Source organism: Schistosoma haematobium, chromosome ZW (assembly GCF_000699445.3).
Source record: "Schistosoma haematobium chromosome ZW, whole genome shotgun sequence".
NCBI classification, from domain to species: domain Eukaryota; kingdom Metazoa; phylum Platyhelminthes; class Trematoda; order Strigeidida; family Schistosomatidae; genus Schistosoma; species Schistosoma haematobium.
This window is the reverse complement of record NC_067195.1, coordinates 54,765,360-54,905,552: the sequence shown is the minus strand read 5'-3', so window position 1 is coordinate 54,905,552 and position 140,193 is coordinate 54,765,360. Positions and strand designations below refer to the sequence as shown.

The 140,193-nt window shown below is 38.5% G+C and overlaps 6 protein-coding genes across 8 annotated transcripts; 2 read left to right on the top strand and 4 right to left on the bottom strand.

Moving 5' to 3' along the window:
- Nucleotides 1-7,972: 7,972 nt before the first annotated feature.
- IFT57 (Intraflagellar transport protein 57) lies at nucleotides 7,973-18,728 on the top strand (the record flags this gene model as incomplete). Of its 2 annotated transcripts, XM_012939855.3 has the most annotated exons (5): nucleotides 7,973-8,039; nucleotides 15,036-15,163; nucleotides 15,198-15,706; nucleotides 16,354-16,742; nucleotides 18,399-18,728. In XM_012939855.3, the coding sequence occupies exons 2-5, from the start codon at nucleotides 15,036-15,038 to the stop codon at nucleotides 18,726-18,728; spliced, it is 1,356 nt and encodes a 451-aa protein (XP_012795309.3). In that variant the 5' UTR covers nucleotides 7,973-8,039. The 2 variants fall into 2 exon arrangements, with proteins under 2 accessions (XP_012795309.3, XP_051071898.1); XM_051211797.1 differs by lacking the exons at nucleotides 15,036-15,163; nucleotides 15,198-15,706; nucleotides 16,354-16,742; nucleotides 18,399-18,728 and adding exons at nucleotides 8,147-8,303; nucleotides 8,345-9,222.
- A 986-nt stretch (nucleotides 18,729-19,714) lies between these two features.
- On the bottom strand, nucleotides 19,715-37,242 carry MS3_00001207 (uncharacterized protein). Its single transcript, XM_051208690.1, has 5 exons — nucleotides 37,177-37,242; nucleotides 36,932-37,139; nucleotides 26,765-27,616; nucleotides 24,100-24,527; nucleotides 19,715-21,467 (listed from the first exon to the last, which is right to left on the bottom strand). The coding sequence occupies exons 2-5, from the start codon at nucleotides 36,999-37,001 to the stop codon at nucleotides 20,184-20,186; spliced, it is 2,634 nt and encodes an 877-aa protein (XP_051071897.1). The 5' UTR covers nucleotides 37,002-37,139; nucleotides 37,177-37,242; the 3' UTR covers nucleotides 19,715-20,183.
- A 15,474-nt stretch (nucleotides 37,243-52,716) lies between these two features.
- On the bottom strand, nucleotides 52,717-57,943 carry MS3_00003921 (uncharacterized protein). The gene has a single exon (XM_051211796.1). It carries the CDS (start codon nucleotides 55,332-55,334, stop codon nucleotides 54,489-54,491), a length of 846 nt encoding a protein of 281 aa, XP_051071896.1. The 5' UTR covers nucleotides 55,335-57,943; the 3' UTR covers nucleotides 52,717-54,488.
- Nucleotides 57,944-73,075: 15,132 nt separating this feature from the next.
- On the bottom strand, nucleotides 73,076-95,575 carry MS3_00003920 (uncharacterized protein). Its single transcript, XM_051211795.1, has 9 exons — nucleotides 95,375-95,575; nucleotides 95,194-95,296; nucleotides 94,905-95,158; nucleotides 94,680-94,872; nucleotides 93,468-94,643; nucleotides 92,227-92,478; nucleotides 90,519-90,674; nucleotides 88,512-88,666; nucleotides 73,076-76,343 (listed from the first exon to the last, which is right to left on the bottom strand). The coding sequence occupies exons 1-9, from the start codon at nucleotides 95,389-95,391 to the stop codon at nucleotides 76,238-76,240; spliced, it is 2,412 nt and encodes an 803-aa protein (XP_051071895.1). The 5' UTR covers nucleotides 95,392-95,575; the 3' UTR covers nucleotides 73,076-76,237.
- A 14,958-nt stretch (nucleotides 95,576-110,533) lies between these two features.
- On the top strand, nucleotides 110,534-116,114 carry WDR88_1 (WD repeat-containing protein 88). Of its 2 annotated transcripts, XM_051211793.1 has the most exons (10): nucleotides 110,534-113,190; nucleotides 113,227-113,423; nucleotides 113,459-113,522; nucleotides 113,554-113,692; nucleotides 113,734-113,860; nucleotides 113,899-114,083; nucleotides 114,118-114,200; nucleotides 114,238-114,306; nucleotides 114,337-114,429; nucleotides 115,925-116,074. In XM_051211793.1, the coding sequence occupies exons 1-10, from the start codon at nucleotides 113,176-113,178 to the stop codon at nucleotides 116,024-116,026; spliced, it is 1,074 nt and encodes a 357-aa protein (XP_051071894.1). In that variant the 5' UTR covers nucleotides 110,534-113,175; the 3' UTR covers nucleotides 116,027-116,074. The 2 variants fall into 2 exon arrangements, with proteins under 2 accessions (XP_051071894.1, XP_051071893.1); XM_051211794.1 differs by having other exon boundaries at nucleotides 114,238-114,429; nucleotides 115,925-116,114.
- MS3_00003918 (uncharacterized protein) lies at nucleotides 116,094-125,385 on the bottom strand (the record flags this gene model as incomplete). Its single annotated transcript, XM_012939850.3, has 2 exons — nucleotides 116,094-118,134; nucleotides 125,308-125,385. The coding sequence occupies 2 exons, from the start codon at nucleotides 125,383-125,385 to the stop codon at nucleotides 116,563-116,565; spliced, it is 1,650 nt and encodes a 549-aa protein (XP_012795304.2). The 3' UTR covers nucleotides 116,094-116,562.
- Nucleotides 125,386-140,193: the final 14,808 nt, after the last annotated feature.

The window sequence follows — 140,193 nt, the reverse complement described above, 5'->3', positions numbered from 1 at the left end:
CTATCCACTTTAGTGGCCCGGGATCTGACTCCAATTTTGTCGTATGAATGATCGTTGTCGAAGTATGTGTCGCCTATCCTCGTATATAATCATCAACTTGAATCGCGTTAGTCAATAACGGAATTAAACATGTCAAATAACGAGAATGGACCTTTGAATATATATATACTGTGCGAAAAGAAGAGAGCGAAGCGGAAATGACGCGCGTTGGAGAAAGCGTGTGAGCCAACTCCATTTAGTCAAGCATTAATAAATATTTATAGTCACACAAAAATAGGTCAGACATGTGATGAGTAACGGGATAAGAAGTGTACACACATATATGCGCTCATATAAAAACAGTCAAAGTTGATAAGCGAATAATTATCAAGGTCAGAATGTGACTCAAGTAGAACGAATAGACTGGTTTGTCCGAAAGCTAGAACAAGGTACATGGGTTTAATATAATAAACCGACACTACAAGTCCTCTCTTTCCCTCGTGGACGTTCGAATACAGAAATCGATTAATAATTAAGTTTCTTGAGTAGTTATTTTATAGTTGGTTGCTCATCATCGAACTAAATTGGAATTATCTATTACTTTCCCTGGGTGGAATTTCGTTCCTCTGCTGATGAGCATTTTTTTCTATTGTAATTATTAGATTTCATTGAATGTCCTGTATCTGCTGATAGGGCATCCTCCAAGTACTACTAGTTTTACTTGCGTATACATTTTTTATAACAAAATCAATAGTGTACGTCTTTGAATAAACATCTTTGATTTATTTGAACTGAGAAACTATCAACCGTGTAAACAAACAGGAAGCACTCCAACTCTAGATCTAAAAGGCTGTTTGAAGAAGACCTGCATTCTTTCTCTAATTGTTAACTCAATGAGCGGGTCTGTTGAGTTTAATACGTGAATGAATCCCCAAAATAAACAGATTTCTATGCCTCAAAGTTGTATTGGCCGATATGAAAAAAATATCATTGACATAGTACTCCAAATATAAAAATTACAAGAAATATTCAGCAGGATGTTATCGTGCACAAATGAAAGATCAGAAATCATTTTCACAAGTTGTTATTATGAAGCTGACTGGAATGTCTAGAATGAACACAGCCATCCACCATACATCACTGAAGCGATTATGAAACTTCGCCACCTCGTGGACACTGGTGCAGAAGTTAGCGTTCTTCAGGCAAATCCTAAATGCCGCTGCACGAAATCATTTTTGACTTACATACAGCAGATGAGGAACCGATTACCGCGTATGGCAAAACATGTATGTATGTTAACGTGGGTTTACGCAAAACCATTTGCAAGATTTATATTGTTGTAGATGTTTCAATGCTAATCATCGGTGTAAACCTGCCACAACACCATGATCTACCTGTCGACAAGCGAACAGATATTATTAAACGGAAATACTAATTTATTTCTATATCTGACTTCTTTTTTGGGTTATAGATTTTCCACAGTCACAGTAAGGCACACGATTTATCTATTTTACCAACAGACACTTGACAAGTACTTTGATCTGCACCAAACGCGAACAAAATGACCCTATTACTATATGTAACAATGTAACCCAGTTTGGATTTCGTACCAATTCGGTTGATCAATCACCTGATTTAGATCACTAAAATTCATATCCTAAGGCAAAAATTTCCATGTCTGTAAGAGGACTTTCTTGACTCTATAACAGATAAAAACGTTCCCATAACTTTCAAGCTAACCATAGACCGGTTTGTATCCCAGGAAGAAACTATGATTAACCTTTTATCGTGAAATGTAGTAAAATCAGAGCGAAACTCACTTTGTGCAGTAACCTCATACCTTTCATAAATATCCTGATCGCTGCATTGGAGATCATTACCGTTAGTTCGAAAACTGATCCAGTAAAGGTCCTTAATGAAACCCCCATGGACAATCAATATATCTGGATTTCGTCACAACAACCCTATTTCATTTTTTGAATATTGTGGCATGGTGGAACAAACCATAACTATTATTTACAATTGAGATGCATAAAAATTTGAAAAATCAATTGTTTTGCAATTTCGATCAAACAAACACATCTCCAGTATCTAAGTCCAGCGTTTCAAAGACCCCTGTTTGTCAACGTTTGCCTCCTTCTGATGTTGCTTACTGGATTGAGTGTTTCATCGTACTCACCTCTTTTGGTTGCGAGACCACGATTCCACCTTGGTTGATCGTTATTTTTGCGCCGTAGGGCAAACTGCATATCAGTTTGTCTAACAATGTCTTTACTGTAAGTAAAAAAATGACAAATTAGAACCTACCAACTTTCCTGAACAACTAATTTGGGCCTAAAGTACTTAACCTATTATTGGTTGAGAACTGGATATTATGTGATAGCGGAAAATATTTTGAAGATTATCTAGATACCGCCGCATAGAATACAGTATATTGACTGGATCAGTGCTTGAAAATAAAACTCGACGATGATTTAGAAAGGATGCTTGAACGAGTGCCCTAAGCTAGTGTATGTGCAGTTAAACTAATGAGGTCAGCATCAGTTTCGACGACTTACAAAAATGCTAACATTGTGGATTTATTTGGCGCTATATGTGTCAGATTTATATCTACCTATAATGTGGGACCTGCTTCTAATGAAAATAAACTTAGTCGTAATTTCATTATCGCAAATAAGGTCCTTGGGCTTTTTCTGAAATTTGCCAGCTAAACTGGCTAAACTTTGAAAAATAACAAGCTTAAGAAAGAGTTGTTCTAAACAAATGTAAAAATTCAGATAAGATACCCAGGCACATTATGATTTAAGACTACTTCGAGGGCATAAATCGTCCAGTATTGCAGGTATGTTGACTACGCTGAATAACAGACTGATTGCCAAACTACAATTAAAACAGACAATAGAAGCTAATTCAAATGTGACATGTCTCAGCCTATGAGTAACTCCTTAGGAAATAGAAGTTGCCGAACCTCCTACAGTCAATCACAAAATAGTGTAGTACTCAAAAAATATCCATCATGAAATAAATTCGACTTCCACGACTTGCAGCGTAACAATCATATGGTAGGAAACATAGAAGTTTATCTCCAGGTTTACAACGTCTTTTATTAGTACCGACATCAAAGTCGTAAAATCAAAGGGATAACAGAGATCTGATTACAAAGTTTTGAAGTTCAAATAACTCAATTAATAAAAATTACGTCTTAAATCTTCGACAGTTCCACAGTGAGTCAAATATGTGCAAAGTGGTCGTTCAAATGGCAATTAGATTTTTAAACGCACACAATTAAAACCTTTTTCCTAATGTTCTGCAGATACTTTAGATGTTAAATTGCTGTGATAGAATTACAGCTTGTTTATGACAGCTACATGCGCGCTGAGTAAATTCTATTGTTTTGATCGTTTATTACGTATCAAGACTACTGTTTTCACTTTAATTGAATTTATTTCAGTTAAACTATTCGATTAGAGTATCGTTTCCGTTTCTAAATTAGTTTGTCGTCGGTGTTTCAAAAAAGGCAGTGATCTTGTACCTGTTGTGATTATCCTTGTTTTTGTGTAATTATTGCATCGAAAGCATTCTTGGTTTAAATCAAAGTATTTTAGTTAAGGTTTGAAATCTTGGTAAAGTTTGTCTTGTGGTACCCTTTTTCTCGTTGACTGACACTGTGTTCATACTGTGATCATATCGTGTTTTACGCCTTAATCTGACTAGAATAATTGGTAGTACTCACAAATGTAGACAACCAAACTGTTTGTTCCCCGTGGAGGAAGGAATGCAGTGTGATGAATGCAAAAAGTGGTTCCATAAGATGTGCAACCGTTTAAGTTCCACTGCATACAAAAGATGTTCGAAGCCTAACTCACATTCGCTTTGCATGTTTTGCCGTGCAAATAAGACGTTACTAATACAGGAGGCTATGAGCCTATTGGCTTTGGCCTGCGCATACGTTGATGTGTAGTGCCTGCTGTTATGAGATGCCTTAAACAACCAACTTTGACTGACGGAAAAATGAAATATCTGTTAACATTAACGAGGGGGGTAGTACCACCTTACACTGACATTGGTAACCATGCACGTCTAGTGCAAACTGAAGATCTGGATAAAACCATCACCGCTCCAAATAGTCCCAGTGTCCTGAGGGATTAAAAATGGACTGCAGTGCGGAGAAAACGAAACGAAAAGAAAAAAGCTGTAATCAGTATGCAGTTGGTTGTCAAGTCACTGGTGGACTCCCATTGTGAGTCACAAAATGCACTATCAAAATCTGATAGTAAGAGGGAAACCCACTCTGGCGTGACTGAGAAGAAGAATTTAATCGAATATCATTGTGAGTAATAGCTGTAGTCAAACGACCCAAAATTAGACACGCTCATGATTTAGAGAAGCTGGGAGAATATATATTCGTAGTATCTTACCAGATAACTCTAAAAAGCAGTTCAGGTCAAAAAACTGGTTAGGATAGGCAAGAGGACTGGAGACAATGTTGAACCCCGACCATGCAGACTCCATAATGTAACCCGAGGATCGGAGAAGCAACTGGATCTCCTGTTAACTAGCGCTCGTTGTTACGACAATTTTACATCCGAGTTAGACCTGATATGTCTCTCGAAGATAGAAAAAAGAGGAAGAGAGCACTAGCTGAACTAGAAACCCGTCATAAAAACGGTGAGGAAAATCTCCGACTAGTGGGTTTTCGGATAGTCAGGTCTTGGAAGCGAATGCTACCAAGGCCTGTGTGGATAGGCCGTTGTACTTAGAAGTTTTATATGCCAATGCTCGTGGTCTAAGAGATAAGTTCTATGAACTAGAAGCATTAGTGGGCAGATCAAAGCCACCGATTGTAGCAGTGACAAAAACTTGGTTGGTCCATGACTCAGACATTACTCCAGAATTATTCGGATACCATTACCTCAGGAGTGATAGACATAGATGTAGAAAGGGAGGTGACGTCCTTTAATACATAGCCAGCGCATCCCATGATAGCGGTACTTGTGAAGTCATTAGCTGTGAATTGGCTATCGGATGTGGTACACTCATGCTCGGTGTCATCTATCGTAGCTCAATTTTCCTAGCTGATGAGTTTAATTTAGGGCGCATTCAGCTATGAGGTGCAGATAACGGATGCTTGATAATAGGAGACTTTAATGCACATGATATTAGTTGAGCTTAGATTACCACAGAAGGATCTATAAACTAGTTTGAAAGTATGATCCTGACAACAATAATGGAGCATGCATTAATACAGCATGTATCTGAACCCACACGTTTTGGTGCAAACCAAGGCTCTTCTCTGTTGGAATTGGTAATCACTTAGGATACTGAGGATATTGTCGACCTGAATATTCTTCCACCGTTAGTGAACAGTGATCACGCTGTTTTGTCATTCACGGTTAGAACTAGGGACATGTTATACGGTTAGGTTACACCTCGCCCAAATGTATGGATAGGTAACATATCAGCCATTCAGGAGTGAGCTGCTAAGATAGATTAGTTTGTAAATACTAGCTCATCAGTTGAAGAAGCACGGTCTGAAAAATTATGGTTTACTATGGTATTAGTACTGCTCTAATAATATACCTAATCCTAATATCGTAAATTTGTCATGATATAACTGCCTAATCTATGAGATCTTACGTGGAAGTCACATCATCGTCTACACCAACTCACCACATCGTAGCAATTACCAACAAATGATAGAGAGCAAACTTAGGCTAGAGACAGAACAATATATTTAATGTGAATAAAGGATATAAGGTGACATTCAGAAGGGACCACGCCTGCAAGGCCGAGCAAAGCCGTACGACCAATTACAATTAATTCGATTCATTCTTCCTGCCCTCTTCATCGTTGGGTTTTTCTCCGTGTTAAATGTTGAATGTCTATTTCCTACAATGTCTCGTATTAAGGCCCATTGCCACTACAGGTATGTATTTAAAGGTAAGTTTAGTTTAGTTACGTCCTCGTACATACCATACCTGGTACCGCGTAGACCGAATGGCAGTTCACCATGGGTAACTAAACGAGTTAAGAAACTTCCTACAAGGAGGAAAAAGCGCTAGAATATGCTCATCTCTACTGGCTTATAACAATACAGACCAGGTTATGGTAAGATTAGGAATGCCTGTAAAGCGTTAATAAATAAGGCTAGACGATCATATGGAAGACACTTGGTTAGGTATTGTAGATGTGTTCCGAAACGGTTATTCTCATATATAAAAAGGCGAACTCAGAGAGGTGATGGAATTCCATCGCTTTTGATATTGTAAATACTTTAATCTTGTCAAGAAATGATACCGAAGAAACTGGAGCCTTATCGGAATATTTCAGTAAAGTGTTCTCTATCAGTAATGAAGAATGACCAACGATTCATTGTGATTGTGGCGTCTCATTGATGAACTCTGTAGTCAGTGTGAAAGGCACTGTCTTGAGGCTACTTCAGCATCTCGCACCTGATAAGTCCAGTGGTCCTGATGGTATTCATTCTGGGATTATGAAAGCCATATCAGATGTACTTGCTGAACCATTAGCGATACTGTTTGACATGTCTCTGAGACAGTCCAGAGACTGGAAAAGCGGAATAATAAGTCCTGTGCATAAGGCTAGGAGTAGGGATTTAGTTAGTAACTATAGTCCCGTTAGCTTAACTAGTGCAGTTGTAAAACTGTTGAAAAAATAATTCGAATATCTGCTATAAACTATGTCGAAGGGTATAATCTTTTCTCCAGGGAACAACATTGTTTTCAGAGAGGCTTATCATGCTTGACAAATCTGATTGCAAGAGAAGATTGGGCTGCTGCAAAAGATCGGAATACTCCTATGGATGTGATCTTCATAGATTTAGGTAAGGCCTTCGATAAGGTCTCCCACTCTGGTCTTAAATTCAAACTGGAATGTTTTGGAATCCATTATACAGTCGTAGATTGGATAAGTAACTTTCTCCATGACAGGAGACAAACGGAAAGGGTAAATAGGGCTCTTTCTTCGTGAGTACCTGTGAAAAATGGAGTTCCCCAAGGTACAAACCTCGGTCCACTCTTCTTTTTACTTTATGTAAATGAACTACCAACTATAGCAAAATCATCCGTTCTACTCTTCTCTGATGACATGAAAATATGGAGACCCATACACAGTATGTGGGATAGATAGTATTACAGAATGATCTCAGCTCATTGGTGGCATGCATGGACAGATGGTCACTAGAAATAAATCCTAACAAGAGTGCAGCGATGCAAATAAATAATTATGATGAATCGCATCACTACACAATATGTGGATTCGTGCTACCCAAGGTAAGAAACTATAAAGATTTAAAAGTCATATTAAGCAGCGATCTCAAAATCACCAGTCACTGTAAGGCTGCTGCTGCTGTGAAAGGCTATAGGGTATTACGGTCTATGCGTAGGTCTTTCCAATATTTAGATGATGAAATGTTTAGATTATTATACCCGATTTTCGTGCCATCACATTTAGAATATTGGATTTAAGCAGCGAGCCCTTCTTTCAAGTACGAAACAGATATGCTGGAAAAAGTCCGACGACGAGGGACCAAGATGGTACAAGGTCTATCTGGCCTATCTTATGAAGACAGACTCAAACACTTTAACTTATTTCCGTTATCATACCGTAGAATACGGTATCGTATACTGAACGATGACCTTGATATTAACATGTCTTACCATTTACTTCCGCCCAGGACTGATCATTTGAGAGGATATTCGAAGAAAGTTCAAAAACTGAGATCAAATCGTTTACGTCTGGAGTTTGGTTTCTCTCATCGAGTAGTGAATTACTGGAATTCTCTACCGGAAAATGTAATATCAGCATTTTCTGTCGATATATTCAAAACGAGATTGGACCTCCACAGTATTACAAACTGCAAAGATTAATATAGGTCGGTAGACCCCCTATCCTTATTACTGAAGACAGAAGACTGAGTACCACGCTTTGTTTGAACTCACCAAATGGCATAAACTATGGCAACAGAATGTACACTCGTGTGATACAAATGTCTGAAAGATAAAGTAATATCAAATATTTCAAGTCGTAAGCACGATCAGGTGAGATTTATATGGTTTTTACATGGTGTCTATGTGTATACAAACACAAGCAAGAGTTTTTTCACTAAAAACAGATCCCTATTTCGGGGAAATTTTATCCATTTCAGAGCAATTTTGAAGAAAAGTTTTTTCAAAATTGCACAAAACCCCCTGAAATTTCCACATGCTTGGGAGCATCCTCAAAAGTTTGGGTAAAACTGCTAATTGTGATTGGATTCTGGAGAATACCTCAAAATATTTGAGGTGTTACAATCTCCCAATATTGTAAGATTGTTACACAGAATCTTTTGAAATAATAATTTCAGGAACTATAGTTCGTGATTGCTTAATCACACACTTGCCATTTTATCAATCGTCACTGAATTATTGAAAACACTGCTACTAATGGATTGTAAGTTTAGTTGAAATGAATTAAGATGCATCTTTCTCAATCAACCAATAAAAACAATAAAAGCAAACAGGGGGCAAATTAAGGGGGCGTTCCATCACAAAATAAGGAACATGTCAAAAACTCCTTTTTGTCTCTCCGTTTGAAATGTCGCTGAGTTGTCTACTTTTAGCCTAAATTCATGCTGAATTGTCTGTCTTTTGTTGAATTACACTCTTGGTTGTCCGTCATTCACCTAAGCACAAATACCTCTCAGATATTGCCTTCACTTTCATCACAAAACACACGAAGACTATAATTGACCAGACTAAAAAATGATACATGGCTAAATACATTTATTAGCTAAAAATAACATCATAGTTTACGAGCAAATTAATAACAGACAGATGCTCGATCTACGATCTTTACATATTTACGTTGTAAGTGCAAAGTTACAATGTCATTTGCGAAGATCTACAAAAGAACTTACAGGTAATGGATTAATTGAAAATATGTCCCACTTGATAAACACATATCTAATTGAACTGCCTTCCACAACACAGGCTTTATTAGTTCAAGCGCCTCACATGCGAGTCAATACATGGCAAGAAAAGGCTTTAATAAAAATTAATGTAAACATAAAATTGCATTTCAATGAGAAAGCCTTTCTTAAACTGCAGTATTTTATTCTGAAATTTAATAAACACAAAAACTTGCAACGATTTTCAACTATCTTAGTTTGTTAGATGACTGTCGACGTGGAGTATGAATTACAGTTATGCTCGTTAATATTGACCACTGCACCTACAGAACAACAATAAAAAATTATAACTTTAGATTAATACATTCATGTTCTGATTTTATTCTGTGACACTTTTGTAGTTTGTATCATGTGAAAATACCCTTGAGTCGCGATTTCAAGCACTTTAGCAAAATGTTTCCGATTACTGCTTATACTCATACTACATTTACCACTACGGGATTTGAATTGAAAATTGTATCTCTGTGCTAATGCGGTATGGCAACTTGAATTGATGTACGTACGTACGAAGTTCTATGTTGTTGTCGACTGACTAACTGAAGTAACAATCAAATAAATTTAGTGGACTTGCAGATTTGCCCCTCGTATCTTCTTTCTGAAGACATGCATCCGACTTTCGCAGTTCCTCTTCGGATGACAAAGGGAACTGCAAACTTGCTCGTTCAGTATCATGTTTTCGTGAATGGTCACATCCATTACACTTAGATACCAACTGCCTAATGTTCGCACTCAAGTCTGATAAAGCTGATGGCATATTTTGCAGAACAGCATGTGGTTCATCGAATCCTGAGCATTAACTTAAATTGGAAACGTAACTTACTCGGCCCCTAACGCACTGCTCATACGCTTTCACTCGGACATTGAAGGTGATACATTTACTGTGTTGAACTAGTTTATTAAGATTTTCAATTAAAACCGCCTACTTCGCAGCCGGTGATATGATAGTGCCCAGTATTCTGGATTTAGAATATTGAACACGGTTGTTTCCAGCCCTCATTTTAGCCACACACGTGTCAACGAAATTATACAGAAACTCTTCTTTCCGTTTCGATTCACCTCTGCAAAATATTAATAAAATTACTGTACTGACGTTTTCGGCTTCTCTGCGTTTAGTGGCTAGGTATTTTCATCCATCAAACTACTAGCATGGTAACCAGCAAAATTATTGAACCAATAAACAACTCTTTTTCAGTCTGTAAACTATCTATAGCAAATGAATGACACTGTATTTATAAGTCACCACAGTAGTGGGTGACCTTGTACATAAGAAGTAACCAATTATTGTCTGACTGGGCTTTGTTCTGCAAGTCGGTAGCATACCAACAAAGTTCTTTACCTACACTCCACTTTCTAGCTGCAATTACGACCTCCCTCTTGCTTGGTACATCGTTAAGTATGAACTACAAAATGGTTAGGAATGGACTTGAAGTAATATTATTAGCAAGACAAAAATGCGGTTCACGTGAATGTATCTAGCAATGAACAAATCTACATTACTAAGACGGTTAACGGAAATACATTTACAGTTTACACCGTTAATTGAAATTCATATGTACTCATGAATAACTATCAAGCACATAGATATACCTATGTCACTAGAAGGAAATGTTCAGTGAAGTAATCCCATGTAACAATAAATTGTCTAGATTTAATTATTCCGTTTTCCCCTTTACCAATGACTAGCTCATGTTTACCGTGTAATATAATAACGTTATCGGGCGCAAACGGATTTAGTCTAGTGTTCTTTAGCGTTATTTGGTTTTTGTGACCAGACTTGACGGATGTGGGCAGAAACGCTGGCTTACAGCCTACCACATAAAGATATTTCCCCCTAACACTGAACTGCTCGTTTTGCTACAGTATAACTGCTATGCACCAATCTTTCAATCTATCTAATACAGGACTCAAATGGGAAGAATGAAAAGAATCTGAAGCTCCATGTGAACGAACGTCATCACAAAGGTGTTTCAACAAATGCACTTTATAAACTAGATATTCAGTTCCATTCCATCATTCATATTCTTTATGAAGATATAATAAATCATTCTTAACAGAATCCGTTGCTCTGCTATGTAATGTGGGATGCGCTAACAAATACATCGCTAGTGCTAAAAGCTTGAAATTCAGGTATAACGGTAATGGTAAATAATGTTTAGGAGTAACGAAGGCTGAATAAAGAAGGAAAACTGAACATTTTGTCGCTTTTCATACTGGGAAGAAGTCTGATGCCCGACATTTACGCTGAAATTCTGATGGAAGATTTTCAACACAACTTGAGATTAACTTATTTATATCCGTAATTACAGATTTGTTCGTGTTTATAATTCTTTTGTGATAGAAATCTATCGATAGACTGATTAGCTTCTTTGCCACATCTAAGTATACAATGTTCATTGGATCTAAATGGAATGCAGAAATCATGTTAATGCAAGTGTCCCGAAATTGGAATGGTCTTGATAGCGAATTGATTGGCTCTGCTGGCGAAAACTGTCATCAGATCGCAATGTATATTCATCACTTGGAAACCTCATTCTCCCGTCAAGGCGACGGCTTACTGCAATACACCTATCGCAGCCTAATCTTATATTGTGGTTAACTGTGTATCTAACATCTTAATGAGCAGGTGCGTCATAGACTACAGCGACTAGTTTAATAGCTACCTATTTATTGTACCTAACAATATTCAGCCCTAGATCGCTCATTTCTTTTAATTCAGAAATAATGTCCTCAGATATTTCATCAAAGTCAGTCGGCTTAGTATTCTCTCCATAGATACCTATGATGAATATACCTCTAAAACTAGGGGTAGCGATGCGTCTTAATGTAGGCCATAACTATTGACTAGATTTCCTTGAAATAGACGGCCCATCTACATTATTACGTAAGTTCAAGTTATCGAAATCAGTTGTTATAACAACTTACTGCAAACAAATATATCGGGAAACTCGTAGTTATAGTGGTATTTACCACCACCATGGTTATGATTATGCTGCCAAGTTTTTATAGCCAATTTTGACTCCGACTGGTAACGACGACAATGATGAAACAAGGATCCTTACCAGCTCCATGCATACGTTTCGTAAGCTGATATTTTTAATAACGACAATAACAAACAGTTCAAATATGAGTAGTACTAAAGGTTTACATATTCCATGCACATTATTTTACAAATAAACGATAAAAACGAATAAAAGAACATTACGCAGAGTACAAGTAGTCGTAAATTGGCCTTTTTGGTTAAGATCAGTGAATTGAAAGTGACTCAGCTTATATAGTTAGTATACAATGACTAAAAAATATGGACACAAAAATACTGACATAAACACTGAAGTGTATGCTATACGAAAGTGAATAGCTGGCCACAAAATACGTACAGTATGATTAATACGGTTACTAATGTCACAATTGTTAGTCTGCTTTTTCCTGTGTATACATTAGTGGTTGGAAAATGGAATTATACGGGAAGGCTCGTTGCAATTCTAGAATCATAAACCCAGCGATTTCTATCACTTTTGGTTTATATTCGTCGTTCCAAAAACCCTGTATTTATAGCCTGTAGCTCTGTCCTAACTATATATATCGTCATGGCCTAGTGTATACCTTGATCCCATCTTACATTTTTCTAAACTTGTATTAGTGCGTCTGTGATCCCACACTAAAATTAATCATGAATCTGGAGAAAATGCGCATGTTTCAACAAGTATTATCGGTAACCATTTTACACTATGATCATTTGAATTTAATTCTGCTTTAAGTAAAATTACTTTCCCGGTAGTTTTTTGAAGAGACTAGCTCAATTATTTTGTTACCAATTGAAGTGATCTAGTAGTTTGACCGGTCACTGAGTTTATGCGTTATATTATTAAAACATCATCCCAGACTTTCCTATTAATGTTGGGGGTAATTAGCATTCGTCAATTTTCGTAAATAGAACAATCCTTCTATATTATCGTTTTTAGGCACAATTCTTTGATGCCACCGGTAAATAAACAAAAGGTAAAGATCATAATCCCACAAAATGTACTAAAGATACGACCGAAATGTCTTAGCGTTATTACACAGCACATGAAAATCGTGAGCCCGATAGAAGTAAGCCATGCATCGTCTCAGTTAGATCTTCTTAATTACGTAGCGTTTATTACATATGTATCTTATTAGGACACCAGTATAAAGATTTATAGTCGTTGCTTTTGAGTAACATTTAGATTATACTGTATATAAGTATACCAGCCTCAAAACACAAGTACTATTCCATCAGGTACTTAGACTCTTGTAATATATGTGAGTTATGACTGGTAACCGAACGAAATATCAAACATCTATAGTTTATACCATTTTGGCAGCCTAAGAACTTGTTTCCTAAATACTATGTTATGTATGGAAAACTTTTACCTATGACGTTTCTTTGTTCGAGTTCACTCAAATTATTCAAACGCCTCTTATGAATTCACATCTTGTCCGAAGATTTGTCGTTCAATTTAGGATATCTAAAAAACATTCATCATTTCCAGGACGCAGTTCACTGAGCACATTTCACAAATATTTAAGTGTTGAACATAAATATTTCACATAACAAATGTAAGAATGCATCTTAAAACTGCTCCACATTGACGTCTGGTGTAAAAGATGTAAGATACCTGGATTCATCGACTACGCTATCTGATATAACTTTAAGATCACGAACTAAACCGATCAAACATAGTCAACACTAAAGTTCAGATTATATAACCATGCTTGTCTCTAGCAACCTACTGATAAACATTTTACTATATTACAAAGACATGAATATCCTTAGCGCTTGTTGATGAGTATAAGTAATTTTATGTCAGACATTGACTTTCGGATTACTTGATAAATACCTGATATATAATACTTGAAACTTTATAAGCCATGATACGGATATATTTGCTTTATAACCATTTATGCCATGTAAAGTGTTGGTCATAAGTACAAATTACGCTGGTAGATGGGACCACGTACAACCAAGCATAAGAATGAGCCGTTCAGGGTGGTAACAAATTATTGAAGACGATACCTATGCTCACAAAGACGTAAAGCTCAATGAATGTGTGTCTAGTTAAATGAATCGGACACAGAAAATTAGAAAGTGATTTACTTTGGAATTTATAAATTACTGATTGGTATCAAAATATGGAATGAGTGTTGTGGAATTAAAATGTGTTATTAAAATCAGTAGATATTAATGGAATGAAATAACAATTATGCAAAATATGACATTTAAAATAAGGTTTAGAAAATAATCATATCATTTAATTCATGCTCGATAATTAATTAAGCTTGTGGATTTCTTTTACTCCCATTTTTTGAGCCATATTTAACTATGAATAAATAATCTTAATATGGATACATAAAATACCTAATTTAATCACAGCCAATGCATATTTTTCTCAGATTTGACCACATTATTTCACAATAATATTAACTCAATACTTTTCATTGATAAAGTTATTTGCATTCATGGACCCTTCTTTTATTAGATGCCTAACCGAAAACTGCTTCTGTCAGATTGGAACCAAAGTATAACGGTGAATGTATTGGTCTCTACTAGATGGTTTTCAAAATATGCTAGTCACCTGAGTTATCCAAAAATGTTTTAGCTTACTATTCCTGGTTTAAAAATGAGTACCTTTCACACGGTGAAAACTACAAATCTGTAGAATTTACTTGTTTTAGACTATTTTTGATAAGTACAAACCTTATTCGGCATCAGATAAACCCTCAGTTATCAAATATTAGAAAATAAATCGTTATACAGTTCTCAATCCCTAATTTATTTAATTATGCACATGATTATCACTATTGACATTTATGTAACTATCTAATTTTCAACTTTTCAACAATGAGTTAATGTGCTTTTACTTACAACCATTATCGTGAGGATAGTGTGTCCCTAGTAAGATCTTATTTACTTGATTCTAAGTTAGCTGTTAGTCACAATTTTAGTAAATTATCCTAGTTTTACGGGGATAATAGGGTTCTGTAATTATCTAACTAACGTAATTTTGATACTTAATTTGATATATCAAACTCAATAATTGAATAAACTAGTTGTTTTTTTCCACCATAGATGTCACGAGAAAAAGCTAAAAGCCATGAACATAGTGAAGAACAAAAGTATCAATATGCAGTTTTTGCACAAATGGAAAGTCTGAGTGAAAAACTCAAACTACTGAATTATGAGAAAAAATTTTGCAAGTAATCACATCTAAGAATAATAAGTCATTGGTAGGCGACGACATCAAAAACCTATCACAAGACATTATTTTGCAATTCCTACTAATCCTGGTGAACAATTTCATTATTTCACTACCCTAGCTGCGTGGCTGATTTCACAGGCAAACTGTAAAATTGACCAACCGCAAGAATACGACGATCCGAATGCAACAATATCAACTATTTTAGATGCTGTCAGAACTCTAGGATATGTTGTAGAGTTCCCACCTTTAAAACTGAAAAGTGGATGTGGTGAATATTGCATTAATGTTCTTAACATGTTGGCTGACGCAAGCCTGCAGGTTCAAAACATTAAACTCCTACCACCTGAATATCCAGAAGATGAAGTAGAAGAGTCTGGTGTTCAAGACGGTGAATCATCGCAAACTGACGAAGAAACAGAAGAGTGGGTCGGATCTTCAATCGGTAGTCGATTCAAATATAGTCTGTCAGACTGCGACAGGCTAGGGAATTGTGAGGAACAAAGTGATGATGACGATGATGAAGAGGTGGTTGACTTAAAAGGTAAATTACTGTTTCTTCATTTTGAAATTAAAAGTTTTTCTTTAGTAATGGCCAAACTAAGACTGTGTAGTCCGAAATTTAGCAAAACAATATTGTAGGAACTATTACCGCATTTCACGGGTTTCATAATGTTGAAAACTTTCCTAACTTTCATTTTTCCTAAACAAAAGCATGCATTGACTACACCACATTTTTTTACAAATCGTATATCCATCCTTTTCTTCATTAACATGAATTAACATTTCAGTGATAATATACGAAATCCAAATCAATAAAATAAGAACTAAACATTTCAGGCCACATGATTTTTAAACATTTCTATGTAGACGTTTCTCAATGATTTATCTTGACGATCTCAGGATAAAATTAATCGACTTGTGACCAAAATTATAATCGTGATGGTGTATAGTTATGTACAAGTTAATTTGTCAGTGAAAATGTAAAAACTGTACTCATATGGAATCATATTTTTTAAAACCTGTGAACTATGGAGTAAACCATCTCCTGACAGATATGTCACTGGACTCCAAATAAAGTTCACGTACTGAGATCACAATAAAGACTGGGTAAATCAGATTCCGTTATGTAACAACTCATCAGTTGATTGTATCTGTTATCTTTAAAAGACTATTCATTATTAATTATAGGAATTAATCTAAAACCTAACCAAAGTCATAAAACAGATTTGACTGAAAAACAGACAGAACTTAAACCTGCAGGCAAAATAGATGAGAAAAGACCGAATAATCGTGCAGTCTTAGAATGCTCTACAGACCCAGCAGATTGGAAACTTGAAGTTGAACGAATATTACCACAACTACGTGTCAATGTTCACAGTGATGTCAAAGACTGGAGAACTCATCTGGATCAAATGAAGCAGCTGATAATGGAAATCGAAACTACCTTTCAGGATGCTAAATCCCAATTAATCAGATTACACGATGACCTGAATTCAGATGTCGATAAAATAAATAACCGAGAGAAGTATATGAATAATCAAGTGGAGCCTCTGTTGGCGCAATATAGAACTGTACAGGTAGGCTCCTAAGATCTTTTCATATTGCCTTGAGTTGTTCAACCGGAACAGACCTCCTAGTCAAACAATCAGTTGATTTTTTTAATCAGTCCTGGAACCTTGTCACCTACAACGGCTGACTATGAAAATACGTACTGAATCCTGTAATTTACATTTCGGAAAGATATTTTTCCGCTAACTGGTCACAAACTAATAGTAAACCAATGCAAACTTCGACGTATATATGCTGGAGTTTAGTGCATACGATTCCAATAACTGTAATATAGCTAACGTAACTCAATACACATATACAGGTTCTTATACTGGTTTATTCATACACAAAAACATACGTTAATTCGAATTAGCGAGTCAGTAGTTGAAAGTAGGGTGACAAAAAGACTAAGCCACCATTCCAATTATCTGAGTAGAAGTCTGGTTGATAAGTGAACAAACTGAGAGTAATTCTCGTTAGAATTGTATAAATCTTAAAATTTCACAATAAAAATTTCAAGAATATGAAGCACTTATCACAGCAGTATTAGGAATATGTTGGATTAAAAGAAAACTGAAGATACAAAAGTTTAGTCCCATTCTCAACCTACATTTCTCGTTGAAATAATTTATTAAAATTATCCATCGTAGCGCATTACGTAATTGAACCTTATAAGATAGTTTACATACTAACTTTCGTGACTTGAATGCATGAGAAAACCCTTTACGATCGATTTGCTGTAACTGTTACTGCTAAGACTCAGTAATTGCCTTGTCCATTGACTGAAGGTCGCTAAGACGTATCGCAACGTATTTCTTACGCTTTAAATATTGATACAATGGAAAACAAAGTCTTAGCTTTGAAATACTCATAATCCCAACGTTTCTGTCAGTTATTATGCCGGAACTTCAGTGTTATAAATTATTTCGAAGAATGTGAGTATGAGGTGTACGCTAATCGAAATTTCCTGTAAGTAAACTTTTAACTCAAATGTATAGTATACTGTAGAGGTCGATTTCTCCCTATTTGACTTCGAAATACATCCTGTTAACTGTGTATTTTAGCAGACCAGTTATTCTGACAGCACTATTAATTTACTCGAGAATATTCAAAAGCCAAAACACCAGTTGTTGTGAGTGTATTGTTATTAATTAGTAAAATCTACAAACACGAAAGCGGCAAGCACACTGGGAAGTAAGTGAAAAGTCGGAGCATGTCTATGTATTTTGTGCTAATCAATATGTAGGTAAAGTTATCGGTTATCTGTGTTTACAACCAACGAGGATAGACAAAGATTGAGGTGTAGACATGCTTTCAATCAGACCCAAACATAATTTTACAGTGAACTAATTGTCTAAATTACAGCATATAGGAATTAAAAAACGTAATGAGTTTACTACAATACGATACCAATTAGAAACGTCAAAATAGTGATATCATTAGAAGCTCATGAAAATCATGACAAAAATTACTGAATGTTCTAAAAAGGGAGATGTAAATACTGTTGGCTAATAATGAATACTTGGAATATGCATACAATTAATATTGTGAAAAGTACTATTCTAAAGATAACTTATTTCGTGAGTACTACAAACAAGTGTTTTATGTGTATACTCAGACAGTATTTCACAAACTATTAATACTGCTACATGTATGATCTTTTTATACTTGTATCTTTATTATAGGATAACTTAAATGATATAAATGCCAAGTATCGAGAAGCAAGTGGCGGAATCACTACTCGAAGTCGTACTTTATCTGAAATCAGTGAAGAACTGGAACGTGTCAAAACAGAGATGGACGAAAAAGGCTTGAGTATGACAGACAGTTCGTCTGTAGTGCGTATTAAACAAGCTATTCAGCGTCTTAAGTCAGAGATTACTACGATGGACATCAGAACTGGTGTTTTGGAGCACATCCTACTTAGAACACATTTACGAGTTCGTGAAGATAGTCAGAAACCATTTACTAAGATGATGGAATCGTCAAATGGAAATGGGGCATTTGTCTTTTGATTAAATCTTATCTGTGGAATTATTTGTTTTTATATATTTCTGAAATTTGTTGAACAACTTTGCCTTTTTTGTCTCTTTCCCTTACCTAAAATATAAATGTAATATACAATACTTCATATACGACTGGAACATTATTTCTAGCAACACTTCATACATATCAAGCAGACTTGAAGCGTAGTGTATACGATATAACGAGTTAGCCGACGAAATTTGATATGCTCGCACAAATGTGACATATTTGAACTAGGCGAACATGAAGACAGTTGTCTAGTATTCGATTTCACACTACCTTTCGTCAGATGAAGTCTAACGCATCTTGCAAACAACTTAAATTCGTATAGTAATGAAGATTACTCAACTTGAACATAACACAACTAAGACATAAAACTAAGTTTCTTTAGTGCGAAATTAGCGCCCTTCATTAGAAGTTAGATAGGGAACCGTGAAGTTGCATTGCAAATGACATCATTTTTGTTAAACATTGTTCGTCATCATCTCCAGTATTCACTCTCGCCACTTTTAACTGGTTTAGTGTTTCTAAAGAGTGTGTACACTAGCGAATCAGCTTGTTGATGCTACGGAAGCTATTGAGAATCCCAAAGTGAGAACGATTGATCCAATACAAGTTTTTCTGATGAGTGCATTTTTAGTATCTTTAAAACCGCAGAAGAGTTTGCTAACAGTTGAGTGCCTGAGATCTCTGGCGCACTTTTGACTGATATTAAGTGAACCTGTCGATGAAAATATTTGGTGGACTGGCAAACTATCGAAACTTTCCCTAGAACAGGCACCATCACCCATATACTCGCTTCAATTTTTCCTTCCTTTTTTTGATTTAGACGGATGATTGCATTGAAACTCCCCCAGTTTATCTCTATGGTGTGACTTTTGCAGCACTGACAGGCTCACCACATATGTTCAGGAATTCAGAACATGATATATATATATATATATATATATATATATATATATATATATATATATATAGAGAGAGAGAGAGAGAGAGAGAGATTCATCTGGTTGACAATCTGTTTTGTAAAAATTAGTTAAATTAAACGAAAAAAATTAATGCACAGCTCCTTTGATAATCCCAAATAAAAACACTTCAATACGAACAAAATGAGACTTTAACCTTGAAGGTAAGAGAGTGAATAAAGTTAACTATAATTACAGTGATATGACGAGAAAGTGCATTGGTGATTGAAAGAATAGTGCTAAAAATTTTATCTAGATACTATTTTTCACCTAAACATCACAGTTTTATGTAATCAAAACAAAAAGTTATTGTTCAAATTAGAAGAAATGTACGAAAAACAAAAACTTTAATTTACTTTCAAAATCCAACTTTCCTGATTGACAGATGACATAAGAAAAAATAAACATAAATAAAATCATCAGTGCAAAACACATAGTGTACAAAGAAAATAATAAAACAAGACCGCAATATGAGTAATACTACGTTTCCAATGATGCAACAGTAGTAAAGATGGCAGTTTTTACCATTTTCACTGCTTCGCCTGCTTTATTGATATATAATCGATCTTTCATACTAAATAATGACTGATCGTTTAGTTTTAGCATATCGCCTTCGTCATGTGGACAATAGTGAAATGTAATACATTCCGGGAAACGACGATTTGACGTGATTTTCACTACCATAGATAAGGGAATTGATCGATAAACAACAGCATATTTCGGGAGAACTGTAGTTGGTTTTTGAATAGCCGAATATTCAGATGATTTTGGATTCTTTTTGTTAAAAACAGACTGTAAAGTAGAACTAAGAGAGTTAATGAGTTGGTTAGGAAGTCGAGGAGTTGGATGACGCAACAAAATTAAATGACGTTCTGCTAAAACAAGTAAACCACTATCGCCTAATTGTCCATTAGGCCTTATAAATCGGGTACTAAATACACCTCTTACTTCTGGCCGTCTAGACCACCGGGTAGTATCAATTAAATCGCCAACTTCACAGCTGTCCATACCATCAATTCGAGGGGGGAAATCCCCATCCATGTCAGGTGCAACATGTGTAGATGCTTTAACAAAACGTTTTAACCAAGTTGACTGTTCAGATAACGTCGCATTTCTTGCTTCTTTTTCTGTATGATTGGGACTGTTTGTAATAGTCTCAGCTTCATCATCACATAGATCATCTTCGTCATAGTCATCATCAATACTGAATACAGATGATGTATTTCTGTAAGCAACGGGTTTTTTTGTTTCTTTACTCTGAACAGGTTGGTATGTAGGGGTTGTATCAGTTTTGATTGTTGTTGTTGGCACTGAACTTACACTTGAAAGTTTCAAAAGTTTTGGTACTTGATCCAAACTACGGCCAGTATTAAATATTGCATTTGAGAATTTAGAGAATAAACCAACACTCGAAGAGTTAACTGGTTGTACTTTTGCTTTTTCATTTATTAAACATGATGAATCCATTTTACTATCAGAAGTTGATAAAGGTACAAAGTTTTTTCCTCCAATACATCCTAAACATATTGTAGGTTCATGACCAATTAAACTCCTACCAACTTCATAAGTACCTAAGACTTCATGTAAAGCTGTATAACCACCTTCAATCAAACTGACATATGGTGTGTTTTGCCGGAGAAACTCAGCTACAACCATATTAGCTAGTTGATCTTCGTCTTTTCTCCCAGTACTTAAAAATGTGATATGCTTTCCAACAGCATATGAACCAGCAGCAAGTGACCGTTCTTGAGTTGATAATAAAAACTGTTTAAAAAATGTAAAAATATGCAGTGTGATAACAGTCAATGCTAGGGTTCTATCAGTATAATCAATTTATGAAGAAAGAATATAAACTTATTTTTGATTCATTTAACACTTTGGGTAATCAGCATTACCATTTATTACAAACAAAAATAAAAATTCATGTTAATTCCGGGGAATGTTGTTTGCGATTTAATACGTTCTTTTTTCCAAAAAGTAGAATTACAAAATTTTCACGGTTTACTTTAAAAACAATTGGAGCTAGTCAACATGACTCCGAACAACTTAAGTTGGTTTCCATCATTTACATAACTGACTATAGCCTGTTAGTTGCATCCAATAACGTTTCTGATATTCAACCAACAAGTAGATTTAAATGTTTTATGAAAATAAGAAAGTTTTTTTGTGGTAAACTTCCCTTTAGCTTTGTACAGTGTTTCTGTAACTATCGAAAATGTTTTGATAGTTCGAAGAAGTCCAATCGAATTTACCCTAATCTCAATATTTCCATAATAACGTAGTGTAAACCGACATTTCAGTAATGGATTCAATACGGCTAAAATTCGAACGTTCTCTCTATCTTATAAGTGCTTTAAAATCCGACAACAAAACACAATTAACGAAGAATTTCACGAAATAATTTGTTAATTCAAATTGTCGCACTTCTTACCGATATAAAAAAATCATTAAGAGTAATTTTAAGAGAAAGCAATTAACTAGCAAATTATTGCAACTTAATGGGGAATAATAAGTACAAAATAGTAAAATATTCAAGAATCAAAAATAAATCGTAAATGTATTAACATGGTGATCTTCTTTGAACCATATCATTAAAGATTTTTGGACACTAGGTTTTTATCACTGTATACTTCACTTTGATAGCATACAATAACCTAGATAGCACACATGAACAGGCACTAATCTCGCACATAAACATCATATTTTCGTTTAATTATCAAGGTTTAGGCTAACTAACTTTAACTTCAAAGTTAAAATTATAAGTTAAAGTGTGGGACGGGTCGAAATGAGCAATATATTACATTCGCTCCAGCCAAAGCTCATGTAGACCCAGCTAGTTATACTCATCCTGTCATTAGCTTTGAATGACCATCTCGAAACTGTGGAAGAACATGCCGCGTTCGACGAAGTATAAATGTCTCCTGATAGAGATCATTGAAGCCACGAACAACGTAGGTTTGCACATTGTACCATGTCTATCTGTGTTTCTAATGTGACTCTATATCAAGGACTAGAGGGATGAAGCTAAATTAACATCTCGAGTAAATGGTATAGACAAGGGATCAAACCAGCTAACTATTCTGCCGTTACATTATGAGGAAAAGCAATAAAATATATCGGACACCACCACTACATTTAGTAGATGCACAACTAGGGAAAATTGAGTGACGATTGAGGTAACATAATTTATTTGCATTTTTACAGCAACGCTTGGTTGAAATACCATAAATTTCACCCACAGATTAAAGATTAAAATTAACTGTTATAACTGGTACAGTGGTCAAAAGACAAGTGAATACTGAAGACTATACGGTTAGTTGTAACAATAAAATACGTTTATTGGACAAAATGTCATGACACTCCGGAAAGTTCCATATTTAAATGGATATGGCCATCAAACATTTGGTAGTTTTTCTCTACTAACACACAAAAAGTTAATATCGACTTCATTTTCATGGTACTGAAGAAACGGAATTATAAAACTAATTCTAAACACAATAAAAGACCTAGCTTAAGTTACATACAAGGACAAAATTACACGACTGAATTAAATGACATAGAACTCTGCTCCATAACAGTGTTTTGGCCATATTTTGAAAATTCTAAATATTTTCGCCTTATAGAACTGCAACAACACAATCTCATAGAACCTACAGCCGTATAATTTGGAATATTTTCAAGGAAATCATTTCCCTCCATCTTTAAACGAAAAATTTTATGCCAAATACATTGCAAAAATACCAGCACCCAACGTCTGATCTGTGTTCGAACGGTAAATTTAAGAGCAAATAAAATTGAAGATTTAAAACTTGAGTAACCATGTTTAGGTAATGTATTATTATCCTCCCTTCTGGATAGGAGGATTAAAATTATAAGCATCTAAGAAGAACTCATAGAAATAAAAAGGCATTCTGGCTCAGCTATTTGTTTTATTCTATTCGAATTAGATTTAATGGAGAATTAGAAATTACTTTCTAAAATTATCATGATAATTAAATCATTTAATCCGACTAACTGGAAGTTTGAGGTACTAAAAATAATGAGCAAAAAAACCTGAGCTGTTGTAATTCTTACTATCACAATGAAAAAGAAACAAATGTCGAAAAGAAGTATATAGATAGGAAGAATGAATAAAGCCAGAACAGGATTTTCAAGATTTAAGATAAAAGCTAGATGCCAGTTAGTCACTATGATCTATTTTCAGTTAACGCTTAACTTTTTTAAATACTTATTCCTAATAGATTAGCAGCCCAAACAACAAACCATTCAAAATTAAACTTAGTACTAAGAATAAGAGGTGAAAATAGGATATAACGATAATTACACTTTGATTGTTAAATGTAGTTAAATACTCACTTTTTTTAATTCAACAGTAATCACACTTAGTAAAACTAACCTTAACGGCATTTTGAAATTTTAGGGGTTCAGACATAATCAAAGATGAGTCCAGGAAAAAAGCAGTTGGTAAGTGACCAGCATTATATTGCTCTGCAGGACGACAATCAACAAGAAGATAGCGAAGATCAGTTGTCGAGTCAGATGGGTTATCTGGTAGTGTAATAGACGAATTATTAAGACCATAATCTTGTAGGCACATTGATTGGGCATCGAGGACTTCTTGGATAGTAATTGGCATGCATAAGGCATCGAATAAAACTGAACGTTCTGACTCAATTTGAGCGTTACCAAAAAGTATAGGAAGGTATCGAGACCGGAAAGAAATCGGCGTGTTGTTGATGAACACTTCGATAATATCAACTAAACTTGTCAAATCACCAACACACATCGGTTTAGGAAGATTAATTATTAAATTCCTAACCTTTTCTAAAAGCAAGAAAGGAAAGGAAATTAGCCAATAGTATAAAGTACCATCAACCCCTCATATGTATAAATTCTATACTGATGATATCACTTAACATCAGCATGTAGTAGTGGAAAACATCTCTAAAATTCTATAAATGACACAAAGTTCAAGTTTAAACCGACTTGCATTAAACACTATACTATTCCAGAAGTAAATATAATGATTTGGGAAACACAGAAATGGTTAGTTATGGTAAGATAACAGATGAGATCTTCACTGCACTTCACAAGACTATACTGATAACACAACTGAAAAAGGTTGTTTTAGATAACCCTGTATGATTTTCTAATAGTTAACACTATAAATATATATATACAAATTTGTACACTAGTCGTCCATAGATGAGCTATCATGATTTAAATGGTGTGGAACTATTAAGTACGAGGGAAAATAGTTTCTACTCGCAGATGGATTTCTTATAACTTCTGCTAGACAACAGGAACCTGTGAACTTGACTAAATTGAAAGTGAAGAGGGTGTTTATAATATAATATAATAATGACTACTGTACACCGAAAACTAATTCAAGTTGGATGATTAAATACTGAATCAACAATTGGATTATAATTTATTTATTTTAACACATAGATATTGGTGTAAGGAGGCACCAAATACATATGCGCCACACAAATCTCATTTGATATGTGTGAGGGCTGTGATACTGCCCGAGTACCCAAACCGAAGCAGGAGTTGGATTATAAAGTGTTTCCCAGCAGACAAGAATGTATTTAGTTTGATCAAAGAGTCAAAAGAGTGAGCTACTAAAATAATCAAAGTCCCACAAAATCACTTCTCCGGATAAACTTTCAAATGAAGTCTGGTGTATATTTGGCGAAGACGCTGACAAAATGCAGAGTCTTCTGACCACTCTAAGCAACAATGCAGGCATGTTTGGGATGCGATTCTCCCCCTCGAAATGCAAAATGTTGCTTCAGGATTGGGTTGCATTGACACCCGAACTAATGATAGGGAGTGAAGTAATTGAGCGTGTCGATCGCTTCACTTATCTGGGAAGTCTCATCAGCCCTTGTGGTCTGGTTTGTGACGAAATCTCAACACGGATACAGAAGGCTCGACTAGCTTTTACCAACTTGCGTCATTTATGGCGTAGGCGAGATATCCGTCTATCAACCAAAGGACGGGTTTACTGCGCAGCAGTTCGTTCCGTCCTACTTTATGGCAGTGAAACATGGCCGGTAAGAGTAGAGGATATTCGTAGGTTACTAGTATTTGATCATAGGTGTCTTCGAAACATTGCTCGTATATCCTGGGACCACCGAGTAAGTAATGCAGTTGTTAGGAAACGGGTACTAGGTAAGGATGGCAAATCAATTGATGACGTAGTGAAACTTCATTAGTTGAGATGGCTTGGACACGTGTTACGTATGCCCAACGACCGACTGCCTCGACGTGAGATGTTCAGTGGTATAGGAGTAGGTTGGAAGAAAGCTAGGGGCGGCCAGACCAAAACATGGCACAAGTCCATGAAGTCACTGACAAGTGGTCTGAGTCATGTCGGTAGGTGTAGACTACCTGGTTGGGGACCGCGAGATGATAGCAACCGATGGTTAGAGACCCTGAATGATATGGCTCAAAATCGTTTGCAATGGCGCAGGTGCATACACTCTTTGTGTTCTCCCAAATTCTAATCTTCTGAATGCTTCGTGTCTTTTTTTTCCTCTTTCCAAATTTATTTCACTGGATTATACTCTTTAAATAACATCTCCAAACCCCAATCTTCCCGATTACTGCTTATGCTCTTACTACCTCTACCACTACGGGATTTGAATCGACCACTGCATCTCTATGCTAATGTGGTGTGGCAACTCGAACTGATGTACGTACGTACGAAATTCTACGTTGTTACTGACTGACTGACTGACTTTATTTGGTTATATTACGATCGAAAAAGTCACAATAACAGCTAATTAGTAGATAATAAATCCAACTTAGCATACATACTTAACACAGATCTAAGAGACTGAGTTTTATTTGTTATTTGAGGAATGAATCAAATAGAAAAACCGCAATAGATACGTGATCTTTAAATTGACAACTCACTAAGAGAAAGTCCGGAGCCTGAAAAATTAAGCCAAACTTTAATTTGACATGAGGTTGGACGATCTTATGCTAATTATAAATAAACAATTCATATATATTTGAAGGAAAAATAGATAATATTCAAAATTCATACTTACCGAAAGAAGTCTGATCATTAGTATACGAAAGTAAATTATTTGTATTGGAATCATTTTCATTATCCTCAGTTTTATCGAACTGTTGGTTAAGAAGAACGGACTTGGTATTAACAATAAGTAGTAATCCAATATAGAAGCCAAGCAAAGGATCCGACTTCAAGAAATATAAATCCCATAGGGATGGTATAACATCTTCTGATATAAAATCAGCGTAAAGATTTGACATCCAAGGTATGAAATAACTTTCAGGACTAACTTTTAATGAATCCAAAAAGCTGCACAACTTTGGTTCGTGATATTGCAACAACAAACGGAAAACTACGCTTACACATTGATCAATATTTACTCCCGTAGCAACGAAACGATGGTAGAATGAAACAAAACTCGCATACAGTTCCGACCGATTGGTCGGTTTCAGGACAATGAAAAGTACTTTAAGTATTGATACCCAACCGTTGATTGAACTATATTTCAAACGATAAGTCTGAGCGAAATGTGTTAAAACAGATTCCAAATCACTAGATATCTTTGCAGCTGGTGGGAGGAACATACTGAGGGATGACGCTTCTAAATCTGAATCATCATTATCACTGTTCACTGACAGATTAGAGATATTTTTCGACTGTTGAAGACTATGCTGTTTGGTCAGACGATTAAATAACTCCTTAGAAGCCAACTCACAATCTTCATGAAGTTGTGACTGATTTTCTAATTCGAAAACATCGTTAAATGTAGCCATTGCTTGCGACTGAGTGTCCAACCTCAGACATATGCGCCAAACGTCAGGGCGTAGATTTTCAGGGACAGGACGCATGGCACAAATATCCCGAATTCGAAAAATGTCAGCATCCTCTAAAGAGAAAAAAAGGCAGTGATAAGACCAGAATAAACAAAACAGAAGTCATGAAAAAGAGTAGTTGTTCTTGCTATGGTAATATATTCTTAGGGATGTCAAGCTTTTCCAATTTACTACATCTGTACCCTTACTTACCGAACAAAAACATTATTTTGAACCCCTAACAGAACTTCTACTTCTGGATCAACAAAAGTAGTAGCCCCCAAATGCCCTGGTATGACCGAGAGTGGGATGGGCCCGCCCTCCCTCTCCAAATACTCTCACACGGCCACGCGTATACAGCATCGGCCAGAGAAGTCCTACTCACTGCATTCTCGTGATGGGGGTGTTGTTTACGAAAATTAAAGGACGAAAAGTGAATGTCCGGCGCTTTAACCGGATTCCAAACCAATCGTGCACATGAGCTCCAGTATCCTGAGAGAACAAATGACGTATGAACCAATTTTCGGTCACCGGCTACCATGGGACTGCATCTCCTTACGATGCTCCACTGCCTTGTGGGTTAGACCTTTAGATCAAAGGCTCGGGGTGTGGCCCCCTAAGACAACCACCTCCTTCGGTCTGCGCACCCAGGCAGTATCACAGCCCACACACAAATGATGAACCCTATCTATGGAAACTACTTTTCTCGCTTCGAATAACAATCAAATGATCCAAATTATTATTATTATTATTATTATTATTATTATTATTATTATTATTATTATTATTATTATTATTATTATTATTATTATTATTTACTACAACATTATTCACCCTTTTTTATTCCTACTCTGTCTATACTTATTATTTCGACCTATACAGCAGCTCGTCTTTGGTGGAAATTCGACTCTATCTAAACGTTCTCGAGTCACTGTCCAGTTGAAAATCGTATTTTACCACCGAATATGAGTACTGAAACAGTTTTTCTGAAACCACGTGCACCATTCAAACTGGTTACCTTCAACGTTCGCACACTTATGCAGGTCGGACAACATATAGGGCTAGCTATGTCTTTGGAAAGTCTTAATATTGACGTTTGTTGTCTAGCCGAGACCCGTATTCAAGACTCTGGTGAAGTACTACAAATCCGCTCTACATCTGTCGCTTCGAAAAGCTTGTCTTACGTGCGTTTATCCGAGGACCCTGTGGCATCTTCGTCTGGTCTCGCTGGCGTTGTTGTCGCACTTAGCGCTAGAGCTGAGGCAGCACTAATCGACTGGATCCCCATTAACAGTCGGTTATGTGCTGTTAGATTAGAGAGTTCCATCAAAGTGAGAAGAAATCGGCTTGAGAAACGATGTCTTTTCGTCATCTCCGAGTATGCAACGACAGATTGCAGCCCAGATGCATTCAAGGATGAATTCTACCACCAGTTAACTGTTCTTCTCCAGAAAGTGAGTTCTACAGATACTGTAGGACTAGCCGGAGACTTGAATGCTCAGGTCGGACGTCTAGGCACAGAAGAGAGTCGTTTAGGTGGCCGATGGGGGATTGTTGATCACAGGACAGATAACGGGGTCCGTCTACTGCAACTATGCACAGACCACAACCTGTTTCTGGCTAGCACTAACTTTCAGCACAGTCATCGCCGATGTGCCACCTGGCGTCCTCCATCTGCATCCCAAGCCTGGACTCAGATTGATCACATCGCGATCAGCTACCGCTGGAGTGGTTGTGCACAAGACTTCCGCTCCTTTTGGAGCACCTATCTGGACTCTGATCATGCCTAGGTCTGCGCCCATCTTACCTTACTTTTCAGTGGACAACGAAGTGACCGCCATCAACGGATTGATATTAGCAAGTTGGTTGCAACTTCTGTTGCAAGTAATTATCGAACCGAGCTAGCTTCTAGGCTAGCTACCATTCCACCGAAAAGTAAAGATGAACATTGGTTGCAATTGCATGACGCCATGAAAATGGCGAGTAAATCCGCTTACGGTTTCGCGAAATGTCCCGCTTATAAGCACTGGGTTTCTTCTGGTTCCTTACAACTCATCGAAGCCCGTCGGTCTGCTCCGGATGACCGTGAGTTTGACCACAAACGAAGGCTGTTACGTAATGAAACCAGGCAAAGCTTGCGTAAGGACCGAGAATCCAGGTGGTCGGAGCATGCTAATGAGCTGGAAGCAGCAGCTGCATCTGGTAACTACCGGAAGCCCTTCTAACTCATCCGAGCCACTGGCAGCAAGAAGTCTGGTGTGAGCGAAACAATCTGTGAGGATGACAGGATGCCAATCACTAACATCCATCGACGTCTTAGACGATGGGCAGAATTTTTCGAAGGGCAGTTCAACTGGCCGAGAAGTTCGTGTATCCAGGTAGCTGCATAAGTGCTGGTGGTGGTGTGAGTGATGAGATCAATGCACGTATAGTGGAAGACAGAGCGGCTTATGCCAATCCAGGCCATATTTGGCGCCTTCGTGACGTTAATCTGGCTGTAAAAGGTCGGATCTACAACGCATCGGTGAGAGCAGTTTTGCTCCATGCTTGTGAAACCTGGTCTCTCCGAGTTGAGAACGTTAGACGACTCTCCGTGTTCGGTCATCGTTGTCTCCGAAGGATTGCTGACATCCAGTGGCGACACCATGTTAGTAATGCAGAGGTTCGGCATCGTGTGTTCGGGCACAGAGACGATAATGCAATCGATGTCACCATCTTGAAACACCGACTTCGGTGGCTTGAACATGTTCTACGAATGTCGTCCCAGAGAATTCCACGTCATGCATTATTTGCCGACTCTGTGACTGGTTCGAAAAAGCGGAGGTGGTCAGTATATGACACGGTGTCGTGGGATGAAAGAAAGCTGAAAAGGACTGGCTTCTGTTGGTCCTTCACGACTCCCTGGCTGGGGTCCGAGAGATGGTGCTACACAGTGATTAGAGACGTTATCAGATATGGCTCAGAATAGAAGCCAGTGGCGATCCTGCTGTAACCTCTTTAACGATGCATGCACCTGGCTTCGTGCTGGACTGTATGTACCCTGGCCTGGTGGTTATTACCCTAAGCTCCAGTGGTTATTATTTTCTTGACCGGGGTACCTAGCCTGTCGTATGCCCTGATGGTGTTCTCGTAACTTTCGGGTTGCCTGATCGGCCAAGGGCGATGGGACAGTGCATGATGCTATTGTTGTGTGCTAGGTTCAAAGAGAATTGTATGCTATATGCATGCAAATCCGCCCCGTTATTGTTCCTATTTCCCGACCGTTGTTGCTACCTTGACGTGGTGGTCGGACTTACCTATCGTGATGAGAAGATGGAGCTATACTGGCTGGAACAACTGTTCCTCAAGGTCCTACCATGTCAGACAGGTCGGTTGAAGAGCAGTAAGACTAAAAGCAACAAACCCAAGGTCCGAAGGCGAAGTCGTACTGCTGACTGTACAGAGGTGTGAGAGCAGTAAGGTGTTTCCTTCAGAAAACCAGCATAACAGCAATGCTGCCTTCCCACAAGGAGGGCTGTGGTTATAAAAGGTAGACCCTAGAAATGTCACACCTCGCCTTATCTCACGGATATCCATCTCCGGCGGTAAGGTCTGAACAAGTATGGAGCTAACACAAAAATTACCCATAAAAAGGTCGTGTGTGGCCGACCTCAAGCAGTTGTCCCTTGGGCACTGCGGTCATGCTCCCAAGTCACTAAGACCACCTCTAATCCAATTTCCTTTTCAGGTACCTCCAGAAGAACCCCTCCACGGTGTGGGTAACCGGGAAGTGATAACCGCCCTCATACCTCTAACAGCACTCAAGACCACTGTATTCATAATCAACCTGTCTTCACTTCCTATTACTCCTCCTACATCGACTTTCACCTCAAAACTTCCTTTTTCGGCTTCCTCCTCAAATGTCACCATAGCCAACGATTCTAGTGCTCAAAACACTGTCCCAGGTCTACTGAAACCTCGCTCCAAACTACACATTGGAGCCTTCAATGTACGCACCCTATGTCAAATCGGTCAACAGGCTTCCTTGGCTAGAACCCTAGAATCTCGTACCATTGATGTATGCTGTGTCTCTGAAACACGCATACAGGATCCCAGTGTGGTCATTCACTTGACCTCACCTCGGCAACACGGAGAGCCAACGAGATACACCCTCCGTGTATCTGGTGACCCGATGGCCAGCTCTCGTGGACTGGCAGGAGTAGGGATAGCACTAAGCATGAGGGCGAACAAGCATTGTTAGAGTGGATCCCCGTTAACAGTCGTTTATGTGCTGTTCGGCTAAACGGCTCCGTAAGAACTCGGAAGGATAGGGACACACATCGTTGCCTTTTTGTCGTTTCTGCCTACGCTCCCACTGACTGCAGCTCAGATGAAGTGAAAGATGAATTTTACAGAAAGCTATCTGAACTTCTTCAGAAAGCTAAACGTTCAGACATAGTACTCGTAGCAGGTGACTTTAATGCCCAGATGGACTCAAATAGACCATATTGCCATCAGTCATCGTTGGAGAGGGTTGGTAGAAGATTGTCGCTCATTCTGGAGTACCTACTTGGACTCCGACCATACCCTAATACGGGCACGCATCTGCTTGCGCCTCACTGGACGCAAAAAGCCACAGTACAAAGACCCATTAGAACTAAATTGAGTAGCGAGAAAACCAAAAGTAGGTTCCAGGAACAACTGAGGTCACAATTAGGTAGTTCTGAAAATGAGGTTGACCCAGATGTTGCTTGGAAAGCTATACAAACAGCAGTGACATCTATCACTGATTTGAACCACAGGGTTACAAATAACCAATGGATTTCCTCAAGGTCTATTGCACTGATGGATTCTCGTAAACTCATCCCATCAGGCTCTGAACACGATGGAGAGCGAAAACAAATCAGATCTAGGTTAACCAAAAGTCTAAGGAACGACCGTGAGCAGTGGTGGACAACGAAAGCAAAAGAGATGGAAAAGGTGGCGGCTATAGGGAACACAAGACAGCTCTACAGACTAATAAAAGAAACTGGAATTAATAAATCAAGTGTAAGTCAGACTATTTCGGAAAAAGACGACACCCTCATCTGCTCTCAGTCCAGACGTTTAGAACGATGGGCGGAACATTTCAGAGAACAGTTCAGCTGGCGTTCAGCTACTCTACAACTACTCTCCATTCCCAGACAGCGTGAATGGAACATTGAAGTAGGTTCCCCAACTCTAGCAGAAGTTCAAAAGGCTATAGTTAATCTGAAACGAGGAAGGGCAGCTGGTCTAGACGGATTGGCTCCAGAGGTCTTTAAGGATGGTGGATCAATTTTAGCGATTAGGTTGACTAATATTTTAAATAAGATCTGGGAGTTAGACGTTATCCCATCTAACTGGTCACAATCACTTATCGTCCCAATATATAAGAAAGGGTCAAAATCATCCTGTGACAACCACAGAGGGATTAGTTTAACTAATATCGTATCTAAAATACTAGCCTCGATAATTATCGGACACTTAACTAGGACTCGTGAACTGCAAACACGAAAGAATCAAGCTGGCTTCAGACCTGGTCGTGGCTGCATCGACCACATATTCACCATTCATCAGGTTCTAGAACACAGGCATACTCATCGGCGCCCGACAATGGTGGTCTTTCTTGACTTGAAAGCAGCATTTGATTCGGTAGACCGCGAGATTCTGTGGCAGTGTCTGTCATTGAAAGGCGTACCTCAGAAGTACATAAACCTTGTGAAGGCTCTTTACTCGAACACTACTAGTCGAGTCAGAGCTTATGGCGAACTGTCATCTGCTTTCGCGACCTCAAGTGGTGTCCGTCAAGGCTGTCCACTTTCCCCATTTTTGTTTAACTTCATCATAGACCTACTGATGGAAATAACACTCTCGTCGACTGAATTCTCGGGTATTGATCTCATACCAGGAGGTCCACTTACCGACTTAGAATACGCGGATGACATAGTCCTGTTTGGTGAAGACGCTGATAGAATGCAGTTTTTGGTAGCACTGAGCAACAATGCCAGAATGTTTGAAATGCGCTTCTCTCCCTGTAAATGCCAGGTGCTGCTTCAGGACTGGTCTGCGCCATTAAAGGTAGAAGACACTCGTAAGCTAGTATTTGACAACAGATGCCTTAGAAATATTGCTGGCGTCTGCTGGGATCACCGGGTAAGTAATACTGAGGCTAGACACAGAGTATTAGGGAGTGATGGTAATTCAGTTGATGTGGTTGTGAATCTTCATCGACTGAGATGGTTAGGCCACGTGTTACGTATGCCTGAACACAGATCACCACGACGCGCAATGCTGACTAGTGTTGGCGATGGTTGGAAGAAAGTCAGGGGCGGCCAAACCAAAACGTGGCATCAGTCCTTGAAGTCACTAACTTCTAGTCTGAGCCATGTTGGTAGAAACAAACTACTTGGTTGGGGTCTGCGTGACTGTCGTAACCAATGGTTGGAGACTCTTGGTGACATGGCTCAGAATCGATCACAATGGCGTCGGTGTATACACTCTCCATCTTCCCTTAAACTAAGAGATTAAAATTGCTTCATGTCTTTCTTTCTATGAACTAATTCTTTCTTCTTGTACTATATCCTTATTGCAATCTTTCTTTTATATATTACCACCTCTAAATTAACTACTTTCATGAATCCCGTGTCCATCTTGTTGTGTTAATGAGGTATGGCAACTTGGACCGATGCATAAATGTGCCTGGTCCTACGTTGTAGCTGACTGACTTTCTTCATAAAAAAGTGGTTGTGTCTTCCTTAACTGAAAGATTTCTTCTGATTGTACCTTTACGTTCCCCCATTTTTACCATTCTTATTATTACATCACCTTACATCAATCTCTTCGTTATTATTCTCTCCTTTTCTTTCCTTCCCCTTAAATTCTCATTGTTTTGTGTGGCGCATATATATTTGGCGCATTCTTGTACCAATATTTGTGTGTTCAAATAAATAATAAATAATAAGTTCACAGCATTATGTAAAAACGATTTTTCTACGGTATTAATTGGAGAACTTCAACCGTCTGCGAATCTAATAAGGATAAAATATGTTAGACAATTATATCCTTTGCCTCCTAATACCAACGTTTAACATCCTACTTGCTGTCGAGCTGGAAAATCTAACCTTTATCTGTTATCTTGAAAATAACCCACTCTAAATATGAACAATGTACCCGAGGATTCAGACAAGAAAATTAACTGATACAGAGTGAAACTGACTTTGTCGAAGAAAACCGGAAGTTTCACTGTAGCGGAATCTAATGAGCGAAACTGTGAGTGGACACGTGCTGATAATTTCTATTTTCAACTGATCTGAATGAAAAATTAATATGGATGTATTAAAAAGTACGTTGTTTTTTTCACTCACGGAAAATCTAACATCTAACAAAGTGATTTACCAATCCTACTCTTAACTAGGTCCCCAGAATTTGTCGAAACGATGAGGAACGAATACAGATGTACTGATCGTAAATACACAGATATATGATAGCACTTTAATTTAGACTTCTTTTACTTACGGCATTAGCAATAGTTGAATAGTAAGTTTGGCCTGTGACGAAAGCCACTCGACGTCCTATGTAATTTTAGCACTACAGTAGCTAAGATGTATTTAAAATGACCAGCTGAGTATGTGATCCGTACCTTCAACAACATTCAATCCTGATGTTTTAAAATAGAATCAGTCAGCTACAACGTAGGATCAGGCACATACACGCATTGGTCCAAGTTCCTATACCTCATTAGCACAACACCAAATTCATAGTAGTTACCTTAAATGGTAATAATATAAGGATATTATACAATGAGAGAGAAGTGGTTTATGTGGAAAAAAAGTGTAAATTAATTTTAATCTCACAGTTTAACGGAAGACAAAGAATGTATACACCTACGCCATTGTGATCTACTCTGAACCATGTCACCCAGAGTCTCCAACTATTGCTTAGGATAGTCGCACGGTCCCCGACAAAGTAGTCTGCATCTACCAACATGGCTAAGACGAGAAGTTAGTGACTCCAATCACTAATGCCACGTTTTCGTTTGGCAACCATCTCCAACAGTAGTCAGCATTACGCACCGTGGTAGTCGGTGGTTGGACATGCGCAATACGTGACCCAACCATCTCAGTCGATGTAGATTCACAACCTCATCAACTGATTTACCACCATTACCTAATACCCTGAGTCTAACCTCGCCATTACTTACCCGGTGATCCCAGAAGATGCGAGCAATAATTTTAAGATATATGTGACCAAATACTAGTGAATTACGAGTATCCTCTACCCTTAAAGACCACGTTTTGCAGCCGCGAAGGAAAACAGAACGAACTGCTGAGCAGTATACTCGTCCCTCGGTTGATAGACGAATATCTAATCGTCATAAGTGACGTAAGTTGACAAAAGACAAACGAGCTTTCTGAACCCATTAGGGTTGATCACACTACCAACACAAGTGAAGTTGTTGACGCGTTCGACTAGTTCACTCCTTATCCTTAGTTCAGGTGTTGGCGCAGGCCAGTCCTGAAGCAAAAATTTGCATTTAGAGGGGGAGAAACACATCCCAAACATCCTGGCATTGTTGCTCAGTGCTACTGAAAGACTGCATTTTGTAAGTTTTCACCAAACAGGACTATGTCATCTGCGTATTCTAAGTCAATAAGCGAACCTCCTGGAAGTAGGTCGATTCCCGAAAATCTAGACGACGAGAACTTTATTTCCAGCAGTAGCTCTATGATGAAATTGATGGTTATTTATTATTATTTATTTGAACACATAAATATTGGTACAAAGGAGCACCAAATACATATGCATCACACAATTCACTTGATTTGTGTGTGGGCTATGGTACAGCTCGGGTGTCGAAACCGAAACAGGTGATTTTCTTAGGGGGCCACATCTGGATCCTTTGACCTAAAGGTCTGGTCCACGATGCAGTGGAGCAACGTCAGGAAATGCAGTCATATGGTAGCCAGTGACCAAAAATTAGTTCATTTGTTCCCTCAGGATCCTGGAGCCCAGGTGCACCATTAGTTTGGGATCAGGCCTACGTTCTTAACGACATAAGCCCTACATTTCTCATACAGTTTTATCCTTAGTGAACAATTTCTTCCTGTTATTTACGTTTTTAAAAAACCGGTGGAACGAAATAATCCTCTAGGATGCGCTAGCGCTGAGCTCAGAGAGCTTACTGATGCGAGAATCTAAGGCGTCATATTCTTTGTGAAATAACTGGAGCCCACAATGGATTCATGGTGACTAGACTAGCCTAAAATAAAACATAATTATATATATGATTGTTATACAAAGCTGACGTATTTTATTACCAAGATATCTCTCTTTAACTACCAGTCTCAAAATTGTCGAAAAAGCGTTGACAAACAAACATTTCGGATTACCTAACAGTGCGATCTCAAGGTTAACCTTCCAGGATTCATCCACTTCGGTCACATCGGACGAATCTGACATTGTAAATAAATTATTCCAGAGAGCGCTACCAAGGCAAAAAGTATATTCAGTGTCCAATAAATAGAACTGGCGTTTCAGATTGTGATTGCTGACCAATGTATTCACTGTATTTATAAATATTTTATGTTCATTTTAAATCTATCATAATAATGTAATGCAACTTCACACTACTTACTGTGAATGCGAGTTTTTGTTAGTGTCTTGTCAAGGTTCTAAACTTACCAACATTATTTAAAGTTTACACAATTCCAGTTAAAGTTTTCAAAATTGTTACCTTGACTTCAAGAGCTAATCTTAAATTTTAAATTACGTTCACCTGAGTACTGTCATTATTAAATTTCCTATGAATTTCTTCCATAAAGTCAACAATACAGTTCCATTACCTTAATACCAGTCTAAGGTGACCCATAATTGGTGTTTACTATGAGATGTGGTCTCAGCGTAGGCCAGGTTACACCGTTCTCATCCAACTCTCCCAAACCCATCTGTCAACCAAGTCATCTGTATGCATCCGCTCTGAGTAACACTGATGTTTCTTCAATTAGCAAACGTAGATATATTAAATTTAAGTAAAAACAGGCCATCCAAACATCCGGGTAAACTAGCACAATCTATTACGCCTTGTTCGTAATATTAAAGTCCTTCTAATTACAATATAATCAAACGGCATTAGCATCAAATGTTTCTAGTGTGAACGATAGGTAAAAGCGGTAGAATTAATATGCTAATTCGTAGTTCACAGGGCTATCCACTTCGTACTCTAGTTATCACGAGTGGACCAGTATTCAGCTCAGGTAATTAAGCACTTGACAGACGGACAAATCATGGGAGAATCATATTTCATCAATATGGTGTTAGGCAGCCTGCTCGCTGCACTTCCTAGGACATTCATGTTTCATTTTCTCACCTTACATTCCCTTGCTCTCTCTGATTTTCATGTAGAGGGCACGTACAGGTTATGTGCGATAATCCGTAGAAAGAATGTAGGTAATTTCGACACGGAATAACGAGCTAGTAAAAGACATATGTGAAATCTATAAACTATCTGTGACGACTGATCAAGCAGTGGACGTCATTGGTTGTAAAATAATGGAAGTCAAACGCTGAGAGAGTTAGTAATGCGCCATTATGACGAGGAATCCAAATTAATATGTCAGTTTAACAAATCAGTCGAACCAACATTCCTATGTTAGTCGGTTATTGGAGGAAGTTCAAGTACCAACTAAAGTTGGATGGGTAATAGTTGATCCAAGGCATCCTCGTAACATCAAAACAATACAGCTCAAGTGTTTATTTACTTCCTTATTTTTATTGGGCATTATATTTCTTAGAATCCCACACTGAACGGTGAAAGCTCACCAACTGTTCTGTCCCTCGATATGAATAAAAACCCACTACAACCACTACTTTGGCTCCTTCCAAATAGAAAGAAGGGCGTAACTTACAGCATTAAAAAACTACGTTTCAGATGATGTTATCAGTAATCATAAGGCCATTCGTCAGTGTCCTGTTTATTGATATTTACACATCACATGTAGTGGTTTTTGGATGGGAATTTGTGGAGGACGTAATATTCCAGCAGTTGGACTCACGATTCGATCAAAGCTAGACTATCATTGAAAACCTGGAAGCAACGGATGGCCGTTTCGTTTTAGCATGGGACTTCCCAGCAAAGCGCATCAAAAGTTACCTTTACCTTTGAATATACTTGATTATATATAGCCATCGAGTATAGCCAAGTATATAAATCCAACACACCCTTCGTAAGATCGTTAAATCCAATCATGACGGAATGGAGAGCGCTTAGATTATTGTAGTCCTTATCTATAACGGTCAACATATCAGAAAAGCAGGTGGTTTTATAGGGATTTGTAAGTGATAATGACCATGTCAAACTTATTGAGCACTAATAATTAAGGAACTACGGTCAGGCATCGCGATCGTATCACAGTACACTTCATATGATATCCATTTAATGGCATACCAAATAGTTCAGCATTTAAATGCTCCTGTATATGATTGAACGGATTGTTTTCCCGATGCCAGCGCCTTATTTTATCTAATCTTTTCATTTTATTGGGAATGAGGTAATTCGGTAACACGTACGAGATGGTCTGACCCCTTGCTTTATGCCTTGTTGACGGTTGAAAAACAGACTCACCCGGTTCATGGAATTGCATATGATCAGTACATCAGTTGTGTGTGTTTAAATAACCGACATCCAGAATTTCCACCATAGATTTCCTGACATTCTTCACAACAATCCCCGTGGCTGTATATAACATCTACAGATTCTAAACTCCTCATATTCGAACGAATAATCCTTCCTTTTCATAACTTTGATGAAGTCTCTTTCGTTATAGAATGTTTAGCGCTTCTATATTACAGTAGACATAAGCCTACTCCCATCTGCAGCTCATCCAATGTTGAAGCAGTAGTGGAATCAATAAAAGTTCAAATGAAATTCTCTGCCTGACCACTAGTAGGACACTGTCAAGAACTTGTGAACAGATGTCTACATCCTATACCATTCAACCAGGTAGTGACTGTATCTGTAGACATTAGTAACTAACACCATAGGGACTCCTCCCGACTAAAAACTTTCCTCAATACTGGGAAGGTAAAGTCACAATTCATTGAAGTTGGGAAAAATTGTAAGTCGACTGAGAAACAAACAACGACAGCAAGTGCATAGTATTTGTCACAAAATGGACTACAATAATCTCTGTGAACTCTTTGCCATAGAGTCCACTTCGAAGTATGATTTCTAGAGTTAGGAAATCTTCCACATTTGTTTGTTGCTAGACAGATACATGTAATCATCTCGGGTCATCAACATGTTAGCTTTGCCAGTGACTTCAATTTCTCAACACCTAAATGTCCACTATGAACACATTCAAGGACAGATCTACGCAAAGAAGGAGGAATAACAACACGATCACTTAAACACAAAATATCACCAGGAATATATATATTATATATTATATATACATATATTATATATATATATATTTCAATATTATATTTTTGGTACAATATAAAATTCTCAGCGTAAAGTATTTCAACAAGTCTCCGTTTCTTTCTTCTTGGTCGGTCCTGGCGATAAATATTGAGTGATCGCCAGTTAGATGTTAGCAGTTCAGTAAATGAACATCTGAATAATGTGCATTCTTTTCGCTGTATATTGTCAGCAACCACATTGGCTCTTATTGAGTTTTTTGTAACTTTGACAACGAAAGGTTGTACACTCTTCAGAAACGCAGCAGAATAGGTTATGCGATTAATAAACATAATGATATATTAAAACAAACAAAACTAGATAACTTGTTGAAATATCTGGATGGCAGGAACGGGTAGCCCAGATGCTCAAGCAGGCCGCCCTTTATTGGACGCCTTCACTCTGAAGAAACTCTGGTAAACTTCGTAGGCATGTCTCTTGTTCCTCACCTTATTTAAGTAAGTTGGATGTCAAAATATTAAATAACCAGTCGGCATGACAATAAAAATTAGCAATGAAACGGGAATAGTAATGAAGAGCGCCCATTAGTGAACATAGTTCTGCAAGATTTTTCAGAGATGGTGCATTTGTCAACGGAGCTGGTCGCTTGATATCTGGTCTAAAACCGTTACTATCAACTAGGTATGCAAGACATTCAAAACCATATTCACAAAATGAACACTTATTTGGGTTCACCATAATACCGTATAATATAAATATATATTATGCAATATAAAGAAGACACTAGCTGAACTAGAAACCCATGGACAAAACGGCGAGGAAAATCTCCGGTTAGTGGGTTTTCGAGCAGTCAGGTCTTGGAAGCGATGACATAAAAATTTGGAGATTCATACACAGTATGTGGGATAGATAGTATTACAGGGTGATCTTAGCTCATTGGTGGCATGGATGGACAGGTGGTCACTAGAAGTAAATCCTAACAAGAAGGTGGAGATGCAACTAAATAACTGATGATTCGTACCATTACATAATATGTGGACTCATGCTACCCAAGGTAAGAAACTATAAAGATTTAGGAGTCATATTAAGCAGTGATCACAAAACCAACAGTCACTGTAAGGCTGCTGCTGCTGTGAAAGGCTATAGGGTGTTATGGTCTATTCGTAGGTCTGTAGAATCATGGTTTATTATGATATTAGCACTGCTCTGATAGTAGACCTAATCCTAATATCGTAGATTTGTCACGATATAACTGCCTAATCCATAAGATCTTACGTGGAAGTCACATCATCGTCAACACCAAGTAACCACATCGTAACAATCATCAATACATGATGAGGAACACATTAAGACTGGAGATAAACGACATATTCAATGTGACTAAAAGATTATGTTACAACACTTAAGGGTGACCACGCCGAGCCATGCCGTCCGATCAATTCGAATTAACCCCATTCATTCTTCCCGCCTTCTCCACCGTCGAGTTTTTCTCCGCGTTAAATATTGACCATCCATTTTCCCAGTTGTCTCGTGTTCAGCTCTAAGGATTGCGTGGCTGGCGTCCAATGCCACTACAGGTCTTTCCAGTATGTAGATGACGAATTGTTTAGATTATTATACCCGATTTTCGTGCCACCACATTTGGGATATGGGATTCAAGCAGTGGGTCCTTGTTTCAAGTATGAGGCAGATATGCTGGAAAGAGTCCAACGACAAGGGACTAAGATGGCGAAAGGTCTAGCTCGTCTATCTCATGAAGACCGATTGAGACACCTTAATTTATTTCGTTATCTTACCGTAGAATACGGGATGATCTAATATTGGCTTATCGTATACTGAACGATGACCTTGGTATTAACATGCCCTATCTTTTATTTCCGTCTAGGACGGATCATTTGAGAGGATATACGAAGAAAGTTAAAAAAAAGTGAGATCAAGTCGTTTACGTCTGGAGTTTCGTTTCTCACATCGAGTAGTGAATTACTGGAATTCTCTACTGGAACACGTAATATCAGTATTTTCTGTCGATATATTCAAAACCAGATTGGACCTCCACAGTGTTACAAACTGCAAGGGTTAATATAGGTCGATAGAACTCCTATCCTTATTACTGAAGACTGAAATTTGAAAGGGATAACTGTTTTCCACGTGGTTTGGGAATTCTTCGACTTGTTCAATTGTAGGGTATATTATGCGGAAACTATCATCCTATTTTGTATATATGGTACATTTTACCCTAAAATATTTTTCGACGGACACTTACCAGTCCATATTATTCCTATCGCGGACTTAAGTCTTAAATAGATCTGAAATTTATCATATACTCATAGTCTCTGATCCTTGTATTAACCAGGTTAATACTTAATAACAACTGTAACTCAGACATTATATTGAGTTAAACGAGCTCTCTACTCATCCATTTTCAAATCATGAGCAATAACTCCAGTAAAAGAGAAATTTCACCAAATTCTACGCCAAATAAAAGGTTCAAACCTGTAACCCCTATGACTGAAGACTCAGTACCTGACAATATCGAACCTTCATCTACTGAACAATATACGTATTGTCCACAAGTATAACTATCATCACCAGATTCTCCATGTCACACCCCCTCTATCTCTACGTGCAGTATGACAACGGTAAGACTGGTTGACATACAAGACACTATACCGACATGCATCGAAAAGTCAGCACAGTCTACCAGACAGCATGTTCTACCAAGGCCTAAATCTAAAATTCCAAAAACTAAAGAGTTTAATAGTTCATCTCATACACACTAAAATACTGATGGATATAGTACTGACATCCGTCAGCTACAAAACTCTCTGACTGAGATTAACGGCAGACTTAACTATGCAGCAACCCTCACAAATATATGGGGCCTTAACACTGAAAGAAATCTTGAGCAACTCACCAAAGCTGAGTGTATTTTGGAGTTTGTGGCTGAAGAAGTGACGAAAAGATTGATGTCCTCCTTCGATGCAGTTGCGTATAACCTCCCCGATCGCACACACCCATCTACGTTCAGGGATGCTTGACTTAAAGCATGCAGTATGCTGAACATTAACAGCAAAATCATCCGCCTTAGAAAAAGGTCAGACAGATCAACATGCCCCCCTCTTGTTTAAATCATTTTGAACTACATGGAGAACATAAACTTGCTTCCCCCGTACAGTTTCCATCAGAAAGTACTCCCACTCTTTCCCCTGGATAAACTCCCCAATCAATTTCACCAGCTCATTTGATACATCTCCCACTAACTCTAGCTATCAAAACACCGAGCTGTTGAAGGACATCCAATCCCTCACTTTAAACTCATCTGACATACACGAGGGTCATGACAACTTTATTTGAGATACTTTCACCCGTTTTAACTTAGTAGGTCATTTCTTTAATTTATGTCTTATCAACGCTAGGTCGATCTGCATTAAAAAGACGGATTTAGCCCTGTTTGTATCCATATATCAATCATCACTTACTATGATATCTGAAGCATGGACTATATTTATTAGAGACAAACTAGTATAAGAAGATCCTAAATTGATTACGGAACTACTTAGTGAACACTTTTGTTTCTCACTGACTAACGAAAGACCACTGAGTGATTCAGAACCAAACCCAGTACCTCCCTGGGAAATTACTAGTGTTGACTTCAATGTACAAAATATCACCACGGCAACTAGTACATTAAAACACTCCTACACTGATGGACCAGATGGTATTGCAGCTAGCATGTTAAAACATGGAGGTGATGATATGTGTGTTCTGCCTCTCAAACTATTTGCGATATCACTCTCTACAGCGTGTTAGCCTAATGCCTGGAAAACTACACATATCATTCCCAAAATTAAAACAGGACATGAAGCAAATGTTGACAATTACCGGCTCATAAACATAACTTCAGTGCTTTCTGGAGTGATGAAAAAAGTGATTAAGGCGGCGTTGGTTCAACATCTACTTACTAATAATCCCATATCGACCTCCCAGCATGGATTTCTTAGGTCCAGACCATGAGATACATGCCTAGTAGACTACTTGAATGATATAACTCTGAAACGAGACAACGGACTCCTTGTATCAGTCCTATTCCTAGACTTTAAGAAAGCCTTTGATAAGGTCCCACATAAAAGGCTTCTCGTCAAACTAAAGTCCTTCGGAATAAGCAACCCACTATACTCATAGTTTGTTTCGTTCTTAATAGAACGTAAACAGATGGTAAGGTTCAATGACTGTCTCTCATCACCTAGACCAATAACCAGTGAAGTCATCCAGGGAAGCGTACGAGGTCCACTCTTGCTTCTTATGTATATAAACTATATATGTATCACCGTAAAATTTGGAAGGCCATACTTATACGCTGATGATCTCAAAATAGTATACAGCTATGAGCCTGAGACTCAAAGTGAAAGTGTATCGCTGATTCAAAATGACCTCAACAACTTAACTATCTGGAGTGAAGAATGGCAATTACCGTTTAACCTCAACAAGTGCGAGATCATGCACTTTGGAAAGCATCCCTATGAACTAAAACTTAACTTGAATAAAAGTACAGTTCAGACACTCAACTCAGTACACGGTCTAAGAATTGAATACACAGGAAGCCTGAACTTTGAGGAACATGCCTCCTCTATTATTTCTAAGTGTAGACGGCTAATTGGTTTCAAAATGAGAAATTTCTTCACAACAGTGGCTAAGCTTACTCTCTACAGTATATGTGTACGACCTTCCCTTGAGTACGGCTCTTTTGTCTCCTCTAATATCACAGACAAGGTAAGAGTAGAAGACGTTCAAAGACGCTTCACATGCCAACTACTAGGATGTAACTCGAATCTCGATTACACAGATAGATGTAAGCACCTCTCTTTAGAACCTTTATGGCACCGTAGGCTAATGAACAATTTAATATTTCTCTACAAAGCGATATATGGACTCTCCTTTCTAACATCCTGCCCGACTGTGACCCACGACCCAGCCTACAGACTTAGAAACAACGCATATACACTACTTACCGTAAAACACCAAGAACAAATTCGTCGTAAGTTTCTTACAGTGCGGTATAGTTTATTGTGGAACAGGCTGCCAATGCCTATCCGTAATTGTGACACATTTACCAGATTCAAAAAGCTGATAACCCTGTTTATAGACTCTAAAAGCTTCAAACTTTCCTTGAACTCCCGCCCACCGATAGAGCACTTCATTGTGGATCCCCTAATATCTAGACGGAACAAGAATACAACGAACCCGATTGTTATTAACATAAATATAAATAAACTACAGAACACATGGTTTATCCTCTCCTATTATTCATAGATTATAATTCATGGCCTTATGCTTCTAACCCTCACTTTCAGTTTCCGAAACTCTAATGATTGGAGATACATTATTGTTCCTAATTGTCATGTCCTTTTTTTCTATGGCAAGTAGACAGATAACTCAATAATCTTATGGGTGCTGTGATGGCGGTCAGCGAGTGAACTAAAGGACGCTGTAAGAAGCGGGCACCCGGGGATAAGTAAAATGAAATCACTAGCTCAGGGCTATACATATTGGCCGTCAGTGGACCGCGATATAGAACAAAAATGTCCCAGTTGTTGGCCCTGTCTAGAGGCTGCGAAGAATCCAACAAAAGCTGAACCGCATGCACAGCCAAAACCCAACTGGCTTTGGCAAATAATAAACGCTGATTTCGCCGGGCCAATACAAGGCAGAAATTACTTAGTCGTTGTCGATGCTTTCACGAAATGGCCAGAAGTATATGAAATGCCGAAAACGACATGAGAGAGTACAATGAGCTTTTCAGGATTGTTTGCTTGTTTTGGGGTTCCAGAGATCTTAGTGACTGACAACTTTACTCAGCATATGTCATCCACTTTTAAACACTTATGCTGTGAGGATGGCATATCGCATCTATTTGGCCAAAGATATTTCTGGCATTATAGCTGATGTCAGTTCGTAATGAAAACCCTATATATGGTCCCTAACTAAGGCAAATTATGACAATTATCGCGAACTGGATGATAAAATCACCAGTAACACTGGCTGCAGCCAGGTACTGAAATATATACGGATGATTGGAGAGCGTACAGACTCCTACATAGGCTTGGTTATGTGCAACATGTCGTTATCCACAAGTGGCATTTTGTGTACATTATAACCGAAGTACACACAAACAATATTGATGTTATGTAGTCGAGGCTGAAGGAGTTTTTGCGACTTTATCATGGCTCCAGATGCCGACTATTCTGTGGCCATATGGATGATTTCCTCTTCTGCGTGCATTACGATTTTAGAACATCTGGTCTCCTTCCTAACCTTGACGTGTTTTTGAACCACGTATAGGAAGTGTACCCACTTTATTTCTTTGGTTTTGTATAATATATTTTTACTCTACACTGAATGTTTGCTGATTGGCTAATATTTGTCAAGCTCACTCAAGATTCTTTCAAATATCGTCCATAAACTATAGTCTCGCCGACGGTTCCAATGAACCAAGAGTGCATTATAGACACTTGAACAGACAAACAGTCTGTGTCAGGTGTGGTAATCGGACAATATAACTAGTGTACACTTAAGTGTTTTGTGTCGTCTTTTAATCTGTCATAATTATTCAATACAGTTTTGTTGTAACTACTTGGAATCGGACTTCTTGATTGGCTGTTGTGGAAGTTCTAGGCTATTTGAGATTGTTGGTAATTCATTAGACTGTCTGGAATCCACAGACAGTGATGTTAGTAATGTGAATGAAAGTGAAATATTTGTTGAATTCCAGTTGAAATGACTAAAGTTTAATGAATATTTATCCGTATCACATTCGAATCTTTCGGTTTAGCAGAGGGCAAGAGTTAGATTTTATGTAAATGTAGGATTTCACCTGTTATCACTTGACTAATCGACATCGAGTGTTGGATGCTGATGAAGTAGCGTGTAGACTTAAAATATGGTTCTATTTGTAATGAGAATTGATTCCCTGTGAGGATTATTTACAGTTCAAATACGTCACTAAATTATTTTCGATTGTATTGTAACCTAATAAGAAGCAGGCACTTTCCTTACTTTTAATTTTCCTGTGCCTATAACACAAATGTCTGAATTGGAGATAAATGGCAAACTTAAATCTCTATGATCAACTGAGTACGCTAACCCATACGTCTTTAAATAACCAAAGCTTGTGCAAAGCTAAATTTTTGTATATAGCGCACCGATTCCTTAATCGTGAATCAAAGAAGAGAAGCATATTAACTATTCAGCATTTTAAATCACGTGACTTGGAGAATTAATGAAAACCAATGAACAACAGACCCAAGCCTTATGTCGTCTTCTCGCGAAACACATGAGGAAGAACGCAGGTCACAACATCCACTCCTTACTGCACGGTGGAGTGACGTATAATGACCAAAACGTCATATGTGAACTATTAGGTGAATGGTTTTCCAACAATCGGACTACATCTCATGCTCCAGATGTCAACATAAATTGCATCAGCAAAAACTATCTTAGTACCATAGACTTCGACATTGGGAGTACACATACCGCCATCAAAACCCTTAAGCCAAATGCGAGTTCTGGTGCCGATGACATCCCTTCAATCATTTATAAAATGTCAGGACCTGACATACAGACGCTATTGCTCAAAATATACACATTATCTTTAGAGACAGGTACATATCCGGAAACCTGGAAGGTAATGTGTGTTCTTCCCAAACACAAATCCGGACCGAAAAACCTGGTCGAAAACTACAGACTCATAAATATCACTCCAGTTATATCACGCATAATGGAAAAAGTGATACAAAGTCAACTATCTGATCACTTACTTAAGGAAGATCTAATAGACCCGTCACAATACGGCTTCATTAGAACAAGGTCATGCAGCACATGTCTAATAGACTTCTTTAACGAAGTTACTCGCATACGTGACCAGAAGAACCTAGGGGTTATACTATATTTCGATATTAAGAAAGCCTTTGATAAAGTACCTCATAATCTTCTAATCAATAGACTCAAGTCAGTTGGGATTATAAATCCCATTTTGCAAAGTCATCTATAAAACTGACATTTGCGATTTACGCAGTACTATGCAAACAATCCAACATGAACTCAACATGGTAGACAACTGGTGCAAACGCTTGAGGTTAGAGCTCAACACAGAGAACTGCGGCTGGTTATGTATAGGAGACACGTCTCTTAAAATAGAGCTCACACTTAGCAACCACACACTGCCCAGACTGGCATCAGTAACTGACCTAGGGGTAATTTACTCACACAGTCTTAATTTCTCTGAACACATATGTGGTGTTTGAATGAATTAATGATACATTTGTACTTGTTGAATGCTTGATTTCGAATTCTAAATACAGTATATTCGTTTGTGGTTATCTAGTACTATTGATCCGATTACGTTATTTCTGGGATTCTTAGTTCATACTACAATTCAAATTCTCCAAATTATCACATCTCAAGCAAAGCATCTAAATTGCGGAAATTGCTTGGCTTCATTCTCCGTAACTTCTATCACAATGAATCTAAAACCCTTCTTTATAAAGTTTGTATGAGACCTATCGTTGAATACTGCTCGTTCTTATTTTCCAACCTACGCCTATTTGATGTACTAAAGGTGGAAGGATTACAACGAGACTTCACCCGCAGTGTACTTAAGACTGACTCAGTCATTGACTACAGTCCCCGATGCCAAATCTTAGGAATAGAACCCCTTTGGGAGAGAAGGCTTGGGTCTAATTTGGTCCTGTACTTCAAACTACTCAAAAACCTTGATTACTCAACATGTAAGATAATTCTTAGCCGAGAGTCACATGAATATGAACTTCGAAACAAAGTATCTACCGTCAAAGTTGAGAAATACAGACCGAAAACTCGGGAAAACTCCTTCCTCATCAAGTATGTAATAATATGGAACAGTCTTCCCTCCGAAATACGCATGGCAAATGAATTAAATACGTTTGTAAAACTGTCTGATCAAGCCCTCACTTGCACTGATCTTGCACGTACGAACACATCTGCACCCCACTCAGATACCATAGGCTCTCTCTATGTCTAGACAAAAATGGGCTTCAAGTTCAGTTTGCCTTAGTTTTCCTACTATGCAGTTGTATTAGTTCATTTTTCCACCCTATTTCTTCACTTGAAGTAGACAGGTTACTCACTGGACCTGTCGATACTGTTCAACTTAACACGGTTGCTAAGGGACACTCACTACCACCCTAAAAAGTCAAGAGGGTCACACAATCGACTGCCTACTACCAGTGGTCTTGCATCTATGGAGCCTATCACCCATCAACTGGTTAGGAAAACACAATATAACATCAGCACCAAGTTAGTAAGGGTTTCTTCCCGTTTATTCTTTATTAGCTTTTTACGCTTCTGTACATTATGTTGACTAGCAATTAATATTATTTCTCCACTCGTTACCCTATATACGACTCATAAACTTCTATACTTTTCCGCCTGCTTTGATGAACAACTATCCTACATTATGCCCTTCTTAATGCTAATACTCTGATTGGCAAACTATACTTTATACTATAGTCAACAGAATCATTGCATCGATGCCTTACCCACAGTCCATAACTTGTAACTGCCTGATAAGCTTGTAAAATGGTACTTATAGAAATAGTGTTTTCCAACAGGATGTGAAACACAGAGGGTTGTGTGAGGTATGACATATATCCAAAAATAAGCTTAAATGAGCCTAACATCACAAAAGGAGGGAGGGTGGAGTTACTGACCAGCAAGCATTGATGGTGAGGGCGATGACTTCAATCCACCCGTGTTTGTGGGGGCAGAACATTTTGTATGTATCAGGCTCTTTGTGATTGAGAAAATGTCAATCAATCTGTGATATAGATTGTCTTCCTACGCTCACCACTCAGACTCATGTTTCCAATATTATGCTGGATTAGCTATTCTACTAAGACAACCTATAACATGCTAACTCGGACTTTTACACTAGGATTGCGTGGCTGACATCGGATGGACAAAAAAAAGAAAAGAAAAAAGACAATAAAAGATATAGCCACTAGTATTCTTAACACTTCACCCTCTATATACACACCCTTCTAATAAACCACTTCCCTTGCACCAACCTTGACTTCCCTTCTTTCATGTGAGCTTACTCCAACTTGTTAAACATCACAACTCATTGTTCTTTATTAGTACATTCTCTAATATGGAGCCTCTGACTCCACTTCACTCTAACAAGACATAATATGAATTTATTCTAATTTATTCTACCTCTGTCTGCTCTCCTACACAATGTTAAGCAGCGTTTGGCGTTCATATCCAAGTGCCTTGCTGCTCTTCTGTTTCTCTTTTTTTCTTTTTCAGAATCTTGCTCTGAGGGCACAGCTATGAAACTTGTGAAATCTGAAACAAACATGACGTACGCGTCTCCTCAAGGTCATGGTTTACATCAAGCGCTCTATCAGTCTACTTTGTAACAACTATGAACTTAATAAGTTGGGAAGCATGTTGTGCACCAAAAAATGTTGTAATTTATAGATCATGCCTGTAAAAATGGCGTGTACCTACTCATGCATAAATATATTATTATTATTATTATTATTTATAACCCTAGTTTAGGACTCCTCAACTGTAAATGCCCATGAATTATCATGGATTGGAATGAAAATCGTCGAGTCTTATCATGAATACGTTGTCTTTAGGTGAATGAGTTGGGACTCAAATATCCGCATTTCCAAATTCTATCATCTAGTAGCAAAGCGTGACAATCCTTCAATAACATACGTGAGTAATGGCTACACCCCTAATGTGATGAATTCAAATCGTGTACTATCATGAGACTCATTGTTCAAGGCTACCTACAAAGTCAAACAACTTGGTCAAAGAGGGTTTGGATAAGAAATCTATGCACAGCTGAAGCTATAGCAACTCGCTAGTTTATGTCTGACCTAAAATGAGCTATGTTTGGTTCTTTATTTTTCCAGCCTTAGCACCCTTTCTAATTTCACAAATCGTAAGTGCGTTTAATTATTTTGTGCCTTACTTCTTTTTTCTTCGTAAAGTAAGCAGTTGTCTCTCACATTTATTCAATAAAATATGATTTACGTTTGGTCCATAAGTGTTATAATTCTCTATATTTATAACCCAGCTGCTCCTATTGCTTAGTAATCTTGGATACCAATTCGCTCCCCAAATCAGAACACGGTTGAACAGGAAGGAGATTATATTCCGAATAACAAGGTTAGATGGAAGTAAGAAGCACAGTAGGAAAAACGTTAGTATATTTATAGGTTTTACATGAGTACATTCTAGAGTGTTTTTCAAGTATCGACCAGTGCTGATTGGCTAATTCTTATCCAATCAGCGTGCACCAAAGCAATTGTTCATTGAGCATGCTTTAATCCAATCTGTGTCCCTCTAACAATAAGACTGTCATGCAACTTGATAACTTATGATAACTTATGTTTGTAATTAACAATAAGCGCGCAGTCACATAAGGATGAAAAATTAGATCGTATAAATAGCAGAGATGGTCGGGAAGTAAACTGTGAATTTGTTATCTTTAAGAGCTTTTCTATAATTTTTGATAATTTTGGCTAATGACTCTACGTTGTAAATACATGGAATCTTTTGGTCTGAAGATGCCATAGGTATTCGGAGTTTGACAGTGTTATATCCTAATGAAGATTACATTACGAGTAACGTCTGAGACTTATTGATGGACTAATATTATTTATATATTCTTATGGTATAACTATTCAGTAACTAGATTATGTTTATCTATATTTCCCTTGTTATAAGCTTTATTTTGACCTGGATATTATTATTGTACGATTTACTGTTCTTAAGCTATGTTCAGTTTATTGACTACTGCCTCCCACGTTCACAGCCACTTTTTGGCTTTATTGTGTACAAATGTCATTTCCTATTTAATGGGGCGTTGCAGTCTGTTTGGTTGATATATAAACCCAATGTGGCTGAAATAAATGATTCGATTCGCATAGTGGAAGCTGGTATTGGTGTTCTGGACTCAAATGGACGGGCTAGGAGGACATAATACCAATAGGGACGCTAGGCTGCTCATACCGGTCGAACATCATTGGTTTTGGCACAGCTAAGACTGTATAAGTCATATTTTGGTCGGTGGATAAATCATGTGATAAAAAGCCGGACATAAAGTCACAAAGGACAACGCTTTAAGCAGTAACACCTTCCACTATGAATCGTACCCACCAAGTGAAATCAAAAGACAGAAGCGAGAAGGTTCGAAGATATATTTGATAGGCTATCAAAATATCGAGGATCGTCTGATCTAATCTGGCTAGCGATTGCAGGGATTGTTGAGCACGGCGTTCCCACTCGTGATCGGGTACGGATGCATGACCGAGTGCCTTCAGCTAGGTGAGTTCATTAAAACTAATGTGGTCAGCATCCAATGTCGAAAACTTACAGAGCTATTTATTTTGGGTATTTATTTACCACTACAGGTTATTTATGATTAAAATATCAGAAGTAATACTATTTCACACTTTTTATAGATTTTTATATTCGTTACTTTGTAGCGTGGCGTCGAGTTGAGATTAACTGTGAACACCGCTACCCAGAAACACGTGCCAGACAAATCAGAAGGCGAGGATCGAACGTAACCAGATTTATTTCGTTGGCGATCTCGTGGTATTGAACGAATACCGAGATCGTGCCAAGGAATGGTACAAGTGGAAGCAGAAGACAGGAGTACGTGCGAACAGTACCAAAAACCGCGGAACAATGGTGGAAGGTAATGGAAGCACAAAATGGCTATAATTAGCACAGTTAAACAAAAGCACATTAAAACAAACACTGGTACAGTTGGTTATAATAATAATTGTTTTTATTAAACCAGTCGTGTTCTCGTGATAAACGTGAGTCACTACAGGAGCCCCCCGCTAGAAAGGGTTTACACTTTCGATAAAAAGCGGTTTGAATCGTGGGACTGATCGGCTGACGAGCGATTGTAGGACGGAAAGATTGGCGAACAGGAAAGCGATAGTTGATCGTCGAGTTGCCAACGAAGGTCGTTTTCGGAGAACGGTACCAGGAGCGATGTGTTGTAGTTATTGCTTGAGTTGGTATGCTACACGAGAGTGGTTTGTATCCAGAATCTGAAGATTGCGCTCGTAGGGAATGCGGACCAGAAACGCTGCAGACGTAGGACGAAACCACGTTGAGCCAAAAGACCAGAAGCGACCATAACGACCAAGTTCGAGACCAAGCGTATGCCAAGCATTCGAAACCAATATATCGACTGAGTGCGTTGACAAGAGCATGGGTGGCCAATCCAGCTTTCGCCAAAGTTGACTGAAGTCGACGGAACCAAACGGAGATGGTCGAGGGCGAGGGCTCAGGAAACAAAAAGAAAATCAAAAAAGAGAAGAGTGTAGCATGCAAGTAGCATAGGAATATTCCTACACCGTATCGGTTGTCGACTGTGCGACTAGTCGAGGAAGCGTACGGGTAATTTTACTCGGCGACCGGAACGTGAGACGATAGTCTCGTTCGCGTCGCGTGAGCCTGCCATCTCATCCGAAGTCAAGGGCGGCGTGGTCTGCTGATCTGGACGTGAGACTGTCGTCTCATCCGTAGACGTTGCAGATGACGCGTGCTGTTGACTGGGACGTGAGAATGAGGTCTCAGATGTATCTAGCGTGGGACCTGAAGATGGTTTGAGGATCCCGCTAGTAGGTTTGATAGGTCTAGCATTGAGTCTCAGGTTATCAGATAGGGCACTGTCACCGACGTGTGCTGGTTTGAGACGATCAATGCTGACGATCTCGACGCGGCCGTGTCGATCAACCTTGAAGGTCTTTTCGTGACGAGCGATCACGCGAAAAGGGCCTTCGTAAGGTTGTTGCAAAGGTTTGCGTACCGAATCTACTCGTATGAAAACATGTGAACAGGTAGATAACTCTCGAGGGAGAGCGACCTGTCGATGTTGTATTCGAGTTGACACCGGAGGCAGCGTTCGCATAAATGCAGACAGTCGTTGGACGTAGTCTGATTTAGCGAAGTTAGGTCTGCTCCGTGGTGTGAAGAATTCCCCGGGCAGACGCAATGTCGTGCCGTATACAAGTTCAGCGGCGGAACATTGGATATCTGCCTTTAAACTCGTTCTGATACCTAAAAGAACGAGCGGTAAGGTTTCGTACCAGTCGTCGTTTTCGTGTGCCCGAAGAGCACTTTTAAGTTGACGGTGAAACCTTTCAACTAAACCATTTGAAGCTGGATGGTAGGCGGTAGTGCGTATGCGTTCCGTACCAAGCAGCCGAGTAAGTGAGGAGAATAGTGCGGACTCGAACTGTTGTCCTCGGTCAGTCGTGACAGTCGAGGGACAACCATATAGAGCTATCCATCGTTCTACGAAGCGGTGAGCAACTGTCTCCGCCGTGATAGACGTGATGGGTATAGCTTCGGGCCATCTGGTGAAGCGGTCGATGCACGTGAGTATGTGATCATACCCGTGCGATGGTGGCAGTGGTCCTACAATGTCTAAGTGAACGTGATCGAAGCGAGCATCAGGCGTAGCGAATGTACCGAGGGGGGGCGGCTACGTGCCTGTGCACTTTTGATCGTTGACATTGTAAGCATTGCTTCGCCCACATACGAACATCTTTATTCATGGACGGCCAGACGTATCGTGCAGCGATGAGGCGTAATGTAGCTGCGATACCTGGGTGAGATAATCCATGCAGGGCATCGAATACGAGACGGTGATAAGCAGAGGGTACGATGAGTCGGGGAAGACCGGTAGAAGTATCACATAGAATGGTGCCAGAAGTCGTGGCTAGAGGTACTTCCTGATACTGAAGGGACGTAGAGTGTGGTGCTTTTGTACAACTGGGATCGTTTGCTTGGGCAGCGGCCATAGCGGGAAGATCGAGCACCGGCAGGGTAACTGCATTCATTTGGATTCGTGATAGAGCATCGGCAACACAGTTCGACTTGCCTTGGATGTGACGAAGGTCTGTCGTGAACTGGGAGATATAGTCCAAATGTCTGCACTCTCGTGGTGAGTAGCGGTCAGACTTGGTATGCAAAGCATACGTTAAGGGCTTATGGTCGGTAAATAAAATGAATTGACGTCCTTCTACTGCGTGCCGAAAATGTTTGATGGCGCAGTAGGCTGCTAGCAGCTCGCGACCAAAAGCGCTATATCTCGTCTCTGTGGTAGTAAGGCGTCGTGAGAAAAACTCGAGAGGTTGCCAACTACCGGAGATGTTTTGTTGCATAACTGCTCCTATAGCAACATCGGATGCATCAACCGCTATACTAAGCGTGGCTGATGGATCGGGATGGGCGAGAATGGCTTGCGCAAGAGCCGTTTTGGTTTCAGTGAATGCAGTACGTGCAGAATCGTTCATTTCCAATCTGCGTGGGTTGCCGCGTAATAAGTCGGTTAGTGGTCGTAACCGTTCTGCCGCGTGTGGGATGAAACGATGGTAGAAGTTAACCAAACCGAGAAAAGCCTTCAGTTCCTTGAGTGAGGACGGCTCGTTGTACTCCTTTATTGCTTGCACTTTGTCCTCACAAGGTAAAATACCCTCTTGCTTGATAACATGACCCAGAAATATGATTTCTCGTTTACCTAACTCGCATTTGTCTGGGTTAACTACTATTCCATTATCCGAAAGGCGTTGGAATAATAGCGTAAGATGTTGATAATGTTCATCTACGTTTGATGATGCGATTAGCAGGTCGTCAATATAGACGTGAACAAAATCGAGGTCTCGTACAAGCTATCGATAAACCTTTGAAAAGTTTGAGCAGCATTCCGTAATCCAAATGGCATTCGTAGGAACTCAAACAAACCGAAAGGAGTCGTGATAGCAGTCTTTTCGATGTCTTCAAGAGCGACCGGGATCTGATGATATGCTCGTACCAGATCGATCTTAGAAAAGATAGTCGTGCCCTTGAGTGATGCCGTGATGTCGTGTATGTGGGGGATGGGGTAGCTATCAAAGCGCGTAACTACGTTTAGAGCTCGGTAGTCGCCGCATGGTCTCCAACTAACCCCATCTTTTTGCGCACCATGTGTAGAGGAGAGGCCCATGGACTGTGAGAAGGACGAATAATACCAGTAGCTAGTAAATTGTCAAACTCGCGCTTAGCAAAAGCTAATTTGTCCGGTGCCAGTCGGCGAGGTCGTGCCGTGACTGGCGGTCCGCGGGTGACTATGTGGTGTACCACACGATTGGTCACCGATGGAAGCTCCTCGAGTGGTTTAGTGAGTACGGGGAATTTCTCGAATAAGGCGTGGAATTTATCGTCACGCGAGTAAAAAGTGCCGAGGATTCGGTACGCGTTCATGTGGGCTTTACAGCCCATGAATTTGCTGTTCGACGAAGTATCGATTAGCTGCAGCCTACGTGAATCGACAAGCAATTCATAGTGCTGTGGAAAATCGATACCTAGTATGGCTGTGGGAACATCAGCAATGATGAACGTCCACAGATACCGTCGTCGGTTGCCCAGGTTGACCGCGAGTTGTCGTGTACCGTAGGTAGGAATGACTGAGCCATTCGCAGCGCGTAGTCGAAGCACTGTGGCTTGTGACTTGCTGCTACCTCGTGGTACGACAGAAACTTGGGCCCCAGTGTCTACTAGGAACCTAGCGTTCGTGCGGTAATCGTGAACATAGAATAGGCGACCAACCTGGGGTGAAGGGTCGGCGAGTACGGCCGCTTTTACTCGCCGGCGCTGGCGTTTCCCGCCTTGTATGAGCATGGTGCTCGACAACGGCGGGCGCCAGACCCGAAGGACCTATGGAACCAGCACCAACTGTCACTCGCTTCCGTAGCCGCCTTTCGGCGTGGCCTGGAAGATGCCCTTTTGGGCGAGTGGTGACGCGTTTGCGAGAACTTGAGCGAGCTCGGGGACGTAGGGTTGGGGTACGTTACAACGGTCTCGAAAACTAAGACGTGTGTGAATACACCCGTCCCTGTCGCCATGAGCTGAGAAATGACCGGCGTCCAAGTCTACTTTAGGACGTGCCGTTGAAGCAACTACATAGGTGTCTTTATTGCTAGTCCTCGCTAAAATTTTATCTGCTATGAGGGCTACCTGGTTAAGCGGTGAGTCCTCGAGCAGTGCCGTCACAGTAGGTTGGATATGAGCTGGTAGTGACTCGAGCCATAATTCCTTAACTATCTCCGAGTCAGATGCTGTTGGTCCTGCAAGAGGTTGCAGGCGCGTGAGGTGATGGCTTGGTTTAGCATCACCCAAGGGGTGACGTGCTAACAGGGTCCTCAATCGTTCCTCCCTCGATGGGAGGAAATGTCGGAGAATTGCCTCCTTAAGGCGGTCATAAACATTAGGCACGTTAGAATTGAGGACGACCTCACGAACAGCTACTAAATGGTCCCCGGGTAATGACTCGAGAGCGTAGGCGTATTTTTGCCTTTGGCTCGTGATGTGACGAGTCTCGAACTGAGACTCTAACGCAGCAAACCAGACCTCAGGGTCGTGGGGGATAAATGATACAGGTCGAAAATGAATGGCCTGTACGTCTGAGTCTATAACATTAATAGTATTCTTATCGCTATCCGTCATGTCGTGTATATTATATATTAAAAATTAATATGAAAATATACGACAGACGTGGATAGATAAATAATAGACTCACCAAATTGGCTTCTTTGGAAGATTTGACCCGAGGTTGAGGCGTGTTCCAAACTTTGGGATCACCAATTGTAGTCTGATTGGGATTACCAATTGTAGCGTGGCGTCGAGTTGAGATTAACTGTGAACACCGCTACCCAGAAAACACGTGCCAAATAGATCAGAAGGCGTAAGAAGCTCGTTCCAAATGACTCCATAAAATCCCCGAGAAGCCAAATACCAGAAGGCAATTAATGGACCAAGTCGAGTTATATTTGCTGGCGATCTCGTGGCATCGAAAGGATACCGAGATCGTGCCAGGATACAACCTTGGTTACAGAAGGTAACCGAATCCTCGCGAAGTTACAATCGAAGTGTAAGTATAAGAATGGAAGCACAAAATGGCTATAATTAGCACAGTTAAACAAAAGCACATTAAAAAAAACACTGGTACAGTTGGTTATAATAATAATTGTTTTTATTAAACCAGTCGTGTTCTCGTGATAAACGTGAGTCACTACAACTTCATAATGTTTGATTATATATAGTATTTTTACTCATTGACTTAACACTCCTTTACTTAAGTGTTGATTACCGTATGTAAAATAACCTGCAAAACACAAACTCCATCCACAAAACTATAAAATCCGAATTCATAAAAGTTTCATGAAATGGTTTTGGTTTTTGGGTGTTATTTAGACGTCATGGCTTGGCAATACATTTCTTTTCATTGTATTTCAACTAAAGCCATTGAGTAGCGTGATATTACGATATGTAATAAATGATTGAGATGCCAATTTCAAGAAGAAAACAAATATTAAATTCAGTGATTGGTTGTATTTCCAGTTAATTTATTGATCTTGTAAGTGATATACTTTATTTACTTACGCCTGTTACCCCTCGTGATGGAGCATAGGCCGTCCACCAACACTCTCCATCCAACCATGTCCTGGACAATCATTTCCCGTTCTTTCCACTCACTATTCAGCCTTTTCATATCTGATTCTATTTCCCGACAAAATGGGTTCTTCGGTCTTCCACTTTCCCATTTCCATTCAGCATTCCATGTCAACACTTGCCTCATGACACCGTTTGATGATTTCCTCAATGTATGTCCTATCCACGTCCAACGTCTTTTTCTGGTTTCCTCCTCAGTTGCAAGTTGGTTTGTCCTCTCACACAGTAGGCTGTTGCTGATGTTACCCAGCCAACGGATATTGAGTATCTTGCATAGACAACTATTTATAAATACTTGAACCTTCTCGATGATGGTTGTAGTAGTTCTCCACGTTTCATCTCCGTACAGTAGAACTGCTTTGACGTTGGTATTGAAGATTGTGACTTTGATATTTGTTGACAATTGTTTTGAGTTGTATATGTTCTTCAATTGTAGGAATGCGGCCCTTACGTTTTGTAAATGATATGCACGAACTAAATTATTGATGGATTAATATCAACTACTGCTCACTCAGTGGACTTTAGTTTATATATTGACTGGACATTTGAAATTATATATACTTTATGATCGTTTTTGATGTTATATTAACTAGTGATTGCTAGAGAAATAACTCATTATCTGCAGTCTTGTTTTCTTGTTTACGTCGGCATAACAGTCTTGTTCCGTTACAATAAGCACCAGATATCAGTTATTCCGCAGTCAAAGCTAATAATCATATCAACAGGAATAATTAGTATTAATTTTAAAACATAACAGCCATATTTCAGATAATAGTGTATTATCTGGTTAAAAAATATCTATTCTTCATAATTTTTTCAGACTAAAATTAATCGATCTATTAGGTAGATCACTTAAATATAACCTCATGTAGTTAACTAAAATTAGTTTATGGATGCTAATCAATCACTTTATATTGACAAATTTCTCTAACAGTCAATGAGTTAACCCTATTTACTTTTCGTTCAAATATTAATCTTCAGATTCATGAAATAACTAATTGGTATTTTTAAGCTTTTAAATTTATATTTATGGTAGTAATAAAAATCAATAGTATTCAGTGTTATTAATTACCCATTTTAACCGGTTAGCTTTCATCAGTTATGTCGAGTTGATGACTAATTCAGGCTATCGAATTTTACTTGTTACAGTATCAAGCACCTATATTTATTTGATTTAGACTGCTACAGATGATACCATTCTCAGAATAATGTAAGAACCCTTGTGCAATACAAAACCAATAAGTACGTGCCAATTGTCAGGGCTTTTAAAGAATATATTTAAATACACAAAATTACAAATTGAAGATTTAGTTTATTATAGTATATAAACTTGCAGAACCTTTCAAATGAATGAATATCAGTTCTACATCATTACATTTATAGTTAGCGTTTTTTAAGCGAGTAGATTCTCAACTTAGGGATCAACAGGCTGGATTCCGTAAGGATCTGTCGTGCACAGACCAAATTGAGACACTACGGATCATCGTCGAACAATCAGTTGAGTGGAACTCGTCATTATACATCAACTTCATTGATTATGAAAAGGCGTTTGGCGGTGTAGATAGGAGAACATTATGAAAACTTCGACACTATGGAGTTCCTGAGGAGACTGTCAACATTATCCGGAACTCGTACGACGGACTACAGTGCAAAGTCGTGTATGGAGGATAGATGACAGATGTATTCCAATTAAGGACCGGAGTCAGACAAGGCTGTCTACTCTTTCCCTTTCACTTTCTTCTGGTGGTTGACTGGACTTGGTATTTCGAATTATTTGAATTGTAGTATGAACTAAGAATCACAGAAATAACTCAATTGAATCAAGAAGTACTAGATGAGCACAGACGAATGTATTGTATTTAGAATTAAAAATCAAGAATTCAACAAGTACAAAAGAATCACTAGTTAATTCAAACACCCCACCGGATTATGAAGAACTCGACATCTGAGAGAAAACACGGTATACAATGGACAGCTCAGAACACACGAACAAATGCATATAAAGACAGCCAGTATAGCAGCAGTCTGTGCATCAGTAGGCCTCGACATACATACGGGGAGAACCAAGGTCCTCAAATACGACACGGAGAGCACAAGTCCATTCACACATGATGGTGAAACTCTGAAAGATGTAGAATCCTTCAAATACCTGGAAAGCATCATCGATGAACAAGGAGGTTCAGATGCAGACGTAAAGGCGAGGATTGGAAAAGCAAGGGCCACATTCCTACAATTGAAGAACATATACAACTCAAAACAATTGTCAACAAATATCAAAGTCACAATCTTCAATACCAACGTCAAAGCAGTTCTACTGTACGGAGATGAAACGTGGAGAACTACTACAACCATCATCGAGAAGGTTCAAGTATTTATAAATAGTTGTCTATGCAAGATACTCAATATCCGTTGGCTGGGTAACATCAGCAACAGCCTACTGTGTGAGAGGACAAACCAACTTGCAACTGAGGAGGAAACCAGAAAAAGACGTTGGACGTGGATAGGACATACATTGAGGAAATCATCAAACGGTGTCATGAGGCAAGTGTTGACATGGAATGCTGAATGGAAATGGGAAAGTGGAAGACCGAAGAACCCATTTTGTCGGGAAATAGAATCAGATATGAAAAGGCTGAATAGTGAGTGGAAAGAACGGGAAATGATTGTCCAGGACATGGTTGGATGGAGAGTGTTGGTGGACGGCCTATGCTCCATCACGAGGGGTAACATGCATAAAGAAGTAAGTATATTTATAGTAAATAAACTATATTGTTATTATTATCATTATTATTACTGATATGTAGCAGGAAGTTGTATTTAAAAGTTATCCAATTACAAATGCTTATACTTCAATTGTTATTTGTCAATTTGTAAAGATTCCTATTCAGATCCTTTTTATTATGAAGAATCTTGATGCTGAATTAACGAGCAAATAAATATTGATCAGTTTACATTTCCACTTTGTTCGAATGATACTTATGATCATATCAACAGCTAATTATGTTGTGGTCTTTTAAAAAAATAGTTTTCCCGACTGCTTGAATAGAATGAATAAATCATTTAGACCATTCATGTGTATGAGTAATCTGTAAATTGTTTGAATCTGCATTTATATTTCTTGTGGTCATTTCAACAATTCAACTTTGGTATTTTTGATGATCACTTTGAGTATGAGTAAATAAGGAATGTACGGTAGCTTAAATAAACATTGATCCATAGGTTTTGCTTTGACAAATTAGAATAATATGAACGTTAAATAACCGTATTATTTATTTGAAATTGAGATTATGAACAAAGTAAGTTGACTTATATGATATAAATTATAAAGGTTTTAATAAAATTTCATTTATCCTATAGTTAGTGTCACATAAAAGTATTCATATGCAGGGAAATTTTAACGAGGATTGTAAAATGCACGAGTAACTTTTAAAATGAACATCCAATCTACCTGATCATATTCAAGCTACCCAGATGATTTAATTCTACTCTATGACTTCATATATGTACACTACTGATGCACTTGATAGTTAGCGAACAAAACAGATATTTGATAAGCAATTTATCACAACCTGGATAGAAAAATCTAAAATATCTTAAGTGTATTCTTCAACTCCTGTTAAAAAGTCAGCTTTTTTTAACGGCTTATTTGATAAGAAATGAGTCTTTTCAGACATTATGATATAGGTCTATAGCAGACAGAATACATCACTGATAGACGTTTAGGTTATACTTAATCTAGTACCAGCATTCGCTAACCCTCAAACAATGAATGAAGGGTTGAACAAGATCATGAATCGATTGAAGTTAGGCACTGACACCATTGGATGCCGCATCAGTGGTCTAGAGATTAGGCGTTTACGCGTGAGTTCGAAGGTCCTGGGTTCGAATCCGATGCTTGGGATTGCGAATGCGCACTTTTAAGTATTCTCATACTAGGAAGAGACGGTCATTAGATGATTCTAGGTATTTAGTGGTGGTCTAGCTTAGACTGACTCGTGAATCCAACTGTTAAAATGATCCTTTATTAGTCAAATATTTCAGTTTCACTTTACATCATAACTATATAATACTCCCAAATCAACCAGCATCAAGGTAGCGAATTTCAATTTTTGCTGCAAAATTTAAAAAGTGCCAGAAAGCAATCATTTTATGAATAAATTTGTATAGAATTCCTTTATTTAGTGCTTGAAGAGACTAGAAATGAAAAAAAGTCCTTTGCAATTATACAATGTAAATGATTTAGGACAAAAATAAACTTATATCAATGGCTTATTCCTTGCAGTATAAAACATACTCAGAATTTAACTTGATAATGATTCTTACCTTATTTCTTTTTTGGAAATAAACTGAGAACTAGATCATGTGGTTACTAACACTGAATAGCTGGTCTCCTTGCTTCGTAGAGACTGCTTAAAAATATCGGTAATTTCACCAACGGGATTTCCACATTGGCATCGTATAAAATCACCTGTTCAATGATTCCGTACATAAAAATTTCAAGACACTTGACAAATCGAATATAAACGTATTTATATCCATATAAGAAACACCCGAAAATATACTGACCCTCTTCTGAATCTATGCATGTATATAGTAAAAAGCATTCTGGCCTAAGATTATAAAACTGATCACTAACCTTGAAAAATTCATAAACTACACAAAACTACCATTAACAATCAATTTCTATAACACTTTTTATCTACAGATACTTGATCTTGACTGTGTATTAATTGATTATCCAGAGAGTTTTAAAAGTTCAGGGCCCATTGTCAATGTAATTCAAGTTCAATAGTATACTGTCGCCTTGTTTTTGTTTTAGTGGTAAAACATGTAAATTAATACAAACCTTTACTAATTCAAATGTTTTTTTGAGCAACAATCATAAGAATCTCAATCAATATGACACGCTTCTTCCGTATCACAGTATTTTTCTATTACTTCTATGTGAAGATCAATTTTCCAGAATTAAACAACTTACTATTGTTATGGCTGTCAGAAGTGAACAATCATTGGTCGCTCTACAACCTTCATTTTCAACCTTGTATAGTTATTCGTTATCTGATAAGTTACTCATAATCATATTATTTTCGCTGACCATTTTGTATGTAAACAATAGTTTAAATACTCTAACATATTTATGTATTCAGTCAATTGGTCAGCGGTCCCATCTGTCAGGGTTTATTAAGTCCAGATTTAAAACTGGACTCGATTAACTTGTTTAATAATGTTATCTTTTCGAAATTATTTGGATTGTCATAGAACTTATCAGAAGACAGACAAATCTAGTTAGAATAAATAGAATTGGTAATCAATATTTCTCAGTACCATAGCAAAGCATAAACTAATACACGATGGAGTGAAAGATTATCAAGAAGTTATTAGAATAGAATAACTGTTTATTTTGATTTGAGGCAAGATTACATAATAAAAAATATCAGTTCGCCAATATCAGTTAGATGATCACTCAATCAGTATTTTTTCGAGTATTTTTTCAATCAATTTGTCAGTCAGTTGGATATTTCACGATTATAGATCCTGAAAATTCGAGGGTGGTTTACAGTAGAAGTTGTTAATACTCGAAAAGCTATTGAAACTCAAAACTTAATAAATAAAATAATATTTGTGAAAGATGTCAACAATACGAACTTACAAAATGGAATCATGCGTAACTGATGGCTAGGCTTTAGAATCATTTGTGGTGTGCACTACTTATGCGGGCTGATATAAGTACTATGTAGCAGGAATTGAAAGTAGAATGCTTACCAGCAAAATGTGAAGTAAATAGAAGAGAAAGTAAAACAAAGGGCAATCGGACTAAAAACAGGATGAGAGGAATGATGAAGTATGTAAAGGATAACTCAAGGAAGGTATGTAAATAATAAAATATTTAATATTTGATTTTCATATTTTACTACGACATCGTTAGATTTTGCTTAAAACCACAAATTAATTGTCTCTGTCAAATCTTCGTTCACAACAACTGACTTAGTTTTCTCCTTAATGAGTTATTAATTACTGTTAGTGTAATTGCTCATTCGAATGTCTTTCACAAGAATCAATCTTTAATTGACTAGTAAATCTTCGATTGGTTGTCTAAGCTAATATTCTGTTATATATTTTTGTGTAATGCTAAAATCTGAATTGTTTTTTATTGCATAAAATAATGGATTCTAACTGAGTGTCATAACTAGCAAGAGAAGAAACCATGAATCAATCGAAGCTAGACCACCATGGAAAACCTGGAAGCACTGGACGGCCATTTCGATATCAGGTCACTGAAGAAAATGGTGTACGGTGGCGCAACTTCGTGGATTGGTTGAAGTTAGACATTAACACCGTTGGATGCCGGCTCAGTGGTCTAGTGGTTAAGTGCTCGCGCGCGAAACCGGCAGGTCCTGGGTTCGAATCCCGAGGGGTGCGGGGTCGCGGATGCTCACTGCTGAGGAGTCCCGCACTAGGACGAAATGGCCGTCCAGCGCTCCCAGGTTTTCCATGGTGTTCTAGCTTCAATTGACTCATGATTTCAACCTGTGAAATTTCTGAAAATATCCACAAAACCCATTCTGATAAAAAAAGCATGACATTCCTTATTGACTTTTAAGAAAAACTAAATAACTAATCAATTATTTATTTCAATACATTTATTAGTGTGGAAGAATGAACAGTTTTCCAAGAATTAAAGTAAAATCTCTGTTAATATGATACTATGATACATAAATAACAAGCTTTTCAGTTATTTTATCTAACACTATCAGTGAATGATATCTGTCTCACTTCTTACAAGTTTAAACTGTAGCAGTTACAGCTTTCCCAACTGAAATCAATTATAAGTTGAAAACTATCTTCAGCGTTTAAAGCCTTAACAAACGCTCTATGCCAATATAGATTTTATTAAGAAAAGTAAGTAGCTTTAGTTTTCTTTAAATATGCAGATTCTAAGCGATTAATTTGATTGGAAGGTTAGATGTGCTTTTCAGATGTTTAAGACGTTCGACTCTATAAAGAATAGCGCAAATTATTATACATAAATAAACCCTAATACTATCCTATAATACAAGTAAAGAAGTCATGAATGTTTTTTAAGCTTGTTCCAATGATAATACTTTTTAAATAACTCCTGAATACACCTAAAGTCATTGCTGTGGTTCAGTTTTATTTGAACTAATGGCTGATTGGAGATACGATGAACAATTGTGAGATCTAATTTTGACATCCTGATCCACTGAAGAGCAGTAAGCATAGTTTCGAGACATTGATTCCATATTGTTGGAGACGGGGTGACCGCTGTGGGACTGCTTCAGAACAATTTGGCGTAATGTTTTTGGAACAACGAATTTGTCACTGAACATAAAACATGAATCTGTTATCACAAGTGAGTCATGCTGGCAAAGGTATTATAGCAGTTATCCTTAAAAAGGACAACTTGCTCATTTGGGGCGAAGATAACCCCTAACTCCTTTTAAGACCTCGTTGTGTTCCTTGGCTTATTTGATAGCTTTGAGGGTAACTGGTACACCGTCCAGTACGTCTTCCAACACTCGGTGATCTGTTTCAGTTTTAATTGCTGCCACCAGAGTATCTTCTTCAAATTTCGTTTGCAAATCAGTCGGTCTTGGCAATGTGTCAGCTTGTCCAAATCAATAACAGGATAGCTTGAAGTTGTTACCAAAGAGAGTGGCTTCCCATAGTTACAATCCGTTAGCTATGTATATCGGAATCCCTTTCTTTGGTCCAAATATGACCAGCAATCACTTATGGTCAGTTAAGAGCGTGAAATGACGCCCGAGTATTATCTTGTAAAATTTTTCTACAGCGAAGACAATTGACAATGCTTTCTTTTCCATTGGACTATAGTTACATTCTATTATTGTTAACAACCTGGTTGCATGTGATATTGCTTTCTCAGATCCATATTACAGGATGTGGAAGGTAATTGTTTCAAAGCCGTAGTTCGAAGCGTCTGATGCTGATATGACGGGATGAAAAGTCAAGATTAGACTGATTTACTCATTATGATTTTTATTCTACATTACTTCCGTTTTAATTCAATGTGGTGATTGCTTAATGTCGTATTTGTTTTGTTTTCCTGTATGATATTTTGTTCTGTATAACATATGATATTCTTGTATTCAATTGACCTGAACTATGCTCAGCATAACATGTAGCATATGATTTGTTATAATTGTAAGTATTTTTTTTCATACATGTGATTTCATGCTAAATAATCATCAAAATGGGTGTAAAAATCAATATATAAATGATTGTATTTTCGACTAGTCATCGTAGTGTTTCGGGGTTAATAAATCTTACTTTCGCGTCGTGGTGATAGCGGTACTTCCTCGGTTTTACAAGTATAAGTGATAAGTGATTCCGTTATAACAATTAACGATGATCAGCTGTAGCAGTTAGACTTCAATCAGAATTTTTATCAGATGCTACTACAATAGGTAAAGATGGGTTGTAATGCGTAATTAACATATCGGAGGCTGGTAGTTTTTTGATTTCCTCAAAAGCAGCTTAACAATTTGTTGACCAAATACGTTTTATATTTCTGACCAGAAGATGATTTAATAGGGTACGTAAGCGATGAAGGTTAGGAAGAAAGGCTCCATAATGGCTGACTAGTCTCAAAAACGATCGCAATGCGGGGATATCCATCAATCCAGCCATAGCTTTTACTGCCTCGGTATTCTCCTGGTCCGGTTATCTGCTATCTTTATATTTTATGAACTCGAGATAATGCATAGTTGCATTCAAAAGTTACATTTTTCTGAACTGAGCCGGAGTCCGTATCCAGCTATTCGAGAAAGCATCAGGTCAAGTCCCTCCTCGAAGTTCATTCTATCTACTCCCATGATTATAATGTTGTCCGAATAAGCCCCAGCACCTCGAACATCCTGTAGCACGGTATCTGTTACTTGGTGAAATATGGATGGGGCGTCTTGAATCTATCCAACACTAAACAAACATCTGTCTTGACTGTAATACTTACGAGCTTCCAGTTGACTGTATATCAATTAATATAGCAAAACTGTCCTCAAGATATTTATTTTCATTTAAGCATTTTATAAATGCACTTCTTCATTTGTATTAAGCTCATACCGCTTCTGGTCTTACATGCAAACATATAATTAATAAAATACGTTCGAGTATGACTCAACAAATCAGTCATTTTTTATTGGTATTAAAATGATTATTCTAGTAATTTTAGTGAATGGAATCCCTATTTAATTTGACACTGACTAATCATCTATGGGGCCTGACTAAGGATGTCCGTAACATCTTCGTTGTTTGATAACTGCCTTGCATTCAGTACTTTCAACAAGTTCCCCCTCTATTTAACCGGTAAGTATCATATATTAGTGTCATTGACAAAAACTTCATTTCAAGCCCTAACTTTCATTACATTTTTATTTTTAATCTGAAATGACAAGGATTGGCAAAGCAAGGGCCACATTCCTACAATTGAAGAACATATACAACTCAAAACAATTGTCAACAAATATCAAAGTCACAATCTTCAATACCAACGTCAAAGCAGTTCTACTGTACGGAGATGAAACGTGGAGAACTACTACAACCATCATCGAGAAGGTTTAAGTATTTATAAATAGTTGTCTATGCAAGATACTCAATATCCGTTGGCTGGGTAACATCAGCAACAGCCTACTGTGTGAGAGGACAAACCAACTTGCAACTGAGGAGGAAACCAGAAAAAGACGTTGGACGTGGATAGGACATACATTGAGGAAATCATCAAACGGTGTCATGAGGCAAGTGTTGACATGGAATGCTGAATGGAAATGGGAAAGTGGAAGACCGAAGAACCCATTTTGTCGGGAAATAGAATCAGATATGAAAAGGCTGAATAGTGAGTGGAAAGAACGGGAAATGATTGTCCAGGACATGGTTGGATGGAGAGTGTTGGTGGACGGCCTATGCTCCATCACGAGGGGTAACAGGCATAAGTAAGTAGGTATTTCAAGTTTCATTGTACTAGTATGTTCATAGCAAACAGTCGTGGATAACGTGAAATGAAAATTACACTCTAATAAACAACACTTATCCCTTCAATCAAATAACAATAGACTTGAATTCCTGGATAAATACACTTTATGAGCATTGAAAACGTTGTGAATAACTTCACCCATATAACATTATTCATCAACGCGTTGTAAATTTATGTATTGTAAAAAGTTTGATTGGGATATTGTATCGGACCTATTTTATATGATAAATGAATTTTCATCTACCTTTTTTCATTTATTTTGTGAACCGAGTTATGTACATACAAATTTCAGAGAAAAAAGAGATTCAATGCAGTAACTAATTCAATTGAAATTTGATCGTTCATAATAGTCATCATTAAGCAAAAAAATATTGGTCATAAATAGAAATGATTTCCTTTTCTTTTCAACAGATTACTCGGTTATATCAACATACAACTAGGGTTTGATAAAATCTGGTCAATTTTCTCCATCATTGATTGCCTGTTTTTCTCTTCTGTTATTCAAATACATCATCGACAAACACAAACACACATTCGACAGTTTTGAATATGTTACTCCAACTTACCCCACCAGATATGCTCTTACTCAGTCAGTCTGTTATACACAACGTGGAACTTGGAACGTGTGTACATAAGTTCAAACTGTTACATCTCATTAATTCGGAGAGATGAAATAATCAACGTATATCCCAGAATAGTTAAGGTTGTAAAAGTATTAATGGTAATACAAAATATCAGACATCTAAGATATGATTCGAGAAAATATGGATGAGTAGAATAAAATAATTGGTAAGATAATTGAGAAACTTACAATCTAATGAAAAACAAAGAGTGAATGCGCTTACTCCACTGTAAACAACTGTATGTCACTCAATGCCTCTAACCACTGGTTACAATAGTCACGCGGACCTCAATCAGATAGTCTGCACTTTTAACATGGTTCGGTTCAGTTGCCAATGTCTTCATGGACTGGTGTCACATCTTGGTTTAGCTGGCCCTGGCTTTCTTCTAATGCACTCCTACATCAGACAACATAACCCATCAAGATAATCGGTGATTTGTTATTTAAAATACGCGTCCCAGCCACATCAGTAGATGAAGATTTACAATCCCATCAATCGATTCGCCAACTTTACCTGGCTATGACTAGTTACATATGGAAGATAATTCGATGAATCTCTCTAAAATGATGTTATCATTGTTAAATATACATCAATGAAGAAGAGTTATTCGTACAATAGTTTAGGATTTAAATAATTTATTGTATATGAAAGCCGAAAAAACAAAATTAGTGTGCTCATAGTGTCCAGATTTATCATTATTGATCCAATTGACATTAATAGCCACCTAATTCACTATGCAGTCAATCGGAATGATTAGTTAGCTTGAATAGTCAGTACAGAATTGAACAAGAGACTGATGGCAAAAGCAGTAAGATTAATGCAAGACTTTTATGAAGTGATATTATAAAATAATAGTTAATATGTCAGTAAAGCATCTAAAAAAGACAATATAATGTCGATCTACATTTACCTTCTACAAAGGGAAATTCATCAAAATGTTTTTTGACTTAACTTAAAAAAAAGACACGCTAAATCTGTAAAATTTACTCATCTGATTATGAAGTCACGTGCTGGTTGTTGTTGTCTTTTCTATACCTCAACCCTGACCCATTGTCGTCGTGGCAGTATTCATCACATGATCGATAGGTCATAATAAATTTTCACATTTTCAAACCTTCAAGCTGAACACTAGAAGGTCGAGTGTTATGTTAGATGTTTGTTTTATTACTTAAGTTTATGATTTACCCTACTGGACGAGCTAAATACAGGACCAAAACGTATCATAGTTTATAAATTCCAATACATAACTAGCTATTATACATTTAAAACAAAGCTGAGTAACAAATTTATATTCCGCTAACTGTAAAAAAAGTATAAACAATCATTGGTTGTATGCTCGTAATGTCCTTCATTAGATTGTTGGAGTGAAGGTATTGGGGAGGTATATAAAGAACTTTATTTTATGGCTATACTAGTCACCTATTTCTGTTTTGGCCAGCTGTATTAAATCAAGATAAACTGAGTCAGTCATATGGCCTGTCCTCATTCTTACTAATTTAAACTCTAATCGTTTGTCATTATATTCACTAATCAGGGAAGTTATAATCAATAACATATAAATGAATGACGGGTTTCAGTGGTTCTTAGAAGGACCTTGATTAACTAATCAAATACTGCCCAGTCAGAATAAGCCTTATGTAAATCGAATTAACATAATAAAAAAAACGGTAAAATTGGAAAGAATCTAGTTTTGAAACGCTAGGATCCTAACTGTATTATCGTAAACGTGGCACTCTCAAACTTAACGATCCTAACACTAAACATCCTGAACCTAACACTTCTAACCACAATACTCCTCGAAGTATCAGCTGATACTGTTATACCTAAAAACACTTATCACGGAACTCCATGGTTCCTCTCCATGTCATGTCTTGACTACAGCTTCAGAAGATGGATCCTTTCAACATTCTGTTGGTGATCTATGAACATATGACCAATCAAACTAAGCAAAATGAGAAATCTCGCCAAAAACATTATATCCAGGAGTGTTATCCCTAACTTCATGTCAAAAACCGCTCAAATATTAATCAATCACTAACTTCATTCTGATTGATCAATTTCAACAATTTTAAAGCCATCAATGTAGTATAATCCAACCATTTTATCAAATAATTTTAAGCATACATCAGCTAAACCCTTTCAACAATAATAAGTCCACACAAATATCTGAACAAGTACATTTTTATCAACATCAGTTAGCAGATTGATTAACGAAAGTAAAACAATATGTCTTCTGAATCAATTTTAAATTAATACGTTCATATAAATGAATCCTAACGTAACTAAAAAACTTCAATTTTAAGAAATTTTCTTCCTCTTTGTAGAAATAAGCAAATATCAAAATGGTGTTCAATCAACCTTTACATACTTTCCGTATTTTCTAGTGTTTGCCGATCAATGTAAGTTATTGATTTAGTCTTCTACGATGATGCACAATGGATATAAGCAAACCTTTTCTTTGTTTGATATTGTATTTTCTTAAAATTACAATCACATTTATCTGTCATTATAGAGTTGACGAAAATTGGTTATTTGTACAATTAAGTAGCTATAGCATGGATATTTGTAATATATTATTATTATTATTACTATTAATTAACTGAGCAATAACTATTCGCGAGGTCTAAATCACTGATCTACCTCTTTCAAATGATTGCAATCAATGAATTGAATAAATATTAGAAGAATGAAGTTATTTTATTTACATTATAACTGGTTTCAATGAATAAAAGAATCACTTTACATTGAAAAAAACGAACGGAGAGATAACATTTTTAATAACAGATTTTGAGACTAGTGAATTCCTAATGGACTAGAGAAGATGATTCATTCATTGTTTAGTATATATTTGAGGAAAGTTCTAATCATTGGTTTACATCAGCTGAAGAGCTATTAACGAACAGTAGCTAGGTGTTTCGTCCTAGTTTGAAGACTCAGTATTCGTGATCGTAATAAACCCAACCGGGGGTAAAATCTATAACCTTCAAGTTTTGTATTAAGGTGTCATTGGATTACTTACATCTCTCGAGCGACCGTTATTTGACTTCAATTATCTACGATAATGATGTATATATCCTAAATGACTTAGTATATCTCCTGTCGAATCAACACGTTTAAAATAACGGTATATCAAAAGCAGATTACGAATTGTATCTAAAAAAACGTAATTTCAGACAGTTATATTGAAAATGAAATTAGAAATAAAACATTCAGCCAATGTACAAAGCATTGAAGGTCGGTGATATTGGAGACTCAGAAACAATAAGATAATTCAGTGTTTATAAATCATGTAAGAAATACATGAAGCAGATAAACGCATACATACTATCATGAACACATGTATAAAACATGATCAAAGTTACATGTTAATAATTGACAAGCGCAAACATATGGGTGACATAATAAGTAGGAAGATAAGAAAAATTTATCTATCCAAAGGTTGGTACTAATTACATAGGCGTGTAACAGTATTAATTGCTGCACCTTACTACTAGGAATGATAGTTGAACTTGACAGTCGATTTATGAGCTGACTTGAACTTAAATTTGAGGTCATGGTTTATTGATGCAGCACCTTGTCATAGATGAAAGATGAAGTGTGTTTATAGCCAAACATGTGTGATCGATCCCCTGAACTGATGTAATGCTCGGCCAAATGATAATTACTGCTAGGTACTGAATAAATCTACAACAAATTTTCCAATGAATGAATATCAAAATATAGAATCGCTAATAAATAAATTGTCCTTTTTAACAAAATGACACGTACAGTATTTGATATACAAGTAAACATGGTTAAAATTCTTTTAGAAGGAAACAGACTACTACTACTACCAGTGAGTTAAATTGAAACCTGACTCCTCCGCATTGTTTGTCCACAATCTCGCATGCAGGGTCCGAACCCAGAACCTCCTATCTCGCAAGTAAACAATTAACCTATAGACCACTGAGCCGACATCCAACAGTGTTAACGTCTAACTTCAACCAGTCTACGATATTGCGCGACCATTGACCATTGTCCATTGTCGGTGGGTAACTGCCTCACACCCGACACGTTCACACCCATTGGTCACGGCTTCTCACTAAAACTCCGAGAATTACCTCTCGAAGCTAGTCACGAGTGAGCACATGATAACAATCAGTATGGGTTTGTGGAGATTGTTGAGTTTTACTTGAGATTATGCACCAATCAATGTTAGAGCAGAAAAGTGGTCGCACATTATCATGGATTGGTTTAAGTTAGACTCTATCACTGTTGGATGCCGGATCAATGGTCTAGAGACTAACTGTTCACCCGCGAGACCGAAGGTCCCGGGTTCGAACCCCACTTGTAGGATCGTTGATGCGCATTGTTGAGGGGTCCCACATCGGGACGAAACGGCCGACCAGTGCTCCCAGGTTTGCACTGGTGGTATAACATTAATCGGTTCATGATCTCAATTAAAACTCAACGACTTTCACAAACCTATGCTGAAAATATGTGGTCATATCTATTATTATAGCTTCACAATACTACTAAACATATATCTGACTATGGCCGAAGTCATTTGTTAATCAATTCCTGAGGAGAAAGTAAGTCCTTACAAACAATCTTCAGTCATGTCTTGTGTACATTAAATTAGACAGTATTCATAGAATCTGGAGACATCTGGTCTCAATAAACTATGTTTATGTAGTTTGCTTACATCAAGTATTTTTGAACATTGATGACGTGTACATAGAGTCTCAACGGTATACAGACTTAGTCGATAACCGAACTGTGGTTTAGGTTACTTTTCAGTTGATGTTGTACTATCATCTGACTTACAGGTAGGATGTGGCAATTGTGATGCAACATACTACCTTGTTGATACTAGGGATAGTTCTACAAGTGAGCGAATCACTTTTGCGGATATGTTTATATGGATAATATCCAGCCACATTTCAGAAACCACCAAATATTTACTCAGATAATCTAACGATAGTATGATAAGATTATTATATCCTTATGATGAGAAAAAGTATCAGGTACCCCGGTAATATATAAATTGAGAGAGAAGACATTTTGATTATCACGATTATCAAAAACATCAAAGTTGCTGGTTACGCGTGAAATACTTTTTAAATGACCAGATTTCTTGTCAGAATGCACACCTGGAAATAGTCAGGTTTGTGTGTAGTGAAGAAGACAAATTCTTAGTACATCAAGATCCGGAAACATGCTAATATGAATTACTTCTCAACTATTCTGGCCGTAAAATATTACGTGAACGGCATTCCCAAGCAAGCACGGAGACATAAACTGAAGGGAGATTGTAATATGTAAGTAAATATTATTATTAATGGCTTTATTCAATATTATATTTTGGTACAATATATAACTCTCAGCACGAGGTATTTCAGCAAGTTTCTTTACAAAATACAGAAAAAAATAGACGGACTAAGTATGAGACCATTAACAACATACCACCACTCAATACGAGACAAAAACTCGTTCATTTCTTTGGAATGTAAAGAGGCAGAAATCGGCATACATACAGTGAACTCATCCGCATAATTCAGTGTTTTCTGTGGAAGATGGCAGATCACGCAGAAGAGATGAAAGAACAGCCCCTTGTGGCACACCTTCATGAGACAGTAGAGACACTGAGCACTTTACTCCAAGTGCAGTGTACTGCTATTCCAGAGGTAGGTACATAGCTAGTTGGTTATCCAGCCGTCAGTACTAGCGCCTTGAGATAGAATCAAAAGCAGGAGTAAAATTCAGAAAAGCGCATCGAACGTCCTTCCTAGACATTTCCGAGATGAACACTATTGTGATGCAGAACAACAACATATAAGTGCTTCTTTAGCATTTGTAAGCAAACTAATACGGATCAATGTGCTCTTTTAATGCAGGTTGAAGCGGGAGTAACAACAATCTTTCCATTTTGAGGGAAGGTAAAGTTACTGCTATGGGTCTAAATCTCACATTCTTATTGCCACATTCTCTACATTTTCGGTTTTTCTCCTTGTATATTCTTTCTTTTACCCTCTGTAGTCCTTCTAGTTGTGGAGATGTAAGTCAATATAAACTCTAATAAAATTGCTTTAGTGCGACAAGTGATAACATCAGTAATGTTTTCCAGTGAGCCATCTGTAAATAATTCCTAGTTAGTCGTACGATGATTTTCAGATTTTGAATATTTTCTTCTATATTTCTTGATCCCATTTAAGAGTGCACTCTTCCCATATACTTTAGGTAAAACAGGACTTATACAGTGATCCGAGCACGTTTACGAGTCACATATGTACCCACATCATCAGGAGTTGAAGATAGTTCATCTTATTAATTAGTGATCGGTAGTTAGAATTTAGCAGCTCAGGAATCGACATATGATTAAAGTTCATGCAACAGTTTGTTGGATAAGACTTGAGTTCATGAGATTTATAGGCTCGTAACGTTACTAAGTGTAAGAATGAAGGTCGTCTGAAATCACATTAGTAATACACACCCTAAAATGGAAGTTATCTACTACTTTCCAGGATCATTATAAAGTTAGAGTCGATATATTCAATTTTTCTTCTTTTAAATCTTAATAGCCATTTTGAAGTGAAACACAGGTAATATCGACTTCAAATTTTCCTGTTCTTTATTGTAATTATTTACTTATAAAAAAGAGCCTAGATTTATCTTTTAGTGCAATGTTAAAATTTGATCTACAGTTTATAGAATTGGAACCCAAAATACCACTTGGATCGACCCTACTACAAAATACTTATTCAAAAGACATGTCACTTGTAACTACTTGAGACATGAATGTGTAAAAGCCCCATCTCGAATGTTCGAAGAGTAAAAGGAAATATTGCGTATTGTAGACATAACTAAGTAGAATGAGAAGTAATAACATGAAATAAATGTATGGAAATATGCCAGGTACAAATTCTGTCTGAATTACAAAGGGAACAGTTTGGGGATAGAAGAAATTAATCAGTCAGACGTCACATAACTGATAATTAGAATTCAAACCAGAAGCATAAGTAGGTGAAAATTGATGACACAGGATAGCTTGAGCCTAAAGTTTTCAATAAACTGAAAAGTAAAATGTTGTGACAATCGTTTAGTTGTACAAATCTTCTGCGTCATTTTGAGATCCATAGGCTGATCCTCCTCCTCCCTGAGTACCGTGACCTGTAGGTATTCCAGGTCCATCTGATCCAGGGAATCTGTATTAAGAAAAATTATAAAATGAATTAAAAAATAAAATTTTACGAATATCGTTCGTGGTATACAAACAATAACTGCTATTCGGCAACATTAATTTGATGTTCATGGAAATTAGAACGAAAATGTGATTCGGTCAAATGCAACGTAGAAATCGATACAAGTAGACATATGTCATTAGCACGAGATAAAACCATAAAGGCGAATCCAAGAATAATAAAGGTAACTCACAAACGCCTTGGTACGGCCGAGGGTAGGGAGTCCGCCCTCAATCTAGAAATGTTTCCATATGCCCACGCGTAGACGGACACTGTCAAAGTCCTACTCGAAGCGGTGGCATAGTTTAAAAATCAAGACGAAAAGCAGATGACCGGTGCTTAACCAAAGCTGGTGGGTACGGAAGTTGGAAAGCCCTGGTCCCAAACCAATGATACACACGGGCTCCAGGATCCTAAGGAAACAAATGAAGCATGAACCTGGTGTTGGTCACCGGCTACCATGGAACTGAATCTCCTAACGTTGATCTATAGACTCATAGATTAGACCTCTAAGTCCAAGGCTCGAGTTGGTCTCTAAGAAAACCACCTGCCTCGGCTTGGGCTCCCAAGAAGTATACCAGACCACACAAAAAACAAATGATCACTAAAACTAGGAAAACCACTCACGCTTTAATTCTCATTCTCACAAACCATGCTCAAAACAATTTTGTAGTATCCGTTTTTGTTTTATATTGCGTCACTTAACTATTCCTTTATTTCTATTCTGTATGCTCCTTTATTTTTCAACTCCTACAATAGCTCGCCTATGGCGAAAACCTTGTCAAATCTAAACGATCTCAAGTCACGGACTAATCGGACGTTGAATGCTACCGACAGATATGAATACTCAGCCATTTTTCTGAAAGCACGTATGCAATTCAAACTGGTCTCCAACATTCGCACACTAATGCAGATCGTAGAACAAATGGGGTTGGCGACGTCATTAGAAAGTCTTAATGTCGACGTTTATTGTCTATATGATATTCATATTTTTGACTCTAATGAAGTACTACAAATTGGTTCTCTATCTGTTTTTTGCGTGCAATTATCCGAGGACGCCGAGGCATCTTTGTTTCGTTTTGCAGGCATCGGCATTGCATTGAGTACTAGAGCTGAAGCAGCACTGATCAACTGTATCACCATTAACAGTCAGTTATGTGCTGTTAGACTAAAAAGCTCCATCAAAGTGTAAAGAAATCTGTGCGAAACGATGTCTTTTCATCAACGCTTACGCTTTGACAGATTGCAACATGGATGCGATTAAGGATGAGTTTTAGCACTAGTTAACTGTTCTTCTACAAGAAGTGCATTTGAAAGACATTGTAGTACATGCTGGAGACTTGAATGCACAGGTCGGGTAACGACGACTGTCTACTACAACTTTGCACAAACTACAGCCTATTTCTGGTTATCACTAACCATAGGTATAGTAATCGCTGATGTGCTACCTGATATAATCTCTCTGAAGCTCAAACCTGAACTCAGATATATCACATCGCGATCAGCTACCGCAGGCGTGGTTGTGTACAAGACTGGTGCTCCTTTTGCAGTACCTATCTGGACCCTGATCATGTCCTTGTTTGCGCTAATCTTATATTTAGTGGCCAAAAAATTCATTGTCCTAAACGAATCGATGTCAGCAAATTGGTTGCAGCTTCTGTTTCAATCAAATATCGAACCGAACCACGTTCAAAACTGGGTATCAACCCACCGAAGAACAGTTGACTGGTGGTAGAATTCATCCTTGATTGCATCCGGGCTGTAATCTGTCGTTGCATACACGGAGATGACGAAAAGACATCGTTTCTCAAGCCGATTTCTTCTCACCTTGATGGAACTTTCTAATCTAACAGCCAACATATAACATTCCATGATACAATTGTGAATGAGCAATCAGGGTTCAAGACACTGGACCTCTGGATGGACTGAGATTGAAGACAATACAACAAACTAGCAAAACAAGGTCTTTCTATAGCAAAAGAATATGTTTATATACAAAAATAACACCACAAAATGAATGGTCGGACGATTCAGATTTCGTAGGCCACTTGCATTCCAATGGATTCAGGATTTGACAAACAGGTTTAATTTTTACTTTGCTATGACAATTATATTTTCTTCATTGCTTCAGTTTATCAGTCCCTTTTGAGGAGAATTTTTAATTTACTCCCAACCTCATGTTTACTGTTTTCACTTTTGCACTGTTCATCGTTTTGATATTTTACTTCTACATAAGGATTGATTATGAGAGCTAAGACAGATATACATGTGCTCTACGTTACAATTGGTTCGTATCTCTCTCGGTCAGTCATCTACAACGTAGGACCAGACACATACATGCATCAGCCCAAGTTGCCACACCTCTTTAGCACAACAAAATAAGCATCAAATTCATAGAAGTAGTCACTTCAATTGTAGTAATATATGAAAGAAAGATCGTGTATAATGACATAGTACAGAAAGAAAGAAACAGTTCATAGAACGAAGGATATAAAGCGATTTTAATCTTATGGTTTAAGGAAAGACAAAGAGTGTATGCATCGACGCCATTGTGATAGATTCTGGACCATATCACCCAGAGTCTCCAACCATTGGTTACGACAGTCATGTGGACTCCAACCAAGCAGTATGCATCTACCAACATGGCTAAGACGAAAAGTTAGCGACTTCAATGACTGATGCCACTTTTTCGTTTGGCTCCCCATAACTTTCTCCAATCTTCCTTCAACACTAGTCAGCATTGCGCTTCGTGGTAATCGATGTTGAGCCATATATAACTCGCCTGGATTATTTTCGGGACTTAGATTATTCTAAAGATTTGACTTATATAACGTCGTTTGGCCGCCACTAACTTTTTCCAATCTGCCTTCAACACTAGTCAGCTTTGCGCGTCGTGGTAGTCGGTAGTTGGACATGTGCAATACATCACCCAACCATCTCAGTCGATGTAGATTCACAACCTCACCAACTAAATTACCATCATTCCCTAGTATCTTCCGTCTAACCTCACTATTACTTATCCAGTGATCCCAGCAGATGCTGGCAATATTTCTAGGACATCTGTGATCAAATACTAGTAACTTATGAGTATCTTCTACTCTTAATGGCCACGTTCCGCAGCCGTGAAGTTCAGGTGTTGACGCAGGTCAGTTCTGAAGCAACGATTTGCAATTAGAAAGGGGGAAGGGCATCCCTAACATTCTGGCATTGTTGCTCAGTGCTATCAAAAGACTGCATTTTAGAGTCTTCACCAAACAGGATCATATCATCTGCATATTCTAAGTCGATAAGTGGACCTCCTGGTAGGAGATCAATGCCCGAGAATTCAGTCGACGAGAGCGTTATTTCCATCAGTAAGTTTATAATGAAGTTAAACAAAAGTGGACAGCCTTGTCGGACACCACTTGAGGTTGCAAAATCAGATGACAGTTCGTCATAAGCTCTGACTCGACTAGTAGTGTTCGAGTAAAGAGCCTTCACAAGATTTACGTACTTCTGAGGTACGCCTTTCGATGACAGACACTGCCATACAACCTCTCGGTCTACAGAGTCAAATTCTGCTTTTAGGTCAAGAAAGACCACCATTGCCGGACGCCAATAAGCATGCCTGTGTTCTAGAACCTGATGAATGGTGAATATGTGGTCGATGCAGCCAACCGGATTCTCTCGTGTTTGCAGTTCACAAGTCTTTGTTAGGCACCCGATAAATATTGAAGCTAGTATTTTAGATGCTATGTTAGTCAAAATAGTGCCTCTATGGCTACCACAGGATGATTTTGACACCCTATATATCGGAACAATCAGTGATCGCGACCAATCAGATGGGATCACGTCTAACTCACAGATTTTATGAAATATTAGTTAACCTAATCGCCAAAACTAGACCAAAATCCTTAAAGACAACTGGAGCCAATCCATCTGGACCAGCTGCCCCTCCTCGTTTCAGATTAGCTATACCTTTTTGAACTTCAGTTATAGTCGGCGGACCTACTTCCATGTTCCATTCACGCTGTCTGGGAATGGTAGGTAGTTGTAGAGTAGCTGAAGGCCAGCTGAACTGCTCCTTAAAATGTTCCGCTCATCGTTCTAAACATCTAGACTGAGAGAACATAAGAGTGCCATTTTTTCTGTGATTGTCTCACTTACACTTAGCCCCTTAATTCCGGTTTATTTTATTAGTCTGATAAGCTGTCTGGTGTTACCTACAGCCGTTGTCTTTTCCATCTCTTTTGCGTTCGTTACCCACCACTGCTCACGACTGTTCCGTAGACTTTTGGTTAACCTAGATCTGATTTGCTTTCGCTCTTCATCGTGTTCAGAGCCTGATGGGATGAGTTTACGAGAATCCATCAGTGCAATAGCCTTAGAAGAAATCCAATGGTTTTTGGTACCCCTTTGGTTAAAATCACTAACAGATGTCACTGCTGTTTCCACAGCTGTTTGTATAGCTTTCCAAGCAACATCTTGGTCAGCCTCGTTTTCAGAACTAACTGAGTGTGACCTCAGTTGTTCCTGGAACCTACTTTTGAGTTCCTCATTACTCAATTCCATTCTAAAGGGTCTTTTTAGTGTGGCTTTTTGCGTCCAGTGAGGCGCAACCAGATGCGTGCCCGTATTAGAGAATGGTCGGAGTCCAAGAAGGTATTCCAGAACGAGCGACAATCTTCTATCGACCCTCTCCCAAGATGAATGACGGCATTATAGTCTATTTAAGTTCAATGGTTTGGTGCAGGCGGTCGCCATGTTAGACGATGTCTCTCCTTATGCTTAAAATTTGTGCTTGCTAAAAATAAACGATTGGCTGAGCACAGTTGCAGCAGACGATCGCCATTATCTGTTCGCTGATCCGGATTCCCAAAATAGCCACATAAATATCTTACTGTTTGGTTTAAGCTACCTATCTGGGCATTAAAGCCACCTGCTATGAGTGCTATGTCTGAACGTGTAGCTTCTTGAAGAGGTTCAAAAGGCTTTCTTTAAAAGTTATCTTCCACTTCATCCGGGCTGCAATCAGTGGGAGAGTATGCAAAAACGACGAAAAGGCAACGAAGTGTGTCTTTATCCCTCCGAGTTCTTACGGAGCCGTTTACTCGAACGCCACATAGACGACTGTTAACAGGGATCCACTCTAATAGTGCTTGTTCTGCCCTCGTACTTAGTGCCATGCCTACACCTGCCAGTTCACGAGGACTAGCCATCGGGTCGCCAGATACATGGAGGGTGTATCTCGTCAGCTCCCCGTTTTGGCTATGTGAGGTCAAGTGAATGACCACACTAGGATCCTGTATGTATGTTTCGGAGACACAGCACACATCAACGGTACGAGATTCTAGAGTTTTAGCCAAGGAAGCCTGTTGGCCGATTTGGCATAGGTTGCGTACATTGAAAGCTACAATATGTAGTTTGAAGCGAGGTTTCCGTAGACCTGGGACAGTGTTTTGCGCACTAGAATTGTTGGCCATAGTGAGGCTTGAGGAGCAAGTAGAAGCAGGAAGTTGAAAGTCGAGGTAGGAAGAATAATAGGAATCGAAGGGGGAGATTGATTATGAATACAGTGATCTTGAGTGCTGTTAGAAGTATAAGGGTGGTTATCACCCACACCGTGGAAGGGTTCTTCTGGAGTTACCTGAAAAAGAAATCGGATTAAAGATGGTCTTAGTGACCTGAGAGCGTGACCACAGTGCCAAAGGGACAACTGCTCGAGGTCGGTCACGAACGACCTTTTTGTGGGTAATTTTCGTGATAGCTTCGTACTTGTTCAGACCTTACGGCCGGAGATGGATATCCGTGAGATAAGGCGATGTATGACATTTCTAGGGTCGATCTCTTCTGACCCCACCCTTCCTTCGTGGGAAGGCAACATTGCTGTTATGCTGGTTGTCTGGAAGAAACATTTTACTGCGGTCACACCTCTGTACAGTCAGCGGCACGACTTCACCCTCAGATCTTGGGTTTGCTGCTTTTAGTCTTACCGCTCTTCAACCGATTTGTCTGGCATGGTAAGACCTTGGGGAACGACTGTTCCAGCCAGTATAGCTCCATCTTCTCATCACGATAGGCAAGTCCGACCACCACGTCAAGGTAGCAACAACGGTAGGGAAAGGACTTCTCTGGCAATGGTTGTATGTATGTTGCTATGTGAGAGCATTCCGAGAGGGAGAGCTGACTTCCCCCCACTCTCGGTCGTGTCAGGGCATTTGGAAGCCCTATGTAGATAATGTCTCAGCGACGAAGTCCATGTCACCCAATCCGCACTTAATCATTTAGGAATCAGTGTCCGGATGTATGTTATGTGCTTTGCATCTTCGAAATGCAAAATACTTTTACAATACTGGGAATACCCTGATTCTGCACTCACATACTGAGTAGTGAGCGGATAGAAGTAGTCGAGAAGTTCGTCTATCCGGATAGCTGAGTTAGTGTTGGTGGTGGAGATAGTGATTAGACCAATCCATGTTTAGTGAAAACCAGGACGAATTGTGATGTTAGCCTTAGAAGGTCGGATCTACATGTCGCTGAGAGCGGTTTCTCTCTATGCTTGTGAAACCTGGCCTCTCTGAGTTGAGGACGTTAGACGACTCTGTGTTTGATCATCGTTGTCCCTGAAGGATTGATGAAATCCAGTGGCAACACCATGGTAGTAATGCTGAGGTTCGGCATTGTGTGTTCGGGCACAGCGATTATAATCCAATTAGTGTCACTATCTTGGAACACTTTGGTGGCTTGGATATTTTCTACGAATGTTGTCCCAGCGAATTCCACATTGTGCATTATTTGCAGATGCTGTGACTGGTTGAAGGGAGTTTAGGGGTGGTCAGTTTATGCCATGGTGTCGTGGTATAAAAGAAAGCTGTATATGATTGGCTTCTGTTGGCCCTTCAATACTTCCTGGTTATGATCCTAGAGGTGGTAACAAAGTGGCTAGAGACGTTATCAGAAATAGCTCAGAATAGAAGCCAGTGATGATTCTGTTGCAAATTACATTTACTTTCTTTATAAAAGTAAGAGTAACTTCTGTGACTGAAAGAATCCTTTCTGATTGTATTTCTTTTAACTGAACTGATTCTCCCATTATTATCATCATTATTATTTCACCCTCATATACCAAAATCTATTCATTGTTGTTCTTTGATATTATACTCATTTTCGTTTATCTACTCTTAACAACGTCATTTTTATTGTGTGACACATACATATTTGGGTCTCCCCTTGAACCAATTTTTGTGTTCAAATAAAGAAATACAAGAGGTAGCAACCCTATTAGTGGTAATACAAAAGACTAAGTATCCAAGATATGATTCAGAAAAATGTAAAAAGGCGAGATAAAAAGGTCATTGCAAACGATTTTGAGCTATGTCTCTAACCATTGGCTAAAATAATCACGTGGATTCCAACTAAGTAGTCTTTACCTACTTACATGACTGAGACCTAAGGTCGATGTTTCCATGGACTGATATATTGGTTCGGGGGGCCTCGAATTTCTTCCAACCCATTTCTACATCAAACAACAGCCAGTCAAGGTAGGAGATGGCTAGACACACAAAACACACGCCCCAACTAAATCAGTTGAAGACTTACTATCTTATCAATCGATTTGACACTATTATCTAGTACCCTATCTTTAATCCCGGCATCGTTTAGTAAGTGATTCCAAGATACAAGAAAAACGCTTGGAATTTACTTAGGATTGAACACCAGTAAACTAAGGATATCCCCTATTCTTAATGGCCGTTTCATATCGATGAAGTAGGACGGAACAAAATATAGCACAGTAAACTAGTCCTTCAGTAAATAGATATCTCACCTACGCCACAACTGACGCAAGTTGGAAATAGCTAATCTGATCTTTTGAATCCGTGCCGACATATATATATATATATGCTCGAGTATATATAAGAGATAAAGATCATAATGTAGTCTAGAATTACGTTGCAGTTACACGGCTGTATATAATGGATGAATATTCGAATATTACCTAAGAGGCAATTAGTTTCAATGTCGAAGCTAGACGTAAGGATACATGATAAATCTGATGTTTTTAGCCTGACCGTAGCTGCTACCTTGACGTGGTGGTAGGACTAGCCTATCGTGATGACCCAACCGAGCTAGATCGGCTGGGACGTATGTTCCTGTAGGTTCTACCATCCCAGACAGGTCGTTTGGAGAACGGTAAGACTAAAAGCAGCAACTCAAGGTCTGAGGGTGAAGTCGTAATGCTGACTGTGGAGGGGTGTGACAGCAGTAAGATGTTTTTCTCGGACAACCAGCGTCTGCAGTGATGCTGTCTTCTCACAAGCAAGGATGAGTTAGAAAATGTCGACCCTAAAAATGTTACACACCACCTTACCTCGCAGATTTCCGTCTCCGATGGTAAGGGCCATTAAAGGACGGAGCTAACACGCTAGAAACCTCCCACAAAAATGCCGTGCGCGACCCGGCCTCAAGCAGTTGACCCTTGGGCTCTGCAGTCACGCTCCCAAGTCGTTAAGACCAACACGAATCCGACTTTTTTTCAGATTCCTCAAGAAATACCCTACCATAGTGTGGGCACAGCCGAGGAGTTATATCAGCCCTCATACCCGTAACAGCACACGAGACCAAGTTAGTCACATTCAAATCCTTCCTACATCTCCTAAGAACTCTTATCTCCAAGACTAATCTTTCTCACGTCTCTTTATCATCTCGCACCACTAGGGTAAATGATTCGAGTACGCGAAACGTTATTCCTGGTCTCCTGAAACTACGGTCGAAATTACATGTAGGACCACGTTAGGTCCTAGAACACAGGCACACATTCAGACGCCCCACAATCGTAGTATTTCTCGACCTTAAAGCAGCATTCGACTTTGTTGGTCGTGAGGTTCTATGGCAGTGTTTGTCACTGAAAGGAGTACCAAAGAAGTACATTAACCTTGTAAAGACTCTCTACTCGAACACAACTGGTCGAGTGAGAGCTTATGGCGAACTGTCATCAGAATTGATTACCTCAAGTGGTGTTCGTCAGGGCTGTCCACTCTCTCCATTCTTGTTTAACTTTGTCATTGACGTACGTTTAGAGATAACACTTTCCTCATCTAAATTTCCAGGGGTTGAACTTCTACTAGGAGATTCACTTGTTGACTTGGAATATGCCGATGACATAGTTCTATTTGGTGAAGACGCTGACAAAATGCAGAGTCTTCTGACCACTCTAAGCAACAATGCAAGCATGTTCGGCATGCGATTCTCCCCATTCTCGAAATGCAAAATGTTGCTTTAGGATTGGGTTGCATTGACACCCGAACTAATGTTAGGGAGTGAAGTAATTGAGGGTGTCGACCGCTTCACTTATCTTGGGAGTCTCATCAGTCTTTGTGGTCTGGTGTGTGACGAAATCTCAGCACGGATACAAAAAGCTCAACTAGCTTTTACCAACTTGAGTCATTTGTGGCGTTGGCGAGATATCCATCTACCAACCAAAGGACGAATTTACTGCTCAGCAGTTCACTCCGTTCTACTTTACGGCAGTGAAACATGGCCGGTAAGAGTAGAGGATATTCGTGGGTTACTAGTATTCGATCATAAGTGTCTTCGAAACATTGCTCGTATATCCTGGGACCACCGAGTGATTAATGTAGTTGTTAGGAAATGGGTACTAGTAAGGATGGCAAACCAATTGATGAAGTGGTGAAACTTCACCAGTTGAGATGGCTGGGACATTCGTTACGTGTGCCCAACCACCGAATGCCGCGACGTGCGATGTTTTATGGTGTAGGAGTAGGTTGGAAGAAAGCTAGGGGCGGCCAGACCAAAACATGGCACAAGTCCATGAAGTCACTGACAAGTGGACTGAGCCATGTTGGTAGGTGTAGACTATTTGGTTGGGGACCGCGAGATGACAGCAACCGATGGTTAGAGACCTTAAATGACATGGCTCAAAATCGTTTGCAATGGTGCAGGTGCATCCACTCTTTGTGTTCTCCCAAATTCTAATCTTCTGAATTCTCCTTGTCTCCTTTTTTCTCTTTCCAAATTTATTTCACTGGATTATACTTCTTGAATAACATCATCAAACCCTAATCTTTCCGATTACTGCTTATATTCTTACCACCTCTACGACCACGGAATTTGAATCGACAACCGCATCTCTTTGCTAATGTGGTATGGCAACTCGAACTGATGAACGTACGTACGAATGGAACCCTAGTTTTTACGTTAATATATCATCGTCGTTACATTTTAAAAGACGTGATTCATAGTCTACTAAACAAACCTGTAGTTTTGTGGATCACACTATTAAAGAATTCGGACTTAACAGTACGACACAATACCTATTGGACTGATAGTTTAACTATTCCATAAAATTAGCCTTGGAAGGTGGGACATACTAAATGACGAAGTCAAGGAATATCAACCAAAGTTGCTCCGAAAAATGACATTGTTTTAGCGATAATATATTGCTAATCACTTCTTATATGGTTGATAAATCACAACGAAACAGGTACTCCTACTATTTACTCTATTCAGACGACAAATAACTTTTCTGGTATTCATCTTTTATTTGAGTTGCCCCCAAATGCCCTGGTATGGAAGAGAGTGGGGTGGGCCCGCCCTCCCTCTCAAAATGCTTTCACACGGCCACGCGTATACAGCTTCTGCCAAAGAAGTCCTACTCACTGCCTTCTCGTGGTGGGGGTGTTGTTTACGAAAATGAAAAGACGAAAAGCGAATGTCCGGCGCTTTAACTGGATTCCAAACCAACGGTGCACATGGGCTACAGTATCCTGGAGAACAAATTACGTATGAACCAATTGTTGGTCACCGGCTAACATAAAACTGCATCCCCCCACGATGCTCCCACTGCCTTGTGGGTCAGACCTTTAGGTCAAAAGCTCGAGGTGTGGTCTCCTAAGAAAACAACCCGCTTCGGCCTGGGCACCCAGGTTTCTTCTGGTTCCTTACAACTCATCGAAGCCCGTCGGTCTACTCCGGATGACCGTTTGACCACAAACGAAGGCTGTTACGTAATGAAACCAGGCAAAGCTTGCGTAAGGACCGAGAATCCAGGTGGTCGGAGCATGCTAATGAGCTGGAAGCAGCAGCTGCATCTGGTAACTACCGGAAGCCCTTCCAACTCATCCGAGCCACTGGCAGCAAAAAGTCTGATGTGAGCGAAACAATCTGTGAGGATGACGGGATGCCAACCACCAACATTCATCGACGTCTTGGACGATGGGCAGAATTTTTCGAAGGGCAGTTCAACTGCCTTGCTGCTCCAGGAACACCGATCAGACTGTCCCGCCCTCCATGGCCGGTGAAGTCTGATCCACCAAATGAGGTGGAAGTCCGCAAGGAACTCCAACTCTTGAAGCGTTACAAATCACCTGGCCCAGATGACTTACTTCCGGCTCTTTTTAAAGATGGTGGTGACTTTCTGACTAAGGAATTGACGACGTTGTTTGCAAAGGTCTGGGGGCTAGACAGTGTACCAACGTCATGGAATGATTCAATAATTGTCCCTATCTTTAAAAAGGGCTCACATCGTTCCTGTAACAACTATCGGGGGATAAGTCTACTTCCGATTGCGTCCAAGCTATTGGCTTCCGTCATACTTCATAGGTTGTTCGAAACCCGAGAAAGATTGACTCGCGTGGAGCAGGCTGGTTTTCGTTCCGGTCGAGGATGTATTGATCATATCTTCACCCTCCGTCATACTTATCACAGGCCAACAGGGCTGTTCTCTGGAATTGTCTATTGAAGAAGGGTGTGCCTGAGAAGTTTATTAACATCCTAAAAGCCCTATATACAAACACCTCAGGCAGATTGAGGGCATGCAACCACCTTTCTCCATTGTTCCATTCAAGCAGTGGGGTTAAACAGGGTTGCCCGATCTCACCATTCCTCTTCAACTTTACCATCGATGACATTCTGGAAACAGCTCTGATGGATGTAAGTAATGGTGGTGTGGATCTGTTGCCTGGAGAAAGACTTCTCGACCTTGAGTATGCAGATGATATTTTCTTACTGTGCGATAATAATAAATGAACATTAATTGGATTTTTTTGAATAAACATGGGGCGCAACGAGAATACATAAAAATCTCAAGCTAGAAGTTAGTTTGCATTAACGTGGTAAAACAATATATACACTAACCTGAAATTACTACCTATTCCTCTTGACTGTTGCAATGTTTGGGCGAACATTTCATATTTCCGTACATCATTTTCAGTCACTGAGCGTCTTGCAAAGCGCATTGCTTCTTCAAAGTGACGACGAGTTATTTCTGGCACTGGATCAAAATCATCTTCCTAAAAGAAGCCAACAAAATAATAAGTATCAATAATGATATATACAGCAATTAATCTTGAGAAGCGTAAGAAATTGTATGATTCCGTATCGTATACTCTAACTAACAAATCTAGGTTGTTCATATGTGGAAGCTTGCCTTTTGGCGAAATTCTCCCATTTTCAGACAACGAGAAGCGTTGTTCATATGTCCTATTCATGACTAACATCTTGAAATGTCAAATTTAAAAGCGCTTTGGTTATGTGTAGTGAGAGATTATATCTACCTCTACGGCTACGGACGAACAGTGTATCTTATGTGTTTTCATCTCCATCACATTAATCGAAAATTCTTATCCTTGTTGGATTTTAGAGTTTCCTCTATTATTTCTTCCCAATGCTTGTCTATCTACTCCTACGACAACCAATTAATGTGATGGGGTGAGCGGTTGCTAGCGATCCGTACTAATAAATCAGCTAAAACCAGCATATCCTATTTGGCATTCGTACTTTTAACGAAGAATCCTTTGAAGACTGCTAATCCTGGTTAATCAAAGAAAGTTTAATTGGTTTTCGATATTGGGGTTAAGAAACGTAGAACAAATTAAGCAACGATTTATAATCAACACATGTTCGGCAATATTTACCTGTTTATAATTTATGAAGATTGAGGATTAGAACATACATCGACTTATTTTACTTCCTGTTTACCTCTTTATTAATTGTGGATCCAAGAGACGGTTGCCGCTGTAAGATAAAAGGTACTGTACGGTTGTGAGAGGTTGTTAATCTTAGTACATACATAGGAGAATCGCTGGAGCAAAAACACTTTAGGTTGATGGTAGGGATTACACAATGCATACGTGGATTGAGAATGTTAGACATATTGAAAATGATGTTAAGAAAATCATACACAGCACATACAAATCAGCTGTACACTTGCTATCGATTAAACGAACAGGGTCTATGATAGCTAGTTTTTCTATGCCCATCACTTTTTGATGACGAATGTTTACATAGATATGAACACAGAAGAATGACTGTGACGAATGTGACTAAGGATACAAATTGTCGTCAGAAAAGACGTAAAGTTAGCAAAGAAGCTCTACAGCATACTAAAACCTGAGAATTATTCTAGACTAATGGATGAACTTTAGGTTATCCTCGTTAGCTCCAAACAAAAGAACATACCGTTTTTCCTACTTCCGTTTATAAATGAGTTATACGAATGCACAGTTTGGAACCCGAAGAGCTACGTGATTCATTATAATAGGAATTTGAAAAAGCCAAGAAGAATATTGCCTCCAAATACCCCGGCACGGCCGAGAGTGGGGAGAGTCTGCCCCCCCCTCACCAAATGCTTTCACATGGCCACGTGCATACAACCATTGCCAGGGAAGTCCTACTCATCTCGTGGTTGGGGTGTCCGGCGCTTTAACCGGGTTGGTAGATACAGAGGGTCCACCTAGGGAACTTGGAAAACCCCGATTCCAAACCAATGAGGCACAAAGGCTCAAGGATCCTAAGGAAACAAATGACGTATGAGCCTATTGTTGGTCACCGGCTACCATGGGACTGCACCTCCGAATGTTGCTCCACTGCCCTGTGGACTAGACCTCGGAGAGTGGTCCCCTAAGAAAACCGTCTGTCTCGGTTTAAGCACCCAGACAGTATCCCATCCCTCACACAAATCGAATGATTTGTGTGGCGCATATCTATTTGATGCCTCCTTGTATTAATATTTATGTGTTTACGTAAATCAATAAAAATAACATTGGAATGCTGCAAAGATACTCTACTGTCAACGTGAATAAAATCTTGTCGTAATCATTACCAGAACACATAGAAAAGTTGGACATCTAAAAACTAACTTACCATAGCATTGGGCTTGTTTTTCTTTTCAGATTCAGCACGTATTTCCGCCTCGATAGACTCACGTATTGCTTGTTTACAGGCACGCTGACATATTTCTGTGAGGTCAGCACCCGAAAATCCCTGAGTAGCTTTTGCTAAGAAATTAATGTCAACATCCTAATATTAAAAAGACCAAGAGTTAGTAAATGCCTGTTAAACAGTTAAAAAGACTACATTATACAATCTTAAATCTGTTACCCAAATCCCTAAAATTTAGACAAGAAATTTGTCTCAAGTGTAACACTAAAATATAAACTGTTAAATGGGCTAAAAATGCGCGACCCATGGTAGTGTAAAGGAATAACTATAAAAATTATGATTCGAAAAGTACTGATTCAGTTGTTATAACTATAAAGACCAGTGATATTACCTAGCTAGATTGAAAAGGGTTTGAAACTGCGACATACAAAGCGAGTGGTTGCAACATAATTGCTTGTTTTTTTCCGATGAGCAGATTTTGGTTCGAATTTATCACCCAGTCGGTTTAAAACGTTTCTGATTTGTTTTGTTTACACTCGACAAAAGAGGAGGATCATAGAGGCACACAAAATGTCTGGTATTTTACAAGTAATTATATAAGCTTAACAGAAAGGCAGCAAATTTGCATACACTTTTAAAATTTATTACTGAGGAAACCAAACGCTTTATACCGGGAAAACTGTCTCACTGAACTGAAGCTGACTAAACTGATTGTTTTTAGCAAAGAACGTAAGTCTTTAAGTTCTACACATCAGCAATATAAGCACTAGTCTGAAGCCATATTTCAGACAATTTTGGCTAAAAAGACTACTACAGAACACTGCAACAGCAAAAAGGTACAATATGTTAGTGCGGCAATGATAAGCAAGATGGTTTTTCAGACTCAGGAGTACCATCGATAGCATAATATTCCGTTGTATGCTATTACGCAGCCGAATTTTGCGCGACAACTTAGGTTACCCCTAAACAACGTGTGATGCAAGGAATAAGCTCAAATCGTCACATTTACTATCACCGAAGTAAAAAGAACTCAATCAGATTGAGAGCATGGTAACCCCCTAGAGGGAGAAGCTAGAATTTTTGGCAAACACTTGAAGCTTCGTAGTACAAAGCACTTCGCGTGATGGGAATCTAGATGTTATCAGAGTACCGAGTAACCATTATTTACAAAATTCAAGCGGAAAGGAATACAGTACCGTGGGTTTGTAAATAAATAGAGTTTTGTGGTAAATGTAGAAAGAATTTGGTTTACGCATAATTGCACAGTTAGGGAGAATTATCAGACAAAAATCACCTGGCAATAACTAACATATCTCTAATTTCGAGTCACAATGGGTAGTACAAATATGATTTTTATTGTCAACCGGTAGACTACAAAATAGCTGAATCGAAGGAAACTAAGTTTCTCCCACCTTCATATTTAGAACTAAAGGTGAACACTCACCACTTTGAAGGGAATCGAAATTAGTAGCATCAAGTGTAACTCAAGACAATCCCAACAAACTGGTGCCGAAATCCGAAAGTCATATTTTATAATTCTGCAAACGTGGTGTGAATTTCCTAATATCATCGAAGGGCACTTCTATGCTTGGTGCAGTTAAGTTTACAGATCCTATACTTCCATCAAAAATGTAGAAGACCGATATTGAAATGATTCATTAATGACGATCAGACAAAAAGTATAACTTACCTTTGCAATTGGGGATTTTCTTAAATTAGCTTTTAGAATATTAGCTCTTGAGGCTTCATCTGGCAGTGGAATGTAAATTAGTTGGTCGAGTCTTCCAGGACGCAAGATGGCCCCATCAATAATATCTGGGCGATTAGTGGCACCAATGATAAAAACGTTCTTTTTAGCAGACATACCATCCATTTCGGTTAGAAGTTGGTTGATAACACGATCAGCAGCACCTCCAGCATCACCAACGCTACCTCCACGAGCCTAGGGAAGTGAACATTGCAATGGGGAACGCGCTTATTGGGACGAAAATATCAGTGACATTTACCGGCATGAAGAGATATGTAATAAATAACTCACCATCTAATTACTCGTTAATCAATTAGCAGTAACTATTTCGACCAAAAAATTAACAACACTCCCATATCCTTGCTCCATATCCCATTTTTAAAAAAAATATTTTAGCGAGGTTAATCAGCAAATCAGACACTGAGCAGCCATAACATATAAACTAGGGACTGATTAGGAAAGGCAGTTATTGGATGTTTTGTACAAAAAAAAATGGAAAATACTGACGAAACTTAATGTAGGGGATGGTCTACCAGCTAAATACATGGTATACAGGACTGAAACACTAGTAAGCTGCTTATACGTTACGTTAGAGTAGGATATCGACATGGATTAGTTGAATAAACAGCATGATCCCTATGGACGGCAAACATTTCCATTTCTCAGTACTGTCTCTAATATCTACAGAAAGGTAGATACTAAGATCAGAGTTGTTGGTGAACTGTAGATTAGAACAGCACAATAGTGAACAGGAATTTGAGCCTACGAGCAACTATCAAGACGTCAGAAACTAATATTTGAGAGAATAACTAAGAACATCCAAATGCAACAGGAGTGCACTTGTTCCTCGATATGGCACTTTAGCGATTACTTTCGTCTTTCACGTTAGTACTGACATGAAGTTTCAGAGTCACAGTTTCGAAAGGCTGAACAATACTTGCTTGCACGCCATTTGATTTATAGCATGTATACCAAAACGGACCAGAAACAACAAGCTTAGTCAAATCCACAGCGTTTCACTAAGTCAGACCTAGGCAACATAGGTCTTGCAAAATGTAAAATTTAAAGTTGGTTTGAAACGCCTGCTAATTGCATAACACCTCTCGAATACAAATAGACTTGCTATATAAGCATTACATGTAAATGACAAACTCAACCAATTAAAGTGGTAAAATGCTACTTACTTTGGCAATCGAGTCCAGTTCATCAAAGAAAAGCACACACGGTGCCGCTTGTCGAGCTTTATCAAAAATGTCCCGAACGTTTGCTTCAGATTCACCAAACCACATAGTAAGGAGTTCGGGTCCTTTGATGCTGATAAAATTGGCTTTACATTCGTTCGCAATCGCCTTCGCCAACAACGTCTTACCGCAACCTGGCGGACCATAAAACAGGACACCTTTGCTAGGAGTCATACCGAATTTCAGGAATTTATCAGGATGTTCAACGGGATACTGAACCAGTTCCTGGAGCTCTCGTTTCACATTTTCTAACCCACCAATATCATCCCAGGTGACATTTGGTACCTCAACTGTGGTCTCTCGAAGAGCGGACGGATTACTCTTTCCTAAAGCCCAACGAAAGTCATCCATCGTTACGGCCAACGAGTTCAATACTTCAGCGTCAATTGTGTCGTCTTCTAAGTCAATAAGATTCATCTTATTTCTTATGTGTTGGAGGGCAGCTTCTGAGCACAACGAAGCTAGATCAGCTCCTACGTGACCGTGAGCTTCATTGGCTATTTGCTCAAGTTCAACATCTTCAGCCAGCCGGATGTTCCTGGTGTGTATCCGCAAAATATCCAGTCTCCCAATACTATCAGGAATACCTATCTCTATTTCGCGATCAAAACGACCAAAGCGTCTCAATGCGGGGTCAACACTATTAGGACGATTCGTAGCAGCCATGACAATTACGTGACTCCGTTGTTTTAGACCATCCATTAATGTCAATAATTGAGAAACGATGCGGCGTTCTACTTCACCGTGGGTTTTTTCCCTCTTAGGGGCGATCGCATCAAGTTCATCAATAAAAATAATGGCTGGTGCATTTTTTTCTGCCTCTTCGAACGCTTTGCGTAGGTTAGATTCTGACTCGCCGGCCAATTTTGACATTATCTCCGGCCCATTGATTAAAAAGAAAAAGCTTCCACTTTCATTGGCTACTGCCCGAGCAACTAAGGTTTTTCCAGTACCAGGGGGTCCATAAAGGAGTATTCCGCGAGGAGGTTTCACACCTATGGCTTTGAACAGCTGAGGGTGACGAAGAGGTAACTCAACCATTTCTTTTATTTGAGCCAGCTGCTTACGACAACCTCCTATGTCGTCATAACCTATTTCATTCAGCTTTTCTTCCTCATCCTATAAGTGAATAATGAGTAATCAAACCATACGTACCTCTCGTTTAACTGGATCTCCTTCTGTGTGAATAGTAGTGTCGGGAGAAACAATGCAATAAGGTGACGGGTCTGTTTCAATTACTTTGAACTCAACAGCTCGCATCCCACCACGTACGACAAATATGTCGCCTTTATGTACAGGTCGGTAGGCAGCCAAAAAGTATGGTTTTAGAAAAGCTTCATATAAATTTCTAGAGATTCATTAACACACAAAAGACATTACCCTGTAAGACCAAAAATAGTATCGTCAATAGGCAGCACGTGAATGCGTTTCCCGTAGAGGATGTCAGGAAGACTCTTTAAACTGACAATATCTCCTGGCTTTACTCGTAGATTACTGCGAATACAACGATTTAAACGAATCTTGTCGTCTGGGCAACTCTCGTCCACAATGGCTACACACACCGTTTCTTTACGTTTCTTACCCTTGACCAAAACAGTGTCCCCACGAAACAGATTCATTGCATCCATCTTGGCCTGGAAGATGGTGATTAGTGCAAAAGTACACTCACTTGAGATAAATAAACTACCGAGTTATCATCTTTTATCGGTTCGTCAACAATCAAACGATGGAATTTGACTCTTTCCCCTGATATAGGATCATTACTTGGATTCCTGTTATTGGATTATAGGTATGATTATCAGGTTTGTTCGAAAAGAATATACGAAATTTTTAAAAACAACTAGACTTACGCATTTAGTGCACACATACTAAGCCTGAACAGAAACGAAAGTAACCACCGTCAACAATCTGTTTGCGACGCTCACGAAACTACGTTTAAACTAAGGTAGATTCAAAGTTCAGATTTTGATGAAATAGTAACAGGCTTTCTAAGACTGTTTTTCATTGCATTAAAAGGAGAATCCTTTAGATCTCTGAACTGGTTAGTGGCGTTTATTGTTCAGTTTGGTGATTAAATGATTGGGATTATTAATTCAACAGATGTTTGAATAAGCAAAGATGGATAGTGGCTAGCAGTGGAATTCAGGACGCGCGTTTCGTCCTGTTTGGGACTCGTCAGCTGGATGTGCCTGCATCTCAGAGTTGATGTTCACTCTGGGACTCGAACTCAGTACCGTCCGCTTCAAACGCCATCACGTTTGAATAGTTTAGAGTCCTAGGGAATACCTCACGTTCCTTACTGAATGACTACTGAAAGATCTCAGCTGGCAGTGAGTTACGAGACTTGACTGCCCGCAAAGAGTAGTTACTCCTACAGTCAATATTGCAACGTTGTTTATGATTTCTGGTTATTGCTCCGAACATTTTTGCTCGGACTGCGTTTGGATGTGTAATTTGTGGGTGCCCGGGAGTTTCTCGGATGATGTAAAAAAATCATCGCCGAGGCACCCATACTCCGATATATAAAGATAGTGATTCAAGATGCCTTTCATAAGATCTGAATTTGAGTCCTCGAGATGATTTTGTGGCTCTCTTTTGGATATGTTTCGGAATATTTCAATCGCTTTGGGATTAGGGAAGAAAGATATTTTTGTACGCTAGATGGGGCCAAATAAAACTTAAGGATTGGGTGGAAAGCATAAAACTGACCCCGTCAAATGCCTTTGAGAAATCGAGGTATATCATATCCACCTTCCACTAAAGTCGTCAATAGTTGTCCGTCCATTCATCATAATCAACAGATCAGTAGTACAGAAGTGGTCCTTCCTGAAGCCTTGTTGTTGGAGTGAAAGAAGTTAATGAACTGCAAGTAGTTGTGTAAACAATTGTATACCAAACACTCCACTAGATTTGATGACGCTGAAAGACGTGTTGTCAATAGTTTGTAGTTAAACTGTATCGGTCTCTTTTGAAAAATATTATGAAATAAGTCAGATGACTATTGTCTGGGATCGGAGCTTGGCTTTGCTAATGTGAGAACATTACACTTACGTGTTTTCAAGATTGAGGCCGCTCCTCTCAGTAAGGCAGGGTAGACCATATCTGAGGCACGAAAAGTGCTCTTATTTAGACGCTGCAGTTTCCGATGCATCAATCTAGCGCTTAGGTTTACCTTGAAGACTCCTGTTGAATTGCAAGCGAATCCGTAGTCAATGCACGTTGTACGTGATGGATAAAACGTTGAAAAATACCATCGTATCAGGACCTTGAGGAATCTCCACGGTTTTTCATGGGGTTACCTAGTAATTCGGAAACTCCGGTTTCGGCTTGACAAAATGAGGGGTGGAGTAAGTTCTCCTGGTTGGATGCCAATCTAAACACCAGCCTAATCTGGTACTGATGCTTATCTCATGTCTGCCTCCACTTCTCTACGTAATGTGTTCTTTGGTCTTCCTCTTCTCCATTGGCCTTGGGGATTCCAAGAGAGGGATTGCATTGTGACGCAGTTGGGTGCTTTCCTCAGTGTATGCCCATCCACTTCCAGCGCTTAGTCCTGACTTCTTCCGCCTCTGGGATATGGTCTGTTCTTCCCACAGTTGGTTGTTGCTGATAGTGTCTGGCCAACGGATCCGACAACTGTTAATAAACACTTGTACCTTCTGGATGACGGCTCTCATCGTTCTCCAAGTTTCTACCCCATACAGTAGAACTGTCTTGACTTTTTATTGAAAATCCTGACCTTGGTGTTGGCTTGCAGATGGTCGTTTTAAGTTCCAGATGTCCTTCAATTGTAGATGTGCTACTCTTGCTTTGCCGATCCGCGCCTACACATCTGCATCAGATCCACCCTGTTCATCAATGATGCTGCCCAGATATGTAGAGGTTTTTACATCTTCCAAATCTTCTCCGTCAAATGTGATTGGACTGTTGCATGTTGTGTTGTATCGGAGAATCTTGCTTTCCCATTGCGTATGGTGAGACCTACTGCTTCTGAGGTTGCTGCTACACTGGTCGTCTTATCCTGAATTTGTTGTTGTGTGTGCGACAGAAGAGCCAGATCATCTGCGAAGTCTAGATCATCCAGCTGTATTCTAGCTGTCCACTGTACCCCATGCTTCCCCTCAGGTGTTGGCGTCTTCGTAATCCAGTCGATCAACAGGAGAAAGAGAAAGGGTGAGAGTAAGCAACCTTACCTGACACCGGTCTTTACTTCGATCGAGTTTGCCAACTGTCCTCCATGCACGATTTTGCAGTGTAATCCATCATATGAATTCTATATGATATTGACCATCTTCCCAGGCACTCCGTAGTGTCGAAGGAGTTTCCATGGTTTTGTCCTGTCTACGCAACCAAATGCTTTTTCATAGTCAATGAAGTTGATGTGGAGTGATGAATTCCATTTAATTGATTGTTCCACAATGATCCGTAGAGTTGCGATTTGTTCTGTACACGATCGATCCTTGCGGAATCTTGCCTGTTGGTCTCGAAGTTGGGCGTCTACGGAGACCTTCATTCTGTTTAACAATACTTTGTTGAAGACTTTTCCTGGTGTTGAGAGAAGAGTGATGACTCTGTAGTTATCACACTTGCTGAGATCGCCTTTCTTTAGCATCTTGATCAGAAGTCCTTCTTTCCCGTCTGTTGGCACTTGTTCTTCATCACAAATCTTGCTGAAGAGAATGTGGAGTATTTTTGTAGTTGCCGCTAAATCTGCTTTCAGTGCTTCTGCTGGAATGTTGTCTGGTCCCGCTACTTTGCCGCTCATGATTTTTCTGAGGTGCTCACATATGCCGTCAATACCAGTTCGTTTATATCTTTTGGATCCTGGCATTGGAAGGCCGTGGTCCTTGTGACTTTAGGTTGGTTTAGTCTTTAGGGTTGATTTGTGTGACAGACTGATTCGTAGCACGCAAAATTGTCAGCATTAAAAAGCCTCCGTAAGTGTCCAGATCAAGTTAAAGACAAGCTTCCAAGTTGATCTGCTGTAAATTTTCCTTTAAAACTGACATTTATACATTTAAAATTATAACGACAGTTTTCAATAAGATATTTTAGTCCAGATCTGCCAACAAAATTAAAAGCTATAGCAGTGTGATCCCTTTTTCCCAGGAAGGTTAGGACTGGGAAGTTTTCGGTTAAGAATTATTTGTCAGTGAAAAACCAGCCTTTGTATAACAAGGTTCGCTTGTTTCTTCACGTAGCTCCTGATATCACGCTATCAAATAATCCCAGTTCTTTAGTAAGGCAAAAAACCGACTTTCAGTAGAGTCATCACTTACATTATGGCTGTTCGGGGAGTTGCATTACATACACGCATGAATATTTGTGTAAAATGTTTTTCATCAACAAGAAGCCATGGAAAATCCTTATTCTTAGAAGAAAGTGATAACTTTGATTACGCAAGACATAATTTAACAGAAGTACCGTTCAAATGTACCGAAGGGTACATTTAGATGTGACATTATAGTAAGCCTATTAAATTTTTTATTATCTACCTGCTGTGATTTAGGCAGTCAAACCACTATGTAAACGTATGTGTGAGTCTGACTGAACGCATGTCTGCACCTCAATTTTTACCTATCCTCCCATTTCTTGTTTACACAGTCAATCAATGACTTACAACTGAGTAACCTCAGAGAAAGCATACGGATATTTCGACTCTCACTCACATACTTTCGCTCCCCAGTGTGTTTGTCTTTTGCGTGCCTGTGGATTTTGTAATTTATTAACGATACACTATCCCAACAACATGTGTTCTGGTTTTTGAATATTCTCCAGCAACTTCATAGCACTGTAACAACTGAGGTTGGTTGACTGAGTTCACTACCGACATCTAAGTCAATGCCAGAACACTAAAGCCTAAGTATTCACTCACCTTCCAGTATTTCAAAATACGGACCTAGTTTGTTCTCGTCGGTCAGTAGAACGAGGAGTACCGGTCGGCACGAAATTAGTGAGTCCTATATTGAACACAAATTCAATTTATGTTTTGCTTGGTCGTAAAAGAAAGCGTTCTAATTCTCCTCGTTATAAATTTCGTATAAATATTTTTTATTTATTAGTATTTTTTGCAAAGTATTCGTGTTGTAATCATTATTTAAGCCCGTTTGTATCATATTAACATGCTGGTCATATTCCACAGATATTCCAAAGGGACATGAGGTTGCAAATTTCAGAAGCTCCCATCTTCAATGGACCTATCCTTGACCATCAGTTGCACATTCGCAACGCAACTTTCATGAAGCGCGCAAACTATGATACTGATTAAAACCATCAACATTCATATCTTATAAATTATCAACCCATCTAAGTAATTTACTACAGTGGACATTGTATCATTTGCAACAATTTGATCTTGCCTGTAAACTGGCATGCCTCATGTAACAAACAGTTATTTGAGAATAAATTATTATTATTATTATCTAAGGCTTTGAGGATGGTGCAGGATGAAGTCACCTGTTCCATATCTCAAGGGGGCTGAAAGAAGGATCAAGTAAAAGAAAGGACGAGAGGCAGAGTAGCTGTAGTGGCATTGGACCATAACCACACAATCTTCAAAGCTGAACACAAGACTACTTAGAAAATAGATATTCAATATTTAGCACAGAGAAATACCTAACAATGGAGAAGGCGCGGAGAAGGAATTGAATGGACTGGGTTTGATCGGATGGCATGGCTCGTCCATGCAGGCGTGGTCCATCTCAATGTTACTTTATATCTTCTATTCATATTAAATATATTGTTCTTTCTCTAGCCTAACCTTGTTCTACATCATGTATTGGTAATTGATACGATACAGTGAGTTGGTGTAGTCGATGGTGTGACTTCCACGTAAGATCTTATAGATTAGGCAGTTATATCATGACAAATCTACAAATTTAGGATTAGGTCTATTATTAGAGCAGTACTAATATCATAGTAGACCATAATTCTACATTGATAAGCCCGACTAGAGAAACGCAACCTAATATTGTTAATCTTACTTCCATTCTAAATTCTTGATCTATTTTGTATTTATGTTACCCCAATATTCTAACAGTCCTGATTAATGCTCACATGTATTATCGTAATGTTATATTGATTAGTTCTCATGACATACTAGCTCAATCGACAATAAAAACTGGTCGTCTATATTAACTAATTAGCTTTGATGGTTCGTTAACAAGCTTTAATAGCATTTACATGCTTCAGCGACATAGACTTGTTTAAGCATCAAGCTCTAGCAAATATGACCTGTAAATAACGCAAATATACATTGACTAACAATGTAGCAAGAACTAAATAGTTACCTGGATCTAATATTCAGTGTTCCTTATCTTATCACCTCATCCTGTTTTAAACTATGCACTATCCTGTAATATCTTTTCTTCCGACCACTGCCTGCCTAATTTCAGGTTTTCGAGTTCCATTGCCAAACAACAAGGATGACACTTCTCTAAAAACATACGGTGAGTTTCAGCCATAAGTTTTCTGCAATCATAAGGTCATTTTAGATGGCTCGTTCAATGGTGACCGCACAATTATCTGGATTCATCCGGTTGTTCTGATCCGAGCGAGTGGCAAAAACGTCAACGGCATCAAGGACTCTGGAATTAATTGCCATACTTCATGTTTTATTCTGGATACTTTTGGATCATTACTACTCCTCACGAATGGCGTTATATATATGTCGTCCACTGGATAATATAATTTTCAAAAATGATCCAGGCGAGTTCAACTATTTTACTTAACGATTTTTTGTACTTAACATGTATATGCTTTCCAGTTGCTTTTGCCACATATTTGTAAGTGTCCCTAGGCTAAATGCAGTAACTTCTTATGGAATGTTTATAACGCGTCATATTCCTGCCTGAAGTTTCATAAGCATTCTTGACTTTAAAATTACTTTTCCTGGTCATGTTCATTATTTTTAAATTTTTATATACGTCAACAACCTGCATGTTAACCTGGCCCGTACATACGTTACACTATATCTTCATATCTTTTGAATTTAGAAATCATCTGAATCGCCTTTAACATTTATCAATAAACCCATCATAGTCGTTGTTGCTAATCGTATTTGGGTTTATGGATTGGTTTATCATATTAGCAGCCTAAAATGCAAACATAGTTTAGATAATAAGATTAAAAACTTAGGTACTATCAACTGCACTAGTAAAATAACTAAATCCCTAGGTAGCTGTTGGCTAAATAAACGTTTAAAATCAAAACTCCGTAGCCTACTAGAATTAACACTAAACGAATCTTTCTGATATAAAATTTATAATTAAATTAGGCGTCTCGGATTCTTTAACGTTACAAATTTCTGATAATTTCGAATCACCTAAAGCAACAATACCTATTTTTCCACTGACTAATCCTCATTCAACACTATAACTAGTTAAACATAATAGTTTCAGGATATCGTCATAAAGCATTGTCATGACTTGACAATCTCGTAATATGATTGATAAAATTAATGAAACTATTAACAAAAGCGATCAGCAAATTGACTTATAATTATCACTAGTGTTGTTTTTCTTTTATCTTCATCCATCACAGATGATTACAGTATGTTTCTCTATCAGTTGCTCATTCAGTAAATATCTCAAAACCTTGTCAGTCTAATTGATGGTTTAGCGACACAATCATGCATGCAAATAATCAGTATAAGCAGTCGAGCAAATCTGCAAACTGAAAACATCAATGTCGAATTTACCCCAACACTAACTAAGGTTCAAGCCATTATAATAGACGTGAGTTGGGAGTGTACTCCCCCTGGTTACAACTTATGTTCTCTCTGATAATCACATGAGCATCACACACTGTTAATCATCTTGTAAAAACTTATTTAGCTAAATACATCTTGCAGCACCACATCACTTCGTAATATGACACATAGGCTTAACTGATTTCAATAACTTATAACCACTATATCTCAATTAAACCGTATTCCGCCTTATGATAAATTGCATACTTGCAACTAACTTGTATGCCCAATCAGCCGGCAAGTATAAATACAAATAAATAGTCTATCGCAGATCAGAACATTGAGTCTAGAGCATGTCTCTTACGAATACACTCATGTTTAACGATTTGTTCCTAGCTATCTGTCCAAAATTCATATAATCATCACTCACGTATTTAAATTTTGTTTTGATGAACATTCATGTGTATTAGTAGTATTACTAAATTCTATCACGGCCAAGTAAAAATGAGGTTGAGAAAATCCCCCCGTAACTAAATAAACCGTATCAAACTAACTGGAACACTAGTTGGAATTCTTCTCCACGGTATACTTCTGTTCCTTCAGTTAGCCTACTAATACAAATGCAATTGGAATTCAACTCATATGGACAACTTACCGGCATAATCGTTATTTGATTTCATAATTTAAACCAAAACTAATACCAATATTAACATTTCTACAATATTCATCACTTTACTATTTCTAAACACAAAATACTTACTACCTATACGTTAAGTTATTAACCAACGGCTATTAACACGCATCGTTTTATTATTATTATTATTATTGTGACCCCATTTTTGATAGCTCAAATAATCTTCACCCAAATTTTCATTTCAAGCATGTTAAGCATGAAGGCAGATATTTTAAAATTATTACATGTATTTCCCGACCAGATGCTGCTGCTTTCTTTTTGATTTATCTTTCAGCTTACCAATACCCGGAGGATTCTTATTATCCTTGGTAACCTCCAGCGCGCGACGATCCCATCCAATTTGGTATCGAACCAACATCACGTTGATTCTGGTGGGAGAGTAGTGTAGTGGCATTGGACCATAACCACACAATCTTCAAAGCTGAACACAAGACTACTTAGAAAATAGATATTCAATATTTAGCACAGAGAAATACCTAACAATGGAGAAGGCGCGGAGAAGGAATTGAATGGACTGGGTTTGATCGGATGGCATGGCTCGTCCATGCAGGCGTGGTCCATCTCAATGTTACTTTATATCTTCTATTCATATTAAATATATTGTTCTTTCTCTAGCCTAACCTTGTTCTACATCATGTATTGGTAATTGATACGATACAGTGAGTTGGTGTAGTCGATGGTGTGACTTCCACGTAAGATCTTATAGATTAGGCAGTTATATCATGACAAATCTACAAATTTAGGATTAGGTCTATTATTAGAGCAGTACTAATATCATAGTAGACCATAATTCTACATAGCCAATATTCATGAAGGAATGTTTAAGGTATGATTACTCAGTGTAATCTTTTATTAAGGTATTTGTTAAGAAAGAGCGTTTTAATAGGTTGAAGAAAATAAGTGTTAACAAGGTGTGAGTGGACATACAACTGAGAAATGGAGGCGATTCAGAAAGGAGCTGAGACTATGGGATCATGTGGGGTTATAAAATATAGTGCTAAAAACAGTATTGTGACATACAATTGGCCATCTTCCTTTTTTTATCGAAGCTATTGGAGCCCTTTTTCATTTTTTGGTATTATTATTATTTTTTAGGTATCAAAGGACCTTGAGTAGGCTTCGTATGTTAGCGAATTGTCTATTCAACGATAGGTATTACACATACTTTGTAAAGAATAATTTTAGATTTATTTTGAAAGAAACTAAGAATAATGAAGCCAAGCAATACCGCAATTTAGATTATTTGCTTGAAATATTGTCAGAGAAGTTAAGACTGTGTGAGTAATTTACCGCTTGGTCAGTTACTGATGTGAGTTTTGGCAGTGCATTCTTGATAAGTGTTGGTTTTATTTTAAGGGACGTATTCCCGATACATAGCCAGTCTGATTTCTCTGTGTTCATCTCCAGCCTCAAGCGTCTTTACCAGTTTCTACCATATTTAGTTCATTTTGGATTGTTTGCATAGTACTACGTACATCGCAAATGTTAGTTTTGTAGATGATGTTTAAGGTAGGTCTTATCTGAATATATTGGTGTAGATTGTAAAAAACAATGGATCCAAGACACCACCCTGCACAACACCAGTGGTTATTGGTCGACGTGTAGATGTTGCAGAGTTAATTTTGGTTATTTTGTATCTACCTGTGTGAAAAGACCAATGGAGAATGAAATCCAGTGGACCAGTACTCCCTCGATTCTACGGTAGACCCAAAATACACAAACCAAACATCCCACTACGTCCAATAGTAGCACTCCCCGGAACGCCAACATACAATTTGTCAAAAGAAATTTCACGAATACTGAGACATCTAGTAGATTCAGCCAAACACTACATCAAATCCCCAACACAATTCCTGGACCAAATTAAGGATATTCAAATCAACAACGACGAACTCATGATATCCTTCGACGTAACAGCACTGTTCACCTCAATTGAACCACAGCTAGCAAAAGAAACTATATCCCTGCTACTCAACAACGACACAAATCTCACCAAATACACGACGCTTCAAATTAAAAGTATACTGAAACTCATCGATTTATGTCTAACAACATATTTTCAATTCAACAACAAAATCTACGAACAAACAAAAGGGACACCAATGGGATCACCAATATCAGGACTGATCGCAGAAGTAGTGATGCAAAGACTAGAAGCCACGATATTACCAGTGATCAAGCCAAAAATTTGGATTCGCTACGTAGACGACACCTTTGTCATCGTCAAAAAGGATGAACTGGAAAACACATACAAACTGATCAACAACGTTTTCAACGACATCAAGTTTACAATGGAACAGGAGTCAAACAACCAAATAGCATTCTTGGATATATTGATCACTAGAACCGATACAGGAAAACTGGAAACTCAAGTATATAGGAAACCGACCCATACAGATCAAATCCTCGATTACAACAGCAACAACCCAAGAGCTCACAAAATCAACTGCGTACATACATTGTTCAAGAGGGCGAGGACACACTGAAACACACTGGCAGCACGAAAAAATGAAGAGAAATACCTGAGGGACATATTTCAAAAGAACGGCTACCCAATCAACTTCATCAAAAAGCACCAACGGCACACAGCATCAGAACCCAAATCAAGCACAAAAATCAACAAAAGGATCACCCTACCGTACATACAAGGAATATCAGAAACCACAACGAGACTGCTGAAAACCTTCGGGATAGGTGTGGCACACAAACCAACAAAATCATTACAATCAATCCTATGCAAACCAAAAGATGAAATAACAAAGGAAAACAAATCAAACATCATCTACAAAATAAATTGTACCAACTGCGACAAACACTACATCGGACAAAGCGGACGCCCCCTCCACCTACGCCTACATGAACATCAATTAGCAGTCAAACGCCATGATATCTCTTCACTTATATCAATACACGTGGATAACTACGGACATTCATTCGATTGGGAAAATGTAGAAATCTTAGACAGAAGAAACTCCAAAAACACCAGAGAATTTTTAGAAGCTTGGCACTCAGGTCAATCAGCAATCAACAAACATATTGAAATCAATCCAATTTATCAACCAATCAGGAAAATCATGCATAAATATAGGAACAAAAATCAAACCAATGGGAGACACAACCAAAACAAAGAAGTAAACAATGATAAATTTAAGGTCAACTAGAACCAATCAACATCGAGGTGCACAGAACAAGCTGTGAAACACATATGGAGAAATTCGAACACTTCACTTCTATCTGAAGTTTGTGCTGATGATGTCGTTCAGAAGAATGATGAAAGCTCCATGACCAAACCATCCAGCTCAGAGAACAAAACACCATCAAAATCATCCACCTGAGCTACAAATCTTCTCCACTTGATCCATTGCAATAGAGGGTTTTTAATTCCAACAGACTGAAGCCTGTTGATTAGGATTTCATGATGTACCTTACCAAAAGCTTTCTTAACATCAAAATACAGAATAAACACTAGTTTCGTTTGGTCACTTATGAAAGCAACCTCGTTAGAGAAGTCTATCAGACATGTACTTCAGGCCCTTGTTCTAATGAAGTCGTATTGTGACGGTTAGGTAGGTGCTTGGATAGTTATTGGTCTCGGTGATGGGAATGTGTCACTGTACTTTACCACATGTATACATTCTGTTAACAATGAAGCAAAGCATGAATACAGTGTGTTGTTGATACTAAAGGACTTTACTTTGGCCGGAGACCCTTTGTGTGAGCTTTCTTAAAGTTTGATAATAAGACTGATACAAGGAGTCCATTTTTCCGTTTCAGAGTTTTTATCATTCAGGTAGTCTACTAGGCATGTATCGTATGATCTGGACCTAAAAAACACATGGTGGGAGGTCGAGATGGGATTATTAGTGATTTGATATTGAGGTACCTCGTCTCAAATACATTTTCCATCACTATATGTACCACTGAGGTATGCTTATGAGCCGGCAATTGTCAACATTTGCTTCTGGTCCTGCCATAATTTTGGGAATGATATGTGTAGTTTTCCAGGCAGTACGATAACATGCTCTAAAGATTAATATTGCAAATAAATTGAGAAATAAAACACACGTATAATCACCTCAAATTTTAAGCATACTAGCCGGAATACGTTCAGATCCATCCATGTTGGAGTGATTTAGCATGCTAATTGCCTTTGATATATTCTGTTAATTGAAGCCTACATTAGTCATTTCACAGGAAGACACTGAGATTCGTTCTGATTCATTGGATGATTTTTCGGTAGCTTATGAGGAACAAAAGTGTACACCAAATAGTCTAAGGTCTTCGTATACTTGCTTGTCCTTGATAAATACGTTTCTTCCTTTCGGTTTAGTACGTCCAAGTTTATTTTGAAGAAGTTCGTAATTGCGGAGGAGTCAACATTAAGTTCAACAGAAAGTTTTTCCTGCGTGACTATTTTCTGTGCATGTGTCGCTTATGCCTGGACAGACATTTCTGTCATCGTTACTGAAGAGGAAAATTTATTAAGGTAGTGAAATCGAGTGCAACGTCTTTGAAGACGTCTTCCTATGCAGTTCGGTATACACAGGTCTTTAGAAAACCTAGTGACTTCTTATCAGAAGTGACTTACACTAAGTCACGAAACGTCAGGAAATCTAATTTTCTACTTGTTGGTGTGACAACTTCGATCAGTGCATAAATGTGCTTGGTCCTACGTTGTATCTAACTGACAGACTGACCACCTCACATTTACTAATCATACTCAAGAACATATGTCACACACACAAACACTTAACCTCTAGAACAATCACTCGATATCCAACAATCTCGATCTCTAGTGAGAAACCGTGACAAATAGGATCCAGCCGCGTTGATTGTGGATCAGTTACCCGTCGAACACAACACAAGACGATCGACCAATGTTGTAGATTGATTGAAGTTAGATCGTAACACTGTTTGATGTTGAGTCAGTTGTATAGATATTGGGCGTTCGTATGTGAAACGGAGGGTCCCGAATTCGATGTCCTGTGTTGGATTTGTGTATGTCGACTTCTGAGGACTAACGTGAAGGCTGACACTATTCTGAGACGACCATCCGAGATCAGTTCATGATTTCAATAAAAGTATTGGGTTTGAGTCCCATAGTGAACATCAGTTCTGAGATGCAGGTACATCCAAATGACGAGTCCCGAATTGGACGAAACGTGCGTCCTGGATTCCACTGCTAGCCACTACCCACCTCTGCTTATAATGCTTGTAAATTAAGGCAATATCAAGGCAATACTCACAGAATGCACATACGCCAATAAGAGACTGAGCAACTCCAGTCCTAAACCTCCATGGGAAGATTTAACGTTTCAGAAACACACAGTAACAGGACCACATAGATGCCTTCCTACCGAAACGCTGTAAGAACAAGTTGATAGCCACATAAAAAATTATTTACTTCTAACTGAAGAACAATCACAGTTACAAATATATTATTATCTAGAAACATAATTATGGTCAATCAGAACAGTGCATGCTGACGATGTAGCTTCTTCGTCATCATTAACTGTAGTACTCTGAAGACATCTGACCACGATGTTCTGCATTTACATACATCTTCACAGGCATATCTGACGAAAAAAACAGAGTTGGGTGGCTTTCCATTTCTTTACAAACCGACATGACATACTTAGTGTACCCATACTGTACAAAGAATTGTTATCCACAGATGTATCGTTACTTTATGTACTTCTTTCAGAAAGGTCTTGAAATTATCTCTTCTAGTAGATTGCTTTGATAAGATAATATCATTGAAGACTCGTCCCATACCATGCATTATTATGATGGCATCACTTTCCTTACTTCAAGAATGGAGGCTACCAGATAGTGTGGTTGAACTAGGATCAAAATTTAAGAGCTTCCTGAAAAACTTAGATTGTTAGGGTGGTGCACAAGCCCCATGCGTTCGGCGACTTCCGTCAATGGATGATGCCACTGAGTCGTTACCGCTTGGCTGTGCAGACGTGATCACTCTATGTTAAGTTTTCCCGTTCATATTAAATATATTCTGTTGCCAGCCAAAATGTATACTCCAGAAGTGCGAAACACCATACTATTAATTGTCACAGTAAGACAAGACAGCATTGACAATGATGTGAATTCCACGTGAGATCTTACAGACTTGGTCACCGTATGATGACAGGTCTATTATTCTGGAGGCAAAGTCGAATACGATTAGTACCGATGACACACAACATTCTTATAAAATATTTATTTTCATTTTGGATAGGACAGGAGTCTGAGTGACCTGTGTTAGTCATGACAACTGTGATATCTCGAGCTATCCAAATTTTTTTTGATGGAGTGAAAAGATGGAGCCTCAATCACGTGTTGGGTTAATGGATTCCATTCGTTGATGATTCGATAGGAAGGTCGATAGTCAGCGGGCAAGTTATCTGTTCTGATCTTGTGAACATTTTTAAAGTGTCTTCGTAAACTCTATGTTCTAAGAGAAAAATTGGTTCAGTTTAGTCAGTCGGACATCATACGGTCAGCTTGATTGTGATTCTTTGGACCCACTTCAACTACCTGGTGTTTCTTTTTAGGTAGATGTATTCGCTTTTATGTAGTAATCGAGTTTAAGATGCACAAGCACAGCATACCTATTGACCATAGGATTTCAAAACCTATGTCGGCTAGGACACAGTAGTGTACAGTAATTTTTAAGCATTGGCTAACGATGAATCCTAAGTCACTATGTCTAGACAACATGCAGCTCACTTTTATTCATCGTGTATGTCCCAATACCTTGTTGACTGATATGTTCCACAATGCACTTGGGAGCATTTATCGACAACTATCAAAATTTAAATCAGTCCGATAATTTCTCCAAGTCATTTTGAAGCTCTTAACCTTCATCTATTTACATTATCGCCCTGCATATCTTGACATCATCAGCACATAACAAAACCGACAGCGATAGGAGACTAGAATGATAATTTACATAAAAAAGTCACAGCACTGGCCCAAAAACTGTACATTAAGGCCCTCCACTAAACACTATTCTCCAGCTAAACAAATTTGAGTTCGCCTGTACGCTTTGTTGACGCCCAACTAAGAAGTCCTTTATCCACGTTAATAAATTGCCTCCAACCCCGACATTCCTTAACCTATATAAAAGCCGGTTGTGATGAACTTTGTCAAAAGCCTCTCTAAATTCAGTGTAAACCATATCTATAGGTAACTTTTGGTCTTTGAAAGCTCACCAACTTTTAACAGCTATCAATGGGCTAGTAAGGTGTAAATAACATGTTCTAAAGCCGTGCTGCTTTTTAGAAAGAATCAGGGTGTTGTTGCGATACTTGAACGAATCCTTCTGAACATTCTTTCTTAAAGATTTAGTAGGCATACCGGTTAGACTTACTGGTCGACAGCTCTCAGGTTTATGCCTTGAAGGCAAAACTTACTATTCCGTTCTTCCGGTCTTTTGGCAATCGGTCCAGGGTTACAGATAGGTTAAAACAAATACTAAGAGGATTCGCGACGTAATTTGCTTATTGTTCTAGTAGCTGAGAATGCTTACACATTACTAACTGATATTATTTCCGCAGTACAAAACTGGATTTGCCAGATACTATTTTACTACATAGCTTGGTACCTATCACTATGGAGTTAGGTCCGCGCAGATTAAATATTCAGGTTCTAACGTTAGCAGCACCATAATATAAGAACGATCTTTGATTAGTATCAGAAGGGGTTTTGTGGAGATTGCAGTAATTTCAACAGTTGACCCATGATCTCAACTGTTGAAATTACTACAATCCTCACAATTGAATAATTATTTGGTTGTATCAACATTCTTAGTTGAGCAGTTGAATTTCGTTGGAAGTTAATTGACCTGAGAATTTGTAAGCATCTCATCAGAGGATTTACTACGACGGCGATTCCAACTAACTAATCGAGTTGCGTTCGAAAATAAGTTCTAACAAGTATAGTTTTGACTACCAAACTAACTTAGTTTCAAGCTTGTATAAATGTGTTGTTATCGAATGCTAGCAATCGATAAAAGCTTATATGAATAAATTTAAGCGACTTTCTGTGTGTTATCTGATCGTCGAGTCATATTAATGTGTTGATAAGATAGTGTGATAATTCTGTGAAATCCTTAAAGTCTGCTTTGAACCTCACTCAAATCATAGCAAAGCTTCACTGTGGACGCAATACATCGAAGGCTGAATTGTATAAGTGATCATCTGGCTTTCTATAGCTGTGTCGTAAAGCTGTACTTAAATGCAGCAACTGTGTTTCTTTATAACTCTAGTTTCATGCGTCTGTAAACCTAAGGTGCCAAACAAGCTGTTCATAGTTGTCTGTGGTTTCAAAACGCTGCTAATAAGCAATATTTGCAACATATGTTTAAGCGATATCATAACAAGTGTTTAATAAGTACATTCGTAGTAATTTATCTAACATATTATTGAAGTGGTCTGTGACATCGTAAAAAAGTACAACGGATTGTATGTATATATTGAAGCTAATATCTGATCTGTTTCGAGGATGAACGGGTAGATTCATCATAAACTACTTTTTATTTTCTTCACACGTTAAATTCCGAAAACAATATTTCAAAGTACGACAGAATTATATTTTTAGGACCACGTTTCTGTGGTAAGAATCTCAAGTCATCTATTGTAAGAACTTGACTATAATCAAGCTGAACACTTAGTTCTAATATACTATGTAGTTGACTAAAACGGTGTAACTATTTAATTTATATAGCATTACATCGGCTCTACACTATACAAAGGTTCCCTAGTCTACCTCACCTTCGTATGATAGCCATGCTTTATTGTTTCTTTGGTATATCTAGAACAAAGTCTTATCAGGGTTTATTTAAATGAAAATGGAAAGAAGAATCGACAGACAAGGTCATTTATGCTATTGCATGTGCCAATCTCACACAAATAATTCGGCATTGGAGATTGTTAATATTATTGATTTGTAATAAACCACTTAGTGCCCTGTAGCTATTTCCAAGTAGGAACATATTCGGTGTTGCAGTTAGTTCGGGCAGGGTTGTGTAGTTTCCAAGTCTTTATAGCAATTCGCTAAAAGGATATGTAGTATTAGTAACTGCTGTTGATGCAATCAAGTCGAAATCGGATTTTCACAGTTCGACAAACCACTGGGCTTACTGTAGCCAACATTAGCTTCCTAACTTCTGGGAACTAAATTATTCTTGCTATTTTAAGAACTAGTGATATATTATTGACATTAAATTTTTTAAATTGTCCGATTCTACGTCGAAAAGGCTAAAATATTTCAGATCTTTTGTTTTTTGTATGCATTTATATCCCTGTCGTTATTCATCATGTAGTCACATAAGATCATCAAACACAAAACAACACTACGATTTTAATAAACAATCAGACTTAACAGAAGTATCAGCTTTACCAATTTTCCCAGTATCCTTTCGGGTTTAGATCTAATTGGTTCCGTAGGTATTATATTTTAGGTTGCACTTTCGAAGTACTTGAGGAATAGTAACTCAGCTTCACAAAAAAATCAAAATCCATGACCCTTAAATCCCTGAGCTATGCTCATGAAAACTTTAAGCATACCTATACAGTCAACACATAATTTTTATTCTCAGTATCTGTTGAGATTTTACTGCGAACGAAAATCCATTCTATTCTGCCATTATAAGGACGTAGGAATCCTCAGTCAATGCTGGAATTTTTCGATGCATTTCAAAGAGTGAATTTAAAAATAAAGTTCTAGCGATCATGTATCTTAATACATCGTAAATCTTGATTCGTTTTACTGCACAACTTTTGAATCAACAATAACTTGAAGTTGAGAACACTAAATAGAATGAAGACTAGGCCCTAGTTTGTTCATAATGTTTAGGCTGTTAACCTTAATCACAAAAATGTTATTGATACCGGCAAAGTCTTCTAACAAAGTTCATCAGAATTACAAGTCACCTACAAAATATGTGCATTCATTCTAATTTAGTTTATGAGAACACATCATTCTTAATATCGAAGCAATAAAAATCAGAACAAACCAAAAAAATTTGGCCATTAGGTGTTCAGACAAATTTTAGCCTTCGTAAGCTAATATTTATTCCTAAACCCATAGCGGTTGACAGCTGACCGAAATATTAGAGAAGTGAAGTGTGTAGCATTCTCATGTGAAACAAAATCACTAAGTTTAATAACATCAGACCAAGATTATATTGATAGACACAAAGAATTCATAATCGTTCTTATCCTAGATCATTCTAAATTTCGTCGGTCATTGGATGCAGTGTTCTTACAATGGAAAATGAACACGTAATCACCATTTTGTATCCTACCTCCTATAACCAGTCTAATGATATTGTTTTCCAAGGTCATACGGATTCAGTAACAAGCTTAAGTTACAACGACCAACTTGAACATGTCGTCTCAGTGAGTTGCGACCAAACACTGCGCGTGTGGTCTCTTAAAACGAGGGAACAAATAGGTATCACATCAAAACATGCTACACAACTCAACAGCGTAAACATAGACAGTAATGGGTTAAAGTAAGATTATGTTTATGTTAATTAATCTACTACAGTATTATATCAAGTGGGATGGATTTTAGAACCTGTTTGTTTGATTATGAAACTTTAAAACTCAAGGTAAAAGTAGATTTTTCACTACGTAACCCAGTTTGTCCTACTGAACGGAGGTGCAGTTACTGATCATTCAATCACCAAGGATGGTAATTGTTTGGTATGTGTTACTGATATCAGCTGCCAAATGAACTTATGGGATTTAAGATGGCGAAAGAAAGTTTTTTCGATTCCAGGTGAAATCATTCATATCTGATAAGATTAATTTGGCTTTAAGATATTCACGAAAATACACCAACATGTTGTCTGTTTACTCCGAATGAAAATTGTGTAGTTACAACATCAACAGATGGATCCGCAAAATGCACAGACTTGCGATCTCTCAAAACATTACTGACCTTGCGGTTTGATTTGTGGAATTTACAAATTAAATTATTCTTAGTGATCATAGGAATGCTGTATCATCGGCAGCCATCGCTAGAGACGGAAAGTTGCTGGTAACAACATCATGGGACAAAGCGGTTCATCTATACGACATTGAGACTGGAAACTACAGGAGAGAGGGACCACAGATTTTAGCTGATGGTCACACTGGTTCTATAAGTAGCTGTGACATAGACGATAATGGTGAGGACCAAGTTTCACTCCTAATATTACTTAGGGATCTATCTGGCGACTGGAGGTCACGACAAGTGTGTTATATTATGGGATACTGAGAAAAAAGAAGTCAAGCTGTGTCTCAAGGTATTACCATGTACTATTTATAGAATACTTTAAACAGAGACATACAGATTGGATTAATGACGTACATATGACGAAAGATGGGAAGTGGATTCTAACAGCATCAAAAGTAGATCCTATTATCAATACCAACTTTTAGGACAGACTGATAAGGTCATGGAATATGGAAGTGATTGAGAGGTTGCCATTTAGTTATTTACCTGGCAATGAGCAAACTGTTCTTACTTTAAAGGTAAGTATAGTAAGATTACAATTGTAACGAAGGTGTCATTTTTACTAATAGGTGAACTTTTTTCGGAAGTAATTTGACTGATACATTTTTACTACACGATGTCTCAGAAAATGAGTTCTCATATTCAATATCATGACATACATATCGTGTACACACTGTCCCAATTTACGGACGAAGAAATTACAAAGTGAATGACTGACGCTTGGCAGGATAAGTGAACATAGTTCACATTTTCAAAAGTCAAATGTACATCGATAGGGTGCGGAGACCTGTGACAGACTCACCATATCTATCAAAAACCATTGTGCTTGAAAGAAAAACGTCAGTAAATTTGTCTAGGATCCTACCACAGAACTAAAAACCCATATAAATCTAAAACTGACAGTTGAGCCACATGGGTTTTGACTGCAGACCTTAGTTTCGTTGTCTTTAGTGCATTCTGGTTGATATGAAGGATAGTACCCAACAAGAGAAAGTCAGGATAAAAATATCACGAAGAAACCCCTCAATACCAAGTAATTGCAGTGCAAACGGAACAGACATTCCGCAAAAGTTTAGTTCTTAGGAAGTCATTCTGAATGAATGAATAGGATTACTGTCCTCCAGATCTAACGTGGTTCTCGAAGTTATAATAACGAGGATTCAGAAAAGGTCGAGTCACCATTACGGTGTGCAAACGCTACAACTTCAAGTTGTAACAACACCTACGATCCTTCCCGTCCCGACCGAACTTCTCAACCGCATGTATTAAAAATCAATAACCACCACTTAGTATTGCCTCTTACGTCTGACAAAAAGGAAAGTTCGAGAAATGAACAATTGTCCTCCAGGATGGTTTCCTTGTAACACTTCTTACAGAAACAGGCAGCAACAAATTCTTAAGTTTTGGCATAAAGACTTTCTGAGGAAATACACCAATTCAACATTGGGCTTAACAGATAAATTACTAGTTAGCGCATTTTGTTCACAAGACCATCTGATGTCATCGAGTTATCTGAAATTGTGACCCAAACAAAACACTTAATAGGGTTTCCGGAAAAAAACCAGAAACATTTGGCGACAAGTAGATGTATGATTCGCATATATTTTTACTATACAGTGAAATAGGCATCGAAAAACGGCTAACATTGCACATTTGGTTCCAGCTTTTGTAAGGGAATAAAATTGGGATGACAGACTATTACATTTAGGGATAAAACCATATTAAATCGAGACGAAAGCTACTATGAATTATTTGACCACTAAAGCGGGTTACTTCCTGATATACAATGCACATATGACTGGTGAGATGGATAATAAAGTAGTGACAGGTGGTATGAGTCCGAATTGTTTATTAGTTATCGCAAACCAAACGACAAAGTATCGACATATAAGGGTATCCTTCCTATATCAGGACCACTTTATAATGGTACGGATGATGCAGTACGAACTAGTTTTAATCGTGAGGATTTAAATAATTAAAAAAAAACTAAGTCATAACATTTCCTCATTTCAGTGCCCTAACTGTGAAAAAAACTTCATCCAGACAGTAACAAGTGACTGGAGAAGAAGACCCAAGTGCTTATTTTGTGACCTCGATGCAAAGACAAACAATTAAAAGATATGCGACTGACTAAGACGATATCAGCGCAATGAAAAGTCAACGACAAAATAACAATAAAAGATTTAATGTCTAAGTATTTTTTTATATTTGTTTTTTTTCAAATCTTATAAAGCAAACAGTCAAATAATATATGTACAAAAATTTACGAGCCCACAACGAGTAAAAACGTTCAAAAAGCACGGATTGGGCTTTCGATATGTGTGTATTTGCAATCAGGGCAAAAGTGGTCCACCAATTTAAAGTACCAAAAACCACTTAGACTAGATGGGTAGTTATGTTCGGTACACAAACAAGTGACTGAATTATTGTCGAAATACCAGACCGAGCTGAACGTAATCCAGTTCCGAACAGCGGAAAACCATACTATTGACGAGTTAAATAAATGCTGCATGGTATCTGCATCATTGTTGAACCAAAGGAAATTTGGATACATCAAAATTAGTCACACGTTGAAAGAAGCAAGTAGAACAGGTCAGTTTATCTCATAGAAAGGCACCATAAATAAAGATTTATCAACGGGATCACATGTATCACCAAGGCTCGGGCATTGTAGTTAGTTCACTCAACTCCTGATCGGAACAAGAAGGGAAGAAATGACGCTTGTAACCAATCATATCAACCCAAGGGAGTATATGTAAATACTGATCATCTAGGATGATTGAGTGTAAATTTGTAGGAGAAATACAAGCATATTCAGTTTCTGCACCTACTGTACACTTTTGGGGAGAGTTATATTCTGAAATTTCTATAGAACTGTTATCACAGACAGTTACATAACTGCGATCAAGGCTATGCCAGTCAATGTTTTCCGGCAAACACGGTAGGTCAGGCCAATCATTCATAAAATTAGTCACAGGGGGGAAAACCGTTTTGTTTTTACGATGGCTTTTTAGTTGGTTGGAATGTAGTCTGGAAGGACCTAATATTTCAGCTTCATCCTTGTGATGTTTATGCTTCTTTTTCTTTTTAACTTTCTGGGCGATTGACGCAGTGTTGTTCTCAACATCTTTGAATAATAGTCGATTGGATATATTTTCACTATTATAGCTTATAGGACTTTGATTATTGATAGATGAAACGTTTACAAAAGGTATAACACTTTTAACCGAATCAGAAGTTAGGTTGTGATCTTTTTCGTATACAGCAGGACTTTCTCTACACTCCAAGGGTATTTCCGACTTTAAATCTAAAATTGTGTTACATTTAGGAGAATGCGAAGTTTCATTATTATTGGCAGAGACACAGCGTGAACTTGACTGAGAACCAGAGTTTGCACGAGCCAGACGTGTTTTTGTGGGTTGCATTATTGAACATACTCGAGGAGGGTCGACTTCTTTGCTGATTCTGTTTGTAAGAATGCGGTCAGCAGTTACGGAATCAATACAATCTCCTGCAGCTTGGACCAGTTCTGCAGTTGATTTCACTTTCGTCAAACGCATGGAATTCGCTATTCGGAGTTTCGATGAAGGAGATCGAGATGCTGTTGAAATAATTGTTTGAGGTACTGAAGTATCTAACTTTTCTCTAAACCCGGTATTCTGAGGTTGTGATTCCATACATTTACTACCATTCACAAGGTTACTCGGACTTTTGACCTGAAAGACTGTTGATGTTGTGTCTACGCACTTCAGACGTTTAGAAATATTTGAAACATAGTTATCGTTTTGGTGTGTTAGATGCACAGCAGATTTTTGTGAATCATCTTTGTTGAGTTTTTCTGAGGGAGAATCGGGGAAATTTCTCTTTGTGAGATGTACGGAGCTTTTCATCTGGGGAGAGTATATTGCATTTACAGCGTCTGCTGGTTGCCTGGATCTTTCACGAGCAGATATTTTAATTGGTGTGCCATTCGACCTAGGTGACGTAGGTATATTTTTGTCCGAAGTCTTCAAAGGAATGACAAACTGATGTGAATATTCAGAGGATAGTAGCTTTTGCCATGCTTTGATAATAAGTCGAATGCGTTTTTGAAGAGGTGGATCAACCTTGTGACGAATGGTTTGTAACAATTGACCAATCCTAGTATCCTGTAACTGAATCATAGTCATCGGGAAGTTCTCCAAATGACCGATGACGTCACACACTGCATTCAAATCTGTTACCTACAAAGTAGAATGAATAAGAAGTTCCTAAAGTTAAGAAAGCACATTTTTCAAATGAAATAACAGATGGATATTTTTTATTTGAATAGGCACTTGAATTGTAGCTATAATTTCGAATGAAATAGTCAGGCAGCGCAGAACCTGGAACATACTGCATCACCCTAAGTTTCCATATCACAACAGCACAGTGAGACGAAATTAATATAGTAGAAGTATGAGCTGGAGTAAAAAAGACATGATAAAAAGAAAATGGTTTGGGAAAAAACGGATCTACAAGAAAAAAAGAATCAAATAATTTGAAACTTAAAATCAACTGACTGCACATTTAATGACTTCATGGTCATGTGGTAAGTGAAACTGGAGGAACTATGTTACGGCCTAATCTAATGCTTAAATCTAGTTGATGTGTACAGAAAGTTTACAAACGACAATTCTAAACAAATGGCTGGTAGTGCGGATATATACAGAACAGCCGCTGCTTCCTCTCCGGAATTGATCGCGTTCAAGGAACTTACACCAAATGACTAGGAAAATTCAACTAGATCAATGTCTGCTCGGAAACTCACCTAGGCAGGTTGAGAGGACGATAGACAGTGATGACAACCTTGACGTAGACCAAAAAGGTTTACGCGATAATCACGAGTAATGGTGGGTAGCAAAAGTAACGACATGCAACACAAGACAACTGTTTTGATTCATCAAAGAGTCAGGAATGTGATCCTCTTAAAGTTCAAGAGATTAAAACAATATGTGGAAGACTTCCAGAAACAGTTTAACAGGTACCTACTTTTTTTCTAATTACCAAGGTGGAAACCCAACAAGTTCCCTAAATCTTATCGAAATTGAAACAGTCCTATCTAACTCAAACAGATAGGAATCATCAGAACTTGGTATCTTAACTACGGGTCTTTAAAGATAATGGTCTAATTTTAGAAATTATTCTGACGGAGATACTAGCTAGAAATCCTCATAGGATAACAACAGGACATATTGTACTATTATAACGTCTGATATACTAGATTCGATAATCATTCAACGCTTATCTGGAGCGAAATTTCGCCAAGTACAAACACGCCGAGATCGATCAGACTTCTAAGATAAGTTAGGTAGGCAACACACTTCATAACTCCGCGACACAAGTATTTCATCATCTTCGACACAACAATTACGTCATTTGAGTACCACAAACTGATAAGGAAAGCCATTGGTAGATCAGGTCCTGGAATATCAAACGAAGAAAGTGCCATTGCTAAAGTTTTATCTGCAACAAAATTGAATTGGAGAAAGTTTGCACACCTGACGAACATTCGATGTAGCTATTTCAGAAAGTAGGTCACCGTGGACCTTAAGCAGATTTCACGAACAACTGAGGTCACACTTAGGTGGTTCTGGATACGAGGCTGACCCAGATATTTCTTGGAAACAGCAGCGACATCTATTAATAATTTGAATCAAAGAGTCACGAAAAACCAATGGATTTCCGCGACATCTACTGCACTGACACTCTTATAAACTTATCCCATCAGCTACGAACACGATGATAAACAAAATAGATTAGATCTATGTTAATCAAAAGTTTAAGGAACGACAGTCAGCAGTGGTAGACAACTAAAGTCAAAGAGATGGGAAAGACAGCGGCTTTAGGTAACACAAGACAGCTTTACAGATTAACAAAAGAAACCGGAATTAGGGAGTCAAGTGGGAGACAATCTCAGAAAAAGATGACACTTATCTGTTCTCTGTCTAGACATCCAGAGCGATGGGTGGAACACTGACTTAGATAAACACTGAAAATGAATAAAGATCAAAACGCTATAACTAATCTGAACCGAGAAGGACAACTGGTCCAGGTTGATGGTCAGGTTTTAGAGATTAGGTTGAATGACATAGCATCTATAATACTAGCTTCAATATTTATCGGGTGCCTAAGGAAGACTAGTGAACTGCAAACATGGAAACATCAGGCTAGCTTCAGACCTTTATGTGGCTGCATCGACCACATATTCACCATTCATCAGGTTCTAGAACACAGGCATGCTTATCGGCGTCCGGCAATGGTGGCCTTTCTTGACCTAAAAGCAGAATTTGACTCTGTAGACCGAGAGGTTGTATGGCAGTGTCTGTCATCGAAAGGCGTACCTCAGAAGTACGTAAATCTTGTGAAGGCTCTTTACTCGAACACTACTAGTCGAGTCAGAGCTTATGACGAACTGTCATCTGATTTTGCAACCTCAAGTGGTGTCCGACAAGGCTGTCCACTTTTGTTTAACTTCATTATAAACTTACTGATGGAAATAACGCTCTCGTCGACTGAATTCTCGGGCATTGATCTCCTACCAGGAGGTCCACTTATCGACTTAGAATATGCAGATGATATGATCCTGTTTGGTGAAGACTCTAAAATGCAGTCTTTTGATAGCACTGAGCAACAATGCCAGAATGTTAGGGATGCCCTTCCCCCCTTTCTAATTGCAAATCGTTGCTTCAGAACTGACCTGCGTCAACACCTGAACTTCACGGCTGCGGAACGTGGCCATTAAGAGTAGAAGATACTCATAAGTTACTAGTATTTGATCACAGATGTCCTAGAAATATTGCCAGCATCTGCTGGGATCACTGGATAAGTAATAGTGAGGTTAGACGGAAGATACTAGGGAATGATGGTAATTTAGTTGGTGAGGTTGTGAATCTACATCGACTGAGATGGTTGGGTGACGTATTGCACATGTCCAACTACCGACTACCACGACGCGCAAAGCTGACTAGTGTTGAAGGCAGATTGGAAAAAGTTAGTGGCGGCCAAACGACGTTATATAAGTCAAATCTTTAGAATAATCTAAGTCCCGAAAATAATCCAGGCGAGTTATATATGGCTCAACATCGATTACCACGAAGCGCAATGCTGACTAGTGTTGAAGGAAGATTGGAGAAAGTTATGGGGAGCCAAACGAAAAAGTGGCATCAGTCATTGAAGTCGCTAACTTTTCGTCTTAGCCATGTTGGTAGATGCATACTGCTTGGTTGGAGTCCACATGACTGTCGTAACCAATGGTTGGAGACTCTGGGTGATATGGTCCAGAATCTATCACAATGGCGTCGATGCATACACTCTTTGTCTTTCCTTAAACCATAAGATTAAAATCGCTTTATATCCTTCGTTCTATGAACTGTTTCTTTCTTTCTGTACTATGTCATTATACACGATCTTTCTTTCATAAATTACTACAATTGAAGTGACTACTTCTATGAATTTGATGCTTATTTTGTTGTGCTAAAGAGGTGTGGCAACTTGGGCTGATGCATGTATGTGTCTGGTCCTACGTTGTAGATGACTGATGGGCTGTTACAACAACAAACCCTTATAAGTGTGACTGATAGAATGGAAATCTGAGGCGTCGGTAACTGGATTTTCCTATCAAATTTGAATAATTTTGATGTTAGCTAACTATCTGAAGAATCACATGTTGGCAGGTAGAAAATAAACAGGAAATATTATAAATGTAGGATGTTTGTTTACTGTATTTTTTAAATCTCCACTCAGTTTACATTAATGATGACTTTATTAGAACCAAATAAAGAAAATGTATAAAGTATTCATTCTTATTATTATTATTTGGTCACAGATATTGGTATAAGGAGGTACCAAATAGATATGCACCACACAAATCTCATTTGATTTGTGTGAGGGCTGTGATACTGCTCGGGTGCCCAAACCGAAGCAGGTGGTTTTCTTAGGGAGCCACACCCGGAGCCTCCGACCTAAAGGTCCGATTCACAAGGCTGTGGAGCGTTGTAAGAAGATGCAGTCCCATAGAAACCGGTGACAAACAATAGGTTCATATGTCATTTGTTCCCTCAGGACACTGGAGCCCATGTGCACCATTGATTTGGAATCAGGCTTTTCCAACTCCCCTAGGTGGACCCTTTATGTCCACGAACCGGGTTAAAGCGCCGAACATTCACTTTTCGTCCTCTCAATTTCGTAAACAACACCCCCACCACGAGAAGGCGGTGAGTAGGACTTTGCTGGCAGAGGCTATATACGCATGGCCATGTGAGAGCATGTCGAGAGGGTGAGCGGACTCTCCCCACTCTCGGCCGTACCAGGGCATTTAGGGGCTCATTCGGTGAGGAATTGTACGATTTTGTGACTGCCTTCCAGATAACCACCATGTGATGACTGATGTTACCATTTGAGTATCTTTATATCTTTTTTTAGGGTCTTAACAGTGACCTAGAAGTCGAACACCAACTATTTAAATTAGTTGGTTGGATAAGAATCGTCCCTTGGTCACAAAAGAATCAGTTTAACTCAAATAATGCCTAAAATACTAGCCTCCACAATCATTTGATGCTTAACATGGGCTCATAGAGGGCGAACTAGAGGAAACTAAGCTGATTTTAGGATTGAGTACGGAATAATCAGACAATTACTTATCAGATTATAGACCATAAGTGCAACTATTTCTTGACCTAAAGGCAGCGTCTGACAGTCGATTAGCAGGTTTAATGGTAGTGTACGCTATTAGAGACGTACTAAATTATATCAACTCGATACGGGCTTCATACTAGAACACTACTAGTTAAGTCAGAGATTATGACAAACTGCTATGAGGATTTTTAGCTTCAAGTGGTGTTAGTTATTTACTTTATCGATTTTGTTATACACATTCTTTAGGAGTTAGTGCTCTCATCGTTCAATTTTTCAGGGATCGATCTACCAGAAGATCTGTTTGTTAACTTAGAGTACGAAGATGGTACAGTATTGTTTGATGGAGACAAAAAATGCATCAATGCAAGCATTTTCGGAATGTGATTTACTCCCTTTAAATGTAAAATGCTACTTCAGAGCTGCTTTCCGAACTAATATTTGGGAGTAAAACTGAGTCCATCGGTCGACTGACTTATAATAGGCCTAGTGAGTCGGCACCTGATGAAATCTTGGCAGTGTTCAAAAGCTCGACTAGCTCTTTCCATCTCGTGGCACAGGATAGATATCTGTCGGTAAACCAAACATGCTTTACGTACGTAGTGAACGAGAGTGGTGAGGAAAACCAAATGCATTTTAATACATTACAGAATGTCTTGGTAGAACCTGAGGACCATACAGTAATACTTCATTTGCACAATACCAATCAAAGGTCTCAGACTTTGTTGTTCCCTAATTTCCATATCAATCGCTCTATCCTTGTTCTTTTCTCTTCGATTTTCTCAACCTCCTGCCATCAGGCATTCCACTTTTGATTGGTGGTACATACTACATACATCTGTCGACCTCAGTAGCACACCACACGTATGCCTAACCACTACCAACCTAGACGGTCGATGTTGTCTTGTATAGTACGTTGAAAGGTAGGGGCGGTCAAACCAAAATATGCCAGCAGTTTATGAAATTACTGACTGACTGAGCCACGTAGGCAAGTACAGCTTATCTGGTTGAGGTCTGCATGATTATTTTATCAATAGCTGATGTTAGGTAGCAACTCAGAATCAGTTGGAATGGAGCATGTCTATTCACCATTTTCTCTTAGACCTTAAGTTCCGAAACCTTTGGCACATTCCTTCGTTTTTAAACTTGATCTTTCTACTAATACGACTACTGTTAGTTATATTATTACTACTACTACCACTATGGAATTTGACTTCATCCCGCTGTGCTAATATGGTGTAGCTTTCTGAAAAGGTGCACTTACATATCAGGTACCGCGTTGGTCATAAATGACTGACAGTAACTCACATTCACATGACAACACTAAGAGAAAATACATAACTATGAAAAAAGAACTGAAATTTCCATAATTCTACTGAAATTAAATAATAAAGGGTTAAGACTAGTCCTAGTTCAGCTCTTAACAAGTAAAAAATACACCATTGACGGTAAATGCTTTCGTTATGTGATCTTTGAGCCTGTTGGAAAAGCGGTCAGATCAAAATTAATCCCCAGTTAAAGTTACAACACCGACTTAACTGGGTTGTGAAGTCAGTAAGAAGTTCACGATGAATAATCTAGATATTTGTTGATATTTTTCATAAACGGAATGAGATTACGGAAGGATTGCCATTAAAGCAGTACACTGAACATAATCAGTGTAGACGGGTAGGTTCAAAAACTGCATAGGTTAATACAATGAAGCCGGCATTCTTGTAGTAATGGTGTCACAACAAGCATGTGATATTTACGATACGGCGGTGGTCGTAGGTCTCACTTTTGAGAACTAGGAGTAATCATATTTGCAATCTTATGGTAGGAACCCATCTGCTCTGCACGACTCGAATGTGGGCAATTAGCCCGCCTAGTGACTATCGGTTAGGCAGTGCTTTGCAAGCTAAGCGACTTAAGTATTCACAATTTTCTCGGCCATCATGGACTACGTTAAAATGGTCAGCTAAAACTAATATTTCATTTACTGTTCACTAGCGATATTAATCAAACTTCAGGCAATCTTCATATGGGATATGAAAACGCCATCAGTGCTTATACTACCACAATGAGTAAAACGATATTAATTGTAATATGCCCTATTATCAGAACATTCCAGTCATATTATTTGAATGCATACAAGATGAGTGAATTAGTCTGTAAGAATTCCTATTGTAAAGTTAATTGCTGAGATATACCGACAGATAACACCAAACTTAGTTCGGGATCTCAAATATTAGGGGATTATTGAGCAAGCACTAACTTATTATATTTGACAGGAGGAACGACACATTAGAAGGGCATTGAGTCGTGAAGTCATCCGAAATTTTACTACCAAGCCTCCACGACAACATAACAAGCCAGTCTACACAGCGACCACCAAACTAGCCGACAATACGCAGCAAAAGCCCGGCATTGACAACACGGGTGGTAGAATATAGTGAAGTTGTCTTTTTAAAATACTCAGAATAATGTTTAAAAGAACAGGGCAATTACTGTGTTTATTTACAATGTGAGTTATTACATAAAGTCGTTCGACAACCGACTTTAACAAGGCAAATTAATTTCGTTTATCTACTGATCATGTAAGCAGAAAACTATACACATCATGAGCACAGTCAGACAGATCACTTCTACTAATAAATCTGTCCAAGTAAGGTGTAAAAGATTTTAATTTCATGTAATCACTTGAAGTATGCCCATCAACATTCAACATATGGTTTGGATCAAACTGTAAGATGTTAAAAACCTACATTCTGGGTCGAATCCATGGAATTTCTTAGTTTCAGCATGATGGAGTTTAAGGAATTGCTCATTACAGCGTAGAACATCGATAAACACCCACACCAATTGAGCCCGCAGAGATGGCAGGCTGGGTCGAGGGGTTTACATACCGCGCGCTGTGACCATTCAGAACAATTCTAACAACAAAAGTGGTAAGTGTCTGAAAGATGACCACATGCACTTTGCAAGTTTTTCAACGTGTTGTTTCACTTCATTTAATTTAAAAAATGCATGCATGTAAACATTCTATTCCTCCATCATTCACTCGATTTTTCACTAGTACAATGGGGACCAGTATACAAAATTATCCTAGTATTAATTGTTGCTACTAACTGCTAACTGCTTTGAGTTTGATTTTCTACTCGTTTCTGTTTGAGCTTATTTCGTTGCAGTCTTAATTAGGTGGTTGACGGACAGCCAATAGCCTATTAGTATCAAAGCATTGAATCAGGGCCTCATTTCGGACTTGACTCAGGCATCCTGAATAAAAACTTACCGCAACCACCGTATGGATGTTTCCTAAAGTCTCTCTAAAATACACTTTTGTTTGCACCACTTCGCTTTTGTTCCGAAAGCCTAAAAATGGAAGGTTTGTCGTGTAATTGTAGTATTTATTATTGGAACGATATATATGTGTTTATTACTTGTAACCTTCGAATAAACCATGGTACTCGACCCGAAATTTGGTTATACTGTCATTTGGGGTTTTAAGTCACTAGTGGACCAATCAGCCATGTTTCAAAATTCAGACGTAACTTAACAGTTCTTCGATTCGGTTTGAGGATACTTAACAGTTCCATTTGTTTGGATGATCAATTTAGATCAAAATTTAATTCTACTCATTGACTTCAATGATATATGTTGGATTAATTTAGGTTTGGCCTAATATAATGAGCTTTATGGAATGAAGATATACCATGAAAACGAGTAGTAAAATGTTACAAAAAATACCGAATTAAAAAGTGAGATTCCCATAGCTGTTTATGGTATGTTTGGTGTCAATGAGAATAAATATGATATATATCCATAGTATGTGTTCTGATCGGTCAATTTCTGCTGTTTTCAAGCAAGGTAAAGCACTCCTTAAGAAGAAACAATCGGAAAAGATACCGAAATTAGGAAAAAGCTTAAAATTTTTGGGTTTGGGCTTGCTGAATTGGAATGTAACGTTAGAGAGGAAGACAGTCATTTGCCTGTTGATAATGGTGAAGTAGATACTAAAATGAAAAGATGTTTGAAGGGTAACACTGGTTGTAGTGTTCGTTTGGGATAACCACTTTAAGTAATACCGTTAATAGTGTTGTTTTGCCCAGAATCGGTACCATGTATTTTGATGGACAACCTGGTTATTCAGTTTACTGGCAACTACAAACGTAAACTGTTCGATAAAATTCAAATGTCATATCTGTTGTACTGCTGTTTAGGAAAATCCGGGAAGATTACTGGAACTCGCTTCTCTTTTCCTAGTCACTTGAGCTATGACAGGACGAAACAAATTATGTACGGTTTGTTTGGAGGCGAAAACCTTTTCACTGATGAGCTAATTATATGGTTATTCAACCATAAAACTGCCGGATATCCAGCTGACGACTTAAATGACTTTGTGTATAAGCTGTATAGTATATGTAAAACGTTGAAACAAACGGGATATATGTTCAGCGCGAACGTTGCAATGGGCAATACTTTTTCACGAGCTTTATATTTATTTTTGGTTAGTTCACTTATAGACTGTAATATATTGAGATGATAATCGGGTACACTTTGCACTTGAAAGGTAGATACTGTAGGTCATTTACCAGTTAATACATGCCCATCGTAGACTTTTCCAAATATTTTATATGAGCCTACGAGATTCAACATTAACAGGTTTGTCTCCTGATACTGCTAACTGAAATATAAATACGTGTGGAATTATGGTCTACTTCAGTATTAGTACTACTACGATAATACACCCGATCCCAAAATTGCAGATATACCATGATGTGGCTGCCTTATCTATAAGGTCTTACGTGGAAGTCACATCAGTGTTTGCACTGACTCGTCCTATCGTGATAATAGGCAATATTACGTCTGACACTTCTGAAGAACATATATGAGCTGGGAAGAGAGTAATGTATTTGTAACAATAAGCATGAGGTTATACAGACTGAATACGCCTGCATGACCGAGCCACGACATTTCGATTAATCGATATGACGTTCACCATTGTTGACCTTCTCTTAGTGCTACATGTTGGATGTAAATCTTCCCATTAATTATACACCCGCCTTCAAAAGTAGTATGGTTAAGAACCAATACCACTACATACTAACTTGATAGCTACTATCGCATTCGATAACTTAGTGCCTAATCTCTAAAACTTTTCGTATTTCCACCATCGATGATTTTAATATTAAACCGGTTAATAGTTAATAATGTATGCTCATTTATAATATATAGTTAACGAAATCGTCGCTCACACAGCTTTCTATTATGATCAGTAGTTGCAGAAGACGAGATTTACCATTTACTTCCTATAAACCAGCCAGAATGTTCAATTATTTAATCCCGATGTCCGACAAAGTCAAACTTTAATCCTCTGACTTTCACGTTTCTTACGCATAAATATCACTATCACTGCCTGACTCTCTGTGATAACCTCTAATCGTAATCGTTTTCACAAATCTGTATTATTGAGAGTATGATTGTTGAGGAACACTGGGCACTTAACGAATGTGTATGAGAGAAAACATCATCCTGTATTTTGGGTAGGCTAGGATTTATGTGAAACGTTTGCTGTTTTGATAGATGTCTTGTTTTTTGGCAACAACAATGGATGAAAAGTTATTTTTCTTGAAAATACAGTTGTTGATAGGGTGGAATCTCCAACACTATTTATAATAGACGTTGCCAATTGTCCAGGTGATCTGTTCACAGCGAAGTGCTCTAGACTAGTTATTTTCTGGTTCATGAAACCAGTAGACTTAATATCCTTCAAAACAGAAAAAGTTGGTTGTATTCGATGGGTCGTTTGAATGCTTGAAATTAGTGTGGATGCAGTTGTCGATGCGAAGGAAACAGGTTTCGCGAAAGTTCCTTCTACATTTTGTTTATGATATAAAGTACTGCTGAAATTAGCTAATCAACCCCTCCAACCCCTAAAGCGGTTTGTACAATTCTTTGGTTGACGAAACTTCCTGATAATTTTCGATTCATGGATTGTTATCCTCAGAAAACTTCGGCATCAAGTCCTAAAACAGTTTAATAGCAGACACCTGGTAACAAGCAAAGTGAAGTCACTGGCTCAGAATTACGTATACTGGCCGTCAGTGGAACGTCATATAGAACAAACATGTCGTAGCTGTTGGTCCTGTCTAGAAGCCGTAAAGAATCCAAATAAAGCAGAACCTCCAATCATGGCCCAAACCGGACGGTCCTTGGGAAAAATACACGCTTATTTCTCTGGTTAAAGAAAAAAACAGCAACTATTTGGTTATCATGTGTTGTTTCACGAAGTGGTCAGAATTATACGATATTCCTAACGTGACGTTAGAGGATACAATAGGTAAATGGTCAAGATTGTTTTCTTGTTCCCGAGTTTCGGAGATCTCAGTAACTGACAATGGGACTCAGTTCATGTCGTCTGCTTTCAAACGGTTCTGTAGTAAATGTGGCATTGCATATCTACGAGTTCCTCTATACCACTCTCAGTTGGATGGACAAGCTGAAAGATTCGTGGACACGATATAAAGGGCTCTGAATAAAGAGAGGAGATGAGGGCGATTTAGAAAAAGTAGTCAGTAATTTCTTAATATCCGACAGAGTTAAATCTATCCCAGAAGTGCGAGAAGGAGGGACCACAACTCAGTGTATGTTCGGGAGTGTTGGTACTCGTCTAAAACATGTCGCTTATATCAGAAAGGACGGATAAATGACGATCATACAAAGCCTTCTCCAGATTAATATGTTCGTGGATTCATTTCAAAAAGCCCTAAGGAGGACGAAAGCAGAGGATATAAAAGAAGAAACGGTAAAACAGTACAACCTTCATGAGTGATGTACCGCAAGGTGAATGCGGCGACCAAATTTCATGTAGACCCAGCCAAAAAGTCCCACACAAGAGACTTTAAGGAGAGGATGTGTAAAGACGGTCTCTGGTGGATTCAATGAAGCTCTAAGTAGCTCAGGAAGAGCCGAATATATCCCATCTAATCATTTTTCGGAAGGACATCGCAAAATCTCAACGTGTAGCTTCCTGAACTGACAAATGTTAAAGACCACTGAGTGCAGACTGGATGATTGTAACGAAGCTTCCGTTTTTACCGTAAACTATAAATACCTGGGCGTTTTGCACCGTAGTTGATGCTGTTAGAAACGAGATCCCTCCTCACTAGTGACTTAGAGTGTTCTAACGTTCGAGTGCTCAAGTTGCATGATGTTTATGTGTATGATGTTATATATATCGTTTATATTTATGAAAAACAAAAATGAGCTTATTACAATTCCTTAAATAATTCCACTAGTTATTGGTCATGGTGATGAGGGAGAGAGTCGTTGTACTTTACCGTTTGCTTAGGTTCTTTTAGTAATGAACCGAACCACGAGTATATTGAACTGTTGGTTCTGTATGACTTTAATTTGACAAGAAGCCTTTTGTGTGGAACCTTATCAAAACCCCTCTCAAATTCTAAGAACAGATCTGTAACAGCGAGCTCTTTGTTTTATTTTAGAATTAAATCATTCGGGTAGTCTACTAGGCATGTACCAGACATCATGCACTCAGCATCGTTAGTAGATTCGACAATAGACCCAGAATCCTCGATTGAAACGGCCTGGGACGCATTTCGAAATTCATGCTTAAAAGTTACCACACTCCACATCCCTTGGACTATACCAAGGGGGCCGAGAAACTCACCACCATGGTTCAGTAGGGAGGTCCGCATCCTTCTCCGTAAGAGAAGGAAAATATGGGATAGATTTAGATTACTGGAGACCGATGGGACAAAATCTCAGTATCGAAAAGCTCGGAATACCTGTGCCTCAACCCTCCGTAAGTCTAGAAAATTGTACGAAGAAAAAATTGTTAAGGAATCCATAGAATGTTCTAAACACTTGTATTCTTATATAAACCAAAGGACAAAGAGAAGAGGAAATATTCCTGCCCTATGGGGTGACAGTAATGCCGCATCACTAGTGGCGGGCGACTTTGGTAAGGCTTAAGTGTTCTCGAACTACTTTAGCAATGTATATACCGTAGAAGCACCCTTCCCGTCAGTGCATACGGATCCCCCACATGTACACTGGATAGCGTGACCATTAAAGAACTCGTCTGATTGGTCTACTAAATAAGCTTGACGTAGGTAAATCCACGGGGCCCGATGAATTACATCCTAGGCTACTGGAGGAATTATCTAACTTCGTTGCGAACCCTTTAAGTATATGCCTTAACCTATCCGTAACGCAGGGTCGTTTACTAAAAGACTGGAAAAACGCCATAGTAAGTCCTGTCTTCAAAACAGGTACGAAACACAAACCTGAGAATTACCGCTCCGTTAGCCTAACTAGTGTGGTTGTCGAAATCTTGGAAAAGATTATTCGGAAGGAGCCGTTTAAGTATAGGTTACTCTCGTCTCACTAACTTATTAGTGGCTCGTGAAAGCTGGTGCGCTCTTAAGGACCAAAAGTTACCTGTAGACGTAGCCTTCATTGATTTCAGCAAAGCTTTTGACAGAGTTCCGCACAACCGGCTGTTATATAAGCTATGAAATGTCAGGATTGGAGGCAACGTATTGATGTGGATAAAATACTTCCTATTTGGTCTCCAACAAAGAGTACGGGTAAACTCAAAGTTATCTAGGTGGGGAACTGTGCTTAGTGGAGTGTCCCAGGGTACACTTTTGGGGCGCGAACTTCGAATGTGGTAGCATTTTTTTACGTGGTTTAGGAATTCTTCGACTTGCTCTTTTGTAGGGTGTATTATACTGTGGTTATCATCCTATCCTGTACATCGGGTACATCTTGCCCCGAAAAATAAAGAAAAAACTTATTTTTATTCGACGGACAATTACCACTTCGTATTGTACCTATTGCGGACTTAAGTAGTAAATGGATCTGCAATTTATTATATACTCATAGTCTCTAATCCTAGTATTAACCAGGTTAATACTTAATAACAACTAATACTCAGATATTATATTTAATTTAACGAGCACTGTGCTCACATATTTTCATATCATGTCCAATAACTCCATTAAAAGAGAAATTTCACCAACTTCTAAGCCAAATAAAAGGTACAAATCTGTAACCCCTACAACTGAAGACTCAGTGCTTGACAGTGTTGAACCTTTAACTACTGAAAAATATGTGTATTGTACACAAATGTCTCTATCGTCACCAGATTCTCCATTTTACAACCTCTTTATCTCTACGTGCAGTATGCCACCGGTACGGCTGTTTGACATACAAGACACTATGCCGACGTGCATCGAAAAGTCAGCACAGTCTACTAATCAGTATGTTCTACCAAGGCCTAAATCTAAAATTTCAAAAACTAAAGAGTCCAATGGTCCACCTCATACACACCAAAATACTGATAGATATAGTAATGACATCCGACAGCTACAAAACTCTCTATCCGAAATTAACGGCAAACTTGAGCAACTAGCACCCCTCACTCATATATGGGGCCTTAACACAGACAGAAATTTTGAGCAACTCACTAAAGCTGAGTGCGTTTTGGAGTTTGTGGCTGAAGAAGTGACGAAGAGAGTGATGTCCTCATTCGATGCAGTTGTGTATAACCTCCACGACCGCACACACCCATCTAAGTTAAGGGATATTTGCCTTAGAGCATGCGGTATGCCGAACGTTAACTGCAAAGTCATCCGCCTTAGAAAAAAGTCAGACAGATCGACTTGCCCCCTTTTGTTTATGTTTGGCTGTTGTAACGATGCTAAGCAGTTTATTAATTTGAGCAAAAATATTAGCTCACTAATTCCATACAAGAATATAAAAGTCACTCCAGACCTTACGCCCTGTCAACGTCGTGTAAGAAGACGTGAAGCGATAGAATTGAATGGGAGTGTTAAAGTTAATAATCAGCCAGAGACAGTTTGCAACACAGCAAATAGTTTAAAACACACGAACAATAAGCATGACACCACTCCATATACGGCTGATCACTCTGTTGATCTAGATGAGTCTACAGATCAGAAACCTTTGGATAAGATACGGACCCCAACTGACATCACAGCTGTGATTACTCTCAGAAAGAAAACTTTTCACACCCTTTAGTGCCAACCCATCACATAAAAACGGCTCCTATGTATAATAACAGTCGCAACTCCTTCCAGTTAAGCGCAACAGACCCCTTTCACGCTAACGTAGATAGCAATAAGAGAGGCTACGAGTTTAACCATCAAGACTATTTTTCAAATAACCATACATTTCACAGTAGACCTGTACAAGATTTTTTTGGAATAAGACCCCTAGTGACACCTCTGTTGAAGCATATAGCTCAGGTTATTACAAACCACATGCAAACCATAAATTTGTTTCCTCCGTACAGTTTCCATCAGAGAGTACTCCCGCCCTTTCCTCCTGGGTAAACTCCCCAATCAACTTCACTAGCTCATTTGCTACATCTCCCACTAAGTCTAGCTATCAAAATACCGAGCTAATGAAGAACATTCAATCCCTCACTTCAAACTCATCTCACACCCGCGAGGGTTACGACGACTTTATCCGAGATACCCTCACCCATTTTAACTTAGTAGACCACTTGCTTAATATATGTCTTATCAACGCTCGATCGATCTGCAACAAAAAGGCGGATCTAGCCCTGTTTGTATCCATATATCAACCATCACTTATTATGATATCTGAAGCATGGACTAACAGTAATACTTCCGACCGAAGTATATCTCTTGATAACTATCTCCTATATAGAAGCGACAGATTGAATGGACGAGGAGGAGGATGCCTTATTTACGCTCACTCTAGCCTAAACTCACTACTATGTGATGTGCCTGAACTAAACAAACTGAAGGATTCGGTGTGGATTGTATTAAAGCCGTCGAATCCCGTTACCTTACTGCTCGACTGTGTTTATCGTCAACCTAACGCATCAATAGATGAAATAGCATTATTATCGGAGGTATTCACACTAGCATCATCCCTCTCATTCACAGGCAAGCTCATTTGTGGTGACTTCAATATGCCCGAAATTTCTTGGCTTCCAGTCAAAGCGCCGAGACGTTATGAATCATTTATTGAATATCTGGAGCTTGGACAATGGACTCAGTATGTCGATAGCCCTACCAGACATCAAAAAATCTTAGACTTATTCTTTACCAGTGGCCTCATCCCCAATACTTTGTATATCGGAAAAAATTTCCCAGGTAGTGATCATAACATTGTCATATGCAGCCTTAATGTAAAAACCACAACCGGTAGAAGTAAAACCGTAACACTTCGTAGATACTATCGCAAGGTTGGTTGGAATAACTTCCACAATTACCTAAGAAGCACTGATTGGAGAACTTTCTTTACTTCAAACAATACCGACACATTAACCAATATATTTTATCGCAACATCAAAAGTATCATCAACAACATCGCACCTTTAGAATACTGTAGACCTACGTTCTCCAAAGATCTCTATATACCGGTCAGTACAAGAAGACGTCTTCAAAGATATTGTACTCGATTCCACAACTTTAATGACTTTTCCTCTTTAATAACGATGACAGAAATACTTGTCGGAACAGAGGCAATAAGTACGCAAAAAGCAGTCGCACAGGAAAAACGTGCAGTTGAACTTAATAATAACCCCTCTGCACTCACCATACTCCTCCAAAGTAAACTTAAACGTTCTAAATCGAGAGGGAGTATATTCATTAAAGGCAAACATGTATACGAAGATCCTAAATTTGTTACGGAACTACTTAGTGGGCACTTTTGTTTCTCACTAACTAACGAAAAACCACTGAGTGATTCAGAACCAATCCCAGTACCTCCCTGTGAAATTACTAATGTCGACTTCAATGCACAAAATATCTCCAAGGCAACTAGTACATTAAAACACTCCTACACTGATGGACCAGATGGTATTGCAGCTAGCATGTTAAAACATGGAGGTGATGATATGTGTGTTCTGCCTCTCAAACTATTTGCGATATCACTCTCTACAGCGTGTTAGCCTAATGCCTGGAAAACTACACATATCATTCCCAAAATTAAAACAGGACATGAAGCAAATGTTGACAATTACCGGCTCATAAACATAACTTCAGTGCTTTCTGGAGTGATGAAAAAAGTGATTAAGGCGGCGTTGGTTCAACATCTACTTACTAATAATCCCATATCGACCTCCCAGCATGGATTTCTTAGGTCCAGACCATGAGATACATGCCTAGTAGACTACTTGAATGATATAACTCTGAAACGAGACAACGGACTCCTTGTATCAGTCCTATTCCTAGACTTTAAGAAAGCCTTTGATAAGGTCCCACATAAAAGGCTTCTCGTCAAACTAAAGTCCTTCGGAATAAGCAACCCACTATACTCATAGTTTGTTTCGTTCTTAATAGAACGTAAACAGATGGTAAGGTTCAATGACTGTCTCTCATCACCTAGACCAATAACCAGTGAAGTCATCCAGGGAAGCGTACGAGGTCCACTCTTGCTTCTTATGTATATAAACTATATATGTATCACCGTAAAATTTGGAAGGCCATACTTATACGCTGATGATCTCAAAATAGTATACAGCTATGAGCCTGAGACTCAAAGTGAAAGTGTATCGCTGATTCAAAATGACCTCAACAACTTAACTATCTGGAGTGAAGAATGGCAATTACCGTTTAACCTCAACAAGTGCGAGATCATGCACTTTGGAAAGCATCCCTATGAACTAAAACTTAACTTAAATAAAAGTACAGTTCAGACACTCAACTCAGTACACGGTCTAAGAATTGAATACACAGGAAGCCTGAACTTTGAGGAACATGCCTCTTCTATTATTTCTAAGTGTAGACGGCTAATTGGTTTCAAAATGAGAAATTTCTTCACAACAGTGGCTAAGCTTACTCTCTACAGTATATGTGTACGACCTTCCCTTGAGTACGGCTCTTTTGTCTCCTCTAATATCACAGACAAGGTAAAGCAGTATTCATAATTACCACAAACGTAAGAGAGCCTAACATCACAAAAGGAGGGAGGGTGGCGTTACCGACCAGCAAACATGATGGTGGGGAGATAACTTCAGTCCACCCATGTCTGTAGGGCAGAACATTTTGTTTAATTACGGCTCCTTATGGTTTAGTGGGATGTTACGAACTTAAGGCATTAATGGTGAGTTATCATGCAAAATACCTCAATAAATCGTGTTACGAACGTTGAATTGGTTTCACTTCCTACCCAGTAATCCTATTACATGCAAACTAGACAATTCGATAATATACGAAGCCTACTCAAGACCCTATGATACCTAAAAATTAAAAAAATAAATTTAAAAAAATAATGATACAAAAAAGATGAAAAGGGCTCCAGCAGCTTCGATAAAAAAAGAAAGACAGTCAATTGTATATCAAAATAACTGTTTTTAGCACTACATTTCATGACCACACATAATCTCATACTTTCAGTTCCTTTCTGAATCCCCTCCATTTATCAGTTGCATGTCAACTCATACCTTGTTAACACTTATTTTCTTTAACCTATTGGAATGCTTTTGCTTAACAAAAACCTAAATAAAAGAAAATTAGACTGAGTAATCATACCTTAAACATCCCTTCATGAATATTGGCTACTCTGCCTCTCGTGTTTTCTTTTACTTGCCCCCTCTTTCAGCCCCCTTAAGATATGGAACGTGTGACTTTATCCTGCACCATCCTTAAAGCCTTGGATATTCCAAAGGGACATAAGGTTGCGATTTCTATAAGCACGTAACTTCAATGGGGGTGAATTTATCCGAAACGCAACCATGTAAACTTAATGTATCGTCATCTGTGCGTTCAAGTAGCCACAGATTTTGTCATTTCATAATGTATTTTTAATTAAATAACTAGATTATGTTGTGAATTTTGCTCTGTTCTTAATTTTTATTAGCCACGTCTGACTGCGTTACACTGTGCATTCATTGCACGCTGGGATAATATCCCAAGTCATAGTGAGTTTAATCTCATAGTTGATTGTTTCAAGATAGACCTTCAGTGCATAATGTTACTGAAAAAAGTTTTGTTGTACTGTAAACTATGTTTTTATGAACAACTGACTGTTGTCTTCAGTCTCAAAGCTATATATATATTATTTGTCTTCTGTTACCCAAGCTGCCAGCTTTGAGGAAATCCAGTGGCGAAACAGATTTTAGGATCTGTGAAGGCTCACTCCTGTTGCATTCTAAATGATAAAATAGTAATGAATTTAGTCAGGAATGTGGACAAGATAAATAACCAAATTACATGCTTTTTAGCAAAGAATTTATGCAGTTGTGATTTACCTTGGGTTCATGAATATTAGATCAGGTCAGCCACTACTACTTGTGCAAAGCATAACATTGACTTAGTACCGTATCGCAATGGTTTTATTATTTTGCTCCCATTTAGGTATTCCCATGCATCTGCGTCTAGTTTAACAGGAAGACATACAAGCAGAGTTAGTGTCTGATAAACTAAAAGTTCCAGTTGTCAAAAAAATCCTTAACATTTGTCCACAACCAGCTGCACAGAACACTCATCTTCTAAGACTATATACTGCTGTTTTGCGGGCAACTAAAAGCTCAGACGCTTATCTGTCATGCTACCGATGTTATTGCTGCGGAAATTGTTTAATGACAATGATCTTGAAATATGGTCAGTGATAGATCTACAGTCTAGAAATAAAAAGCAAACATACTTAAAGCTATCAAATGTACTGTTGCTATACAGCAACAGTACCAAAGGCATTTTTTCATATTTTTAATCAGACTGACTCGAATCAGTACACTCATTAGAAACAGGCAGCTCTACTTACTAAACTGATTTGTTTCGTAACGGGCTTCAAGCAATATACTTAAGTATAACATAGTTCTTTCGACTAAACTGAATTATATGACAACCAAGAATACTAAACTAAGCAACCCAAGCTGCCAGCTTTGGGGAAATTTTTGGGAAATCCCTAAAGTGAAAAACCTTCCCCAATGTTTGGGGAAATCCCCAAAATGTTCGTAGCGCATTTTTGCACACTAACATTTCATCTACATAATATAAATAAGCCTCACAGTAGTAAATTTGAATAACAAATTTACATTTTAATTCAATAGACTTTTGGATGGGGGATAGTCTATCGAATTTCAGGTCTTGTTTTAATACATCAACAAACAGACAGTAGACAAAAAGTTGTCGGTTTTAAATCACTTTTTCAAAATTTGGAAGCTATGCAGGTGAGTTGTTAGCAGTGCAGGTCGGAAAATTTGGTTGCTGTCTATGTTCAGTCTTACTTAAGTCAATTATTTCTTTCAGAATAAGAATAGACAGCTCGATAAGATTGCGAAAAGGCAGGCAGAAGACTTCATCCCGCGCTAATTTCAAAAAGGGCAGTGATTTTTATACTTGTTGTGATTATACTTGCTTTTGATACTTATTGCGCCGAAAAGCATTCTTGGTCTACTTTAACTAAGAGTTCTTTGGTTAAAGTTTGAAATTTTTTGCTACATTTTGTCCTGGGTACCTGTTTTTAGTCCTTGACTAACACTTGTGTTCACATTGTTATCATTTTTTGTTTTTAAACCTTTTAAATCGAATTACAATGGTTAGTAAGACTCACAAATGTGGGCAACCAAATTGTTTGTTCTCCGTTGAGGAGGGGATGCAGTGTGACGACTGTAAAAAGTGGTGTCACAAAGTGTGTACACGACTAAGTCTGACGGCTTACAGTTTCAGTTTCAGTTTCAGTTTGGGAAGGACAGGAGGCTCGATGGCCTATGTTAGTCCTGGCAATGGTGGTCTCTCAGTTGATCCAACTTTCTTTTGAAAGAGTCGACGGATGGAGCCTCAACGACGTGCTGAGGTAGTGAATTCCACTCGTTGATGATTCGATGGGAAAGTCGATAGTCAGCTGACAAGTAATTTGTTCTCGGCTTATGAACTTTTTTGGAGTGTCCTCGTAAATTCTCTGTTTTGGAAGACAAGAAAAATGAGGGCATGTTAGGTGCAAATTTATCACTAAGCAATTTGTAGACTGTAATCAAGTCCCCTCTAGTTCTGCGATATGACAACGGGAAAAGGTTCAGCTTGGCCAGTCGAGATTCATACGGAAGCTTCGCTATTGCGGGAACCAGCTTAGTCGCCGTTCTTTGAACCTTTTCCAGAAGCTCACTGTCTTTTTAAAGCAGGGGCTAGCCGCCTGTATGCAGTACTCAAGTTTAGGACGAACGAACACTGTATACAAAGTCAAAAACGTCTTAGTGTCGACATGACTAAAAGCCCTACGTATTGACCATAACGTTCTAAAACTTTTGGCGGCTATTGCACGGCAGTGTGCAGTAGTCTTTAAGTCTTGACTAACGATAACTCCTAAGTCATTATATGTCTGGACGACAGGTAGCTCAGTGTTATTCATCGTATATGTATCTGTGCCTTGATGACCGATATGCATCACAACACACTTGGAAGTATTTATCGGCAACTGCCATGTTTGAGACCATTCAGATAACTTCTTCAGGTCATTTTGAAGTTCTAAGCTATCACTCTTACATCGTATCGTTCTCCATATCTTGACATCGTCAGCATATAGCAAGACCGATGATGATAGGAGACAAGGAAGGTCATTTACATATAAGAGGAATAGCACTGGCCCCAAAACTGTACCCTGGGGCACTCCACTAAGCACAGTTTCCCAGCTAGATAACTTTGAGTTCACCCTTACTCTTTGTTGACGCCCAACTAAGAAGTCTTTTATCCACATCAATAAATTACCTCCAATCCCGATATGTCTTAACTTATATAACAGCCGGTTGTGCGGAACTTTATCAAAAGCTTTACTGAAATCAATGAAGGCGACGTCTACAGGTAGCTTTTGGTCCTTAAGAGCACACCAGCTTTCACGAGCCACTAATAAGTTAGTGAGACAAGAATAACCTATTCTGAAGCCATGCTGCTTCTCCGAGAGGATCCGGTTTTATCGAGATACTTAAACAGCTCCTTCCGAATAATCTTTTCTAAGATTTTAACAACCACACTAGTTAGGCTAACGGGGCGGTAGTTCTCAGGTTTGTGTTTCGTGCCTGTTTTGAAGACAGGACTTACTATGGCGTTTTTCCAATCTTTCGGTAAGCGACCCTGCGTAACGGATAGGTTAAAGCATGTACTTAAAGGGTTCGCAACGAAGTTAGATAATTCCTTCAGTAGCCTAGGATGTAATTCATCGGGCCCCGTGGATTTACCTATGTCAAGCTTATTTAGCAGACCAAAGACATCGAGTTCTTTAATGGTCACGCTATCTAGTGTATGTATGGGGGGATCTGTATACGCTGACGAGAAGGGTGCTTCTATGGTATACACGTTGCTAAAGTAGTTCGAGAACGCTTGAGCCTTACCAAAGTCGTCCTCCACTAATGATGAAGCAGTACTGTCTCCCCATAGAGCAGGAATATTTCCTTTTCTCCTTGTCCTTTGGTTTATAAAGGAATACAAGCGTTTAGGACATTCTATGGATTCCTTAACAAGTTTTTCTTCGTACAATTTTCTAGACTTACGGAGGGTCGAGGCACAAGTGTTCCGAGCCTTTCGATACTGAGATTTTGACTCATCAGTCCCCAGTAACCTAAATCTATCCCACGTTTTCCTTTTCTTACGGAGAAGGATACGGACCTCCTACTGAACCATGGTGGTGAGTTT

Excerpts from the sequence above, each read along its gene's own strand:
- MS3_00003920 (XM_051211795.1), bottom strand. Across the intron at positions 95,159-95,193 it reads CGGTAGTTTATTTATCTCAA|GCCAAGATGGATGCAATGAA; the intron begins GTGAGTGTACTT and ends ACCATCTTCCAG. Across the intron at positions 88,667-90,518 it reads AAAACAAGCCCAATGCTATG|GAAGATGATTTTGATCCAGT; the intron begins GTAAGTTAGTTT and ends GGCTTCTTTTAG.
- MS3_00003921 (XM_051211796.1), bottom strand. The coding sequence starts at position 55,334 with ATGAACGATTCTGCACGTACTGCATTCACTGAAACCAAAACGGCTCTT.
- WDR88_1 (XM_051211793.1), top strand. Across the intron at positions 113,693-113,733 it reads GAAAGTTTTTTCGATTCCAG|ATATTCACGAAAATACACCA; the intron begins GTGAAATCATTC and ends TTTGGCTTTAAG. Across the intron at positions 114,307-114,336 it reads GGATTCTAACAGCATCAAAA|GACAGACTGATAAGGTCATG; the intron begins GTAGATCCTATT and ends ACCAACTTTTAG.
- MS3_00001207 (XM_051208690.1), bottom strand. The coding sequence starts at position 37,001 with ATGTCAGATTCGTCCGATGTGACCGAAGTGGATGAATCCTGGAAGGTT. Across the intron at positions 27,617-36,931 it reads CCTTGAGATCGCACTGTTAG|AGGATGCTGACATTTTTCGA; the intron begins GTAATCCGAAAT and ends TTTTCTCTTTAG. Across the intron at positions 24,528-26,764 it reads TAATGATCAGACTTCTTTCG|AAAAGGTTAGGAATTTAATA; the intron begins GTAAGTATGAAT and ends TCTTGCTTTTAG.